This window comes from Varanus komodoensis, unplaced genomic scaffold, assembly GCF_004798865.1.
Source record: "Varanus komodoensis strain SLA01 unplaced genomic scaffold, ASM479886v1 scaffold14_1, whole genome shotgun sequence".
Classification (NCBI taxonomy): Eukaryota; Metazoa; Chordata; class Lepidosauria; order Squamata; family Varanidae; genus Varanus; species Varanus komodoensis.
The window spans coordinates 26519391-26663569 of record NW_025335438.1 but is presented as its reverse complement, the minus strand read 5'-3'; the positions used below and the strand labels follow the sequence as shown (position 1 = coordinate 26663569).

Genomic DNA, 144179 nt, shown 5'->3' with positions numbered 1-144179 from the left:
TTCCATCAAGTGCCAAACAAAGCAATGGAAATGCCACTGAGTTACTTGCAGGCATCTCTCTTACTTTTCTGTGCTTCTATTCAGCACAGTCATGTCACCAGATGGAATGCACAGTGTTGTTGTTGTAAATGATTCCATTTGGATATACATGCAACTAAGCTTGTAAACACTCATAATTCTAGTAGCCTCTGATAACAAGAATTAGTTCAAAGTGACAATATACTTGGTTCATTTTCTCTCTGGCTCTCAGTATAATATAAATGACTAAGAGGCCCAGCTCTCCTTGAGGTAGACTCAGAGTCCTGGCTCAGGCAGCAGATTGAGAGGAGAAATAGATTTTGGTGGAAATTTGTTTTCCATGACCAAACTATAGTTTCTATGCTGTCCTGCTGCCTCTGCTGCAGCCTCCTTTCCCTTGCTCACCCTGCAGGCTTGCCACTAATCGGTACTGTCGCCTCTCCTGCCTTGCCCAAGAAAGCCAAGTGATAGGTCCTTCCTCCTTGCAGGCACTGGCAGGTCAATATTTTTCCCAGTCCATCTGGCATTCTGCAAGGCGAGGGGTTGTGGGAGGAATCTGGCAGCTCTGAGTCCTTACACAGATGTCAGGAATATGAACCCCATGTTGTTGCTCTATGCTGTCACAACATTTCTACCTTATAGTGACCGTATGAATGAATGCTGTGCAAAATGTCCTGTCCTTGACAAGCCAGCTTGATTTGATCCAGGACATACTTGCTCATCCTTCTGTCAGTCCAGCATATTCACAAAATACTCCTCCAGCACTATGTTTCAATTTTTTTATTGTAAGCTTTGTCCACTGTCCAACTTTCACACCCACACATACTGATTGGTTTTACAATAGTGTGGATAATCTTGGCCTTGGTCTCCAGTGAAACAGCCTTACATTTGATGATCTTTTCTAGTTCCTGCATTTCTGCCCTTCCAAGTCTCAGTCTTCTCCAGATTTATTGGTGGAAGTCTCTCTTTTTATTGATGTCTGAGCCAACATAAACAAAATCTTTCACAATTTTCATTTATTTGTTGTTGACAGTAAAGTTGTGCAATTCTTCTGTAGTCATATTTTTGTTTTCTTAGTGTGCAGCTGCAGTCCTGTTTCTGTACTTTCTTCTTTCACTTTCATCAGAGTTTCAATACGCTGCTGATTTCTGCCAGTAATATTGTATCATCTGTGTATCTTTCACCAATTTTCACTCCCTTCTCTGATTCTAATGCAGCTTTCCTTATGATATGTTCTGCATACAGATTGAACAGATAGGAAGAAAAAAGACACCCCTATCAGATGCCTTTGACTATATCAATCTGGAAACTATTCTGTTTCTCCATATTCTTTCCTCACAGTTGCCTCTTGTCCACGACACAAATGATGCATCAGGAGAACCAAGCCCTGAGGCACACACACTTCTTTCAAAACCATCCATAGAATTCTCATGATCCACACAATCAAAGGCTTTGCTGTGGTGCTCCAGACTGAATAACAGGCATTTCTCATGCCAGTTGGGGTGATATTATTTGTTGCAAAATGTTGAACATCAATTTGCTCACATGGGAAATTAGTGTAATGGTCCTACGGTGGCTGCACTCTTTTGCATCTCCTTTCTTGGGACTAGAATGTATACTGAATATTTTCAGTTTGTGAGCAGTTGCTTTGTTTTTCATATTTGTTGATATATTCTGGTTAGGATTTGGACCAATTGAATCTTTTCAGCTTGGAATGGTTATACTGGTACCGTATCTACTCCAGGTGCTTTATTCTTTCCAAATGCTTTCAGAGCAAGTTTCAGTTCACTTTCATATATATATGTGTGTGTGTGTGTGTGTGTGTGTGTGTAGGGTAGCAGGGGATTACCAAGTGAAATGCAAGGAATCCCAGGAGCAGTTATGCACAGAGGTCAGAAGTCACATAGGATCAGGATCAGATATCTGGTAGGATCAGGTGAATAGCAGTTCCTGCTGCTTTTCAGGGGCAGATAACTAATTTGTGGGCCTGTCGGTTCCAACCCTGCTCAGAATTCCTTTCATTGTTTCCATTCCTGCACACCAGGAATATCAATCTGTGTCCCAAAAAGCCAAAACCAAATTTGTTATAACTGTAGAAGAGACAGCGTGTTCTTTTGAAGAGATAGCAAAAGCTTCTATACAACCTACCCACCTCATTGATTTGGAAGCAATCTTAACTTCTTAAGTTAAAGCGTGATGATGCCCTATGTGAACTCATTTTCAATATTAGATTTTATCATATGTTAAAGTAGTTCCCTTTGTTGCTTGATTTATGATATTGATTTGTGAATATCAGTCCTAGACTCTCCATATATGCATTGTTATATCACAGTAACTTGGAGTAACTGTTCTTAAAAGCTACTGACAAACTTATCCTTTCCCACCACACACTGTGAAGTTATTTAAGTAATTAAAAGAGTTCCTATATCAAGTAACAAAAGCTCCCTATGACAGAGGAATGTGTGATGTTTGTGGATTTTCTCTTCCAGTAAAGTCCATCCACATTTTCAAAGGGAAAGAGGAAGATTGTCTGCAGGGACCAGGAGCCAAGAAGTCTACGATCAGTTCTTGACACAGCCACAATCCTGCTATGTGTCAAATGACCCCTATAATTTTGATTAGGTTTTTTTCTCTTTAAATTGGTTCTCTAATAAAGAGAGAGAAAAGTATAGCTTTCCACGCCCCCCCACCCCACACACACATGGGTTATAGATATAATCTATTCATTTGTTACATTAGACTACAGTTTTAGCTGAATATTAGTGGAGGCAAAATCCAATTTAACATTAGGACAAGCATGCTTCCAGATGGATGTGTCCTGGGAATCAAGGGTAGGTGCAAATGGAAGGTGATGCTACCTGTACTTCATCATAAGAGTCTAGGAATGAGACAGGGCAATAATATTTAAAACAACTTATATTGAAACACCCTACATATTGAAGGCATACCTGTTTACATGTTGAGGCTATTTTGGTTCTGGTGTGTTACTGTAGCTGGACCAAAAATATAATATGAAACAAAGGCCTTCTCTTCTAATAATGACAAGTAGCTCCTGTATATGGTACTTCTTTTTGTATCTCAAAAAATCCTCTTTACAGAGCTTTTGATAATATGCAAAGTAATTTAAAGACAGATAACAAATGAGCTATAGCATCTTTAGTAAGCTGATAGCTCACACTGTTACGTATCAGATAGGTGACACTTTCCCCATGCATAGAAGGGGTATAATCAGAAATTTCTAAATATGAACTTTACTGCATCCTCTTTTGGAGACCAAAGAAATGGATTTATATTCTCAGATAAGAGTCACATTTCTCTCTTATCATCATGATATTGCATGTATAGTTCACCTTTCTTCTTCCTGAGAAGAACCCAAGGTGACCTACATAGTTCCATTTTATCCTCACAGCAATAGTCTCAAAGGTAGGAGCAGTAGTCTCATTGAGTGTCTGTAAGTGGTCCAAAGTCACCAAGAGAGCTTCATGGTTGAGTGGGGACTAGAATCTCCCAGGTCTCCAGTCCAACATGCTCACCACCAAACCGCGCTGGTTCTGTGATCTAGCCATCAGAAAGGCAACAACACTCTGCTTATTTGTTTATTCCAGTTTGTATCCCAGACCTTCAGCATGCAAAATTCCCCAGGAGCTCACACAGACTCCTACTATGGTTTGTTGTTTTTAGAATGGAAGCCTGTTGGGCTAGGGATTTGTCAAATCTGTTATTTGTAAAACACAATGTAAAAAGGTAGTGTTATATAAATAAAATATTAAACCAATACAATTAAGAAACAAGCCAACAAACAATGAGGAGGTTTATTAACCATGCTATCTAGCTAAAACCACTTCATCTTCTTCAGATCTTTTCACAAATTCCAAAAAGGCACTGTTGAAAATGGTAAAATGTTTAACCCACCGGTCTATATGTAAAGGAATTTATTTGCGATGAATGAAAACTATGCAGGTATGCAAAGTACCTATCATGCTGTGCTTGATATGGAGAGGCCAGAGAGAGGGCAAAGGAAGGTGGTAATAACTTTGGAAGGCAATGTCTTCATCAAAATGTCATGAGTGGAAGGGGAGCACCCAAGGAACTTCATTAGCCAGCTGTGGAAGCCATCACAGGGGGAAAAAAATCCATACCCTGTTGTCTTTCCCCCCATGAATGTTAGAACGAAGTGTCCAGAATTCATAAAAACCGCAATGTCAATAAATTCACTGGCAGCATGATAGTTTTCTAAATGTGATGCGAGGGAATCATAAAAAGGCTGTCTGAAGCATCCATGTTGGCAATATACTTTATTTTTTACTCCGTACAAAGGAAATATTGATTGCATCTATATCTAGATGAGCCAAAGGTGACAGCTAGCAGGGAATAAGGGGAACACATGGAGCTGTAAGAGGCATAAACAGCCTGCAGACTTTGTGATGCTTCTTAACTCCTATAGGACCCCAGGAAGTCTGATAGAGGTCAAATATAGAAATAAAATTCGAAGATAGATATTTCCTGTCTGTAAAATATCCAGCGATATCCCCGAAAACAAAGTAAAATATCCCACTTTGTGCTAATATTCTGAACTGTTGTGGTACCCTGGCTGAGCCATAGTTATATACTGAAAGCTGTGATATGCTTCCTGGTGAAATAATGAATGCAGAATTCATCCCAGATCCCTAATGTATCCAAACACTGGCCACTGAGGTCCTATTACAGTAGCTTTCAATCCAATATTTGTTCGCCTTTTGACAATTATACATTAATGGAACTACTAAGTAGCAGATACTTTTTAAGGCTGATCTGTGTGGAAAATCTATTATGCTACTTCTTTGTTTTTTTAATTTCATATGTGAGTTTTTATTCTCTGTGGGAAAACAGAGTCTTCCAATAATTACAAATTCATCCTTCTGATTTCTTTCTCTCAAAATGGTAAGAACTAGTATTTCATAACTAGAAGGATGTAGATCCTATTGATGCAGGAGAGAATGCTACAAATCTATATATGTACGCAAACAAAACCATGCAACACAAACTTTTTCTCTACACTGTAATATATAATGGCATGTCAAGTACAATAGCAGGATGGGAGGGAAAGGACTGTTTCTTAACACCAGAGTTTAACACCATTAATATGGTTGGACATAGCTTTCCTGGCATTATTTGGAATTGAAATAAAAATGGTATGATTGATCCAAACAACACTTATTCAGAGCTATATTACATGGCAATGCCTGTCTCCAGAACCAAGACCTTACTGTAATGCTAGTATTATATTTCCTATCCCTTTCACCTTTAATTAAATGTTTCCTTCTTGCAATTTCTGCCCTTGTTCAGTGCAGCTGTTTAATTGGTCCTTTATTAGACTGCAAAATGAGGGGTGATTGGTCTTATCTTGGTGTAAACCCACATCAGTTTTATAATCTGGAATTGTCTCCTTCAAGCTTTATGCACTAACCTTTCATACAAATCTATATCACATTGTTATATTGCAGTAGTTTCTATGTTACCTTTGTTCTTTCACCTAGACTCTCCACTATAAGCTTCTCTCTTTGATAGTTTTTCTTCTTCCTCCCTTCCTTTCCTTTTTTAAAAGGAGGTTGGGGCACTGTGGCACACAAATAAGTCATATGCCCCAGCGCTGGTGTTTGAGAATGGTCTTTTTGCATGCCTTCTAAGAAATATGACCCAGCAAGAAGCATCTTGCTCCTGCTGCTTTTCTGCCATGAAATTGCCTGTTTGCTTCCCTCCTTTGACTAAGCAAACAGCAATAGGAACAACGAGGAGCCCAGCCTCCTGTCATTGTCTTGCTGCCCCTTTGGGTAATAGTGCAGACTGTGCTCAAAGGGAGTGGGCAAGTGAATGAGCAGCTGTGCAAGCCCAAAACAGAGTGCTGCCTGATACAGAAGTCAAGTTGCCATTCTATGTAGAGAAGCAGATCAGACTGGCAGTAGAGTCTTATTTTGAGGGCACAGCATCCTCTCGAGAGCCAGTTCTGTCCTGGATCACGAAACAGCTGGCTGCCTTACTCTGCCCAACAGTCAGCCTCTGGCCTTCACAGTTTGTAATGACAGCAGCGAGGAGGAGATGGGGCCACTGAGGACATCCTGCCCAAGGGCTTTCCCATCCCCACCTGGAAGGAATATCTCAAGTAGAAATATGAGAAAACTGGGACTATGATGCTCTCCCCAGTAAAGTACAGAGAAGCTTTGGGACTCTTTTGGCTCAAAATGTTGCATTGTCTGGTATCTTTAAGATTATGCCATGTCTGATACATGGTGAACCTTCAATTACAGGAGAATAATCAAAAGAAATCATTGCATACCCTTTCATTACCAGTTCCATAGCTTTTCCTTTGAAGATGTCTCTAGAAGACCTTTCACTATCTTACATTTACCATAGCTTTCATTACTTTGAAGGGAAAATGCGTACTCAGTGCAAACATGACAGTAGCTATGCTATCCTTCTTTGGACTAACAGTAAAAGAAATGATCATCACATGTAATCCAAGCAGTCCAACCCAACATAAAAGGATTTTGCTGGGCAGGCAAATTGCACTCTAGTTTCTCTGCTTGGTGGGAAAACAGAACATGAGTATTTTAAATACTTCACAGTTAACTCAAATGTTAGGGCACTCAGGGATAGTTATATGCTTTGACTTGGTTCCAGCTTCCTGATCTCAAGAACTATTCACTCAGTGTTGACAAAAACATGTGTTCACTTTCTGCACAGGATGAGCACCAGCTTCTAAAAAGTTAGGCAACCACTAGGGTCTATTCAGACTTAAAGGGGGCAACTGACACTGCTGTTCCCCACAACCCCATTCTCTTTCCCACTCTTTTGATTAATATCTTACATGTGTATGCTCCACAGAACCTTTAGCAGTATACATGACCTCCTTCTCTCCATTCTTATCCTCACAACAACCCTGTGAAGTAGGCTCAGGTGAGAATCAATGACTGGCTGAAAGTCATCCAGTGAGTTTCATAACTGAGTGGGGACCAGAACCTGGGCCTCCTACTTCATTTGCAGCACTCTAACCTCTATATCATGCTGATGGCCATAGCACACTACTTTTGGAAGTTAGCACACAGTCTGCAAGCTCAGATAATCCAATCTACCGCCGGCATTTCCTCAGCACCACAGGTTCAGTGCAGTTGGATAAAATTGATGCTTCATATGCCTTAGAACCAACCTTCCATCAATAAAATCTAGCCTGATCTCATCATCCACAATTTTTCATCTCAAAACATCAGATCATTTATTGGCCAAATTGACAGATTATCCATATTTAACTATCTGAAGTAAAGCTTGCCTATTGTTTTTGCTACAGTTTTTGCCACTTCATTCAAGATTATTGCAAGAATTCCAACCCTAACTCTAACCCTAGAAGGATAGAACGAACCCAAGCAAAGTCATATCAAATTAACAATTTAAACAAAATGCACTGCATAATTAATCTGTTAAATCCTTAATATGATATCATAGATTTTTTCTGTGCCTTTGGTTGAAGTGGCAGAAGATGCTTTAGTTAAGATGCTAACCAACTGTGAATCATTTACTTAATATGAATAACATTATGGCAAAAGGGTACAGTATGTTGGAAAAGCTTTGACTATTAACATCAAAAATATGTTTGTAAATAAGATACACCAAGGTCTTATTTTTGTACTGATGCTTAGGATTCAGTGGTAAGTATATATTTGTTCCTGCAAAAGAGAGCTTTACCATTTATGTTTCTAATTTGAAAAGTTTCCACAGTTTACTATATGTATTATGTTTAAGAGGTAGTGAGAGAAAGCAAATGCAGATAAAATATGTCCTACTTTCAGACTATTCCTTTCAGACCATATTTGCTTGCCAATATTTTGAGATGCTCATCAAAAAACTTGACTTCTGCCACCATGTGGCTTAGTGGGTGGATAGCACTTGCTCCTCAAGATGTTTACCTGATATGCACCTGAACTTGCCATTAGACTGAGACCTCTTTATTTTTTCGGTATGTTAAATATTTTTTAAACTGCAATCCTATAGACCAGGGGTCCTCAAACTTTTTCAATAGGGGACCAGTTGAAAGGTGCCAGCGATGGGCACGGGCCTCCAAGGTGGTGCAGGTGGGGGGCGCAGGCTGGGGTGGGGGGGTGCGGCGAAGCACCAGCTTGCTCGAGTGAGTCCAAATGACTCTCTGAGTGAGTCCAAAATGATCTCCTTGTGAGCAAGCCGCTGCTGGGCATATGCACTGCAAGGCAGAGATTTACTCGTGTGGAGATCCATTTCTCCGAGCGAGTCCAAAACGATCTCTGGGCGAGCAAGCCCCCACCTTGCGGAAAGTCCAGAACCTCTATGGCCTGCCAGAGAAAATATGTGAAGGATAGAAATCTAAATTAATATGGCAAGATATTGAAATGTATAAAGCATGGCTTCCCAGTCTTTTCTGGATATTACCATTTTGCCTGGCAATAAAAGAATCCTGAACGGTCGAGGACATCCTTATTAGAATGAGATGGTGTTGCGAGCTGAGGTTCCTCCTTTAAGCAGTCAAAGGCTACAGACCATTTTCCTTGCAAAATTTTCTTTATTGCCCCCAAGTTAAAATCACTCAGAATGGATTGCTGAGGATACTCAGAGCAGTTTGTGGATCCCAATCTAGTGTTTATCTCCAGGAACTCTCCTTATGAACATGCCTGGACCCCATCCTCTCGGGAGAGGCTTTCTGAAAGCTCCTCTCTGTACACTGCTCATTCAATTGCGTCTCCCACCTCTACTGATGCCTCGCCACGTGGCTGAGAGTCAGAGAGCCTGGGCTGCCTCTGAGAATTCCTCATCCTCAGAGACCCCTCCATTCATCTGAGAATCTTGACCTGGCCTATCCTCCAGAATCCTACTGCAATTTGTTTCAATGTATAATTCTGAATTGTCTGGGATGCAGCCAGCAGTCCATGATAATGATTGCCCAAGACCACCATCCTTCTCCCTCACAACAGGTGTTACTTTAAAAATCACACATTTGTCATCGGAAATGTAAAAGCCTAGTTATTTACAATGTTAATCTGCAGCATATATATAGGCTAAATTATTAGATGAAATGAATTATTTAAAAGAAGCTTCACGTTAGCTTGAAAGAAGAATAACCTCTTCCCATGCCACACATATTTAATATGTCCCACTGTTTTTCCAGATGTTTGGAACTATAACATCTTTTTAGTCTTTCTCAAAGCCATCAAACTCAAAATGCTGCTTTGCATTTTGCTGGCTGCAAATTTATTTTTCTGCATATAAAATATGATCACGTTTCTCTGCTGTTATTATTCCTTTCTTTTTGTATTCTATTTAAGATTGTTATATAGTTTTAGGTTTATTTGCTCTTAGGCAGGGCAATCTTAGTGTCCTCCTACATGGGGATCTGCTTTATCCAGACTACTGCAATGTACCTGCAATTCCTTGTTCAACTAGCAAAAGAATCAGCAACACAAAGTTAGCTGTAAAACCAAAAGCCACCATAGCAATATGACCAAAGCATTGCAAACAATGCCATCAAATGCTGGAGTTCTGAGGTCACATACTAACAACACCATTTTGGCCATCCAAAGAAGGCTCTAATCAACTCCCAGAAATAGCTGAATGATCCCTTTCCATCTCACAACCCAGTACAGACATACAATCTATACAGAACATACAATCAGGCAGACACAATGATACCACAACTCTTGCTCCAGTGCAGATTACCAAACTGTACCAGACAGGAAGGCAGCAACCAGCACCAATTGCCACAAATACCAGGGTTTCAAGATACCTGGTAATGCAAACAGCTTGTGGGAAAAGCACCATTCTGGCAGACAGATAAGCAGGGAAAGAATGCTTTTCCATTCACAACACTTGGTCAACACCATAACCAAGAGGGCAGATACAGATATGAGCTTCCTGCCTTAATATTGCCTGCAGTAATAGTTTCTCTTTTTAATTTCATTAATTACTTGTTGAAGTGGTGACATTAATTTTTCCTTTAAAAACTTGTAATGCACAGCAGTAAATCCATTACGACCAGGCACTGTATCTTTTTTTAAAATTTTCTAACAGTTTGTGATAGTTCTTGAATAGTAATAATATCATTCAGTATTTTTCTCTGCTCAGGGGTGAATTTCTCAAGACACATTTCTTTTATATACTGCTCCATTCTGCCTTCTGAAATCAGTATTTTTAATTGAAAAAAATCAGTAAATTGGTCATGATTTCCTTTTCAACGTATGTTATTCCATTGTCTTTTTTCACCCCATTATAGATCTTTCCATTTCTTTCTGAAGACAATATGCTAAATATTTTTGAGGTTTATTTGCATGTTCAAAGTGTTTTTCTTTTAAAAAAAACTCAACTTCTTTTGTATCTCTTCTCTCTATCATGTCTAGTTGATTTCTTAATTGTCTGAGTTCAGTTCAGATTGATTAGTCTTGTACTTTTTAATGGTGATTCTCTAGTATTTGAATCTGTTCCAGAAGTTTTTTTTTTTTTTTACTTTTTTTGGATCTCTCTTTCTCTTTCTCTTTTGTAGACATTATTCCTAAAAACTGTCCCCTCAAATAAGCTTTACTGGCTTCCCATACTATAGCCATAGAGGCGTATTTGTATTATTCTAAAAAATTCTTCCAGTTCTTCTTCCAACTTTTTCAAGATATCTTCTTGTAACAAAAGGTCATCATTAAGTGTCCATCTACTTCCTCCAACTTGTTCTTCTCTCCATGTTATCTCCAGTGGGGTGTGGTCAGAAAGTATCTTGGGTTGGATCTTTACAGCCTCTAGATTCATAATTAAGTTTTTAGATATCAGCTCTTGAGTATGTCTGGTGTCTGTCAGAAAAAAAAGTATAGTCTCTAGCTCTAGGATTTTTGAATCTCCACGCATCTTCTAAATGTAATGTTTCCATGTAATTAAAAACATATTTAGGAAGTTTGCTCCCTTTTACTTTTTTAGACTTATCCTTATTAGGAGTTATAACTCCATTCATATCACCAATAATCAAAATTTCTCCTTGAAAAATCAATATCCATTGATTTTTTTTCCATAAAATGTTTATTTTGCATCATTTGGAGCATATATCATTGCCAATTTATTTGTCTACTTTTCAGTTGACAGCTGGTAGCTGGGTGCAAGCAGGCTATATACAGTCTCTTCTTGATAATTCCATGTATATTACCTATTCCACTTCCCTACTTCTAGACAGCTGAAATGTACAATGCCATTGACAAGGCAAGACCACACATCTCAGGCACCAAAAAGTGTATGCTTGTTCACCTACAGAGTATTCACAAAAATCATATTAATAGAAAAAGATGGATGCACTTGCATAATTTTCTGGGGCTGATTTTTAAAAAATTGCAGTGTTTTTGCAGTTCCTAGAAATAAACTGCAGAAACAGTTGCAAACAAAAAGGAGGATCAGAGTTGGGAGGAGATAAGATGGGTTTTGCCACTAGCGACACTGGGGTACTGGCTGGAGGACTGACAGGGAAGAAGTGTGAGAACAGCACATGATGAGCCTGGTCATTTCTTGGTGCACCATGGGGTGTTCTGCAAACAATCCACACTGGATAGCTTATTTGCAGAGTCACTCTGCATACTGTGCACAAATTCAGAACAAATTCTGTAATTCAGAACAGAGCCAGGGGTCTTCAAAAGATTTAATGCAGCCTACCGTATTGGTTTCTATCTATTTCAGCACTTTTTTTTCCTTAGCAAAGATGTTCCTCTGCTCCCAAGCATTTGAAGAGGCTTTTAATGCCAGCTGTTTTATTGTGTCTTGGTAATTTACTGTGTTTAAAATTGTTTTTACATTTTATATTTTTTTATTGTGTTGCATTCTGGGTTGTAATTTTTATAAATCATACAGAAAGCTATATCTGTTGAGTAGTAATAACATGAAATAAATGATGAGGGGTATATTTCATTTCCACTTTATCTGGATCAATTTTTTAAAAAGCTAGTTCAAGGCAAGGTCTGGGCTGTCCTACAGAAAGAAGTTCAAAATGACCTGAACCCTGCAGCTCAAGTGTGTATATGCAGGAGGGTCTGATTATAGATAGAATTCTACACATATAATGGCTGCCTCATTTGTTTCGATGGCAGGAATGCTCTGTGCATGTATTAGTGTTTTGGACTCAACACATTGAATCAATGAATCAATCAGTCAGCCAGACATCACACCATCAGTGTTCATGAGACATTAGGGAATACAAGAGGACATGCTCCTGCCTCAAGCAGTTCACCATCTGAAATTATAATCTGAATTGTCCACAGAGAAACAGTGGAAGGCGAGGGAAGCATAGGCAGGCTGAAGAATGAATCTGTATGTAAAAGCTTCAACTTCACTTACTTAGCCCTAGTTATAGGCAGTGATGTGTTCAGGTTCTTTACTCCAAGTCCTGAGTCAAATCTCAAGTCTTTATTTTCAAGTCCAGGTAGAATCATTGCAAGAATTTTTCAAGTCATGTCTCAAGTTTCTTCTCAAGTCTCAAGAACCAACTTGAACAGAAAAAGGGAAGGTGGGGGCGGGGGGGCTCTGTGTGTGTGTGTGTGGGGGGGGGGGAATTGTAAACCCTTCCGATGTTCCCATCTGCACTTCTCTCAGTGATGCATTGAAATCCTTTACTTCAGTCACAATTTATCTAAAATAAATAAATAAATAAATAAATAACTAAATAACTAAATAAAATTCCTATCCTGCTCCCTCTCTCCCACTGGCTCTGCTGTGTTCACACCTTCCAGGCCATCCTAACTGCATGGTAAGCCCTGGAGCAGCTCAGTCATAAAAAATGTAGAAATCTCGAGTTGTGATTTCATTGTTCCCAAGCTGATGTGACTTGGGTTGAAATTGGGATGAGTCAGTTGACTGGTCATAGGGGGCAATTACAGTAGAACAGGCTTCTCCAACATGGTTTCTTAGATGTGTTTCATTTCATTTTCATTGCATCAGTCTCAGCTAGCATAACTAATGGCTGTACTGACGGGGTGATGGGACTCTCAGTCCAACACATCCAGAAGAGGTTGGAGGAGAATGCACAGTGGACTAAGGGGTTGTGCCAAGGTCTTAATGGGAAAGGCGGGGATCGAAAAAAAATGAAGCAAGTGTGATGGCATCACTCAAAGGTTCCCTGAGCATTTCCAAACATTCAAGACAAGAGAGAGCACACAGAAGAGAAGATGTACAGATCATAGGCAGGGTTGCAGGGTAGCAGTGTGGCATAGCTGAGGGGGAAGGAGCGGAGAGGGGCAAGTGGAGAGCACAAACTACCATCTGCCTTGCCAGGAGTGGAAGGAGGAAGCGGCACAAAGCTCAAGCTGCTGCATGTCACTGCCAGATGTGGGGAGAGTGTGAGCTACAGCTAGGAGTTGGGGGCAAGAGCTGCCGTCACCTGCCTTCACCTCTGTACCTCACTTTTAGGGGTCTTTTTGCAGAATGAAGCTGCAAAACCACCACTCATGGAAAGGGATTGGGCTGGTCAGCCCTGTGTGAACAGCCATGCTGGGAAATGTCTGGCTGCAGCTGGCACAGTTCTGCAGAGTGGGCAGCCACCTGTGCATTATGCTGCAGCTCCTGCTCTGGAGAGACACAGAGACTGCTTTTCTGCTGGAGCATCCCATTGAGAGGCAGAGGGTGAGAGTGGCATCAAGAGTCCCAGCAGTGAGGACACAGGACCCATTGTTTTCATGGAAAAGTCAAACCTGCTACTAGCTTTACAAAACCCTGCTCCAGATGGAGGCAAAACTGCTAGAAGGGGCTTGTAGGGCTGGCTCTCCCAAGAGGCAGGGTGAATCCTCTGCCTCAGGTAGCATATTGGAAACGACAGTCATTCCTATGCAAGCACAGTCATTCCTGTCATTCCTGCTGCTGCTCTGTTCCTCTTCAAAGGAGGCATAGGATGTGCAGGCACCCTAGAGAGCCCCAGTCACCTCTCTGCTGCTGCCCCTTTCTCTCTGCCTTTTGTTCATATTCAAAGGGATGTTTTAAAACTTCAAAACAAACAAACAAGAAAACAAATAAGAAGAAAAGCAAAAGTTTCAAAATAAGCTTCCCCCTTCAAAATAAACACAAAAGCAATTACATTAAAGGCAAACCAAAAATGCGTTGTACAATTAAGGATCAAATTATAGGAACTTGGTATGTTTTACTTCTGTCAACATTTACAAATTCATCCTAATTACAGAGAATGAGGTTTCTAGCCATAGGCTTTGATGAGAGCTCCTGGTTCTTCTTCATATGACTGTCTCCAGTCTTGCCAGGATTGTCTCTTCCCACCCATGCACAGTGACCACTAATGATCCAACTGCAAGACAATACATAAAGTGTACAAAAGGAAGACCATTGCAGAAGTGTAAATGGAAACCTTTTCTTTCTAAATGTTTGGATAAATTTGAGTAATTCTGTGCTGCAACACATACTGATTATGCTGCTGTTCTGGAACAATGGGCTCCAAACCTTTTTGGATTACATGGAATTTTGAGAAAATTTCTATATAAGGCTGTTTCTTGGCTGTTCATCCACTATATATACTTTCTGCTTTGTGACAGACTTGAGACCCAAACACCATATGAGGATCATTTACTTTACTGATTTTCTGCTATATAATATCTAGGTGGCACTGTGGAATAATGGTACAGTGCAAATAAAGAAGAGGAAATAATGTTTTCTTCCATTTTCACTATCAAATGCCTCACTTTTCCTGCCCTAAAAAATTCTCCAAAAGTGCTGGTTAGGCACAGGAGTGAAACTCGAGGGTTCTGCCATTGCCTGAAGAATCCATAAACAGCTGTAAGACGGAAGTGGCAAATGCATGATAATTGCCTCATGCAGAAAAGTCCAAAGTGAGATCATTGATGCCATAGAGGAAGGGCCTTCCCTTTCACAAAATGGCTACTATGGTGGGCACAGCCAGACACAAAACACATTTCCCAGATGGCGAAGTGCTGAAGCTAAAATAAAAGTAACTTGGCCAAGAACCTAAGTTCAAAGCACTGATAGGTTCTGAATTCTGAAACCTGAAACAACTCTTATGAACCCAAATGAATATGTTGGGTGCCAAAAGATATGTTGGCAGGCACACTGGCATCTGCACAGAAAGTGGGGTCCATCAAAATAAAATAGTTCTATTATAAATCCTACTTATCATACATCAAAGGCTGTTCTTCCACATAGAGCTCTGGGATTATATCTCACCTTCCTTTCTATCTCATATCTTGTGGAAAGGGACCTAAAAAGGATTATTTGTGTGTGTCTGCATGTGTGCATGCAGAAATATATTAGCCATGTTCTAAAGCACTGAAGCAAGCCAATATCTTTGTCATTCACAACTGTGCATGAAAGTTCTGTGGAGAAGTTCTGTTCATGAAACATGGATATCCATACAGAACTGTTCCATATATTGCAATAAATGTGCACTGCATTCTGGATGAACACCTGCCATGTGTTTACTTTCAGCTGTAACTGTTTTAGTCTATGCATATTAAGCTCTGCAGAGCACCAGGCAAAAGCAGGGTAATAGTACAGCTCAGCTGAAAAGTTTTCTCTCAGAGATGTGGTTTACTTGAGTTTCATTAAGGGATTTAGGGTGGTGGTGGAGAACACTGTCAAAAATGGGTATAGTAATGCAACAGTCAGGGCTCCTGATTTCCCTTATTGGCACAGTGAATGGAATCTATGATAGAATCTGGAACAGCTTTTTCCCATGGGTAAGCGGAAATTTGAGGCATGTATAATGTACATATGATCTGCATTGTAAACATCTGAAAATCACTGTTGGTGCAATTCTACCACCATACTTCAATGATACCAGTCAGAGCAGGAGCAAATGGCTCTCACTATAGTTAGTACATAAGTGTCCTCCTAATTAGTCTGTGGCTATGGTGATGGGCACATTTCTTTGTGGCTGCATGACCTCACCTCCACAAGTGGACTGACACATATTTTTCTTCTGTTTGCTTGTACTTGGGCACTGGTTTTGTAACATAATGGTGTACCACTGATTCAGGATTACCCCACCCCTTCTAGGGCAGCCTTCCCCCCAATGAGGTGGCGTCTGAACTTGTAGAAAAACAATTCTCATCAACCCCAGCTACTAAGTCCAGTGCCTGCACATAGTAATCTGTAAATGCTACTTAATCTTCTCCCCACCATTCTTGTGTCTGCATATTTTGAAGCTTGTTCAGATCCCATCCCTCATCAGTACTCCAAAATAATCAAAGCCAAAGAAGACCAGAAACACTTATTAAAACAGTTACCATAGCCAGAAAAGCAAAACATCAAAGACTTTGCTGTTTCATAAACAGTAATTTACATCAATTACAGAGGTGTTAATCAAAATACTATATGATCAGTTCCATGTTTAAATAGTTTACACAGCCATTGCATATTTTCTCATTCCAAATTAAGGGGGAGTGATATGTTTCAATGCTGCCTTCTTTAGATTTAGTTACACCTACTTGCTAAAATGCAGTCTTAATTGCACATCATGTTAAGCCACCCTGTAAATAAGCCACAGTAAGTTTGCTAAACAACCCACAACATGCTGAACAAAAAAATCAGGCTCACCATGGTCTGTAGGATGGGAAATTCTGACAAATTCATTCTGTTTGAACCCAATGGAATTTGCCAGCATTTCCAATTTGGCAAATCACAATGAATGGCACCAATGTTTGTGTTGTGTTTTGTTTCTGCAGTCTGTGAGCAGTTTGTGCATTTTGTTAACTTTGGCCTTGTAATGTGTGCAATTTGTGATTTGCATGAACTGTGATTTGTGCATACTACTTAAAAAACTTATCTTTTGCAAGTGCACTCCTGTGCAATTATAAGGGTCTAAAATAGAAATTCTTGCCCAGTCAATGCTGAAGACACCATCCGGAAAAACTGAGAAAATAGGACTATAAATGCATTAAATAGTTGCTTTCCTTTCCCCTGACAGCTGTCAAAAATGGAACTATCATGCTGAAAGCAAAACCATGGATAGATCTTTGCTTTTAAAAGCAGGTGGTCCTTGGTGGTCAGATGCTCTAGTTTTTATATGTGGACCTCGCAGTTTTCAGCATTCTGCCCCTCTCCCTCGCTTTCCAAAGCCTTTAGGTGGGAAAGCAGAAAAATACAAGCTACCTCATTTACAGGAGGTGTTAGTTTTGACAGGGGCTGTCAAAGTTCAGGCTTCCTTTTACAATAGGGTTTTGACAGGGTTAAGCAATTTTTTTTTTTACGAGGAGATATGTACATACACATATGTCCATGTGAAAAATTCTGCTCAACCTTGTTAAAAACCTAATTTTACAAGAAATGTGAAATAAAGGTTTTAATTTCAGACCTTTGTAAGTGCATTTATGAAAGATCATTTTATACAATCTGCAGAAATTAAAAAAATAAAGAATGGCAGTCATTAAAACATGCACAGAGAGAGAAGCAATGAAAATTTACATCTTGGCTCAACTCAGTTTGTACTGAGTTAACACCAGTGAAGGTGGCAGTGGAGGAACAGAACAGAGTCTGAATGGGAGAACTGAAAAACTTCAGATTTTCTGATACCCCCTAAGCAGAATTCTCACACATTCTTTTCCCTTGGTCCTCTGACTTGTATGCCAGTGTCCTTCACACCAGAATCTATCTTGTTTCACCTTCTCCTCTCCAATTGCTACCCTTCATTTGCAACTGGAGAAGCTTTTTTTTTTCAAAACTTCAGAAGAGCGCAGTTGGAGTGATAGGTTTTTCTCCTGAGAAATGCTATTTTTAATAAATATTTTTGGTTTTGATTCTTTGCTAATGCACAAGTGTGCAATTACAGCTGTATGATATGTGTAGTCCTGCCTTGTCAATTCCCTTGTCTGTTTCAGCTGTCAAATGGAGAGCAAGGGGAACCTGCGTATAGTCCAATTTGCACACAACTGCCAGGTGTCATTTGGCTAGCTGTCATTTGAAAAGCACCAGCAAATACAGAAAAATGGGGTGAAGTAGGTGTACCAAAAGCAAGATAGCAATATTACCCATTAACAGCGTATTCATCCTGATTATAATTGTAGAAGTGACTGTTTTCAGTGCCCACCATCTTTTCAACACTTCCTGGAGTTGCCAGCAGCAGAAGAAAGGAGAGATACATGTCACTTTATGAAGCATTTTTAAAAAAAATATGCTGTGGTTATTGTGGTTCCCTGACAAGTCTAAAAAATAAAAAATGCAGAAATATGCACAAATGAAGGGTAATAAGTGCCAGTTAAGGGCTGGGAAGTAAGCGGGGGAACTTCATACTCACAGAAACTTCTCCATAAAGGTAGATAGTTAAGAGCTCCCCTTTCTGGAGTTACTGCAGACTGAGAGAAGTGTCTAAAAGTTGGAGGGCATGGAGAGCTGTCACTTCCATACTTTAAATCAAAAGGATTATGTTACCAAGAGGGTGAAAACACCCCACCGCCTTTTGGTGCACCTTCTTTCTCCACTTTTTATCATTTATCAGTGCATTTGCATTCACAGCTTGGCGCTTGGCAACTGTGCAAATTGGGCTATATGTACTTTTGGCTTGAATCAGATACCTGTACACTTGCACACCAGCAAAGGACCAGCAACAACATTCTCTTGTTAAATGCACAATTTTCAGAGGCTGAAAAAATAAATAACTAATAAATTATTAGTCTCAAAATAAATTTTTGAGACTCCAGAAATAATAAAATAAAAGCTGAGGAATAACAAACTGTTCTTCAAAAGCACCATTTCAGCATCAGCAGAAGGGGTTGAGAGTCTTGCCATGCTGCCCCATAACTGTTCCCAGCAACCCATAATAAAATTGCTCTGCTCAGTTTGAATGACACAACAGCCCATCATGTGTTGAACAACCCCTAAGACAACCCATGGTTTCTTGGGGTGGTTTATTAGTGAAAGAAAAGCCACCTTGGAGAAATTGTGCCAGGTTCAGATGACCAAACTACCATGGCTTGTTTCCCACAGTGGCTTTTCATGTGGAATCTGCAAAACTCAACTGGAATCTGCAAAACTCAAAATAATGATAATAAATTGACTAAAATATTAAACTGACTTTTCTCCTCATCTTTCTTCCCTCATTCCACTATAGATACCTGTCAAAATTGAAGTAAAATTAATTCAGACCACATATTAGCAGGTGAGAGAAATGCTAAACCCCTCTTGACTGTAATAGGGAGCAATTCTACAGTTCTCGAGAGAGTATCCTAGGGAACCCAGGATTGTGTGAAGTCACCTTCCCAAGGCCAGACACACTGCTATGACAATGAAAAGGAACTTTACATTCCAAGTCCTCTCCACTGCCCCTTTACAGCCACTGAGGAAAGAACAATGCTGAATGCTTCCAGAGCTCACAAATGCAACCTCAGAGGGAAAGAAGCAGTGGCATTCTGGTGGGCAGGAAAGACTGGGGAGAGGAGGAGCTGGGATACAAGAAATCCTATGGCCTCTTCAGCTCTGCCCCAACCCCCAGCAGTACATTCCCTCAGGATGGATGCAGGGCCTTATCTAGAGGACAATTTCATGAAAGGGGGATAGAGATATGAACACCATCTCCATCTTTTATCTGAACATACATAGAATTGGACACTAAGTCAGGCAGCTCATGTGATCTGAGAATTTTGATGATTCCCTTCCAACTTGGAGCTTGCACAGCCCCAGGGCAACATGTAAATGGAACTTAGTGGCTTCAAGCCAAGTCTAACTTGGTCTCAATTTGATGAAACTTACTTCTGATTTGATGCAACTTACTTCTGCTGCAAGGTTCCAAAATTTTGCACACTAACATAGGAGTAAGTCCCACTAAACTCAGTGGGATTTACATCCATGTCAACTTACATAGGATTGGGCTATATATTCTCATGTTTCCTAGTTCAATTTATTGTATAGGTATTTGGGATTGGACAGTAATGGCACAATCCAATGCATGTATAGATTAAAAGCAAATACTACAACTCCCAGCATGCCTCAGCCATATTTCTGTCTAAACATGCATAAGATGGCATGCTGAGCATTTTATGCCAAAGAATTCTGGTCTAACTAGCTTTTGGATAGTCACCTGGCAAGGGAGGCACCATTTTCAGGAAGGTGAAAATGGGTTAGGCTCATCTTTTGCACTCTGGGTGTGCTGACCCTGTGATTTCCCCAAATGTGGTATGTTAATCAGAGTGTTGGATGAAGACCTGGGAGATTCAAGTTCTGTTCACTGGGTGACTTTGGCCAATCACTACTGTTAGCCCAACCTACCTCATAGGTTGTGATGATAAAGATGAAGCTATATAAGCTACCATGAGTTCTTCATGACAGGGAATAAGGCAGATTATAAATATGATGTAACAATCATAGAAACATTGAATAGTAGAATTGGAAGGGGCCAGAAGGCCATTGGGTCCAACCCCCTGCTATTGCAGGACACTATGTTTCACCATCCCATTCAGATAATAGATAAAATATGATAATTTCTTTTTCAGAGACTACTAACACCACTGATGGTCCCATCAAAGAGCAGCTGATGGTGGCTGTAAGACTATTTTTAAAAAATATTTTAGCTCCCCTAAGGTACACCAATATTTGGACACAAAAAAGTCTCCATTGAGCCCTGTCAAAATTATAATTTTTAAAACACTGTTGAAAGGAAGTGTAGTTTTGACAGCTAGCTATTAAAATGAGGTAGTTCACATTTTTTCATGTTCCTAAGCACCTACAGGCTCAGAAACAGATGGAAAAGTGACAGAACCCTTAGAGCAGTTGAGCTATCCTCTACCAAAAGAAGATCTTGCCACAAAGAGGGTGTTAATCTGCCCACTACCTTCTTGTTGAACCTAGAACCAAAAAGAACCTGTATCAGCTGCTTTACAAAGTTGGCTTGACCTCTGTGGTCCCCAAGTAGGACCTCAGTCAAGACTTGAATTCTGCTGAAGCTAGAAAATCCAATCATTTAGCTGACCTCTGTACCAAATCTATGGGCTGTTTTTAGATTGGTGAAAGCTAGCAAGTTTCACTACCCTATACCAATGATGATTAATCCATTACCACCCCATATGCACCAGACAGCCCAAATATACCCAAACAATTTAGTTTGATGCCCAGCTGCAAGATGTGCCCAGCCAAACAGTATTAACCACATAACAGGAAACACCAGGCAGAGGTCCAAGAAGTTGCAAAGGCTTGTGCTTTTTTGATAATTCAGCAAGATACAAGAAGGGTGGGAAAGAGGGTCTTGTTGGATGAGCTAATGACTTTGCCAAAATGTATAGAAGTGATCACCAATTGTACTGCTGCATATCAGATTTCGGTTGTACCCTGGCATCCAATATATGCATATTGTCCTAAATAAATTTGCTGCTATCTCATCTCTCTGCTGCTGTGTGGTTCCTCCTCAGTCCTGCAGACCCAAGTTGCATGTTCCCGGCTGGGCAGACTGACTGCAGCCCTTCTTGGCACAGGCTTTGTGCAACATTGTGAATGCAGATCACTCTTTCCTTTGGTTTAGCTTGACAGCTTGCTCCTTGACAGCTGTTGAACAAAACTGAGGAAAGAAAAAGGAAATTTGGAGTCCCTGTGCATCAGTGTTTACTGGCGATGCATGCAGTACTTTGCCAGCAGGTACCTCACTGGACTTTACCCAGCTGAGGATGCCTATTTTTTTCACTTCTGTAAGTGCACAAGTGTATACTTGCAAATACTGAGAAAGCAATAATCGATGCAAACAATGGTGTACATTGCGGGGCGGGGGGGGGGGGGGACAAAAAGAATAAGTTGCAAAAAATAGCTTGTAACCATGGACAGCTCCTCCAAAGTATCACTTGGTCACTCTGAAGGGGCTGTCAGTGGTTGTCACAAAGGATACCATGAAAGCTGCTGTCAATCCAGTGATCTTCATAATTGAAAGGTTAAGGGAGCAAAAAACCAGCAAATCACAGCTTAAGATGCCAAGTCAGTGTCAGTCACCCCAAAGTACCACTCAGGCACTTGCAGATCAACTGGGATGGGACATGGCACGAGGCTTTTGCTGCTCTTGCTAAGTGAATCACTGACCAGTTTCTGGTAGCCATGATGGGGTCAGGCAGTCTCGTTTTGACAATGCAATAACCTTTCATGGCTATTACAACCCCTAGAACAAACTATTGTTGTCAGTTTGTGGGTTACAGTGTTCTGCAAACCCAGTCTCTGTGTGGCTACTGCAAAAAAGGTATGTTCCATGTTCCATGGAAATGCCATGTTCAGGATTATTAGGAAAAGAAAAGAAAACTGCAAATTGTATGCAAATTTTACACAAATCTATGGTGTCATCACCTTTGAAATGTGGTGTGCAGTTCTGGTTACAACTGTATCTCATAAGAAATACTGTACCCCTAGAATAGGTGTAAAACTGGTGTAATGAGGAATAGGAATAGATGTAAAAAAGACAGCAAAAGTTTTTAAGGAGCTGGAGCGATTTCCCTATGAAGAAAGTTTACAGCATTGGGGTTTTTTATTTAAGAAGAAAGGTTAAATAGGCCTGGTAGAAGCGGTATGATAGAACTGTATTAAATTCAGTTAAGCTCCTTTTCTCATAATATTAGAATCCAAGATTAACCAATGAAACTAAAGTTAGGGACAGATAAAAGAAAATGCATTTTCAAAAACCACAGATCAAAACTGTAGAATTCAGTATGACAAGATATGATGGACACCAGTTTGGATTGTTTTAAAAGAGGATTAGACCAATGTGTAAAGAGAAGGCTATCAGTGGCTTCCACTCCAGATGGATCTACAGTACTGGACAAAATATGCCTCTGAATCCCAACTGGTTAAGCCCACAAGGGGGAAGCTGCTGTTGCATTCTCGGCCTACTTGTGATTGGCTGGCATGGGCATGGAGAGCTCTTCACAAACCTTTTTTTCCTTTTACCATAGCAAACCCACCTTAGCAAGCAATTTTTCTCAGAACTTGGCTACCTGCTGAGCAGGTAGTGTAAGCACATACGTACGTGTTGTTGCCAAGACTATTGTCACAGGTGCTGCCTAAGACATTTGTATTCAAAATCCCTGCCCCTTTTTTGAGAATGGAGTATTAATTTATTTAAAACTTTTGTATCCTGTCCTATCCATAAAAGTCTCAGGATGGTCCAACAACAAAGGCAGAGCATCAAATCTATAATAAAACCCGATTAAAATAAGAATTAGTTCTTAAAATCATGGGAATATAAAAAGGTTTTAATCTGGAGCCAAAAAGAATAAATCATTGGTAACAGGCACACCTCTCTGGGGAGCATGTTCCACAACTGGGGTGCCACCATGGAGAAGGCCCTTCTCCAGGTAGCCACTGTCCTAATCTTCAAAGAGGGGTCCCAAAGAAGGACCTCTGACCCAGTTCTTAGGGGGCAGGCAGGCACATAGGGACTAATTATTGGTTTCCTATCAGACTTTTTTTTAGTATTCCATGGCTACCAGTGTTGCTCTAAAGTCAGTACCTGGGCTCTGTTTGCACAATTTAACAGCCTACCATGACTTTTTTAAGGCACTGAGGGCTTATGATATGATGAGCAGTCAATAAGCCATAATGGGACATTTTGATTTTGTGAACCAGGTGACAAGACTCCTTGAGAAAAGCAAATAGTGACTGATACCAGCCCCTTGCCTGTTCCTCTGCTCAATTTATTTGGCAAGTTTCTGCCTAAAGAAAAGACTCTATTTGGCATGAAGAGAACTGACAAATAGTGCTCCAGGGACAGCATCATCACCACTGTCAGAAGAAAAAATATGGTGGTAGTCTATTCCTTCACCAGCATCTTCCAGTGCTCCACTACAGCAGCGAAGTTTATAACAGATAATGCTATCCATCAATTTACCTGGAACAGTTGTAAATTAATAGGCCTATAATTTCTTGGATTCTTTCTGGATCCCTTTAAAAATGTTTCTAGTCTTCTAGTACTGGAAGATAAAGGCAGGAAATGATTGGTTGTAGAAAGATATTGAATCTTTTTTCTGTATCATCATAAGGCAACACTTAACTCAGTAAGGAGGAAGCAGTAAGTCCTATATTCATGAGTAAGTAAGAGCAGGATTGGCATTTGTAACAGACTGTATTAAATATGCAGAATTTATAGGTAGAACAGAGGTGGTTCCAATATGTGCTGGTTTAAATTTCATTTGAGCATGACAAAATTGTTTTCCACAGTCAGCTTAAGAAAAGCTTGGCAAGAAATTGGTAGTCAGATTTAAAGCCATGGAGTTTACAGGCACAGCAGAACAAGCAATAGTAAAACTTACAGAGGAAGAACCGCACTCTACAGCTCTTAACATAAGCTTTGCAAGAGGTTGGTTGTCAGATTTAATAGTTTAGAATTTAAAGCAAACATATAATTAAAGTTTGCTGTCATCACCCTGTGTAGGTGCAGAGAGACTACACTATAAGTGGGGAGAGTCTAGAACAAGTGTAGGCCACCTGGTGCCTTCCAAATGTTGTGCTTTGCAATTCCAGCTAGCCCCAGCCAGTATGGTCAACTGTAGCTGATTCTAGGAGCTGCAGTCCAAACCATCTGGACAGTACCAGATGTTTCTATTGTTTCTATTGCAGTGTTTTTCCTGCTTACATGGTGTAACTCAGTTTGTATGTTTTTGGGGGCACCAGTGAACTGGTAAATGCTGTAACTTCTTAAATGAAAGTCGTTGGGATTTTTAATCCTAAAACATAACATTTTAAATTGGATGTAACGTTTATATCCTGCCCACCCAAGACCTTAGGCTGGCCTCAACTTGAGAACAAGTGCCCACCCATGCTGTAGCAAAAGCTGAAATCTGGATTCAACCCAGAGCGCTTTCAGGGGACACTTTTATCGCAACACCTCGCTTCCTCATTCATGGAACTGGGGACCAGGCAGAATAGCTTCCATCTTTTTCTGGCCATGAAAAATCCATTAGAGGTGGAATGATGACGTAGTTGCACAGTCTTCAGATAGTGAACAGTGGGAGCCTGCCCTGCCCTTTGGAAGAAGCACTTGGAATGTGTTTTAAAGATGCCGTATTTTTTGGATACTGGATGCTGGATATCACCTCAAAGTTAAACAGCGTGCAGCGGTGCTCATCCTTGGTTAAGCCTGGCTCTACCCAAATTGCTTTCCAATTAGCAAGAGTCCCTGCGCTTTGGAAGCGAGGGTTGGAGGGGCCGAGCTTCGCCCATCCCCGGCGAGGTTGGCCTGCGTGAGGCAGAAGCCTACACCTCGCCGTCTCTGCGCCCAGCCACGTCTGCCTCCCGCACGCGGCCTCCCCAGGAGCGCTGGCGCGCCAGGGGCAGCCCCTCGGGAAGGGCGGCGCGCGGGGGGCGCAGGGGTCTCGCGGGCAGTGGGGGGCTCTGGGGAGGCTGCGGCTGCCCCAGCGCGGGGCCACCCTCCGAAGCGTCTCCTCCTCACCCAACCTTCGCTGGAGGGTTTATTATTGCAGACTTCTCCCTGCATCAGTTTACAGCCCAACTCGCGAAAGAGGCGGGGGAAAGTGGCGCGCGGGCGGGGGGAATGGGGGGAGAGGCGAGCTGCCGGGGAGCGCCGTGGAGCCAGCGCTGTTCCTCCTTGCCCAAACTGCGGAGAGGAGGGGCAGGGGCTGCTGGTCGTGTGAGTTCAGGCCGGTCAGGAGAGTTGCAAACTCCAACTTCTCCGAGGCAGCTGAGGGAGAGGGAGAGGGATTGAGAGAGATAGAGAGGACCTAGTCCATCCATCTCCCGATCAGAAAGAGGCTTCAGGGCGCCCGGCATGAACGTCCAATAAAGGAGTTCTGTGCAGCAGGGACAAACTTCTCCACCGCGCCTGAAAGTTTCCTATGTGGCTGCCTTGTGTGCCAACATGAAAGGTAAGCAGAAGACAAGACATGTGGCTGTTTCAGAAAGTATTTTGGAAGAGGTCGGAGCTGCTGCGAAGGAGCTGAGTGTTGTCAGCAGCGAACATGTGGTACCTGGTGCGGGAGCAAATATGTGTGCAAAACTGAAGCAGCCGCTTGGTCTCTTCTGGCCCAGTCATGATGAAAGCTGCCATTTGTTCTTCAGAAAAGTCCGACTTCGTTCTCTCGTGGGTTGTTTACGGGTCTCCTCCTTGGATTTTCGGACTGGAAAAATCTGCCCAGCAGAGCGGAATGCTCACCCACACACCAATTTCTGCTTCCCCCAGCACATATTTCTTGACCACTATCTTTTTTTCTGCTCCTTTCCCCGTTTTTCTCCTCCCGAAGTTTTTCAAAGAGAGCAGTGGGGGGTTGCCAGCGTTTCGTGATGTTCTTACTGTTGCTTCTAGACATCTGGCAATGATTAGGTTCCAGTAGAGGCTTAACTGGCTTGTGAAATATATTTGGCATGTTCTCCTCCCTCAAGATCCATAGATTGGAAAATGTTTAGTCTTAGCATTGCGTGTGCTAAAAGCTGAAGTTTAACGCTTCCCCCGTGCTTTTGAGTCACATCTTGGCAGGAATGCATTCATTAGCCCTCTTAGGTCCCATACCTGTGACCACTGAGTGCCACGGAAATCATTTTAAGCAAATGAGTCTCCACATTGGTGTGCCTATGGATGAATAAAAGAGATGTTAGTGTTTGCAATAACCCTCTTGCTAATGAAATGTAAGAGCCTTGGAGTAGGTTCAGAGCACTGTACACCAGGGAATAAGGCATCAAAGAATGTTTTGGAATGTTCAGGAAGTACTTCGGAGCTTGCAAGCATCGAGTTTCTTTAGCCACAGAGATAAATCCAAGTAGGTAACAGAGAGAAAAATATATACGAAGGGATGTATGACTGAGAACCAGCCTGTTGCTTGCAATGTGCGTTTTAGCTCCAGATGCCAAGAGAGCAGTAAACATGGTGATAGTTGTTTCCAGAGACCAATAAGAGCAGTGTGTGATCATTGACTTAACTTGCCAGAAAGGCAGCCTATGGAGAAAAGTATGTTGTTTCATTCAACCCATGCACATATGAAAATGGTTTTTGAATGTTGTCTGGTATTTGTGGGGGGGGGGGGATGTGAATACTGGAGATTACAAGCAATTAAGTCGATTTTATTCACAAGTGCTCAAATTTCTGATATTGCATGCTATTCTGATGTAATGGTAATAACTGGAAAAAGTTGCTTAATACATAACTTGTGATGTTATTACTATAGAATGAGAGGATTAACCTCATTGTGAAAGTTTCTGTTTTGGAAATGCAAGAGAAAGGAATGTTATTCGAACACTCTTTAAGTGTGCTGATACTAACAAGAATGTTTCATTCATTCATGAATTTGTGTATGTTAAATGACATGAGATTTTCATGTGGTGTGTCTACTACTCATGAACTTCCCTACCTAATGAATGGTAATATTTGCATGTGAGAGCTTGCATGCCATATGTTGACACGTTCCACATAGCTGCAGCCATCATAAGAAGAGTACTGTTTTAATTTTCCATTGGTTAAGACTGATAAAGTGACATCTATTGCCTGAGTTTATGCCTGTTTACACAAAAGTTAAGTCCCACTGAGCTTGCTTTCAGGAGTGCTAGTGAGATTTTTCATCTTGATACAATTTATCAATTTTTATTTATTTGAAATAGTGTAGCTTTTGATCTCCAGGAGTTGGATTTCTGCTAAACTACTAAGGTTGAATCTATTAATTTAGGATAGTTACATGTTCTTAATATTTTACTCTCTTTCTTTCTGTAAGACATTTCACAACCATTTTGTAGAAATACACAACAAGGCTGATAATATGTGATAATTAAGTGCATAAACATCTTTCAATGAAAACTTCAAATGAACTTGGTCATGAAAGAGTTCTGCAAATCATAAATAGTACCAAAGTCAATGTCTTGTCTTTTAGTGTTCTATCTTAAACACACATATTTGGCTTTCTGTGTTTTTTGTTCAAATCCCCAGTTTATAATCCTGATGCCCAAACAATGAGCTTTTCAAGTTTAATAAAGTCACATGTTCTTTTCATGAGTAACAACCAAGTTGACCTGCTGGATACAGTCAACAGCTGTCTCTCTTCATGCATCCATCCTCCCCTGAGAGATGAAGACTATCAAAATAATTACATCACTAGAATCTGGAAAAAAAATCGTTGCTTTAATGTTAATGCGTTGTGTTAAATCACTGCAATTGAATAACTGGGATGACCTAACAAGCCATATTACATGATGGTCAATCTGTGAAAAAAAATTGAAGGGGGCAACATTACAGGATATTAGTTCTAAAAGGTACATTGTTTTATATTCTGTAGCAATTCGTCATCTGAAAACAGAAACAAATCATCGCAATATCATATTCCTATGACCAAGAACATCAAGTCACTAGTTTACATATGCATTCCACAGCATGTTTCCAACATAAGAACAAAATTTCTTTGCCAAATCCCAGCTCTCTCTCCAGCTATTTTCAAAAAAGGTTGGGACTTTTTTAAAAAAAAGGAAAGGAAGAAAAGGAGTAGAAGACTTTTTCTTATGAATGAAAAGCCTATCAATTTCATTCTCCTTGAAATGTTCCTTGAAGTTCTGTCCTGTACTGAGGCAGTCAAATAGCCACCCCCCCCCCCAGGTAAATAAAATCTCAGAATACAGCAAATTTGCAAACTATCAGCCATAAAGTAATAACCAGCTAATTCAAGTTACTTGCTAAAGCCTGGTTAATCTTGCTAAGTGTTCTTAGCAGAAAATGACATGATGGACTATTTGTAAACCCTGTTGTTGAAATCCCTGGTGTATTTGCAAAATACTTACCCACAGACTGCAATTTATTTTATGCCACTGCTGCTTTTTGTCTTGCTACCATAGATCAATATCCGTATACACATCCTTTATAAGCCAATGGGCATGTATATCATGAGACCTGGTGTGGTATAGTGGTTAAGAGTGTGGGACTGAAACTCAAGTGACCTGGGTTCTAGTCCCCGGTCAGCCATTGAGCCAACTGGGTGACTTTGGGCCAGTCACAGACTCTCAGCCCAACCTACCTCACAGGGTTGTTGTGGGGATAAGACTGAGAGTAGTAGTAGGAGAATGATGCAAGCTGGTTTGAGTTTGTTGTAAGAAAAAAGGTGGGATATAAATCTGTTACATAAATAAAATAAATAGTAGCTTTACTTCTGACTTTCAAATAGAAAGTTAATTATCACATTCTGTATTACATCTCCGTCCCAAGATGCCAAGGCATGAGGGGACAGCATCTAAGTTTTAAATGAATTAATTAATTAAATACAAAGCAGCGGACATGGGCTGTTCAGAGCAATCACCCCGACGGTGATGCCCATGAACAGCCTGCATGCTCTTCATGTGAAAGGCAACCTTCACATGGCAAGTTTGCTCACCCCCAGCATGGCACAATCGCAGGACTTAATTCATCCAAAGCAGCACTCCAGTTCAGTGCAGCAGTAGCTACTTGCGGTAGCTACTGCTGGAAGTACTCCCTTTCTCCCCTGCTGATGCATGCCCCTCTAATGCCCAGCCACCCTGCCACTCCTTCTCTCTCCAATGCACCATAGCCCCTCTAAGACCTCTCTGATGCCCTGCTGCTGGGGTGCCCCACCATTTCACTGCCCCACCACTGCAATGCTGCACCACAGTGGTAAGATTTCACTGGGAATCAGCAGGGAATCAACGCATTAGAGCGGAGCAGAGAGATAGCAGAACAGCAGAGCATTGTGGCAGCAAAGATGGGAGGGGTAGGAAGCTGTCATGGTAGTGGAGCAGCAAGGAGGCAGTACACCAGAGAGGCACGTGACAGCAGGGAAGACAGGGAGCATGGAGACAGCCAATCTGAGTGCTGCTGCTGGCCAGGCAGAACAGGCCTGCAGAAAATAGAGGCTGGAGCATCTGCTGCTGCTGTGGTTGCTCTTGGTGCCAAATTCAATTGCAGAAATGTGGAAACCATGGAAAAACATTGTAAGTGGATTCACATGGAACAACAAGCAATGGTGACACATGAAAAGTTTACAACAAACCATTGATTCTCTTGGAGGATTCATGGAAAGTCTGCATTTCCCAGACTTGATCATGGATGCTGAATTTACACATAATGACAAGCTTTCCTTCTGCGGTTTCCAGCATGGCTTGTGGTTATGTGTGAACACAGCCATGGTCAAAGCCAATAGCAGTCAGAGGTGATTACAGGTATATTCTTAAGGGCCACATTTGCTCTTAATGTTTCTCACATTTTGAATACTTTTTACTAAAAGTATTTTGGATTATTATTTATGTTTAATGTCCATTGCAGCTTCCTTTTAGGTTTGCCAAGAATGATATTAATAAAAGTTAACAGTAAAGTTATAACAGTCCCATTGAAATCATACTGAGGTCCAAAGAACTCATGGATCTGACTGGCTGCCAGAAAAGGAAAAGGCTGAAACCTATGTGGGTAAGAAAAATTCGGCCTCAGCCTCCAATTTTCTCACTTGAGATCACTGAGTCATACGTACATGGCCACATGTACTATTTAAGAATAGAACACCAAAACAGAAATGATGACATTTTTCTCTATAGATTTTTATGGTATTGCTTGCAAATGTGTTTTAAGTGGAAGCAAATTAGCTAACCTTCCTCAAGACATCCTGTGTAAAATACCTCTGCAATGAAATACTAAACAATAATTTTAATTAGGGAGTTACCCTGTTTTTCACACCAAATCTTTCAGCAGCTTCTTACACCATCAACCATGGCACCTTTCTGGACTGACTCAGCAGGCTGGGAGTCAGGGAAACTGTACTGCATTGGTTCTGCTCCTACCATCAGGGTCATTTCCACAGGGTAGAAAGAGAGTGTTTTTCAGATTCCAATTGTGTCATGAGGTGCTGCATATTGTTCCCAAGGTTTTGTTGTTAGTGTGTAAAGCACTTAATAACTTAGGACCTGGTTACCTGGAAACTACCTTCTCCTCTATAGACACTTTCGATCCTTGAAGTCATCTGGGAAGATACTTCTGGTACTGTGACATACTGCTGAGGGCTTCTCCTCAATCATTTGAAACAGGGTATTTAGCATAGCAGGGCCCATTGCATGCAATAATCGTCCCCAAAAGGTTAGTCCTGTCCCAACAGCTTTATTCATGGGTGAATGTTGAAGACTCATTTTCCCTGTATAGTATAGAAATTTCATACAGATATGGCATATGCTGAGTTTTTGTTTTTTTACGTTTTATGATCTCTGTATACCACTTTGATATCTTTACATGTACATACTGTATAAATTGTTATAAAGATATAGGTTATGCCTCTTCTTAGAAGCAATTTGCTAAGTAATTTACCCTTAGGTAATTGTGATTACTCTTTGCTTACTCATTATAAAATTTGAAGAAGGACCAAAATTGCAGTTAGATACTTTGGAAGAGTGAAGATACCTGGATTAAAGAACTTGAGAGCTCTACAGTGAGTGAAACTTTGGAATCTTAAATCTTGCCCTCGGTGTCCTTGTTTTTTAACATTATGGTACCATGTCTCTAGCTTGCCTGGAAGCCATTTCCTCTGCTATGAAAGCCCTTGTCATCTCAAGGCATGCTTGTAACTGTTCCGTGATAAGAGGAAAGTATGAAGTACACACTTTCTTATCCTCATCTTCCTCATCGTCCTTGTCTTCCTCCTCTGAATTCTGCATGTGACCAGTTCCCCAGATACTTGCAGGTACACTATGGTAGCATTATGAACAGTCATCATATGATAAGTAGTTAATCTCATCAACCAACTGAACACAGCCTTTCTTATGAATTTCAAGGATATTAACATAGGGAGCAAAAGGTGCATGGTGGGCACACATGGCAGGCATTCTAAAGGGAACTTTAAACTGGTTGTCCAAATGGATGCATATTTTTGTTTGGTTTATTACACGTGCACATCCTTTATCTTCACAGTGACCTTACCAGGTAAGATAGCTGAAAAAGAGAGCAAGAGGGCCATGGTTACCCAGTGAGCCCCATGACTGAATGGGGATTTGATTCCAAGTCTTCTGAATCCATCATACTAAACCATTTCACTATACTAGATTTTTGCTGTGTGTTTTTTGAGTATCAACAATTCCTTGGAATTGCTTTTGTGACTTTACCCATCTAAGGATCAATAATTGAAGGGTACAGTCCTAAATTATATCACAAAGATTCTGTTGCTTCCCTCATGAAGGAAGTTGTGCCTAGGTAGGAAGCTGAGGAACAGGCCTTGGCTAGCTGTACTAATTTGACATGAACTGATGAAACAAACTGTCAGAAAATGTAGTGATAGATTCTAATACAGAGACCTATATACTTCTTTATCTCTAAAGGATAGATTTGCGAAGAGCAGACCTGTCAGATGTTTTCCAGATTAGGTGGATGTTTTGCCGGGGAGTATGAAGAGTAAAAAAAATCTTCCTTCAGTCCTGGGTATTCCTCCTTTTTTGACACTTATGAGTATTTACCTTGTAGTAGTAGTAGATGGAGAATGTCGTTGGGAGCCTCAGTGCAAGGTCTTTCCCACACCACCAAGCTCTAGTCTCTAAAATATTGCAATGGAAATATCTAAGGCACCAGGGACACTAGGAACTATAGTCTTATGGATTAGGTGCAATGGGGAAATTATATTTCCCAGGCTACCTAGATGACATTGCCTGATCCTTAGATTGTTATTTTTAGTGGATTTGGTATTGAGACTATCATAAAACATTTTTACTCACTATAAATTTCGATAGAATCTTTGAGTGGAATCTTCTTTGTAAATTAATTCTGAGCTTAGAAAAGAATTTTGGGAACAGTTTAAGGGTTATGAGTTATCTAGATCAAATTTGAGATATAACAGTGAAGTATATTGGAATGTGAAAGTAAAAGCACATGCTGACATACAGTTATTTCTGTGTTCTCCTGGTTGCCTCAAAAGCACCATAACTATCCATCACAATCAAAATATTCCATTTGCAGTCTTATGCTTACTTACCTGGGAGTATGCCCCATTAATCTTAGTGGGTCTTACTTCTGATTAGACATTCATAGGATTGTGCTCTTAGTACAATTCATTATAAAGGTTTAGACCAAGCAGTCAAAATATACATAATACGTAAGTTTATGGATACAAACTAATGCAGCATTCCAGGGCAGTGTAAATAAATTTCTGGCAATGCTTTTGGGTGAACCATGAGTAAATAATTAGATTACATAAATCAGCTAGCGGGGGTGCAGGTGTGAATTCTCAAAAGCAAATTATTGAACTTTTGTAATAGTTTAACTAGTTGCCATGCAGTCATGTTGTGTGTGTTTAGATTATTATAATGTGTTTTGTGTGGAGATGTCTTTGAAAATGTCTGGAAACTACAGCTGGTCCAAAATAGGCCAATGAGATTGTTAACAGGGATTGTGAATAATATGATAATATTGTGCCAGTGCTTTGCATTCTGAACTGTGCAAGTTGGTTTGAACTTAAATGGCCTGAGACTAGGTTACCAGGACAATTAACTCCTTCTGTATATAATTGGCTTGAGTTTAGGTTCTCTCTTGGAGAACCTGCCACATGAGGTGAATGGCTACTTTTAGTGGTGGCACCCATTATGGAATGACATCCCTAGACAAGCTCACTTAGCATTTTTGTTATGGTCTTCTTAGTGCCAGATGGGAACCATCCCCCCCATGTGTTTCAGTCTTCTAATTCTTTTTTTAATGTTAGGATATAAATCCTATGTGTGTTTGGACAGAAAAAGTCCTACAATTCCCAGTATGCCTGGGCCCAATGTTGGCTATCTAAGTGCAGTTCTTTGAGAGGGAGGAAAGGAGGCTGAAGTGCTGCCAGAAGGCATTATATCTTAGCAGCACTGATCCCATCTCTGCCACCCAAAGGTCCCCTAAACTCCTGCCTCCTGCTTGCCTCGCAGCCTAGGAGAAGCAGCCAGCATGGTTGTTTTGGCACTCTCTCTAAGTGGGGGGCGGCACACTGAGTACCAAGTTCAGGCTCTGAGACTGGAGCTGTTTTCCTACATGGGAGCTGGGACTCTGAAAAGTCCTGTTGTCTCTAGATGCTATCTAGGGGCCATAGGACTGAGCTGCCAAGCTTGTTTAAGGTTCCTTACACTGTTGGTGGCTTTTACTTTGGTATTTAATATAGTTTTATTATATTTTAACTTTTAACAGCTTTTTAATATTACACTAATGTATTTAGGGTTTTAGATCTTGTTTTGTGAACCACCTGGACAGCGTCAGCTATTGGATAGTATAAAATGTAATAAATAAATCTATCCCTTTATCAGGCTTTATCTTATTACCTTCTCCTTCAGTTTCTCTCTTTACTGTCACCATGTGCATTTGCAGTGTTATCCTGCAAGCTGAGCCATATCTGATTTTACTCTTAGCACCTGGCATGACACTCATATAATACTAATGGTGGTGGTGCAGTCAATACAATGGAAACCTGGCAAGCCCTCTTTTTATCTAAGGGAGAACCAGAGCACATTAAGCAGAAGGCAGATACGTCTAAGCATCTTGCTGGGAGGTCTTCAGCTTCGCCAGCAGAGAACCCTCTTCTCCTCTTCCAAGTCAGGACAAGGGTTAAATTTCTGTATTTGTTTGCCTTACAGCAGTTACAACAATTATATATTTAAAGCAAAGTAGAATTTGATTTCTTGGATATTGTTTGTAAGTAAAAATTTGTCTGTTTTGTTAAACTATGTACTAGACCACCCAATAATTTCCACAGACAGGCAGCTGAGCATGTCCAGATGGTTTTGTTCTTGTGATTCAGACAAACAAGGGTTACAAATCAGCTAAGGACAGTTATTACAAAAGGAGGGAGAAAATGTCCTTGATATTTTTTAGGCTTGACTGAGCCACAGATTGCATTCAAATGCAGCAGACTCCTAAGCAGAGTATTCAGTTAATGTCTCTGAGAAACATGAACATATCATGTATTAATGGAATGTCTACATATTTATTTCTATACAGACGACTTTTCAGAAGAGGAGGAGGTTCAGTCCTTTGGTTACAAGAGGTTTGGTAAGTTATACTGAGTCTTCATGTATTCAATATTGTTTATTGTGAGAAGAAAACATATTCAGAAAACAGTGCAAAACTGTGTATGTATATGACCAAAATGTGATACAGAGATGAAAAAGAAAATATTTGAGGAGCAAAAGGGTTTCTCTATGACTGACACAGATGTCATCAGTTCAGTGGTGATTTTAAGAGACTTGTTACAGGAATCTGTTCTAATCATTGTCTTCTTTACATAAATACTTTAGCTGCCAATCCTTTCCATTCAGGAGGAGTAATTCACTAATGGAAATTGCTATGTTATATTTACAGTTAACTCACTTCTTGACAGCAGGAAAAGAACCCATGAAACATAAAGTGTAAAGTGTTACTTCCTGTTATTGAAGTAACCATTACTGTTTGAGTGTAACAACAGCCATCCCACCTCTTTGCATCTCCTTGTGGACTAGCACCCATCATTATGGGGAGTATTCATTTATTTAAAGTATTTTATTTGGGTGAAAAAGGTTCCAGGGTTTTGCTTTGCTTTGTTTTTTTAACACAAGAATTAGCTTGCATTTATCATTCCCTACTCACACATTCTTTAGATAATATGTGAGTAGGGAGGTCCGCCTGGCACCATCGTTATTTCTTTTTCGGCGCCAGGCCAAGACCTTTTTATTTAAACAGTATTTTAATAATCTTTAATATTTATAGTTTTAATTATGCAGCCAGTGTGTTTCCAAGTTTTAATTGTAATTGTAATTTTATTTGTTTTATTTATTTGTATTGAGAGCCGTCCCAAGGCTGTGTAGCAATGGGGACGGCATAGAAAAACTTTAAGTAAGTAAATAAATAAATAATGACATCTTGATCTTCCAATTTTGCTTATGTGCTTTAAGTACCACTTTGAATGAGGTTTCTGTTTTGTTAGCATAGCGAAAATGTGGCATTTAATTATGAAAGTAAAAGCATGAGATCTTTTTCTGTATTAGCACTGTTCTGCTGTATCACAGTGCCACCTAGAGGTTATATAGAGGAAAAATCAGAAAAGAAACGTTCCCTGTGTAGTGTTTAGATCTGCCCAACGAGCTTTGGCTATTGGGTGGTATTGAGAACTAACAAATGTGAAAAACTCCCAAAGCATCTTGCATAGATCAGTAAAAGCAAGGCAGGCCCTGCCTACAGGTTCACATTCGAAAAGAAATGATATCAAAAAAAAGGTGTCTGGGAGGTGAGGAAATAACAAATCAAGGGATCAGTTTGTAAAGTTACATAGTAGTTCTTATAATGACAGATGAAATGGAAACTGCTGATGGAGAGAAAGAGCCTAATAGAGCTGGTCTTTCAACAGAGCTGATGGAATGGCCCCACTTCCTGTTTCCTTCTGTTGTGGAATACCTTCCTTCCCCAACCTGAACATTTGTGAGCGATTGGTACTCTTATGCATTACCCTAAAGGCATTCCAGAGAGGATGCTTTTCTCATTGCTTCAAGTCTGCACTCTTGACATATGGTGATAATTTTTATAGCAGATAATATGGAACACAAAGTCTCACTTTTGGCTGAACTGGTCTTGCTGTGGAATTGCTGGATTGCAGCACTGTGGGAACTTCCAGAGCAAAGTGTGGTTTTAGTACTCTTAGGGTTCACACAAAAATCAGCCCACTGCAAGACTATTTTTTAAAAAATACAAAACAAGAGTGGGGCCATTTGCGTTTTCAGCATGGTTACTGCATTCAGGTCTAGTATAAAAAGTTTCAAAAGCACAGATGCAATGTGAATTGTGTCAGAGAATGATTGCCTTTTGCAGTGTGACCAATGTTTGCTAATTAGCTGATGAGCATAAAAAGCATCACATCAATTCTGTGATGTGTATTATTTAGAACAAACTTGCCACATTAACTCTCTGGTCTGACAAATGTAAAAACATTTAACATTACCCTGGAACAAAGATCTGTAACACCGTGAGGCACGGGGTTAATACAGTATGATAATATGTTAAGTAATCCTTGCATTAAGGGATCATTATCACTAACTGATATTTGTATTTGACTTTTGTGGATTCTTTCATGTTTGTTGTACATAGCTATTTGTCACCCAGTCATACACTTCAAAATAAGCATGATGGGGTATTCTATGCACTAGTTTAATGTGCATAGGATTACAGCAATCCAGTACAATTTTGTGTATTTTGATTCATAAGTAATGCTTAATAGCACTTACTCCTTTTGCAGCTTTACAACTCAATCCTATAGTCTTCTACTCAAAGAAAATTTTACTCAGTTGAAAGGGGGAACTACTTGCAGGTGAGCAATATAGTCAGATTTAGACTACTACAGGATCTACTAATCTGTCTGCCAGATTAACAACATCAGCTTCTCATGATTCTGTGGTTTCCGAAGTTTCCCAGATGCCTTCCCTTGATGCTTAGCCGACTGTGCATAAAGGAATAAGAGCCCAGGCACATCTGGACCCATGAGAAAAGTATAACTCTATTATTTTTATTATTAGATTGCATTTCTATCCTACCCATTTTCCTCTACAAGGGAACCCAAGGTGGCTTATGTAGTACTCCACTCCGGTTTTATCCCCACAACAAACCTGTGAGGTAGGTTAGGCTGAAAATGAGTGACTGACCCAAAGTCACCCAGTGAACTTTATGGCTGAGTGAGGATGAAGACCTCACTCTCTCAAGTCCAATAGCCTGACCACCACACAAGGCCAGTCTGAATCCAGACAACATGGCTTATTAGAGGGGGAAATCAAAGGACATTCTTGGCAAAAGATATCGCAAGTACTTAGAACAGGGAATTGTTAGGAACATAGGAAGTTGTCTTATAGTGAATTGGTTCATCTAGCCCCTACATGGGGGATGCATTATGTGTTTGGCCCTGATGGCAACACACACACCTCCCCCGCCACCTGTTAAAATCTGGCAAATGCTGGATTGCTATTTCTCTGTTGCCAATAGTGACAGGTAAAGCATGATCTCACAGACAGGGTTACCGGGGCTTGGAAGGTAAGAGCAGGATATCCCTTGTCAACCCTTTTCTCTGGTCAGTGATTGGAAGCAAAAGCAGGCTTTCCCTTGACAGTGCTGGCTTGGGAAATCCTACTCTTACTGGAGGTAAAAGGGTCTTCCTTGTCAGTGCTAGCATTCTTAATGACACATCAGTCCTCTGGAGTTCAGCTGATCAGCTGGGCTGTGGGGGAACATTGATGGAGTCCCCACAGCTTGGTGAGCCACACCAAGAGTGGCCAAAGGCCACAAGTGGCTTGCATGCCATGGGTTCTGCATCTTCCATCCTGACTGGAAACAGGTCTGGAAACAGACAGTATTCTTTCTTAGCCTACCTGGAGATACCAGGGAATGAACCTGGGGCCATCTCCATGCCAAGTACATCTTGCACCATTAACCAATGGTCTCTCTGTATATTGGTTTTGCCATCATCAGTGGAGCTTACAGCATGATGAGGTTAGTGGCACTGGGGTGAGCAGGGAGAGGAAAAAGAAAAGGCCCTGTTTTGCTTTTTGTACTTCAGCAGTTTCTGTTGGCATTTCACAGATTTTCTAGACACTTCTGCTAACTCTGGAATACTATGTTTCTTGGAGTTTGAACACAATCTTCTGTTTGGAAGAAAGCCCTCCCAAAACAGTCTAAACAGTGAATTCTCCCTCCCTCTATGAGCAGGAAAACCCACATCCTCTGTCTGTGGGATCCATATCTTACTGAGCTCATCTGAAACACCAGATTATGCTACCATTCTTCAAAACAGGCAAAACCATAGTCTTTCTATGTTAAGCCAAAAGAGTGTCAAATTACTAGTGTAGACTCTGGCACTCTGAAAGTGCTTGGTGGAAAATGTGCTTGGAGTGTGTGTGTGTGTGTGTTAATAATGAAGAGGAAAAACACAAAAGTAAAGAGCCAGTGTGATGTGGTTGTTAGAGTGTTAGACTGGGTTCCTGAGAGATCCATATTCTAGTACCAACTCAGCCATAAAGATAACCGGGTGACTTTGGGCCAGTTGCAAATTCTCAGCCTAACTACCTCAAAGTGCTGTTGGGAGGATAAACAGAGTGGAGGAAAACTAAATAAGCCTTGAATTATCACAAGAGTAGAAAAGGTGGGCTATGAATACAATGCAATAATAATTTAATATTGAAGAGATATTCTGTGCTTCTGTGTAGAAATTAGCTTAGAAAAATAGGTGATTGATTAGGCATGATGATGCCATGAGTGACTAATAGAAAAGAATAGGATGGGAATTTTTTTCATAGATTCCAAATACAAAATCCTAAAGCTATGTTGTATGTTTAAGACAAATTATTTTATGAATCAATAGGGCAGCCTTGTCCTATCTTGTGTCTCTCAGATGTTCTAGATTAAAATACCATTAGCCCCACCTATCATGACAAGTGGATAAGGAATGATGGGAACTGTTGTCCAACACATCTGGAGGCCCTCCAGTTGGAGAAGGCTAATACAGAAGCTTGATGTATCAGTAGAGACTAACCATGATTACAAAAAAAACATCCTCCATTTTCCAGTGCCACATAACCTATAGTTAGAAGATACAGAATATCAATAATGAGAAAAATTATTTTTCTGTCATGGCCTATTGAAAGTTCTCTGTGACATCTGGTTGGACTCTTTCAGCAAACAGAAGAATGCTGAACTTGTTGGATCACTGATCTGACCCAATACTTAGCTGTTGATACTAAGAATATTTTATTCCAGGGATACTACTCCATGCAAGGAAATTGCCAAGACTGAACCATTACCTGACCCAGAATTTCATTAACCCACTCTACTGTGTTGACAGGGTACATGACAAAGCATGCTTTCTTATCACTCTTAGCCATCAGTCATGGACTAGCTCCTTTGAAGTCTTCTGTTGCAGATAATGAACTAGAGATTGGTGTCTATTGTTTATCTCTAGGGCACTGCCACTAGCAGTTTTGAAACCAGGAATTTCCCATTGAAACCCACTCTATGAAGCAATTGTGGAAATCAGTTTGTCTGAGAAGCACTTCTAAGAATTCCTTATATTTCCTTATTGTATAGGAACATAGTTTTTGACAACATATAACCTTGTGTGCTAAATATAGCCTCAGACAAGGTAAATTGGAAAAAGAATGCTTGAAGAAAAAAAAGTGGTATACAGTCCTAGTCCCTGACCAACATGTAAGTGCAACAAGTACAGCTATGACTAAAGTATCATACTGTGCATAGCAGTACAGTTGCATTCCAGGCCGCAGCGCCTTTTTGTGCATGGACAGTTGTATTTCCCACTTTTCCTCCATAGCAGGAAGCCATTGACAGTTATTGGAAGTTGTTCTTGAATGCAAAACATTTGGTGTGTAGGTAGTATATGACTTAGCGCTTTTGAGAAAATACATTGTTTTGAGAAAATACATTAGGCACTTGTCATTGCTGAGTTAGTAACAGTTGCATGACAAAAAGCAGCTCTCACAACCAGTGCAAGACAAAAAGCAGATATAACAAGTGTTGGAAGGGAGAGGGCAAGAGCTCACTGGTGTCATGCAATGAGGGGGAGAAGCACTGCCTGGAATGGTTTCTGGTCTGTGGATAAGGGAGTCAAAGAAAAAAATGACTGTCAGCAGCAAGAATAGTACCATAGATACCAGTAATATTCCTCCATTCTGTTCAGTTGTGCTTGACAGTCTCTGCAGAAGCCATAGATCTGAAAGAGATGTGCAATGTCCTGATAAAAGAGGAAGTGTACTGGGATGCCAGCATAAATCTAGTGACAAGAAGCAGAATTGCTGAGATAAAATGTGCTTGGTAAAGTAGGATGTTGATGCATGAGAATTTCAAAATTAGTTATACATTTTATTGGTTATGGTTAGAAATATTTGAATGGTAGAAGTTTTGTGGTTTACATTTTTATGTTGTAAATTGTTTGGGGATGCCTTTTTCGATGTAGTGAAGTGGTCTGTAAATAAATAGATCATTGCTAGGACTCCCTAAGGTAAATCAAGATTAAGAGTCCTCGTTTCTTTCAGTTGCCGAACTCTTCACAGCCAAGGTTGAATTTCCAGAGTAACAGCCTGCTGTAGAATGAATCTTGTCTTCAGCATTGCAATCAGAATGTTATCATCACTGAAGTCAGCTGACCTGGCAAGCTGTTGAAACTGTAGATATGAAGATAGTCCATAATTTAATGAAGACAGTCCATAGTCTAATCAGCATAATGGCTGCACAGCCTTATTCCCATGGCATGTAACTCGCACATGACAGATGTTCCAGAGAACCATCACACCTGGACCTCTGCTAGAACACGTCCAGATACTTGTTATCATTATGGATTGATGAAGGGCAGTGTAGGATCTTCCACTGGTAAATTGTCAAGAGAATTCTGGTTGTTCTTTCTTTGTCAAAAATTTAACGGAGTGCTCCCCAACATTTTTCAAGGCTTTGTCTCCTCTATTCCCTTTACAGGAGAGGATGGGGATCAGATTCAAGTACATCATCCATTTGGCCATGGGGAAGGACAAACCAGCTATTTATATAGTCTGCTTCAGCCTTCCCCTACCTGGTTTCCGCCTGATTCTTTGACAACAAGCTCCAGCCAGCATGACCAATATTCAGACATGATGGAACTGGAGTCCAAAAATTCTGGAGGAACTCTAGTTGAGAAGGGTTGCTGATTATTACTCAGTGCTTCTTGACTCTCAAGTGGGTCACAAGATGGGCTGAGAAGGGTTGTAGGTAGAGAGAACCACATTTGTGTACCAGTTTGGTTTTATGCAGAAGTAAGCTATAAATACATTTTAATATAATGTAAAACCAAGTTCACGTTTCCAGTGACATTTAATGATACACTTGCGTGCATTTTCCATCAGTTTCTTTATACTAGGTTTAATTAAAAAAACACTTGGCTGAAGGACAATGTTTTCAGATAGCTCGTTCTGTTACTTTTTATTGTAACCATCAATGAGAATCTCAGTTTGCAAAAGTGTGACATCACAAATGGAATTAAAGTGTCCAGAGCTTCTTTTATAAATTTGTTTCCAAGTGCTGTAAACTTAGATTTTAAATTGCTATAGTATTTTCTGAACATTGCCCTCTTCCTTCCTTCCTTCTGTGAAATATGTGATGAATTGAACTCTTGTGGTTCTGTATATCAATTTTCCTTTTATATTTGATAATAGCTATTAAAAGCCTATTAAGCCATGAACCTGTCCTGCTGAAGAATACAAAAAAGTAAGGTGTTCAAAAGCTGTAGCTTTATCACAATCGTTGAAGTAAATAATTTGCAGCACATCATGTTGATAAGGGCATCCTATTGCATTATCTTTTTATATGCTCTAAAATGTGAGGTAAATTTTGGTTAGTATGCAGTTTCTTTAGCACTCCCAAGAGGATACACTGCATACATAAACACTGCTGCATCAGATTAACAGCCTGTTTAATGCCATGTTCCTCCCTCAAGATTGCTGGCCAGGTGCCCATGGGAAGCCTAGAAGGCAGACGGAGGCACAACCGCATGCTCCTGTTCGTGTCCCCCAGTAACCAGAGATGATCTATGCACCCAAGATAACTAGCAGCCATTTGATAGCCACATCCTTCATGAAGCGTAAAAGCAATCACAAATTGAGTTAAAGCACAATTTTTAAAAAGTGACCACATTGATTCTGCAGAAAAAGGAGCTGAGGGGTACCCAATCTGGAAAATGCTTGGAATTAATGCTCTAGGTACCTGAATAGTTATGGGGCAGGTATGCACAGGTATAGACTTAACAACATGTAAAAAGGGAGTCATTTACCCAAATCAATTGACAAATACTGTTGTTGTGCTTGTATCCCATAGCATTGTCACTAAGATTTTGCTGATCTTGAACCACAGTCCTCAGCAGACCAGCTTTTTCCAACCTGGTATCCAGATGTGCCGGACTACAATTCCTTGCATACCCCAGTCAGCTGACTGGGGTATGCTGAGAGTTATAGTCCAACACATCTGGAGGGCACCAGGCTGCAGAAGCCTGCTGTAGACAGTGTAGAGTTTAAAAGGCTGGACATTCTTTGTGCTTTGCTGCCTCTGGCTGAGAATGATGAACTCCATATTGCTTTGCTGACCATATGCAGTGGAACTGAAACCAATTCTTTGTCCAAAGTGCTGAGAACTAAACATTAGCCAAGGAACAGCTGGAATAGCCATGCTGTATATTCCAGTCTGTTCTGAAAGTATTGTTTGCCCTTTCACAATGAGCTATCGAGGCAAGGAAATAAACTTTATCTTCCTCATTTTAAGCAAATGTGGTGGCTTTCTGGGATTAAGGTAAGCACATAATAAGATCTTAAGGTAAGATCTATGAAATGGGAGACGAGTAAAGAAAATATGGAAATGGGTTGAGCAATAATTTCTGATTTCTCCCCCCCGCCTGCCACACCCTATGTGTATGTGTGTGTGCATGCATGCACATGTTTGTGTGTGAATGCTGCAGCCAGTACTAGGGGGAAGGAGAAAGGTGAAAGTATGTAGGAAATATTCAAGAATATTTGGACTTCTAGAAAAATATGGGTTCTTTGGAATTGCCTGTGTAAGGATGTACTACTGTATGACTTTAACATGATAAAGCAAATGATGATGATAATGGGCACTGGGGTTACCAGTGGATAATACCCTTTAATCATCCCAGGAGTAGATATTAATTGTGCCTCTGTCTGGAGAGTAATAGCCTTGCTGCTGTTATCCATGTCTGAATGGCCTCAGTTTTGGATTACTACACTGTACTGAAGATGATCTGGAAACTTTGATTAGTTCGAAACAGGGAAGCATGAGGGCTAACTGGGGCTAGCCATTGTGATCACTGTCATTTGCCTTTTGCACTAGCTTCCAATGTGTGTATTTCTCTTCAATTCAAATTCTCTTACAGTCCTTTCTGTAGCATCTGAGACCTTTTCTTTTCCTCAGTCTTGACCTTTACTGCTTACTACACAAGCCATGCAATGCCAGTGTAAATGGCTTGGGACCAGCTTGCCTGAAGGATTACCTCCTCCCATTTATATCTATTATATAATGTTCTAGATGTCAAAGACCATATTTTGAGTCCCTTCTCTGGGAGCTCCTGCCAAGTGATTTGAAGTGGGTGCTACTCAACAGGGGGCCCTTTCTGTACTATCACTCAAGGTTTAGGATGCCCTCCTCAGAATGGCTGTCCTGACATATTCTCTTACAGTCCTTTCTGTGGCATCTGAGACTTTTTCTTTTCCTCAGCCTTGATCTTTACTGCTTACTACACATGCCATGCAATGCTAGTGTTTTCCTCTTCTTTTATGCTATTTCTATTGAGTTGGGAAAAGTACAGAGAAGGGAGCAAAAATGATCAAGGGGCTGGAGCACCTCCCCTATGAGGAGTGTCTGCAACTGGGACTGTTTAGCTTAGAAAAAAGCCAAGTAAGGGGAGAGATGAGAGAGGTGTTTAAAATAATGCATGGTATGGAAAAAGTAGAGAAGGACAGATATTTCTCATTCTGCCTTAACACCAGCACCCAAAGCATCCTATGAAGCTGATCAGTGGAAAGTTTAGAACAAATAAAAGGAAGTACTTCTTCACACAACATATAGTTAAACTATGGGGTCTACTGCCATGGGAAGTGGTGATGGCTACCAATTTGGATGGCTGTAAAAGGGAGTTGAACAGAATCATGGAGGAGACTATTGGTGACTACTAGCCTTGCAGAATATGTGCTACCTCCTTTACCAGAGGTGGCATGCCTACGTGTACCAGTTGTTGAAAAGCCTGGGCAGGCAGAGGCCTCGCACCCGTCCTGTGGGCAGCTTGTTTGCCCCTGTGTATGGAGAAATGGAGTAGTTGGACCTTTGGTCTGATCCAGCATAGCTTTTCTTATGTTCCTATGTTCTTTTTTTAAGATTCTGTGTTTATGTTTTATTATCTTTATAATGTTAATTTTTATTCTAGAGTCCCCAAATAATGTGAGCTATTGGACACTACATAAATATTGTAAAAATAAATAAACATTTTAACATCTGTAAACTAACGTCTTTGTAATATATGTGTAGAGTTGCTCTTAGGGAGAAGAGGGTGTTGAGAGGGAAATTTGTAGCCACCTGCCTGACTTTGCATTTAGTTGTGTACTAAAAGACTCACTAAAATATTCCTATGGTGTGTTTTCAAATCAGAGCCTAAAGACTCAACAGTATTTCTAGAGAAGCAAGCAGAGGTGGTGGTGCTGATGATGTGAGGAAAGTGCAAAGTACAATATATCTTCTTAGACCAAAGGATCTAAGTCTAGGATTAGGATTGTCTATTTTTGTCAAGCCAGAAAATTCATGACCTGTCTAGGCCTTTTTGGACACTTGGTAAACTTCCCACATGCTCATTATAAATATGTAGAAGACTCAAAGTAAGCCACAAGACTTTCAAAGCATTATGCAACACTCATTGGAACATGTGGCAATCTGCCTACATAAGCTCAGTAGAAAACGTTATGTAACAAGTTTTTGCCCATATGTTTAACCTCATATTTGTATATTTTCCATGGGTATCCATTACTTCTCACGCCTAGAAGCATAACTCTTTTTAAAGAACTTTTGGAATGTCTTAAATTTTAATTTCATCATACACCATGAAGACAGGATTATGGAGTAGTCCAATAGGATTTGATTGTGGCATATTATTTTTGTGTGATTTTGTAAACTCATGAGCTCTGAGTGAAGTATTTGTTCACAATTTCCAATTTGAAGTCATCTGTTGCATGTCTGCATTTAGACGATCAGACGCACTGATGCAGATTTCAGCATAACACCAGGCATGACGGCTCAAAAGTAAGTCCTGTTGATTTCAGTTATGCTTACACCAAAATACATTAATATATAAGGTTGTAGCCTCGTTTCCTAAAATCCAGTCTGTCTCAATATAACATACTCATTAACTAAATTTAATTTCATTCAGCATCTCTCCCAGCAAAGCCCTGTGGCTAAGGAAGAGAAACATGCATAATAGATAATACTTTTGCCAAAGTTGGAATGGAACTACTGAGACTATCTTGTTTGGTAGTTTTATGTTTTTGAATGCAGGGGGAAAATCTTATAGGCAAGATTCAGCTATATGCACACATACACCCAAGCTAAACAGGTTTTGTGTATTCTATCTAATTAGCATAAAGTGTTTCCCCTTAGGTTTTTGGGATTTTTTAACCTGGGGAACTGACATTAACAAAGGTGGTATAGAAATGGAGAATAATTGGCCACATGCTGAGGTGTTTTCTCTAGGGTCAAATTAATATTTTTTCCTGGAACTTTTCTTGTTTTTCAACTGACCATGACTACTTGGGGAATGAAATGACAGCAGAACTGTTTTGTCCATAGTCTTTCCTGCATTCCTTATGTGTCCAAAGTGTGAGATGTACATCATTATGCCTTTCTATTTTAGTCTGTGAGCATCCTGATTTCTGAAAATTACCATTGTAATTTTGTTTTGCAAAATTGGCATCACATTGTTTATATTTTAGCATAATAGTCTCTTCACCAGGCTGTTTTTAAAGGGTATGGGCAAAGAAAATTGCCTTGAACATATCTCATCAAAATAAACAGCAACTGAACAATGGCACTCCTGTGTCCCTGTGTGCTTCACATACATTTCACTTCAGCTTCTGTAAGAGATGATTCCAATGCATGGTCTTTAGAGGATTGTGGAACAGAGCTTCATAATATGTCTGTCACTGCTTCATTACACAGTCGCCTTAACTGACAATACAGGCACTTGAATGCTACAAAAGTACTTTGTTTTAGGGTTTTTTCCTCCCATAAATGAAGGGAATGCAATTTCAGATTTTATTCCAGATGCAATTGCAGTGACAAAAAGGACTAATAAACATGTTTTCAAAATGTCTGTGGTGGGTGAAATGGGCAGAGTATATTTCTCTAACCTTCTAACTAGCATCTGGCTCACACTTAAAGCCCATGCAGTAATGTAGGCGAAAGCCAAAGAGGTCATCCTTTACCAGTGGAAATTGCTCCAATAAAAACATTATCGTTTTTCTTTAGTACTCTTTTCCCCATAGCAACAGCATTATATTGCATTAAGTCAAATTGAATTTTATTCCAAAGCATACAAGTAAATTTGAGTACTGCTTTCTGCATGTCAAATAGCTTGCCAGTAGAATTTTCATCTGGGTTTCTATGTCAGGTTTTGAAAAACACTATTTCAGAAAACATCTTTCATATATTTGAAAAGGCTTGTGGAATACATGAAGAAACATTTATGACCAGTGGGATGAACTCCATATTTGAACGGGTGGGTTTTAGGAAGACCCCATCAGTTCAGTCAATCTTGAATTTAAGTGCACTGTTTTTAGAACACAACAAAACTCATGTCTCAACTGAGGAAGCTTCCCACCACAATGTCATACAGATCAAGCTAACTGTCTGTCTTGTTGTAAAGAGAATTTTAGAGTACATGGAATTTTAGAGCAGTAATATCACAGTCCCTTGTTTGATACTGCAGTAGCATGCCGCTGGAAGCAGAAGATGTGTAATGAGAAAGGGCAGGAATATTTCCTCTGGGACACCCCTGAGCTGTCCATAGTATAGCAATCTTGTTGCTGCAGTTATTCATCTTGTCCATTTGGGACAATAGAAGCAAATGGGTGAATTCTCAGGGCTTTTCATCACATATGGCTTATCTAAGCGAATTGTCTTTGTGCTACATATTATGATTTGTGCACAGTGTCAGCAAAACTACGTATCAGTCATGTTCATGTACATGTGCCCTTCTTGTGCCACCATCACTAATATAAGCATGCTGAAATGTTGGCAATAGAACAACTATCAGGAGACAAAGTACCCAGAGGAGGGCTTTCTCTGCGGTGGTGCCCCATCTGTGGAATGCGTTCCCCAGAGAGGTCTGCCTGGCGCCGTCGTTATTTGTTTTTTGGTGCCAGGCTAAGATCTTTTTATTTAAACAATATTTTAACAACGTTTAATATTATCCATAGGTTTTAATTTCCAGCCAGAATGAATCAGGGTTTTTAATTTGTGTAATTTATATTTTTTGTATTTGTATTGGGCACTATGTTGTCTATTTATGTTTATTTATGTAAGCCGTCCTGAGGCGTTAAGCGATGGGACAGCATACAAAAACTCCAAATAAATAAATAAACAAATAAATAAACAAACAAACTTTGTCATATTTCAGAAAATCTTACTAAACTGGCTGTAGGTCCTAACTGAAGAATGTGGTCTAAAACAACGCTGTAGCAAGGCTACCCCAAACCATAATGCTGGTTGGTCCTGTCACAATGCAGCTAAATCAGCATGCAGATATACTGGACCAAATGCCGGCAAGTCACATTTTGATCACATACCTAACACATTAAAACAGTAACAAAACCACTTCTACCTTTGGCAAATTACAGTCATCACAACTGAAATTTATGAACATATCTTTAGTTCAGTAGAATTCTGTACTGTTTGGGTTTTTCTTCTGAATTGGATACATCACTCATGAATGTAGAGATAGTCTATTTCTTTCCTTACATTGGGTAACATTTTGACATACAAACAGAGCCTACTCTTCAGTCATTGTGCTACTGTGGAAATCCCATATGGAATGCAAATTGCACATACATTTTTTGATGAAATCAGCTAAATGTTTATATAACTTGGTTAAAATTATTTATAACTAAATACTCCCAGGACTGCAGTCTTAATCTCCTTCATAAAAGGCTACCTGTATTCAGCCTGCTAGGATACATTTAACTCAATCGCCAGCATCCAGTTTTTGTTGGCATCACGTTTAATAAAACTGAATGAAGACAGTTTTATTTTCCTGTCCTGTGTTTGATCTGTACAGTGCTGAGGACAGCAAAAATGGAGAACAAAGTGCAACAGAGCAGAGACAAGCTGCAGTGGCAGGAAGACTTGTGGTTGGTCGAGCCATCTCTGGCCTTCCTTGGTTTTGAAAACCTTATTGAGAAATTATGAAAAACCATTTGTTGCTGCTGCTGTTACTGAGCAAAATTTTACTGAACTTTTCCCCATGGCAATATATATGGTGTTGTTTTGGATATGCTTTCTCAGCAATGCATATTTGTAATACTCTTTCATAGAAAGTAATGCTGAAAACTTCCGCAGCTCCAAGTGCCATATATTAAAGTGCTCTCTCTCACTCTCGTGCTCTTTCTCTCTGACTTGGATTGTTTCAGTTTATATACTCGTCTTAAGTTCATCAGATTGAGGTATGTGATGCAGACATATTTCAAGACAAGGTTAAAAACATCTGCAGTTTAGAAACAGGGTCCCTAGGGAGGGTGTTAAATCCAGAGAGTGCTGATCTGTTTCCTGTCTTTGTTATGATTTCTCCACTGTAACTGAATATCCCTCTGAGCTACAGCAAATGAGAGTTATCCTAGTATGGCTGTGTCAGCAGGCCAAGAATTACTGGCCTCACCTCCCCCTTTCACATATTCTTAGCTAGCATCCAGAATCCCAAAGCAGTTTTTATTCATTTATGTTTCAAACTGTTCTCTCAGAGAATGCACTGAAAGAAATGGACACCTGCCTCATGCTCTCATCCTGTGTCACAATAACAAATTCGTTCCTTAGTCTAGAAATGCCTATATCCACATGTTTGCCACCTCCAAGGAGACACAAAAGTGTGATCTTAACATATCATAATTCAAATCATATTGCATACTGCATGGAGTGCTGAACTAGATGGATATCTGGTCTGATCAGGCATGACTATTCTTTCGTTCTTGCTCTTAAGCCTTTTTTATTGTGTGCTCGCCATTTCTCACTTGTGCTAGCTACCATTGCTTGAGATGATGTCAGCACACTCCAGGATCTCTCTTGCTTTCCAGCAAGGTTTCCTCTGTGTGTGTGTCTGTGTGTGTGTGTTTTGGTGGGGCAGGATGTGTTGTTTTGTTCTGGTATTTCTGTATAGGAAAAATGTAACAATTTTTTGAATCATGAACCAAAGCTGTTAACTACCAGTGCTGTTGCATCATTCCACCTTGATCCATTACACCACAGTGCCACCTAGGAAAACTTCAAGTAGTGGCACAGAATAAGCTTGCAAAGTGACCACTGTTACAAGCAAACTATTAATATGTATAAGGGAAAGAACACTGAGCAGATATTACTCTGTATAGAGGAAACCTTATGCTGAGTAACTTTGAAAGAGGACAGAGAATAATACTGATATTCCACCAGTCTTCACCCACCAGTGTAAAGGTTGCAAAGGGGAACATGCCAAAACACAGAAAAGGAAAAACAGTTGTGTAGAGATCCAAGGTTAATCCTGAAAAGAATCCAGATGCAGAAATAGCAGTTTAAAAAGCCTTGTCCATACTAGGGCAAACTGTCCCCATTCATTTATAAAGTAATACATCTATTGAATGAAGGAAGTACTGTTACTAAAGCATGACTGGTGTTTAGCAAGATCATTGAAAGTTCAAAATCTGTGGCCTGAAAGAAACTGGCCATAAGGTATGCAGTAAGAGGTTGGGGAAACCCATACAGAGCATAGTAATAAACAAACTGAAATCATAGAAAGAGGTCTCTAGGAATGTTCTGTAGGGCTTAGTGTTTGGCCCAGCATTCTTCTGCACGGATGCAGTCAGTGTTTCTCCTATGAAAATTATGGGTGGTGTCATCATGGCCTCCACTGCCCATAAAAATAATGCATGAGAATGATTGTGATGCTGTGCTCCTTCCTATGCCACCCTCAGACCCTCAGCATCCAAATTATGTTGATTGGGCTATCCAAATTTATATACTGATTTGTGTGTATTGAGCTCCTTCACATGAGGGGGCCCAGCATGAAGATTCAACCTGAGCACACTGTTTGGGCTGTATAGGCCATTCTGATTTGTTCTAACTGCACAATGGGCACCTGGTTGCTAAGAATGGGCACTGCTCATTCTTTTTTGTAGGATATTTTTGTAGGCATGTTTCTGTAAATCCCAATATTGTTTCACAGTTCAGAATTAACACTACTTCATTCAACAGGTAAAATACCATTTAAACCAGCAGTGGGTGGAAGATAGATATCCAGATGCTTGGTATTTCAACTCCCAGAAACCTTGCCAGCATGGCAAGAATGCTAGAAGATGAAGTCCAAAATATCTATTTTCTGCCCACCCTTGATTTAATCTGCTGCATTCTGTGCTGATTATTCCATTGAGGAAAGATGCCAACAACAGGGATTCAGAGGCACACCTAGATGACAAAGGATCCAAATGGAAAGCTGTATAATGATAGATAAAAAGAAACTTGGTTTGTTCTTCACAGAGGGAGAAGATCGCTCAAACAGTGGCTGCACTTGCTGCAGGAGAGGGGCACTGCTTGCACAGTGCGTGGGGCTTGATTCCTAGTGAGCATCCTGTGAATCTGGCTGTGCTTGCTGGGAACTTGGACTCTGGGCAAAATGGACTGGACTCTGGGCAGCCAAGCCCAGGGAATCTGATGGATTCCCACTCCCAAACAGGTTCCTCACACATCCCTACTTGTGCACTACTTACTCATACAGCTGGTCCATCTGTTTCTGTTTTCTTGGCTAATCCTCAAAAAACTAGGCAATGAAAAGGAACAACAAAAATACAGCAACAAAAAGGAGCTGAAAGTACACTTATTTAAAAGTTAAGAGTTTAAATGTATCTGAACTATATTTCAGATACATTTACATCTGTAAAAGCTGAACTATATTTAATTGAATTATCTTAATCACAATTATGTAAATCATAATTTAATTCCTACTATTTCAATGGATCATCATAGCTTAGTGTTTACTGATAAGCTAAGCCACTTAAATTATTTTTCCTTTCCTTCCCCTCAGCCAGTATCTAGCATATAACAGCATTTTCACACTGAAAACTCTTCTGAGGGAAAAATGTAATATGCAAATATTGTCAAAGAGGAATGTGCAAGGAATTTGTTTTGGATGTGGGAATCTGTTGGATTGCCTGGGCTTGGCTGTCCAGAATTGAGTCTGCTTTGTTGCAAACATTAGTGTGAGTTTCCTGCAAAGTTTCTAGCTATGGGGGAAGAGAAGCAGAGGAAAAATAGGAAGCTTAATACCTTAACTATTTCAGGTATTGAGAGACAAAGTTATTTTGTTGTTCAAAGATACTATTCAGTGGCTGCTAGACAGCATCTAGATGGCTGTAAGAAAATCCAAAGTGCCAGCTCCAATCTTAGAAGCATACTCCAAGGTCAGAAATACTAAATTTGGAGTGTCTTCCCTCCTGCTCACAAATGGTATGGCTCTAAAATCAGAACACTAACCTTGGCACAGAATTAGATGGGAATTTCAGTGGAAGGGGAGGGCAAGTGTGAAGCTCTGACAAAATAGGATACATTTCTGTGATGCCTCAGCTTGTTGCAACAAAACACTTAGAGGGACAAAATTGACAAAGGTGACCTTCACTTGCAGGCTTCCTCCATCCTTGACAGGAGGTCCATTTTCTTCAAGTTCAGAGGGTTGCAGGCAGCCACTTTGGATTGCACTGTCTGGCAGGAAGTTTCAATTGTGGTGAAGATAGTAATCTAAGTAACTGAGATTCTGCAGCCTTGCACGCAAATCCACCTCCTGGTATTCTGGTTCTTATAGATTTTGACTATTACTTTTAGAGCAAAACTGGGAGCAAATGCATAAGTTGCCATTTCTTCTTGCAGCTAGCAGTGCCCAGATTGTTTACTTTTCTAAACCCAAGTGATAATTTACTTGAAGACTGCCTTTGCAGTGTTCCTTTTCTAACTTCTTTGCGGGGTGCCTGAAAATTACACCTTCCCTACTGGGTTAATTTTGCTTGTTTGCTTTTTCTTGTTAGAGAGATGGAAATATGGCAGTGCTTTGATGCTTTCTGATATGATCTATGTGTTCTTAGGCTGCTTAAGCTGCCACAGCTGACCACCACTGAGAGTCAGCACTTCTAGTCAGCATATTTCTTCATCTTGGAAATATGCTGCTCAGAAAGTCTGGAACTCTCATTGCTCTTCTCTTTGAGTTAGGCAGAGAAGCCAACAGATTTCCAGTAAACTTGTACAGACATTTAAGTCAGAGGAAGCGCTTAAACCATGTCCTTTGCAAAATGGGAATGTTGCAGAAATGTGAGTACATTAACAAGAACAGTGACCTGTGATTTAGGGGCTCTCTCTTCAGTGCAGGCAAAATGTATATACAGTGATATCCCACACACCTCCATTTTTGCTTGAGACTTGTAAATAACATGTAAGTTTTTGTATATTGTGCTAAGCAGCATATTTAGTAAATAATAAATGAAGGGACATAGGGACATAGGAAGCTGCCTTTTACTAGTCAGACCATTGGCCCATCAAACCCTGTATTGTCAGCACTGGCAGGCAGCAGCCCTCTGGGATTTCAAGTTGAGTCCTTTCTTCATTTTAGCTAGAGATCCCAGGAATGAACCCAGGACCTTCTGCATGCAAAGCAGGTGCTCTACCACTAAATGATGCCCCTTTCCCTCACCCTGTGATCCACGGTGCTCCAGATGAAGCTTTCACCATGCAATCACCCTTCCTTGTTCACGGAAATCTATGGGAGGACTACATGTTGTCATTCTCCAATAACCCTCCAATTTGTAACCTCTCTTGATATTTCCTCATTTTTATTTTCTGCCCCAAAAATCATGAAGGAAAAGAAGGAATGGTTGCACAATGCCTACCAGGAGCTTTTCATCTGGAAGTATCCCTAGGTATACTTTATGTAGAAAGGTGCACGTAAGTGTTTTCTGCCTACATGATGAGCACATGAGAGCTGTACTTACCAATAACTCTGCTACCTGTTTGATGGGATGGAAAGAGAAGGGCAGGGATGGTTGTATTTTATCCTCTCACCATAAAGGTGATCAATATACTTGCACAATGTCTTGTATGTAGTTTATAATGTCTTTCAGCTTCCATACACTAGCATGTTGTAAGCTTTCAGCTCATGAATCAATAAACTTCAAAATGTTGTGTAATGGAGGTTTTCCCAAAGCATTTTTCAGACACCTTGAGGGTTGGAGCTGCCCATGCGTAAAATCTGTAACTCTGCTTTGCCCAGTTTTTGTGTGCACCATTGCTAATTGATCTTACAGTCAATATAGGCATAACAATACTGTTTGTTAGTCTTTGGTGTTATGATCGGTGATGGCAGTTAGGTCTTCTCTACATGAGGGGTTTCAATTATTGCTTTACTGAGGCTTCTTCTATTTTTACTGTGGGATGAAAAATACATCCTTTACACAGGTTCTGCCCCATTCCTGGGGTTTGGGTTTCTTTACTTTTCTATATATTCTATTAACCAACCACAAGGTGGTAATGTGACGTAGCTGCATTGTAATGGATTTGTGACTTCTCATGAGGCTTTTGTTCCAGCATCTTGTTATTTAAAATTTACTACCAGCTTTTCCTTACTCTAAAAACACCCACTGAAAAGGCTGAAAAACATGGGAGAGGTTCCTGAGGACAACAGTGTGATGAAAAGGCCCATGACTGAGGGAATATATGCCTCTTATAGAGAAGTTCTTTGTCTAGCGTTCATGTATCTCAACTATTTAGGACTTTATTGGGCAAAACTAGTGATACAAAGCTAGTGTAGTCACTGGAACAGAATGTGGCATGCTTTAGTTAATCTTCCTATCAGTGGTGCAGCATACATTAAGTTTCACATTAAAAGCATTTTTTAATGTCCCTGTGTCAAAAATATTTACTTTTCTGGATGCAATACACGCACACACCATTTATTTATTTGTTGTTTTAATTGCCTGTGGATTTGTTTTATTCCTACAAACTGATTAATAATATAATCCTCCAATCATCCGTTCCATTATAAAAGAATGACATACCACATGTTGCTTTTGTATGGTCTCCCAATAAAGATCACATCATAAAATTCTGGTTTAGAATATTCCACTCATGAACATTTTACAGAAATGGGTTGGAACTGAAACTGTATTACAGAATAGTTTATTTGCTCCTGTCTTCCCCATATTAATCAGAATAAATGGCAATTTAAGTGAATTGGATCACATCTTACACAACATCTTCAAGGTTGCTTTTATTTTCTAAAGAAATAAAATGTACTGGGGTTACACCATTTCCAGCATATCTGCAGTACATAAGACAACCTTCTATCAGTTTGCTAGAACAATTTCCTGGTTATTTCTATAAGAAATATTTCTGGCTGACATTCTTTAAGCAAAGAGATTGCTCTGTGGGAGGATAAGTTCACATGCCTTTCTAACTCCTAGTTCAATGAGTCAAGACAATAAGAACTCTGAGTTTGCTATCTCTGTATTTGGACCATTACATTGTGCAGATCTGGCCAGGCAGATCTTTGATTAACATTTGTATTAACAGGGACCAGGAAGAGTTCCATAAAGTATCAGTGGAACCTTTAACAAGATGCTTAATATGTATTTCCTTTTCTAGTGTGTGCATACTTTTAGTTGTGATTGCTATGGTATGTATGAATGCTGGGAAAATGATGGACAGCTGTACTGTACATGTGGTAATGATAACTAAGTGATGGATTGCCACCTCACCTGCACATGCCATAGAAATTACCCCCCCCACACACACACACACACACTCCTCGGGGGCTACATGTAACATTCCAAGCCCATGAACAGCTTCAGTCAGTTGCCAATTTTAAGAAAATTACTGGGGAAGGGAGTTCTTCTACCTCCCTCACATATGTGATTTGTTCCTTGATATTATAATGGATTAGAAACAAAATGAAGGATCCACATGGAAGACAGGCATTGCCACACCAGCTTGAAAGCTGGAATGTAAAGATTTGCTGGTTGAGTTTATGATTTTTGCAAGTAATATCAGATGTGCATGTCAGTAAGATTTTGAGTCAAAGTTTGTTCCAATGTTTCTGCATCTCTGCCAAGAAACATGTTTTTCTGAACATATACTCTAGCAGGAAATCATCATAGGAATTATCTTTCATAACTGACCCTTATGTATATTTGAAGATCTATGTCCTAAAGGAAAAGTGCAGCAAAAATGGACATGAGAGTTAGAGCTCCGCATTTTGTCATCTCTTTATCAAAGGCAAGGATATGCAATTTGTTGTTGATTGATGCATTTTACCAATACCCATTGCCCCTTTTCATATACAGCAATTATTTGGCAAAGCAAAATGCCTTCACACTGTCAATTTCCTATTTTATGTCTTTAAAATTGATCTGAAAATTCACACTGTGGGAAATAAAAGGGGGGGGGGAATACTGTCCCACTCCTTCACCCTTTATATATGTAGCATGCTTCCTTTCTTGAAGCAATGGAGCTTTGCATCTTAAAGTATACATTTTTTGCAGATAATGTGTCATTTTATCTCTGCCAATCATGTACTGCATCCCAGCATAACACCGTGCAGTAACTTTTTCTAAAATGTTCACAAAAGTGTAAGACATACAACCTTTTTTTGATATCTTGAAAGATTTGACTTAAATTTCAGTTCCGTTTCTGTACTTCCTGGTGTTGATAGTTTGATATTTCAATTCCCATAAAGACTTTAGGTTCTGTAAGGTAAGCACAGCTAAACTTTATTTAGTTTTAGTTTGGGGTTGCATGGGTAGAAAGTGAAGTCAACCACCACTCCTAGCAGACATTGTAGGATCACCATGACTGGGATTCTGGAGGAAGAAGAGGACAAAGAGAGGCAGAGAAAGACCTGATAAAGTGGAGATGCATGTTTTGAGAACCCAGAGTGAGACACTTTGAAAAGCCCACAGCTTCCCCAGATAATTGGTTCCATTGTCCTACTGCTCTAACAGTCAGGAATTTTTTCCTGATACCTATGTCCTGCACTTTGGAATGATCAAGAATAGATTCTGTCCTTCCTCTTTGTGATAGCCTTTCAAATCCTCATAGAGTGCTATTGTACCTCCCTTCAGTCTTCTCTTCTCAAGGCTAAATATGCCCAGTTCTTTCACTCTCTCTTCCTGGGGCTTTTATTAGTCTTTAGATCATCCTTGCCACCCTCCACTTTCCAGATGAAGCCTAACCAGTGCTGAGTAAAGGGGAACTAGTACTTCATGGGATTTGGAAGTGGTAATTCTATTAATGCAGCCTAAAGTAGCATTTGACCTTTTTGCAGCCACATCACATTTTTGACTCATAGTCAGCTTGTGATCTACAACAATTCCAAGATCCTTCTCACTTGCAGTATTATTGAGTCCCATATTCTCCATCTTGTAATGATGCATTTGGTTTCTTTTTCCTAGGTGAAGAACTTGGCATTTTTCCCTATTGAATTTCATACTGTTGTTTTCAGCCCAGTGCTGATATTGTTAGCTGCTTAGAGTGTCCCATTGGGCTATTGAATGGCATATAAATTTGAAAATAAATCAATCATATCAAGATCACCTTGAATCTTCTTTCTTCCAGCGTATTAGCTATCCCACACAGTTTTGTGTCATCTGCAAATCTGATGATCATTTCCTGCACTTCCTTATCCAAATCATTAATAAAAATGTTAAAGAGCACTAGGCCTGGACCAAACCCCATTTGTTACCTCTCACCAGTTTGAGAACATGCTGCTGATGAGCAGTCTTTGAGTCCAGTTCTGCAGCCAACTGGGACTTCACCTGATAGTTGTTCCATCTAGCTCACTTTTAGCTACTTTTCTAATCAGCATATCATGGGGCATTTTTGACAAAAGCTTTGATGAATTTGAGATAGAACAGCTTTCCCACAGTTCATCAGGGAGGTTACCTGATCAAACACTGAAAGCAGATTAGTCTGGCAGGATTTGTTCTTGAGAAACCCATGTTGGATTCTAGTAACCATTGCATTGCTTTCAGGGTGGTTGCAGACAGACCACTTTATAATCTACTCCTGAATTTTTCCAGAGATTGATGTCAGACTGACTGGTCTGTAGTTTCCAGGTCCTCCTCCTCCTCCTTTTTCTTCTTTTCCTTTTTTTAAGGATAGGGACAACATTTGCCCTTCTCCAGTCATCTGGCACATCCCCTGGCCTCCATGATTAAGATAATAAAGAGTGATTTTGAGAGTTTTTCTGCCAGTTCCATTATGACTCTAGGATGGAGTTCATCAGGCCCTAGAGATCTGAACTCATTCAACCCAATTAGATGTTCCTTGAACATTTGCCTATCAATCTTGAGCTGCCATCCTGCTTCTTCAGTTTGTATTTCCCCTTCTTCAGGAAGCTCACAGCTCTTTTTAGGGAGAAGACTGAGTCAAAGTGGGAATTGAGGACTACTGTCATTTTATCATTTTGCCATCCATATTGAGTATTTGAACCCCTGTTTCTTTCCTCTGTCTTTCGCTTTGGATATATCTGAAGAAGGTTTTTTGTTGCTTTGAAGCAATCTATCACTATCACTCAAATGCAGTTGTTAATATGTAACTTGGGTATTATGAATTTATCCAACATTGTTAACAAAATTCTTTACAACACAAAAGATTGCGTCTTCTCCTTATGGAAGGACAAGTCTTGTGCTACTGCGTACCATGTGAAAGAGAATATTTTTGGAGGAGCACTAAACCGCCCCGCCCACATTGCTTCCAATCTGATGCGGAGGGTTTTTTTAAAGCAAATACATATTATTATTTGTGGATGCATGTCAGCCACCACTAGTGGTTTAAAAAATTACCTACAATCACAAATATCTCTTTCACCAAGCATTTTGCTAATGAAAATACTCCTTCCTCTTTATAAGCAAAGGAAAACAAAATTTTAGAAACAACTTTTGGAAGAGAAAACAACTCATAAATCTTTGTAAAAGCAAAGCTATGAAAATGAATTATTGGCTTTTGAAAAATATTTTACAGATAGTTATTCTGAAGTCATTATAGATTCAGTGAGCTAATGCCATGATCTGCCCCAAATTACTTGTTGTTTTTGTTAGTTGCGAAGTCATGTCCAACCCATCGCAACCTCATGGACAACATTCCTCCAGGCCTTCCTGTCCTCCACCATCCCTCAGAGTCACACCAACTGCTTCAGTGACTCCATCTAGCCACCTCATCCTCTGCCGTCCCCTTCTTCTTTTGCCATCTATTGTTCCCAGCATTAGGCTCTTCTCCAGGGAGTCCTTCCTTCTCATTAGGTGGCCAAAGTATTTGAGTTTCATCTTCAGTATCTGGCCTTCTAAAGAGCAGTCAGGGTTGATCTCCTCTAGGACTGACCGGTTTGATCAGCTTGCGGTCCAGGGAACTCGCAGGAGTCTCCTCCAGCACCACAAGTCAAAGGCCTTAATCCTTTGGCGCTCAGCCTTCCTTATGGTCCAGCTTTCACAGCCATACATTGCAACTAGGAAAACCACAGCCTTGACTATACGCACTTTTGTCGGCAGGGTGATGTCTCTGCTTTTTAGTATGCTGTCTAGATTTGCCATAGCTTTCCTCCCAGGAGCAAGCGTCTTTTAATTTCTTGGCTGCAGTCCCTGTCTGCGGTGACGACTACTACTACTACTACTACTACTACTATTACGCTATAAAAATTGCCAATTAGTATTGATTTGCACAGGAGGTTTGATCAATTGAATATAAGTTATATAAGAGCCAAGGCTGGTGGTCCTAATCTGATCTAGCTCTATATACTTTTGCTAAACCATGCCATTTTTTATATAATACCCTGCTTAGATTATTAGGTCACTGATACAAAGAACACATTTTTCAGATCAAGATGATTTGTTTAATTAAATACAAAACTTAGCTCTTGTCTCTTATGCTGCAGAGAGGTGAATGGTAAAGTTGGGAAGATAATTCAAACTAATGCATTACAAATACAAACTATAGAAAACTGTGTTGGCTGACATAATATGCATGTTAGGTTAAGGACCAATTTTAATTTAAATGTTCTACAGGTACAATAAAGGAAATAAGCAAAAGGAGTCCTCTGATTATTGAAGGCTGCCAAAATGACATCAAGAGCTTATTTAACAAGTACATAATATGACAATAAGCCCTCTACACATATTTTTTCCTTTTTTTGTATTACCCAGAAAGAGGGAGCAGAGGGAATGTGACTTTTCAAAGAATTCTTAAAATCAGTAGAACAAATTAACAGCAGGTGGAACTGGTACAATATCTGTCATGAAAATTCTCCTGCTAAAATGTCTACTTAGTTTTTCCAGCCAATGAGAAAGTTATTGAATAGAGTCACTTTCCAGAAACAGCTTTTGATCCTCACTACCCTAGCTTGATGTCATTTCTTCAACTATTATGAATGAGAGACTGCTGTTTGACATAAGGTGTGGGCTGCATAGGATTGTGCCTTTAAGGACTATATATTCCTGCCAAGCCTACACTACAAGAGCCTATTAAAACCTATTATCCTTTAAATCACATGAAACCACATGCTAACAAAGTGAGGTAGGTATGAGCTCAGAATAGTTGCCCATCTAGCCTAGTATTTATTCTGCTCTGCCTGGTGACAGCTCTCCGGGCTCTCCAGAAGAGAAATGACTTTCATGTCAGGAATTATTCTGGGACTGTCCACATGTGCTCTACAGAGGAACTATGGCCTCTTTTACGTTCTGATCAAGTAATGCCCAATGTGCAGTTTTATTTGGTTTAACTGATATTTCTCTAAGCCAAGCCTAGTCTAATTAATACTTACCTGAGAACTAGAATAGAAGGCAAAATCCTAAAATCCACTTTCCAGTTGGCTGAAGAACCCAACCAGCCCCTTCAGCTTTCCCCAGCACAATACCAACAAACCTACTTTGCCTGTTTCTTCCTCTTCTCAGTTTATGTTGTTCTAGAATGTGAATACAAACTAGTCTCACACAGACAAATGCTTATTACTCAGCATCTTATCAGTAGATACCTCTTGAGGGAATATTGAGAGTTGCCTCTGTTAAAGAGTATTGGATTGTAGACCTCTGTAGAGTAAACCCATTGAAATGAATGGGACCTCATAACTAACTTAAGTTTAATTTATTTGAATTGATCTACTCTAATATTGGACTTCCATATTTGGCCTCCTGCCCCTTGAGATCAGCAGCAGAGGCCCTCCTCTGGGAACCCTCTGTGAAAGACATTAGGAGAGTGAGTAGCTGGAGGAGCGCTTTCTCTGCGGTGGCACCCCACTTATGGAATACGCTCCCCAGAGAGGTGCACCTGGAGCCATTGTTATTTGTTTTTCAGCGCCAGGCCAAGACCTTTTTATTTAAACAATATTTTAATAACTGTTAATATTATTTATTGGTTTTAATTTTTACAGCCAGGGTGAATCCGGATTTTAATACGTATTATTTTTTTATGCTTGTTTATTTATTGTGTTGGAAGCCATCCTGAGGCTCATGCGAATGGGACGACATACAAAAACTCCAAATAAATAAATAGATAGATAGGCAAATAGCAGACACTATCCTAAATTTGCAGCTTGGCCCCAACCCTAGAGAAATTTCTTATTTTGCATTGCAGCTTATGACACAACGACATTATTTTTGATTAATACAAGTATTTCAATTAGTAAAAAGTGGCTTGGAAGTGAGGAATTTTCCCAATCTCACTAGTAATGATGAATGGATGCCAGTAGCAAATGCAGTAAGCTTGACAGTTTGAGATTTGTAATTAATATTTTTCAGCTATTATCCCTAGCAAAGTATGTGAGAGAGTATGTACAAGATATTGTAGAGCATGTATGTACCCACATGAAGCGGAAGTAATCAGCAGTGATGGTGAAATAGATGACCGATTGTCAGCACATTGTTGTACACAGTTCTTCGAAGTGGTTACATTTATTAGCATGACAATTGTTTTCAGTGCCCTTGTTTACTCTTAAATGTAAACAATTTAAGGAGAATATATGCTATTGTCTAATTTTTGCAAGTATTCCAATAAAAATGCCTACATGATATGGCATTTAAGTCACAGCAGTGATCTTAGGTAATAAGGAACAGTCTGGAAGATAGTAGGAAGAATGTAAAGACAGGAACATCTGGATTGTATTTAGAAGTATATAAAACTCTAAAAAGCATGTGCAAATATCAAATTGAGTTAACAAAAAAATTACACATTTATGCACCCGTTTTTCTTCTAAAGCATGTTTTCATATGAAAGAAGAACAGCAGTCTTTATTTCCCCATAGCAAGAAACTTGCAAGAGCAGGCAAGTAAAATCCTCCTTAATGTTTGCCTTTGTTATTCCTCAGAGTGAATTTTCATTGTATATGATGCCACTAGAAGATTTGACATCTTTCACCATTTTTATAATAATTCCTTGTACAAAGAACCTAAATCAACTTTGCTTGGTAACATAATAAAACAATAAATGTGAAGACTGAAATTTCTAAATTAGTGAGGGATTATTTTGGCTTTCTTGGAGTCTGCATCTGTAAACAATCAGGCAGAAGCTTTTCCATAAAACAGCACAGAATAATTTCAAAGAGCATTTAAAGACTGCAGCATTTAAGCAAGATTTTTAACCTGTGGGGAAGCCAAAGTCAACACAATACTTCCTGCACATAAAAGCTTGGAATGTCATAGCCATGTGGGGGCAATAAATGGCTGATACATTTGCCTTCTTAAAAAAAATCTAGCCATTGTTGATATGAATATTGACCAAAAAGAAACAATATGATGATTTATGAGGAATTGCCTTGAAAATACAGCCATTTGTGGACTAAATTAATGATTAATGCAACAATCATGAGACATGAGAAATAGTTCAAAATTCCTAAAGATCAATAAGTGATCCAATTCAATGATCAAATTCAAATCCATAGAGCTAACTATAACAGTCCTTTTAAAAATGTACCAGAACAACAAGAGAAAAGGTTGTAATGTAGGATGGACTGCATGACGCTTGAAACTCATAAAACCTCTCTATGAAGTATTCTGATACAGTTTTGGTAGGGGAGCTATGAGCTACCCATCTGACTAATAGAACTTTGTTTCAAAAAATCTTAACAGGTTGCATCCAATTTGCAACTTCTTGGCTAACCGAAGGCTTTTTAATCCAGCACAGGCTTCTGACAATGGAAGGGAGAAAGAGGAGTTTTATTATTTATTTTTATTATGAGCTTCAAAACTCAAAACAAAGCCAAAAACAAAGATAAAAACCATACAAAATACAATGTTCTCATTTTCTTACAATAATTTTGAATGAATCTATTACACTGAATGCATATGTGTACCCCTATATATTTTACCTATAGCAAAGTATGTTACTAAGAAATATTCACACATGGACAACAACAAAGGAAGCCCAGAAATCCATATGGTTAACCATTTATAGATTGCTCCTAAAGACTACACTTTCAAAAACTGAAAGCTCCATCAAGTCCTCAGCCCATTATCAGAGATGATTGTGATTGTTGGCCATTCCTTCTCCCACTCCAGTCTGTTCTGAAATGTCCTCCAACCCTCTGGCGCAGGGGCTGCTGGGAGGAGGAGGATTCACCAGGAATTGCCTCTTTCCCCTTCCTCATCTGGGAAATCAAAACGTCTTCCATATTGGTGAGAAACCAAATGGAATTCAGCCCAGTATGCTTGCATGGACATGATCCATGACTGAAGGTCACTCATGCATGGAATCTGAATGCATATTGGAAAGTCTGTGGACTGAAGCAATTATATGATAATAAGGATAAATGTATCTAATAACTCTCAACAAAATAAGGTGAAACATCCTGTTAGATTTATGGTTATGTATTATCATAAAAGAAACTTAGAGTTAGATTCTCTAAGTTAGACACAGACTAAGTCACAAAAGGGCACTTTTAATGCCAAATGGCTGTCACCTCTTCAAGGGACTAGTATCTTCTGAGGGATAATTTGCATTGGGAATCTGAGATTCCCCTTTCTGCATGTTACATTCCTGATTGACTCCCCACATCCCAAATTTTTGTTTCCTTTTTTTATTTTATTATTCTATTTAATACAGGTGATCACACATTTTCTGTATCATCTAATTTGGTTGTTAATTTCAACGAAGGATATCATGACTGCTGTATATGTAAGCTTGTATTTACATGAACAACTAGGGATGAGTTTTTTGGCCTGAAATCAGTGGGTCCTGTCTTTACATAATGGGCCTGATGCCATAGCAGTGGAATTCTGTGTACTCTCATTTATCTGAATTTCCTATTTCTTTCCTCTTGGCTGGTCTCCTAGCCTTTCAGATAAAAGAGATTCAAGACTTTTACCTAAATGCCTTTATTAAAACCAAGACACCGTTACAAATTCCTAGCACATAACTTTTCTGAAACATGGAATATTCCCATAATTCTTGTATGCTTATGTGTTGGCTAAAGTAAATGTAAAAAATGCTTGCAAACTAATTCCATATGTCTGGGTATCTGTGTTGGATCCTGTTTCTTTTTGCAAATACTCAAAGTGATTTAAAGAGCTGTTCTGTCAGGACTTCTAATACTGGAATGCACTTGAAAGTACACTGGAATGCATTATCCGTTATACGTAGGTAGATATTTGGCATCCAGGTATAATAATTTCAATATACTTAACTAATCAGCTGAGCCTAGCAGCAGTGACCCATGTTCTGGAAACCTCCCAATTGGATTATTGTAATGCACTCTATGTGGGGCTGTCCTTTAAGACGGACTGGATACTTCAGTTGGTCCAGAATAGAGCTATGATGCTCTACAGCAGGGGTCTCAAACTCGCGGCCCGCAGGCCAATTGCCGGGACAGGCAGGGCACGGGGGAGGGGCCCTGTGGCTTTCAAAGCACCGGCGGCATCTGGGCCAACCTCCGGGAGCGACGCGGGATGAGCGGCCCACCACCACCGCTTGATGCGACCCAGCCTCACCCAGACTCTACTTCCAGCGGCCCCCAGGTAAGTTGAGTTTGAGACCCCTGCTCTGCAGGGACTGGTCAATATGCTCATATAACACCGGTCCTGTATCATCTGCACTGGCTACCAGGTGAAGTCCAGGCCCGATTTAAGGTGCTAACGATGATGTTCAAAGCCCTAAACAGGTATCTGAAGGAGCATCTCCTTCTGTATACACCTGCCAGTCCCCTAAGATCCTTGTCTGAGGTCCTTCTTCAGGAGCAATTTTTGAAGTAAATCAGAAGAGAGGTTACCCAAAGAAGGGACTTTTCTGCAGTAGCACTCCAACTCTGGAACCTGCTCCCCAAGGAGAGGTGCCTGACGCCAATGCTTTGTTTATTTCAGAACCAGACCAAAACCTTTTTATTTTCCCTGTATTTTAAGTTTTGTTGTGGTTTTTAATTCTATTTTTGTGCATTGAATCACTGTTCTAAGACTTTTGTACAGGACAGGATAGAAATGCCCCAAATAAACACATAAAATACATTAATTCTAAAAGTGCTATTAAGTTTGCAAATACTTGTTATGGGGGAGTATACTCACCACTATGAATTTATCCTTCAAGCTAGATCTTCTGTTTCATAACCTCCTCTTTGGTGTAACAAAGTGGATCATTTCCCTCAAAAGACAAATCGTGCCTCCTTTCAGCCACTATTACTAATGAGTTATACACGGAAAGCTAATGGCATGGCTCAACTGTCCTGAAAGTGGTCATAGTTTTCTCAGTTGTTTGAAAGATTTATTGATATTCTCTTATTAGTGATTACAAAATGGGGGAGCGAGAGATATTTCTGATTTTTTTGCTGTCATGTGTTATCAAGTCCTGTCCAACTTACGGTGACCCTATGAACTAAAGCCTTCCAAAATTTCCTGTCCATCTCAGTCTTTCTTGGTTCTTGTAAATTCTTTCACAGTCTTTCTTTTGTTTTCTTTATGGAGTCAAACCGTCTTATATTTGGTCTTCCTTTTCTTATTCTATCATTTGACTTTCTCTACCATATTGTCTTGTGCAGGGAGCTTGCCTTCTCATGATGTGCCGAAAGTAGGACAGCCTCAGTTTTGTGATTTTTGCTTCTTGGCTTGATTTGATCTAAGAGCCATTTGTTCATCTTTCTGTCAGTCCAGGGTATTAACAAAGCTTTCTTCCAGCACCATACTTCAAACATACAAATTTTCTTCCTGTCAGTTTTTTTTTCACTGTCCAGCTTTCACACCCTACAGTGACAGGGTGTACAATTCTGTGGATGATCTTGGCCTTCATTTTCAGTGAAACATCCTTACACTTGATGATCTTTTGTAGTTCCTTCATTGCTGCCCTTCTGAGTCTCAGTCTTCTAATTTCTTGGCTATTGTTTCCATTTGATTTGATGACTGAGCTGAGGTATGTAAACACTGTCACAGTTTCAATTTCATAATTGTTGACAGTAAAGTTTGTAATTCTTCTGCAGGCACATTTTTTTTAAATATTCAACTTCAGTCCTGCTTTTGCATTTTCTTCTTACAGTTTCATCAGGAATAATTTCAATTCAAAGGTGCTTTCTGCCAGTAGCATGGTATCATCTGCATATCTTAAATTATTGATTCATTTTTGGCCAATCTTCTTCCTTTGATTCTAATTCAGCTTTTCTTTGGATAAACTCTGCAAACAAATAGGAAGATAAAATTCACCTTTATCTGATGCCTTTGCCTATGGCAAACCATTCTGTTTCTCCATATTCTGTCCCAACAGTAGCTTCTTGTGCACAATACAGGTTTATACTGGGGCAATCAGGGCAGAGACCCATTTATTTCAGGATCATCCATAGCTTCTTAAGATCCACACAGTCAAAGAAATATGGTTTCGAAGTAAATAACTGTTAAGAAAAACCTAGAATTTAAAGACCATTAATTCTTCTCAACTATGAAAATTTTCATTTTCCCAGTCTTAATTAAGTTAGGCATTTATTTAAAATTATTTTACACTGCCTAGGTGAGCAAAAGAACTCAGTCTGGAAGAGATTTGTATATATGCATTGTACATAATTGTTCTTAGTGACATATTGAAGAAGTCTGTTACTTCATTTTATTTGAGCAAAGGAACAGTAAATCAGACTTGCAGATTGATCACACAGAGGATAATGTGGTTGAATGTTTCAAGTTTTTAGTGTAGGTGCAGTCTGAAACAAAAGCAATCACAAAACAGGAAAGGGAGGGGGTCATCTCAGAAGAATATCCTGGTAAGATAGAGCCAACTGTGATTTTGCCATTTTTCTTACAGCTTTATTTGTTCTAGTTTAAATGCACTATTGAAAGACATGTTGATGCTATAAAAAGCAGTCTTTACAGCCTGTGGAAAGGATTGCCTCACTTATGGGTTTCCTCCAAATTAAAGATAATTTCATTCTGTACATATGTTTTTGGAAACTAGATGACCCACAGGAGCCCAAGCCCTGTCTAATAAATGATTAATGATGCAAGATGGAAACAAATCCTAATTCTTTAGATACAAAACAATTTTTATATTATAATCCATGTTTTTAGCTCTCCTCCAGCGCCATGCTTCAAATGCATCAATTTTCTTCTGTTCATCATTTCCCACTGTCCAGATTCCATACCCATACAAAGAAATCAGGAACAAAATAGTATGGATGATCTTGGCTTTGGTTTCCAATGAAACCTTCTCCCACTTAGTGATCTTTTCTAGATCTTGTCCTTGCAAGTCACAATCTTCTATTTTATTTTATTTTATTTATTTATTTAAAACTTTTCTAGACTGTCCTTTACTAGGGTCTTGGGATGGTTTAACAATAAGACAATATAAAATAAAACACAGCATCCTAATAAAATTTCCAAACATCAATAAAAATAATTTCTTGGCTGCAATCTCCCTTTGAATTGATAACTGAGGCAATGTATTGCACCATTTCAGTTTCTTCGTTCTTGGCGGTAAAGTTGTGTAACTCTTCTTTAGTTATAATTTCTGTTTTCTTAATATTCAGATGCACATCCTGCCCTAACAGTAGCTGCTTGTCCACAATACAGGTTATGCATCAGAACAGACAAATGCTGAGCCACACCTATTCCTTTCAGGGCCACTTATAGTTTTTTTATGATCCACACAGTTAATGCTTCAGTGTAGTCTATAAAGCATAGAATAATCTTCTAAAATTCTTTGGTGCATCCAGTAGCCAATGTGCATTTACAATGCCTCTTCCTTTTTGGAATCCAGTTTGAACATTAGACATTTCTCACTCAAGAAAGGGTAAAATTCTTTGTTCCAGCACTGTGATCATCACTTTGCTTGCCTGGGAAATTAGTGTAATGGTGCAATAGTTGCTGAACTCCTTAGCATTTCCATCCTTGGGGACTGGAATTTATATTGAATGTTTCCAATGTGTGGCTCATTGTTTTGTTTTCCGTTAACTGTTAGCATATCCTTTTTAGAATGTGGACTGATTCATCCCCTACAGCTTGGAAAAGTTCTGTTGGTACTTCATCTACTGCAGGTGCTTTGTCTCCTCACATCCTTTCAGAACAGTTTTTACTTCACTTGCTAAAATTGCAGACACGGTCTCATAGGATTCCTCTTTGAAGGAGTCTAACACCCTTTCTTTTGTACAGTCCTTTCATATATTGTTTCCACCTTATCTTTATTTTTTTCCTTTTCAGAAATTATATTCCCTTGTTTGTCTTTCAGCATCCCTACCCTTTGATTTCTTGGATCTTATGGAAGAAGTTTGGTTTTCTTTTGTTCTTGTTCTCTTCATTCCAGTGGCCCTTGTGACTGGCCCTTTTTGTCTCTACATGACAGTTACTGGAAAGCTGCATTCAGGATTTTGATCCTTTGTCACCCTTTGCTGTTCCTTCTCACCTTTCCTTAAGCCATTGTGAAAGTTTATTTTGTTACCCATCTAGACTTTCTTTTGTTTTGGTGACATGAATTATTTTTTTACATTCTTCCCTGACAATGTCTCTGGTTTCAGCCCACAATACTTCTGGTTCATTTTCAGCATGGTTCAGTAATACGAATCTGTTCTTTGTATGGACTTCAAATTCCTCAGTAATGTGATTTGAATTGCAAATTAGCACTATGTTTCTACTGTTAATTTTTTCAGCTTTACTCTGATTTTTTATATCAATAGTTCTTAGTCACCACCACAATCTGTTCCTGGTTTTGTTCTGGCAGTGAGAATACAGCTTCTCCATATTCTCATTCTAATTAAATTGTCTCTTTTTGATCTCTTCTCCTTCAGCATCTGCATTGAGTATAGACTTGAATGATAGCTATGTACTATGTTTCCCCAAATTCTGATTGATACCAGTTAGTCAGATTTTGCATTAGCACCCCTTTCTTCCTATTCTATATCTTGCTTTATTATTAGAGCACGTATTAGAGTTTGTCATTTCCAGACAAAAACACTTTATGTTGGTCTGACTGAAAATGTGTCATTCCAGGCCAATTTAGTTCAATCACACTAAGTACTTCAATGTTTATTCATTCCATTTCTTGCTTTACAGTTTCCAGATCAATTTAATTCATATTTCTCACGTTGCATGTCCAGTTGATGTTTGTGCAGTATCAGACTTTCCTTTCTGTTCTACACATTAGCCACTAGACTTCCTTTCAGCTTTGATCCCATTGTGTCATTAGTGACAGCACTATTAGTACTTGTGTTTTGCTCTTCCCCAGTAGCTGGTTAAATGCCTTCCAATTTGGAAATCTCAACTCCTGTCAATTGTTCCATTCTGGATTGTTTCATCATATGGTTTACAAGGTAAGACTACTCAGAAGTGGTTTGCCATTGCCTTTTTCTGCACTGTACTAACTAGAGTTAGTCTGAAAGTCACTACTGTTGTCTGTGAAAGATCCTCTGCCAGAATCACCTTCAACTATTCCTGCTGCCCAATAGCTTCTCATCAGAAGTTTCTTTCCTACATCACCATTAGGAATATCCTTTCTCTTCTGTTTATCCGACCCTTGCTCCTTAAAAGGGGTGGCGGGGTGGGGTGTACATCTGGTTTCTCTGCTTAGACCATTCTGCTTTGGATGACCCTGTTAGAAGAGCAAGCTAGAGAAAGAGTCTAGCCTTCTGGCTTCTCTGGCACTGCCAAACCCTCTCAGCATATTCAGCTTTCCGCCTAAGAGGGGTAAGAGTATTCAGCTCAGTATAAATCCTCCTCTTCCACACAGATGCTGAAGTGGGATCCTCTTGGTGGAACTATGGCTTAGATTTGGAATCGCTAACATTATGGACCGTCTCAATAAGTGATTCTCATGCAACAAGTGAAAGCCTTCAAATAATGCCTATTTTTCCTATATTCTGTTTGTGCAGGGAATATTCAAACATGATCTCTAACCTATAGTCCAAGATGGTCCAGTCCAGCAAGAGCTGGATTGGGTAATGTCATTTTATTTCCAAAAGAGACTCTAATGCAGCATTCTGATTAAACTCTTTAGCCTACTGCATTAGGAGGACCTGCTTCAGACTTCCAATTTAAGGATCCTGTTAGAAATGAAAGTGGGACACAGCAGTTAGTTTGTGAGAATGGGGAAATCAGAACCTTCTAGTTTCTGTGTGTCAGACCATCAAGCAGCATAAATCTATTTCAAGTCCTGCAGTCACTACAATATAAATGCTTTGATGTACCCTTCTTTATTGATATGCAATTTGGAGATTTACTATATTACAACCATGATAAGCGTGAATGTAGCACTAAATGGCAGTAAAAGTAGAGTTTAACCTACTTTTAACTCTTAACCTCTTTTTAAGCAAGCTGCTCTGAGATGCAAGTTTTGGCTGACTCTCTCGTTTAGTCTTGTGAATTGAACCTCTCTCTTTGACAGCCACATACATGTGAAATTGTAGTTTTTGAACTCCCCACTGAGTTCTGAATTTCAAACAGCCATAAATAATTCAAACTTAAGCTTAAATTCAGTCCTTTCTGAAATTCAAGGCTGTCATTCTTCATATATTTATGAAGTGCAGGAACTTTTGTTAAAAGAAAATGATGGAAAGGAACGCTTTCTAAATTAAAACTAGCTGTGTAATATTTTACATTTTTAAATGAAACAGTTCCATGTGTTTCTAAAATATGTAAGTTCTATTGAAAACAAAGTGGGGTGGGGAGGGGCATTTTGCAGCTATATCTTTTGCTGCACACAAGTTACAGTTGTATAATAGATAATGATCAAACCAGACATTGGATGGCCAATTCTGTATTGCTGGGGGAAAAAGGCAGTGCATAATTAAAAAGAAAACAAAGCCAAACTTATTTGCGTAAATGTTGCATGTGTTAATATAGATGAATACAATGAACATTTAGAAGTGATTACTATATCCCTTAGCATGGATTTGGATGACAGTGTCCAGGTGACATCTGTGCCTGCTCATTTCGCTGTTCAGGTGTTCACAGAATCACAGAATAGATGGATCAGAATGGGCCAAAAATAGTTCAACACTCTGCTAGTGCAGGAAGCCAGTTATACCATCCCGAGCAGATAACTGTCCAATTGCTTCATGAAAAACTGTAGTTGGAAGAGCATACAACTTCTCTTGGCAGCTGGTTCCACTGTCGTACTGCTCTCACAGTCAGGAAATGCTTCCTTGTGTCAAACCTGCAGCTGGTGTACTGTAGTTTAAGTTCATTGTTCCATGTCCTAAAATCTGGGATGAGTGAAAGTAGGTCTTTTCCTACTTCTTTGTAACGGCCTTTGAGGTACCTGTAAAGTGCTATACTGTCACCTTGTAGTCTTCTTTTCTCAGTGCCTGTAGTCTCTCTTGATAAGACTTATTTTCCAGGCCCTGTGTCATCTTTGTGGCCCTCCTCTGAAACATGTACAGACTATCAGCATCTTTTTAAAACCTAGCTGGCTAAAACTGACTGACTGAACTGTTATTTCTCCCTTCTCACAGTTCTTTATCTTTAAATCAGACTTGGACAGTAGGGTACTGCGCTGTGACAGATTTTCAAGCAAAGTATTCTCCCTGTAAGGTATGCCACACAGCCTAACCAGGCATGATACATAATTAGGATCTCCTGCCTGACGCTTCAATTTGTTTTTAAAACATTATGGAAGGAGGAAATTGGATTGGAGCTATATTGATGGGGAAGGGGTTCTGTTATAGATTTTGGAAAGAAATGTTTTCCCTGTTGGTGACAGTGGTGTGGTGGCAAATATAGAAGTCGGGAGGTCTATCCATGATAGTCAGAGCCACCCCTCAAAGTCACACCCCATCAAAGTCACATCCCAAAAGCACACCCATTTCCAAGATCCTGCAACTTATCATTATACAGTAAAATGTGCTTTGTCACTTAGTTTGAATTTCTGTGAGTAATGACTGCAAAGTGAAAGTAACTCTTTTTGAAGTGAAACAATAACAGTGTGTACAAGTTTTTTCTTATTACTATTATTTCATTATGAATGAATGATGTTTAAAAAAAATTACATTGATACCCTGCTCTCCAGCCAAAAAGCTTCCAGAATGACTGATTAATAAGGCAATTCCTGCCCACAGTCTTTGCTATCTAAAAGCATGACATACAAGGGGAAAGGGACAGAGAAGGAAGAGGGAAAAAGGAAACTTGGGCACTAATTGCCCACACGTATAGAAGCTGATGTAGTTATATTCTCACAAGAGCAGCAGTTCAGATTGCGAATCAATGTTTGGTTTCTTCTAATTACCTGTGGCCTCTGCAACCACTGGTTTTGTGTGTTCATATGTGCAGGAGGCCTCCATGAGTCCAGTGTCCATAGTTTAGGGGTTCCAGTTTATCAAAATATCCAGTCAGTAATTTTTTATTGTGCTCTCACTGGATCCACACTGAATCATGCATAAAGTAACCCAACTGAAGTAAGAGGAATTTAGGGCTATCAGTAGTCATGGCTAATTTTTCCTCCTGATTCCAGCATATTCCAGTTACATGAATTTTATTCCACTTGCCATTATTTCTCCTAAATAATGCTGTGGCTGAGTTGCTAGAAAACACATACAGTATTTGCCTCACAAGGCTACAGTTTGCTGAATGGTTTATCAGTCATTCCCTGTTCCTCAGAGACTCTGGAAACTATACCTCTCTGGGTTAGAAATATGTGTCCTTTAATTACACTCAGTACCCTTGACAAACTATGGTCCTGAAGATTCTTTGGGGAAGTAATGGCTGCTTAAAGTGGAATTAAAGTGTTGTAAGTATGAAAGCAGGGAGAATGGGAGATAGTTTTTGGAGCAGCAAAGGCAAGCTGACTGACCACATGTTGCTGAGGAGCAGAGGCTGACCATGAGGGAATGTGTCTCAGAAAATACACATGCATGCCTGGCAGGCCTCTCCAGAGAGGTATTTCCCAGGAACTGTTAAGAATTTTTGAAAAAATATCCCTGTTTCTTTAGGACTCAGTGGCAGCTTTCAGCCACGAATTAGCAGAATTAAGTCGCTTGAGAGGTGGTGGAGAGGGACAATGACCCTGGTTTCAGGGATCCAGTGACCCACTGAGGATGCCCTCCAGAATATGTGGGGGTGCTCTGACCCCCCCAAGGGCCCCTTCCACTACACCCTTTGTTGATGCACCACTTGTTTGCAAGAAGTTCTTCAAATTGGATTACTGATAGGCTGCCACCACAGGTGAATTCTTGTCCCTTGATTTGTTGTTGTTATTCACGAAGTCGTGTCCGACCCATCGCGACCCCATGGACAACATTCCTCCAGGCCTTCCTGTCCTCCACCATCCCCCAGAGTCCACTCAAGCTCACACCAACTGCTTCAGTGACTCCATCTAGCCACCGCATTCTCTGCCATTCCCTTCTTTTGCCATCTATTGTTCCCAGCATTAGGCTCTTCTCCAGGGAGTCCTTCCTTCTCATTAGGTGGCCAAAGTATTTGAGTTTCATCTTCAGTATCTGGCCATCTAAAGAGCAGTCAGGGTTGATCTCCTCTAGGACTGACCGGTTTGATCGCCTTGTGGTCCAAGGGACTCGCAGGAGTCTCCGCCAGCACCACAATTCAAAGGCCTTAATCCTTTGGCGCTCAGCCTTCCTTATGGTCCAGCTTTCACAGCCATACATTGCAACTGGGAAAACCATAGCCTTGACTATATGCACTTTTGTTGGCGGGGTGATGTCTCTGCTTTGTAGTATGCTGTCTAGATTTGCCATAGCTTTCCTCCCCAGGAGCAGGCGTCTTTTAATTTCTTGGTTGCAGTCCCCGTCTGTGGTGATCTTGGAGCCCAGGAAAATGAAATCTGTCACTACCTCCAATTCTTCCCCATCTATTTGCCAGGAAGTGAGAGGACCGGATGCCATGATCTTAGTTGAGTTTCAAGCCAACTTTTGCACTCTCCTCCTTCACCCGCATCAAGAGGCTCTTTAGTTCCTCTTCACTTTCTGCCATGAGAGTGGTATCATCTGTATATCTGAGGTTGTTGATACCTCTCCCAGCAATCTTAATTCCAACTAGTGATTCATCTAGCCCCGCCTTTCTCATGATGTGCTCTGCATATAAGTTAAATAGGCTGGGCGACAGTATACAGCCTTGCCGAACTCCTTTCTCAATTTTGAACCAATCGGTGGTTCCATGTCCAGGTCTCACTGTTGCTTCTTGACCCACATATAGGTTTCTCAAGAGACAAATAAGATGGTCTGCTGTTTGTCTCATGGGGAATGTTGTAGATAAGAAGGACAAGCTATTTCCCCTCATGTGTTAAAAAGCAGTTTCTGAGAGCTGATTTTCAAACAAGATACCAACTCATATCATAAAATGTTGAACCTTTGACCAGGATCACAGTCAAGAACAGATTCATCTCCACAAACACCCAATACTGTTGTTGCTGCTGCTGCTGCTGCTGCTGCTGTTGTTGAGTACTATCAAATCATCTCCAAGTTATAGCAACCCTAAGAATCCTCTAAAATGTCTTATGAATCCTATGAACCCTCCAAAATGCTTAGCTGTTCAAAATTCAAGGCTGTGGCTTCCTTTATGGAGTCAAGCAAACTCTGATTTCGTCCTCTTTTTCTTTTTCTACCTTTGACATATCCTACAGCTTGGGAAAGTTCTATTGGTACTTCATCTACTCCAGGTGCTTTCCCCCCTTTGACTGCTTTCAGAGAAGTTTTCACTTTACTTTCTAAAATTTCAGGCACTTTCTCATAGGATTCCTCTTTGAAGGAGTCTGTCATCCTTTCTTCTGTATACTTCATCCACATAGTAGTTCTAACTTTTCTTTCTTTTATCTTCAGCAGATGGTATGTTCTTGGCCTTTCAGAATTCCTGACCTAGGTTCGAATTTACCTTTGATTTCTCTGAACTTCTGGAAGAAGTATCTGGAGTTTTTTTCTATTGTTTTTCTGTTTCTTTGCAGTGTTCCTTTTAACTGGCCTGTTTTGCTCTACATAATAGTTGGTGAAAAGTTGCATTCAGGATTTTGGCTCTATTTTTGTCATCCTTTCATTTGCTTGTTGCTTTCTTAGCAATTGTGAGAGTTTCTTCAGTCATCCATCTAGAACAGACTTTTTTCTGGTTGCTACAGGAATTAGCTTTTTGCTTTCTTCTTTAACAATGTTTCTGCTTTCAGTCCAATGTTCTTTTCCTTCACTGTCAATCCAGTTCTGTAATGCAAATCTATTCTTTGTATGGAATCTCTCAGGAACAGGATTTAAGTCACATTTTAGCAGCTTCTCTGCCTCCTATTTCCAGTTAAATAGTTTATTTGTTTTCAGTATTGGTCATCTGGTGATGTCCATGTGCATAGTCCTCTAATCAGCTGCCAGAAATATTTATTTGCAACAAACAAATTGTGGCTTCACAGAATCATTTCCCTGCTTCATTTTTTACCCCTGGGCAAACATGGCCCACAGCGCTTTGTTCTGTCTCCCCCTCCCCACTTTGCAATCCAGTTATCTATGATTATCAGCACATCTTGTTTTGGTGTATTCTCAATTACCTCTTAGACACTTAACATCAAAATTTTCAATTTCTTCTTCAGCATCTGTGGTTGGAGTACAGTTTCGAATAACTGTTATGTTGCTAGATTTTCTGTGAATACTGATGGATATGATTCACTTGGACTTTGCAAGATGGCCACTTCCTGCCTGTGCTACATCTTGCTTCAGTTGTAGAGTAGCTCCATTTTTCCTGAGTTTTTGTTATTTCCAGACTAAAACACATTGTCACATTCCAGCCCCCTTCAATTCACTCACACCAAGTAGTATGATGTCTAACAGTTCCATTTCTTGCTTTACATTATTCAGAATACTTTTATTCATACTTACTACTTTACGTGTTCCAATTGTATGTGCAGCATTGAATTTCCCTATCACCTCTAGTTGTGTCATTAACTACTATTCATAGTTGTCTTTTGCTCTTCTCCAGTAGTCAATTGATTGCCTTCTGACCTGGGAGTCTCAACTTCTGGCACTATCTCTTCTTTCATTTTTCATTATTTCATAACTGGGTTCACAAGGTAGGATTATTCAGTAGCGGTTTACCATTGCCTTCTTCTATGTAGTAACCAGAGTTGGCCTGAGTGCCACTGCTGCTGTCTGTGGTAGATCTTCCGCCAGCATTGCCTTCAACTACCACTGCTGTCCAGTAGTTTTCTGCTCCCATTACCATTAGTGATATCTATTCCCTTCTGCTGATGTGACCATTACTCCTGAAGGGAGTGGATGCAGCTTAGTCTGGTAACTTTGCTTTAACATTCTGCCTTGGGTGATCCTGCTAGGAAATCATCCTAGTGAGACAGTTTGGCCTCCTGGAAGCATTGTTTTTAGCTTCTCTAATACTGTCAAAGCTCCTCACTTCTTTAAGGTGTACATCCAAGAAAGAGTTAAATTTTGCAATATAGCATATTCATGCAGACTATATTTAAGGGGGTCTTTTAAGAATGTTAGGAATGTATCGTGCTTATATCAGGTTCTTTGCTTCCTGCAAAGAAGCAAAATGGTGGAGGTGCTAGAATGTCTAAAAAGAGATGAAGCAGATGTTTGTGACATAAATCTTACTGTAGTTTTTCATCCTGAAAAAGAATGGCTACCAATGTATTCAAAATTTTGTAATGAGGAAGGTTTTGCTGTAAGTTCTGTAGTCACAGAATTGGCTAGTTAGTACAATTGTGTATGTGGAATTCAATCCTCCAGGTTGTTGCTTTCATGCTTGTTGTCCTTTAATGTTGCCCAGTCACAGTACTGCAGTGACTGTTAAAATCAGAACTGGCAGAAGTTCCATGTTGAAGTTGAGAGTCCTGATTTGGCTGCCACTTTCCTTTTGCCACTGTTCTTTTATCATCTTACCTGGGAGGGTCAGCACAGAGAGGTGACTACCAAAGGCAGCAAGTGCTGGGAGGTAACTGTTCAGCTGTTCACTTCTGCTGGATGACAGACTTGTAAATGCAATCTAACTAGCCTTCTGCCTCAGATGTTATGGAAGACCGGTGTTGAAATAAGAGACAGTTGCTGGTATAGATGACTTATTTAAATAGACTAAAGAAAGGACACCATCTTGTCCTTCACCACAGTCAGAAAAACGTTTGGGCCATCCCTGCTACCTGACACTCTTCTCTTTACTCCACAGAACTACCTCATGAACTTAAGTGCATTGAAGTTCTTCAGAGCACTCTTTCTGATATGTTCCTTAATGTCTCAATGGCTTGTTTCTTCTGCCATTTCCTTTGCTGCAAGCTTTCTTACATTCTCTTATGTCTGGACTTGCTGTCCATTGTTACGTTTCCCCACATTCCCTACATTCTTGTTCCAAATATTCGGCCAGCTCCTGTAGACAGGTTCCATTCCAGCCAAACTGACAAAAATTCCCTTCCCTCATAGACACTGGTGCAAAACTTCTTTGATTCATATAATTAGTGCCCATCAGTACCTGCAGCTTCATGGCCATGTGCACTGTATAATACAGATTGTTTTATCTGTGAATGCTGAACAAACAATTTGACACCTAATACACCATGCTCCAAATTTGCAATCTAATCCATGGAATAGTAGCTGATTTCCTGCTTGGGAGAGGGGTTTGGGTTGAAGTCACATTTATCTCTGCAGCGTTGTGGTTTTAAATTTCATTTGTTTGGCATAGGGAAGGGAGGAGTCAAATATCAAAACCTGGCATTTCAAGAGAACTTAATTCAGGAGCTATATATATTACTTGTTTTTTCTTTTGCTAGTTGATAGGAACTTAGACTTTTCTGGAAAATGTCCCACTGAATCAATGATACTGCAGCATTGTTTAAATATTGTCATGTGGGACGAAACAAAAGGTCATGACTCCTATGTTTATAACTCTGCTATTTCCCCCCAAACACATAAATTGCTACCAGACTCTTAATGGCTTTGAACCATGCAAAGGCATTTCAGGCAGAAAAAGCATTTTGGAATTTTGCAATACTATAATGTATGATACTGCCTTCTACATACTATAAACAGTAGACTAACAAATCACAACCATAGTTTGTCTTTTGTTTCTTTTGAGACCTTTCCCCAAACTCCTAAGAGCCATTGCAAGCAAACAAACAAAGCCACAGGAATGATGACAGTTGAGGAACATACACTGATGGGGTTGTGGTTTCACTCAGAGGGCTGGTAGAGTACATCTTCTATGAAACTTGTGTCAGTCATTCCACTATAAACTTGAACCTTACTTGCTTTAGAGACTGTGGCACAATCACAGAAGTATCTATCCCAAGAAAAACTAAAATGCATTTACAGTTGGGTGAATGCAGAATGTTTAAACAGGTCTTCTAATTAATGAACTAGTGGTTCTTTAGATAATCAGTCCATTTGGGTCATTTCAATGTGTATTACAGATGGGAGTAGATTTTTTAAAAACCCTGTAAAACATGATACTGCAGAGCATTCTGGGAATGTTAATACAATGCTTTTAGAACTCATTGTTCCTATTGATGAGGAGCACCTCCATAAAGAGAGGAGGCTCTCATCTTCTGTCACCCTCCATGAGTGGAGGGTGATGAAATGTTATGATTGAAAGTAGTGGTGCTGGATTGCTGTTCCCATGCATTGCCCTGCATGGTTTCAATATTACTTCAATGTAAATGTTTGTATGGATTTTTTAAAAATACAAATTTCAGCAGACGTAACTGTGAACACGTGCAAGAGTGACACAGACCAGATGTAAGATGAATTCATCTATTTGTAACTACAAGCTTGGCAGGTAGAGCTCTGTGGTTCAATGGTACCACCTAGACTGAAGCACAACTTGCTTGAACATTGTCAGCTGACCCATTATGCGGCTGATCTATTATGCCCTATAAAGCACCCCTGAACTCATTAACAGGATTCTGCTTACTTTCTGTACCATTATTTCTGACTCATGCTTTAGATTTTGACCACTGCCTGCCTTGTTGCCTGCCCTGCAATCCAGCCCCTCCTGGTTCTGAGCCTTGTTCCTGCCTCTAGATTGCTTGGATAGTCATTTTCTTCCCTATAGCAATTTCTGATTGGTATATCAGAGGCCTCTAAGTGTGTATGTAGGAATACATGCACAGTATAATACCATACAGAGTACTGCAAATAAACAGTTATATGACAGAAGGAGTACTAGTTCATTTAGAGGGTTGTGTCCAGTGTTAGTCCTGCTTAGAATTGAAGCATTGAAATGAATAAGACTTAAGTTAGTTTAACCCTGAACACAACTGAATAGATCCTGTTTTGTTTTCAGAATAGCATGTTCTGATGATGAAACAGCTGTTTTCGAGTTTGACTTGCCCTGATGTACATGGGATAAAGCCAAAAGCTTTGAATTAACTAGACATACTCTTTTGTTTTAAATTGGTATAAAAAGTAGAGGATTTTAGCCATATATAGACTAAGCTTAGTTTTGGATTTTGACCCATCTGTACAGAATACTTTCTTTATGTCCTTACCTAATCCTCCATATTGTGTTATTTGAGAATGAGGTACTTCTAAGTGGGTTCCTAACTGTACCCTAGTGACATGAAATAAGGCATTGTGTAGAACATGTGGTTAAACATGTCAAGTGTAGATTATTTCCGTCTGGCGACATGGAAACCTCTATGACAATCAGATGGTTTCTGTCTTCTGATAGTGCATTGTTGCTGTTATAATCATAACTTTTCCACTACATATCAAATAAATTTTACTTTTTTTGTGTCTTACACCTAAGGTGACAGAAATGTCACACTGACTGGCTAAAGTTTCCTTTTATAACTTGCAAGTGAAATTAATATACTTCTGAACAGTTCTAATTTTAACTTTGTTGCAGCATTAGATATTTGGATATCATGCATCATGTATTTCCTATTATATTGCAATATTTTCTCTTGTCACCTTATCTTGTTTAGATCTGACCTATAGCTAATTCCTTTAATCTTAAAATTAATTGCAGCACCAGGTTGTCCAATGTGGACTGACAATGCTCACTTGTGGTATTTTGGGGGAGTATGATGCTATATTAAGTTCTGTGTAAAACCATCATTTTAAAGCATGCTGCAGCAGTTAATAAAGGGCTCTGGTATGAAATCCACTCCAAATCCTGTACATTTATAAAAGACAGGTTTTACCTGGATTGGCAGGTCTCAGAATAGCTTTTATTCACTGCTCACTTCTTTATTTTCTGGTTTGCCAGGAGTATAAATGCAATGAATGAATGAATGAATGAATGAATGAATGAATGACTTGTTTATTACAGTTACAGAACAAACTAATACAAGTCTTTATACAGCAGAAAGATATACCTGATTAAGAGTAATTAGCTAATGCAAATGTTGATATGCAAAATGTTCTAGTTTGGGATATGCCACCCATTTCAAACAAATGATGTTCTATAAGAGGGAAGCTGTCATGCAGGTACATTTTATAAAGTAAGACATGAAAACAAGGAGGGGATAAAGTTTTGCTAAGAGCAGGTCCACACACGCAAAGTTAGCATTTAATGTCTCTGCATTGACAGTCAGAGTGGGCAGCCAGTGGCCCTCCAGATGTTTTGGCCTACAAGTCTCTTGTCATCATAATCATTGGTGAAGGATGATAGCTATAATAGGCCAAAACATATAGAGAGGCAAAGGTTACCCATCCCTGAATTGTCAGATATATATTGGAAAAACAGAAGGTCTCCCTATTGCAGGGGGAATGTCTGTTCTTGATGAAATTATGGGTGGAGCCAAGAGAAATATTTGTGTGTGAACAAAAACACATGCCTTTCAGCCACCTGCCACCCCCAGACCTGAGGGGACTGGAAATAATAAGCCCTTTGAGAACAAACTGGCTTTTAAAAACCTGGAAGTTTAAATGAAAGACCACAGAAGTGACTTGCAGGCGTCTAGAGCTTCATGGGTCCTCAGTGTGTCCATTTCAAGGCAGACATGCAGCTTTATGGCACAGATTGACACTCTGGAATGGGGCATCCTGATTACAAAGCTGCCAAATGATTAAATCTGATGGAGAGGGGAAAGCCTTGAGACAAAATTCCTGGCAGTTTTCTACTTCGTGTATAGTTTCAGGTCACAAAGGTCCTGTAAATAGCCCAGTAATGGCTGGTTCCTCAGAAGGCATAAGCATGTGGTTTGAGTTTGCAAAATGATTCGGAAGCATGCTGTGAGATAGCTACTGATAACAAGCAGATGTGAAGCATGCTTTTCAAGAGGAGGGGAGGCAAGAAGGGGAACTGCAGGAGACATTAGCTGAGTCTGATTTTGGTAGGCATGCTATAATTCCCACTATAACTGCTTTTGGCACTGATGTTAGCTTTAGGGATGAAGAGAGCATATTCCAGGGAAATACTTTGCCCCTTTCCTGCAGATCTCTGATTTTATGTACATGTAAATGGATTCAGAGTTATTGTTATGATGTTATCTCAAAAATTTGCAAAAGGCCATCTTCAATATAAGCTGCTTTCCTCTGTGGCATAATATTTCGAAACACTATTTTGTTGATACAACATTTAATGCAGAAAAAGTGATTTTAATCAGAACAGTATTTTACAGACATGTAGTTATAAAATTTGGGTGATTTTTTGATCAGACTTAAAACATGTGCATTGCCAATCATCAGTGGCTGTCACCATCATAAAGAAGTGGCATTTTGGCTTTCCTCCTAGGTGTGTTGCCTCTTTTGAATGAAAATACAATTCTTGACCATGTGAGAACCATCTTGCCAAATTAAGCACTTTAAATCCTACTGATATGATTAGGGATATTAAGCATATGCTTAGCTGTCTCCCACAAATCACGTGACTTACATGTGCTTAATTTTGGTTGGATTGTAACCAGAACATTATTTCTGAAAATGGCCAGCAACTTGCAGGCAGAGTCAACCCTCCTGAAGAGCATACCCACAATATTTTCACATGCATGCCAACCTCTCTAAGAATTTCCTTCTCATAAGCTATTTCTACAGAAAACTCAAAGAATGCCTTCCCAATCTCCCAGGCTGAACACTTGTTTGGTGATTGGGAGTTAGAAGGGACTTAGAAAAAGAAATTAAGGGAACAATACAAGACCAATAATGGTATTTTCTCTTTAAAACATGTTTTACTTTTTGATATTTTAACAGACTTGGGCAGTGGCATGCAGTGGCAGTCAACTAGGAAACCGCTGCCAATCAGGCTGAACTATGCAGAGGAGGACAATCTATATCTATCTATTGCCCATCTAGATGAGGGCTATCTATTTCAGCTTGTAGAAGCATTCTGGGGTCTCTGGCAGAGCTATGCCATTATCTACTTCCTAATCCATTTATTTAGAAATGCTGGGAACTGAACTGAGAGCCTTGAACATGCAGGGAATGTGCTCTATCTCTATCTATGGTCCTTCCAGTTACAATTTCCTAAACATTTCAATGGGCAATCCTATGTATTAGTGTAATCTAGAGGTTAGCAAGGTAAGGATGACAGTGGCCAGCCTGTTCAAGTGCTGCTTACTGGCAACCCAAAGGCTGTGCTCTCTTCTTGCGGTTCTTTATCTTTAAAAGGGTCTTGGTTATATAGCTCTTCAAATAGAGAATGCATTCAAAATAGAGGACTGGCGTGTGTAAAGTAGAAGACAAGGTCACCTTATATGTAGAACTGTACTTAATGTAATACCAAACTTTCTGTATTCTCCAGATTTTATATTGTTTTAGTACAAAGATCCTGATCCATTAGTTAACAATGTAAGAATACAAAGCATTGGTGATGGAATAGATGTAAACATCCCACACAGCTGAAATCTAGCATAAGAAAGGTGAAGAAAAAAACTTGAAATACATTTTTAAAAGTCAGGTTTGTTGTTGTTCTTGTTGTTTTAGCCATGAACTGGAGTTTATTCACAACATCCACTCAGAACATTAGGTTTTTAAATGCAGTTTCTAGGTAGATTAAACAGAAAGAAGTCATAAGTACTTCCAGAAATAGTTTTTCAGAATGGCATAAAACTTTTGTTTGTAAGGCAGGAAGAGTTTTAGTTTAGTATTGTTCTCTTCTAGGACTAGAATGTGTGATAATTAATTAATACTAGGAATTAGCATAAATAGGAAATTTATGGCTCACAAAGGCCTATTATTTTGATAAGTTCACCTGCTCATCTGGCAAAAGGGGGGGATGTAGAATAAATCCAGTTTGTTAGAGAATAGAGGCAGATAAATGACAAAGGATATATCATGAAGTATGCCAAAAAGAAATAAACCATACTGTTTATAACTTGTGGTAGTGCTTGATTCACATTTTTGACAAAGATGAAATGTTGCAATGTTTCTTAGCTTACTATTTCCTTTATTCAATAATATTCAGCAGTCCTTTGGGTGGATAGTTACAAACAGCAACTCATGTTTGTATTTCAGTTTCTAAGCAACATGGTCAATTTATAAATGTTCAGAAAAACATATTCTTTTTTTTAAGGCATACAATACTCAGTGCAGTAAAAAACTTTTGAATGTTGTTTATCAGACATTCACATTGTTCATGTGACATTTGTAGGATTACAAAACAGCACCATTTCATCATTCATCAGATATCTCTGCTCTTATTTGCAAGTAAAGTTCTAGCCATTTTAATTAAAGGACATGTATATACAAGCACATGTACGTTTTGGATTTATAGCTTGGGTGCTTCTGGACTCAGCATTACTACCAGATTTTCAGGTGACTGCTGTGTTCCAAGATGCTTTTTCCCAGTTTTAAAGTGTCTTCTTCTGTGACTTGACTGTTGCTGCAACAAATTCGTGCTTTTTCTCATAAAGAACAATGACAGACTTGATATTCATACTTGGGTAACATGCAGTTCAGACACTCTAGTTTTGTTGCTGTTTTGTGTAGTCCCTTATTAAAGCAACCAGATGCCCCAGGCTAGGAGACCTTGGGAAGCCCAAGCTTAATAGCATCTGATCATGAAAAACAAAACCTCATTTTCTTCTTTATCTACTCAATGAAAGTAACATTCATGAAATTTTAGCAGTGATAAAAATATTGTTTATAAATTTATGATCTTTAATAAATTTACAAAAATATGGAATTAAGAAACACTGAATATTCATAGTGGGATCATAGGTTTGTTATAACATCGCACTATATACAAAGAACAGTTTCTTTCAAGCTTTTTTGGATGCAAACTTATGAATTGTATCATGAAAATCAGTAAGTCGCAGTTTATCATTTTCTGTACAGAGAATGCTTAGATCAGACAACTAATCTTGGGACACTGTTGAACATAGATCATTCTTTATCTTTTTTAGAAAATGATCTTTCACCAGTATAATTAGTTTAAACACAGGAACAGTCTGAGAATTGTTTCCACATTTGTAAGAGCTGTCTGGATTTTCTCTTGGAATATTATTTGATACATATCTTGGTTGCTGAAATTTTCTTCTTGTGGATAAGCTTGTTTGACATACAGGTGGAAGTGCAAAAGTTCATCAGCTAAGCTAAGATCAACTTCCTTTGGATACTCTTGCATCAACATCTCAATGCCATTGTGAATCTGTTCCTTGGTTACTTGTAGGTTCACCAAAAATGAAAAATTGCCAGCTGCATTCCTATATACTGTTGTTCTTTCAGTCTAGGTTGTCCTCAAAAGCATCCATGACATGGATTAATGAATTTACACCAAATTTTTCTCTTGGAAAAAGTTCATCTAAGGCTTCAGATGCTATTCCATCATTTATTTTGTTTTCTTTTCGTTTGGGGTGGGGTTTTTTTGCACTATTATTTCCTGTAACATAACAAAGCTCAAACAAACATAGCTTCCTCTGCTCTGTGCCCATAACATTATTGCTTCATAGCTGACTTTATCATTTCATTCAGAGTAGTTTTAAACAGTAAAGTTTCACAGTCACAGACTCATACATCACATGTGTACGTAATGTTACTAAGCAACTGGGCCTAGATAGTAACGCAAGGATTCAAGAGCAAGTGTGCTCTGCACTCCCATCAATGTGTTCCTGAATTTTGGATTTGTGCTTACACATTATTTTGGCCTAGGTATCACCCTGATTTTTATCATTACAAATTAAATAAAATTAACAGTTATTTTTTAATGGGTGGGGCAGGAGGCCGACACCTCCCCCCCCTGCCCCCAGGTTATGAGGTGTTGGGCTGCAGCCTGCTCAGCTCATATGTAAAACTGGCACTGTGTGTGTGTGTGTGTGTGTGAAAGATAGAGAAGTTTCCTATGTTGTGACTGGGTTTTTTTCTCTTCTTTCAATTAAGTTATGTATTTATTTATTTTTTGCTTAATCACATAATTAAATAGCTATGACTGTTGAAGTGTGTAATTGGTATTTTTAACAATTCATTCTGTAACTATGGCCTACAATGAACTTCAGATGTGGGACTGTATAGAAACTAAACAAACAAACAAAGCCATAAGCAAAATGACTGGGTTATAACAACAAGTGAGAGATTATGGTCAAACTGGATAATGGGGATTCTTTCCCTTTTTAAAGAAAAGTTTTGTGTACATTACATGCAATCAAAAGTATTTCCTTTGCTGAAATTCTTCCAAAGAAAATAATGGCATCCTTTTGGGACACTTTATTATGTCAGATGTAGGATTAATGAAAGGGCAAGCAGATGACTATGGTTTTGCAAAAGGAGATCTTCATGTTTACATACAGTGTGCTAAGACACTGTAAATATGACTTTCTGGGCATCAATAGAAAATGGAAATATAAATCCTCTTGACATTCAGAGGCATGTAAAAGCCTATATTTTGTCTTAAACTTTCCATGTTGGCATCCTCCATGGGACTCACAGTAGCATCCAGCTTTCCTCTTAAGTAGAATCTCTACCAGATGCAAACAATACTAATAATTTAAAATTTGTGAATCAGTCCACCCTCTTCACATGAAGCCCTGGAAAGTTTGGAAAAAACAATATTTTTTTCAATTTGTTCTCTGTCTTTCATAATGTCAAGTTCTTCGTCGTGGCCTCTGTGCATCACACACACGAGTTCTGCGTCTGCACAGTGCCTGTGGCCAGAAGATTGATAGCTAACGGTTTTTGGCGGGAAAAACTCCGCTCCCCACCCCCGCAGTATAAATGGGCTGAGTGTTCGCCATTTTCCAGTCTTTGTGACCGCTGTTCGTTGTGCTTCATGCTGCTTTCGCTCTTGCTCTGACCATTTCTCGTTCTCCTCAACTTTTGCAATTATTCTTCTTCCCAAGTTTAACATCTCCCTTTTCGATAGTTCCTGTTGTTCTCTTGTTGTTCTTTCGTTTATTCACTTTCTTCCTTTTCTAAAAAAAACAAAAAAACAAAAATATTATATTACCCTCTGCACTATCTTCTCTTTTTCTTTTCTAACGATGGTGCAACGAGCGGCTTTCCACAAGTGCGTGGAATGCGGGTCTAAAATGTCCCCGGCAGACCCCCATGACCTATGCCTCCTCTGTCTGGGAGAGGGGCATAGGACGGACAAGTGCACTCATTGTCTGGCCTTCTCGAAGCAGGCCAGAAAGAATCGCAAGAACCACCTTCGTAGGCTCTTGTGAGACCATGCACTTCTCCAATCAGACCCACTGGTTACTCGCCCTGCTTCGACCGTGGCTCCATCCAGCTTCGTCTGCGCCACTGGCCTCTTCTTCCATGGCTCCGCCCTCACGCCCTTCTGATGAAGGTGTGTCCACCATGGGCGATCAGCCTGCTTCCTCGCCAAAGAAGAGGCGTGAAAAGCGGAAGCACAGTGACTCTGACAAGACGTCTGACCATAAGAAGGCCAAAAAAGATAAGGCCGGGAAGCCGCCTCGTAAACCTAAGAACCCGGAGCATTCCAAGCACCGAGACTCGGGTTCGTCGGTGCCCTCAGTCCCAACGGCTGTTGCGGTACCAACACCACCGGGTCTGACGCTCCAGGCAGCTATGAGGGTCACTCCTCTGGGGTCCCCTTGGTGCATGGGCGGTCCAGCAAGCGAGCCTCTGCAAGCCCCACATCAGGAATCAATCTCCGATGGAGAGATTCGAGACTCCCCACCCAGGGCTAGGTCTCCCACACCGATGGCCCCAGCAAGACTGGATGCAGAGACTGAAATGTCTCCTCCGAGGAGTCATAGAAGCTGTTCGTCTGACAGAATATCAACTGGTCCCATCCCCGACAGAAGACAACTGGTACCATCCCCGATCCTCATTCTATCACAGATGGGGGGATTACCACTCTGTAGGATGCTATCCGGCTCCTCGAGACCGTCTCTCTCCACCAGTTCTTCGGGACCGCCCGACATCCCCAGTTCCAAGACGGGCACCACCGGCACTGAGTAGGGAGAGCAGTTGGTCTGTGTCACCTGGAGAGTCTTCTTCCAGTGCTCCCCCATACTACGGGATAGACTCGAATGAGTCGGAGGTCGACTCCACCTCTCCGGACATAGTGGTGACATCCCAGGGCCCTGGATCTCCAGATGAGTCACATGTCTCCTTCGCAGAGTTACTGTCGTGCCTCGTTTAGTCGCTGGAGATCGACACTCTACAACGGCCCGGTCCCAGCACTGATAATTTTTATGGCATTGTTCGTGGGGAGCAGTCGACGTCTATTGTGTTGCCACTTATCACCGCTCTGCGGCAAGCAATGACCCAGCCATGGGACCTGCCCGCCCATCCGCAACCAACATTGAGGAGGTACGAAGCCATGTACTGGGTTCAGGAGGAGGACATTCCGTTCTTTCTATGTCATCCTAAACCGAACTTGGTTGTGGTGGAGTCCTCCCAGGGCAGGAAGTCTCGGGGTCACACCACGGCCCGCGACAAAGAGCGGAGAAAGATTGACTCTTTAGCTTGCCGAGTCTATGCGGCCTCTGGACTCGGCCTGCGAATATCAAATTATGAGGTGACACTGGCGCAATACCAGTATTTCATTATGCAGTGCCTCAACAATGTGATCTCCACTCTCCCAGACAACCAAGGTGACCTCGCAAAAGTCTTCATAAAGGAGGTGATGCAGGTCGCAATTCAACAGCTCTCCACAGCAAGACATCATGCTGACACCGACTCCAGGGCTCTGGTCAGTGCCATCTCCCTCCGGAGGCATGCGTGGCTACATAATCGCAACTTTCCGGAGGAGATGAAGAGGCGCATAGAGGAGATGCCCTTTGACGGGTCTGGGCTCTTCCACTCCAAGACCGACCACAAGCTTAAGAAGATCCATGAGTCCAGGATGACGGCTTGGCGCATGGAAATGCAGCCTCAAACCAGACGTAAGTGGTCTTGGACCCATCCACAATACTGACAGCCGTACCAGTCTAGACAGCAGCCCCAACACTGACAACAATGCCACTGACAACAGCCGCTGCCACAACGTTTTCAACAGGGCTGTCACCGTTTCGATGGCGACAAGCGCCAATGTTGACAGGACAGGCGAACCTTTCCTTTACTTCCCACCTCACCCACCCCTCTCTCATTTGGGGACCGGCTGAAAAGCCAACTCCCCATCTGGGAGTCCATCACATCTGATAGGTGGGTGTTATCCATCATTCAGCACGGATATCGGATAGAATTCGACATCGTTCCTCCATCGAGCTCGATCCGGTTTACACCATGCTCGCAGGCATTGCTCGATGAAGTTCAACAGCTTCTCTGTAAAGGAGCAATTTGACAAATAGCTCCCACGGAAGGACTCCATGGATTCTATTCGAGATATTTTACGGTCCCGAAGCGGGACGGTGGTCTCCGTCCGATACTGGACTTGCGAAACGTTAATAGGTTTATCACAACGAAAAAAATTCAGATGACCACCCTTCAAAATATCCTGCCGTTGCTGAGGAGAGAGGACTGGTTTGCCTCATTGGACTTGAGGGATGCCTACTTCCACATTTCGATCCATCCGTACCATAGACGTTTCCTCCGTTTTGCTGTTGCATCAGAAATATTTGAATTCATGGTGTTACCTTTTGGGCCGGCTACCGCACCAAGGGTTTTTACGAAGTGTATGGCTCTGGTCTGTGCGTTGTTACGACTACGTGGTGTTCAAATTTACCCTTATCTCGACGATTGATTATTAGTCTCTCAGACCAGAGAAGGGCTTCTTTCATCGATAAATATGACTTGCATCCTGCTGCAGGATCTTGGACTTTGCATTAACATCGAGAAATCCTCTCTTGTCCCTGCACAGATGATCTATTTCATCAGAGCCCGTCTGGATTCCATGACAGCGAAGGCATTCCTTCCACAAGACAGGCAACACACCCTGGCTCAACACATCCATCAAATGTGACGGGACTGGATGGTTCCTGCCTGATCCATCCAAAGTCTCTTGGGACACATGGCTGTGTCGGTCACCGTTGTCCCACATGCCAGAGTTCGACTTCACCCACTCTAGCAATTTTTCAACAAGATGTTTCAACCGCAAGTGGACTTGCCCCTGAAATTAATTCGGCTTCCGTCCTCTGTTCTTCAGTCTCCAATATGGTGGACAATTCCAGCCCATCTAAACATTGGGGTTCCGTTCCGACCCCAGTGTCTTTCAGTGACTCTCGGTACCGATGCATCCCTAATAGGAAGGGGAGCAGTGTGTTCCGATCTATGCACTCAAGGTGTCTAGAATCGACAGGAGTCCAAGAATCATAACAATTTCCTGGAACTTCTGGCAGTATTCAAAGCCCTATGATTGTTTGAGGACATTCTTCAACACCAAGTCGTTCAGATAACCTCAGACAACATTGCTACAGTCTTTTATCTGAACAAGCAGGGCGGGACAAAGTTGCCCACATCAGCTTGCCTATCGATACAGATATGGGACTGGTGCATCCTGAGAGACATTGCCCTCGTAGCAGTACATCTAGCCAGTACAGACAATGTCGAGGCCGATCTTCTAAGCAGATAAATGTTGACATCCCACGAATGGGAACTGGATCAAAGGATATGCGATCAACTTTTTCATCTCTGGGGACATCTGGACATGGACTTGTTCACTACCAGTCAGAATAGGGTATGCGAGACCTTTTGCTCGAGAGCGGGGATCGGACAAGGATCTTCAGGGGATGCTTTCATGCTCCCTTGGAACAATATGAACTTTTACACTTTCCCTCCAGTTCCCCTCATTATGAGAGTAATATCGAAGGTAGTTCACGACGGGGCCACAGGACTTCTGATAACTCCATGGTGGCCACGCCAAGCATGGTTTTCAACACTCCTTCGAATATCTCACGACGACTAACTTCAACTTCCTTCTGTCCCATATCTAATTACTCAGCGGGCAGGCACAGTCTGCCATCCGGACTTAACATCACTGAAATTAACAGCATGGCGGATTTGATGACAGTTGGAGCTGATTCGGTACCGATGGCATCTGCCTCTTATACGGATTGTGTCTCTGCCTCTACCACTCGAATCCAGGCTTTGACCCCGTCTGCCTTCCCTGCCTCATCAGATTCGACGAGTTTTCCATCGGGTTTAGAAATTTTCCACCCAGAAATTCAGAACATTCTCGAATCTGTGTTAAGACCATCAACCAGAAAATCATACTCAGCTAAGTGGCGGCGATTCTCTAATTTTGCCAAGTCTCATTTGTTTCTGCCATATTCAGCATCCATTGAGAATATTCTTCAGTTCCTCTTCGAACTCCACCAATCAGGACTTAAACCATCTTCCATAAAGGCGTACATGGCTGCAATTTCATACTTCTGTGGTACAATTCAGGGATCCTCCATCTTCTCTCAACCATTGATAAAGAGATTTCTTAAGGACTGCATAACCTCCATCCAACGATCAGACTGATTATGCCGACTTGGAGTCTTTCAGTGGTGTTACAGGCACTAACACAAGCCCCATTTGAACCATTGGTGACTATAGATTAACGCCTTGTTTCTTGACAGACAGCATTTCTCGTAGCGGTTACATCAGCTCAAAGAGCTAGTGAACTCGGTGCACTCAGGGTAAACCCTCCCTACTTGAATTTCCATAGGGAGAAAGTTGTCCTGAAAATGGATTTGTCTTTCCTACCTAAAGTGGCTACTTCTTTTCACATGAATCAGGAAATAGTCTTATCTGCCTTTTTTCCATTTCCATTGAATCCGATTGAGAGATCCTTACACACGCTTGACGTACGGCGCTGCTTATCCTTTTATAGATCAAGGACTGAATCTATTCGACGTTCCAATCGGCTCTTCGTGAAATACTCTGAGCAGGCTCAGGGACTTCCTGTTACCCTTCAAAGACTCTAAAAATGGATAGTTCATGCTATTACGCTGTCATACCAGTTGGCTAAGATTGACTTACCTACAATCCCAAGGGGTCATTCTACTCGAGCAGTAGATGCTTCTTCAGCCTTTGAGGCAGGGGTCCCAATTGATGTCTGTAGAGTGGCCACCTTGGCCACTCCATGTACATTCGCTAAACATTATCGTCTGGATGTCCATGTGAGACAGGACTGCTCCTTTGGATGGGCCGTTCTGTCAGCTGTTCTTCGTTGATGACACCTTCCCTCCTCCAGTCAGGGTAAGCTTGCTAATCTACCCATATGTGTGATGCACAGAGGCCACGACAAAGAAAAGCAGGTTGCTTACCTGTAACTGATGTTCTTCGAGTGGTCATCTGTGCAGTCACACAACCCACCCGCCGACCCTGCTTGGTGTCACTGGGTGGAAATTATTATCGGTACCATACTGTTCCTTATTCTCGGTACCCATACAATATTTCTTAGCATGTCATCGGTACCTACAATGTTTTTCCTTAGTAGAGAGCGAACGTCCGGTCTATCAAAGACTGGAAAATGGCAGACACTCCGCCCCATTTATACTGCAAGGGGGGGGGAGCGGAGTTTTTCCCACCAAAAACCATTAGCTATCAATCTTCCGGCCACAGGCACTGCGCAGGCGCAGAACCCACACAGATGGCCACTCGAAGAACATCAGTTACAGGTAAGCAACCTGCTTTTATTTTCGTATGACAGCCTTACCTCTGATTTCCCTTGGATTAAATGATCTTATCTGAAAGTGTCCATGCTACATCACATTTCAGAAATCAGCATGAAAAACTTAAATATTGGGAATTTTTACACTTTTGAATGGGTTCTCCTTTTGTCTGAGAGATGACAGAAGGTCAGTTTCTTCAAAAAATAATGCCTTATTTATTTATTAGATTTATATCTCACCTTTGTTCTTTTCATTTTTTAAGAACTCAAAGTGGCTTACATCATTCTCCTCCTCCTGCTCTCAGTCTTATCCCCACAACAGCAACCCTGTGAAGTAGGTTGGGCTGACATTCTGTGACTGGCCCAAAGTTAGCCAGGTAGCTCCATTGCCAATCGGGGCTAGAACCCAGATCTCATAAGTCCCAGACCACTATACTAAACTGGCTCCCTGTTAAAACTCATGGAAGCACTTTCTATGCAAAATGTTCTCGGGTTTTAAGTGGAAAGTATTTTGAGTATTACAATCTACAATCATAATCCATAGACAGAGATGCAGATACAGATTTCTCCAACTAAACTTTCTTCAGCAGCTTATATATCACATATGCACATGCATGCATACATGCACATGTGAGGATGCAGACACGCAAATGCTCATAGCACTATTTTTAAAGCTTCAGAAATGTTTGGAATTAAGTTTCTAAGTTTGTACATTGGACTGTCAGAAAGGAAAACCAGTTCCACATATTATGTCCTTTGTATAATCTTCATGACTAAGTCAAGTTCCAGCCATTGTACTAATGGAAACAAAATGCTTTTCCTATTAGGCTAGAAATTTCACTTATACTAAACTTCCCTTGTAACTATTTTCAGGGGAATTTAGTCTCATAAATATGTAGGCTGGTCTTGATTGAATAAAATTCCCCTGGTTATATTTGTTTTGATTTGTAACATAACATAGAAGAGTTCAGGTAACTGTGATGTCTTACAATACTAATGTTTCAAATGATATATAAATTCCAGGAATATATAAGAATTATAGGGATATATCCTAGTATATATAATCTTATAACTGATATATAAGATGCATGAAAACCATTTTTATGCATTAACAGTATATAGAAACTAATGAAGGTGTACTCTGCCCACTGGGGCTCACCAGGAAAAGTAACCTAGCAGGTGCTGAAGAAAATCTACAATGGATGTGAATTCTTGGCAGAGAATATAGGCTACAGCAATGCTAGCAAGGTCTGATGTTTAAAATCAAGTTTAGCTTATAGTGGAAGTAGCTTATAACAATTGATTGAATATTTAACACTTTATCAAAAGATACAAAACCACTGTATTATTTTAACTATGGAATCCCTCTCACCCCACAGACTCTAAACTAGGGAATGAAAAGGAGATAACAGATGAAATACAAGCTCCAACTTCTTGGCAGGAAATGACACTCTATGTATCATTTCCAGCTAATTAAAGGATTTGCAGGGACTCTTCAACATCAGTGCGAGCCCTTCCCATCACAGCACCTTTGCTGTTGCTCCCACTGCTCCCCTTCCATTTCCTCTTCATCCTCCTTGCCTGGGGAAGGAAAGACCGGAAAGGAAGTGGAATCCCATTTCAAATGAGGCCCAGTGCAGGTGAAGGGATAGTTTGCCTTAACTCAGAATGGACTAGCCTTCTTGAATCAGAAGATTTTGGATGTTAGGTTTTCTTGCACAGGCCCTAGTACAAGCCTCATAAAAACAAGGACATCATTACCACAAAGTCCCATCTTCCAGGATTTTCATTTACTCTGGAATAGTGTGGTAGCTGAAGTCTCTTCCCTTGGATTAATTTCCTGGAATATCTCCTCCAAGTAGTTTGCTTCCCCTCTTCATCTCCAGAAGGACCATGAGAAACATATAAGGCTGAGAGGTGGTAACTGACTCAAGGTAACTGACTCCAGTAAATAGCAAAAAGAGTTCTCAGAAGGAAAGCCTTGTAAAGATAAGAATGATATCTTTACTGTTAACTATGGGATAACAATAAAACCCCTCTTAAGGTAGAAAATCCAAGGATATGGAAAGCAAATTAAGAATAAACATCTTCCATCTTTCCTTTTCAGCCCAAACATTGTTCTCCAGAAAATAGAAACTCAAATCTAATCTTTAATAAATGAATCCCACTGTGTTCCCCACAATCCTTTCTTTCTAAAAAGAAAATTGATGAGCCAAATTTACAGTTGTGATTTGGGTCTTGCCTTGTTGACAAGACAGGTCTAATTTCAAAAGAATCTTTACGTCACTTTCCTTCAACTTTACCAGATATTAAAGATAGGATCTTCTGGTTTCACTCTAAATATTGGAGCAACCTTTACCAAAATAATTCAATAGGAAACACTTAAGAATTAATAATTACACTCATGACATGACATGAAATATATTGATGAATCACTCTTTAAAAACCATCTCCCTCCTTACTGGAAAGGAGCAAAACTGTGTTGTTGTTTTCCATTCTTCAGTAGTAAAACTGTTTATCTGCAGTTCATATATATATGTATCTGCAGATGAAGAGGCCCCCCACATGGGAACAAAGTCCCCAGTCACCGGGATGTAATGCTAGAAAAACAAACACTACAAAGGCTAGTAACAGGAGGATGTCTTTCTAACTTGTTTTTTGTGACCATCTTGGCTCCTGGAGAAAGGGGGTCCCCAAAACATGTGTACCAGCTGGATCCCTTTGTACTGAGTTCCAGTCTGTTTAGCCAGATGTCTTCCCTACAGTGACCAAGAAAAAAACATATCTCTTATTATAATAAACCAGAAAACAGAAAAGTATGTTGAGTGAAAGGAAACTCATTGTGTCCCATCTGATATCTATTAAGTGTTGTTTAAATCAGCAGTGAGAAATGTGCAACATCCGGAAGTGACTCGAACTTTCTGGCTTGCCCAACCAGTGACAAGTCTGAGAGCAACTCAACATTAAAGCCATGTGCTCAGATTTCATACTGGAGTGTGCAAACCATGGAACAGCAATAACAAATGAAAATCTGATGCAGACTAAGCTCAGTTCTACATGACTTAACATATGACCTCTTCGCAGAGAAATGTATAGGGTGGTTGTCATTGTTATTATTTGCTGTCAAGTTACTGTCTGACCTATAGTGACCCTATGAAAGGAAGCCCTTCAAAATGTCCTATCCATAACAGCCCTGCTTAGCTGCTTAAAATTCAAGGCTGTGGCTTCCTTTGTGGAGTCAATCCATCTCTTACTTGGTCTTCCTTTTCTTCTTCTGCCTTTGACTTTCTTTCTTTTTTTAAGAATTTTTATTAACATTTTAAACCAATACTAAAAACATCAATCATCACATACATCAGAACTACTGGGTCATCCCCTTACTACATATCTTTTAACATTCTGTAATCATATTCAGATACATTTATGAAAACTTAAAAACATTTTTAGATCTAAACCAAGTCCCGTTTCTCCAGCCAATAAAAAAAAGAGGTTCCAAATTGATAGAAGTCACTATCTTCTTTCTCCTTCAGTGGTAAGATCAGTCCATCCATTTCTTACAAAGTCCCATTTTTCTTGACCAATTTTAAAAGAAAGAATCTCTGAATTTGGTGAAAGTCAATATCTTCTTTCTTCTTCAGTAATAACTTCAATCTGACCATCTCTACACAATTCAAGATCTTTTCATTTTTCTAATATTAGACAAACTCCTCACTATAATAGTTACAAATAAAATCAAATACATTTCTTGTTTACTAGTATTCCAATCCAATATCTACTAAAAAGGAAAGCGAAAGAGAAGAAAAGTTCCAAGTTTAAAAAAGAACTAAAGACTTTTAACCTGATTTATGTTCACATATCTAGCATCCATTTATCATCTTTAAAGACATCTTAGCTAATCTGTTTGATGACAACCATTACCTACAACATCTTTTAAACAAATTTTCTTTGAGCTAGTTTATTAAGGTTTCATCTAGCTTACACATCACTTAGTCACATACAATTAACTCCTTATAAGAGTCCAGCTCCTTACAATCTTTAATATATCTCGCTTATAAAAAAGAATCCGCTTAGTACAGCTTCCCCTATGCCAATAGCAATCATTTTCTAGTATATCAACTCAAAGACAAAAGAATCATGTAACTTAGCTTTTGGTTGTTCATTTTTAAGATAAAAAAAAGAATCTCTTATTTTTCCTTATGTCACCAACAAAGAAAAAAAGACTCAACTCCTGTTCTTATCCTTCTTAGTTCAGTTTAAATCATATCTTATAATCTCTTCATAATTCAACACATTTAAATGTAGAGAAGCTTCCACATTGAAATCATAGAACTTAGCCTTTCCATACCACAATAAACATGCCAACCCATTTATATCATTCCTTTTTAAGATAACAAATTCTCTTATTTCTTTTTTACACCTCTGTCCCATCTCTTTTGTTTTGATAAAGCTTGTTATGCCTTCAACTTTCCTTAGCATAATTGTCTTCTCCAGTGAGTCTTGCCTTCTCATCCCGTGCCCAATGTGGGACAGCCTCAGTTTTATGATTTTTTTCTTCTAGAGAAAGTTTTGGCTTGATTTGATCTAGAACCCATTTGTTTGTCTTTCTCTCAGTCCAGAGGATTCACAAAGCTCTCCTCAATGTTTCAAACTTTTTTTTTCCTGTCAGCTTTCTTCACTGCCCAGCTTTCACACCCATACATAGTAGTGGGAAATACAATCATGTGAGTCATCTTGCCCTTAGTTTCCAATGAAACATTGTTACATTTGATGAAAACTTGTATGGAGTATTAGTCATATAAAGTGTTGTATGACTTGTTTGAAAGTTGTCAAGAATGAGATGATTCACTGTAAGTTCCTTTATAGCAAAAACAATCATGACTGAAACCCTGTCCCACTTGTACATGCTTAAATACCATTTATTTTAATTTACAGATAGTTGAGGAGGTTCTGTGTTGAGATATTCCTTTCTAATAGTTTTAAAAAGTGTTTACACATCTGTGATGAAAGTTAATACAGCAACTTTGTGCCATGTTGCAGTTTCATTGGCTACATTCAGGCATAATAATAAGCCATGGTTTAGAATTATGAGAACAAGCCTAATCTCCCAATGAACTTGTGTTTTACCCTTGTCTCCCCTCTCTTCTGCCAGCATAACCACTGACACACTGAAGGAATCTGTTTCCATTGCTGATTAGCCACTGATAAGTATGTTGTCCAAACCTTAAACTGTGGTTAATCTTAACTATGGTTAGTGAAAACAAGCCATGTTTAAAAACTTAAGTTCTGAAGTTAGCTTGTTTCCATTAAACATGACAAATGGCAGTTAAGTGAAAATTTCTGAATTCTTTGTGGATGCAACTGTGCAGAGGTAGGGTGTCTTTAAATGTGGAGTGATTATGTAATGACAAGTGAAGGTCAGGCAGATATAGGCACCACACTCACTGTGTTTTGTTCAGATGTGCAATCTTCTCTTAAATCATCTAGCTCAGGGGAAACTAATTTTCCCTGTTTGTAGACTAAGCTAGTTATATAAAGCACTGGTTAGCTACATAGTCTATAACATCACAAGGACACTTCTCTGCCCCTCTTCTTTCTCTGGAGCAGCAGCAGCTGCTACACCTCACATCAGTAACACGTTCTTTATTTATAATATATGTGTTCTGAAATTTATCAGCGTTTATGTCTGTACTCTATTAAAAGATAAGGTGAGGAACGGTTGACTAAATTAATGACCTGTTTTGCTTTTATTAATCCCCCCACTCACAAGATGAACATCCTGTCCAGAGCATAAGGGGCTATACTCTTAAGCACACTTACTAGGAATTAAGCCCCATCAGACTCAGTGGGCCGTATCTCTAAGTTCTAAGCATGCATAGAATTGCCCTGCAAATCAGTAGATTGCAAATTGTTGTTCTATACGTATCACAGGTACATATGGGACTGGCATTTCTAAATGCAAACTCAGTAAGATGAATGTTTATAAGAACTAAGCAAGGCTGTCAAGGACAGAATATGTTGGAGGGCACTCATTCATAGGGTCACCACAAGTCAGAGGTGACTTGATGGCACATAACAATTACAACAACAAGGTGCTGTGGCACAATTGGGCAGCATACAAATGTTTAAAATAAATAAATGATAACGTAAGTTGAATCTATATCGGACCTTCAAATGTTCATGAAGCATTGCATTAGCTATTTAGTTTAATTCATGTGTATACTTGCAAACAGTTGTTTTAAGAACAATTTACAGTAAGAATCAAACATGGAAAATTACCCACAACTGAATCTAGAATCTTAATTTTCTTTTGCAGGTATTCAAGAAGGAACACAATGTACTAAGTGCAAAAGTAATTGGGCACTGAAGTTTTCCATCATACTTTTGTATATATTATGTGCCTTGTTAACAATAACAGTAGCCATTCTGGGATACAAAGGTATGTACCACATCTGTATTAAAGCTAATTGTTGAGCAGAAAGCCAAGAAAAGGGAAGGAAATAAAATGAATGAATCAATTTAACTATGATGTGATTACAGAGCATACCAGAATGATTAATCTGTCACTATTAGAAGTATTATTTCAAATGATTTATTAATATGCATTCACCCCACCCTGTAGACCTTTATTTGTAAGTCAGTGGCTGTTATGTAACTGCTACATGCAGCAATTCTGCACATATAGTAATAGACTTTCCAGAAACATCTAAATCCCCTGCCCCCAATATCCTTGCTGTTATCGCTGATTCCAGATTAGACATAACAGCAGGGATTCCTCCAGGGGATAGAGCAGGGAGTTCCCAGGGATTCCTCTGCTCTACGTAGCAGCTAGACCAGTGGTGGCAAACCTATGGCACATGTGCCACAGCAGGCATGCAGAACGCTCTCTGTTGGCACATGAGCCAAGTTGCCTCAGCATCACCCTGTTACACGAGCATCGGATAACAGCACACATAGGGGCCATGCGCATGCTCAGAAAGGAGTAGTGGCACCAGGTGATGACGTCACTAGCTGCGGCTCATGAGCTGTGACTCGTCCGAGCTTTTGCATGGCCAGTCAGTGCGCTGCCAAGGATATGTATATATATTTCCTTGGACTGGCTGTGAGGTGTTTTTTCTCAACTAAAACCTCAGTTTCAGGTTTCATTGTAGTGTTGGCACTTTGCGATAAATGTGGGTTTTGGCTTGCAGTTTGGGCACTCGGTCTCCAAAAGGTTTGCCATCACTTAGCTAGACAATTGTTTTTGGACATTTAACTGCATAATGTAAGAGCAGGAGGGAAAGAGACTGAGGCACCACCAGGATGCACTGGAAAAAACCCCACAAAAATTTCTGCTAATGCAGAATATATGAAGATGATTTAATTTTCAACCAGGGCCATTTCAGTGTTGACCCCTCGCCCATTCACAGCTGTACCTGAAAGCCTACAATATGGCAAAACACTCATTGTGATGTCTTTCTTTGTCACAATTTTATTCCTTTTATTTATTATTACTTCTATTTACTTCTTAAATGCCTTATCTACTGCAGTTTTCTTTGCCTTCTGTTCTCAACCTCCCCTACTCTTTGTGGCCACTCAGTGTGTCTACTCTATACCTGAGCTTCATACTATTTTCTAGATTATTTGAATCCCTCCAGTAAAATCTAAACATGTACTATAAGGCTTGTGCGTAGAACAGTATGACCTAGCTAATATCATCCCATAAACTAAAATATATATACCTACCTACTTATCTCCAAAATCATATTTTCCTGCCCTTATCTTATGAACTGAACATGTAAATGCTTCTGGTCAGGTGTATGATTCACATATGGAAGCCTTACATGGAAATTTATTATCTATGGAAGTGCTGAGGGCAAATCTAACCATGCACTCTTTCTGCCAACATTACAGCAAATGGGAAAGTATACATTTATAGTGATCACAGCCTGTGTGGCAGGAAATCTATAGAGCTCTGAAATGGTGCTAAGTTTTTTGTTTAATTCATAACTTTCCTTTGCACATTCTTGTTCTCTTTTATATGCCATTTATTAATACCATTTCATGAATCTCCATGCCATGTTATAGGAAAAGCGTGATTTTACTCAGATAATAAAAAGCATGTTTTTCACATAAAGTGCCATGTGAATTAACTGAATGGTATTAATCAAAGGCCTATGCGTGAGTGTGTGCACATAAGTGAATGACCAAACAGCTATTTAAGATTAGTGTTTCTGTTTGCATTTTCCTCAGGAACATGTTGTTGTTGTTTGCTGATAGTGTCACTGCAGCAAAGCGAGGTTCCCCTGGCAGTCTCCCATTCAGGCACTGACTAGGCTCTGCCTTCCTTTACCTTGTTGGCAAAGTTGCTTCATTATGCATCTTTAAACTATTCGGTGGAAATCTCAGCACAAACCAATGGTGCCTACCAGATGCTAGTGGAAGAAGTCAGTTTCCCTGGGTGCTTCCAGGTGAAGCTGTTATGATACCATTGCCCTGTTTTATTTCTGGACAATTATAGAAGGTTGTGTCTTCTACACATAACCCTTTTGTTGTACCACCATGTCATTTGTCTTTTTTCTTAAGACAGAAAACCTGTTTAAGGAAGAAAAGACAGTTTAGCTGAGTGATGTCTTCTGGTTACTAGTGTTAGGAACCCTTGCTCAGGGAACATCCTCTGATTAGTTTATGCCAGGTTTTATGGTACAGTGTTATTTGGCATCATTTATTATTGCTAAAATATTTTTTCAATTGTTCCAGTTGTAGAAAAGATGGACAATGTTACTGGTGGCATGGAAAATTCACACCAGAAATACACTAAGAAACTTACAGAGGTGGAGAGTGACTTGAAGAAATTGGGTAATTCATATGCGTTCAAACAAATCAATTATTGTCTGTTTAGTAGATAGAGTGGTCAGATGTCCCTCTCAGTTAATTAACACTTCTGTCCTATTCCAAGCTGGTCTTCCTTTTGCCCACAAGAAGCCTGTGGTGTTGCATGTATTCCCATATGGCCAGGCAGTAGGGCAGAGGGAACCTTTTAGAAGCCCCGTTTATGCTAGCCAAAAGAAGCTATAGGAGTCCTGAAGCATTCTCTAACTGACTACATATCAAGCCCTTACATACACTGTGTACAAAACTATACGCATGTGGCCAGTGTAATATGATATTGAATTCAGACTTTAATTTAAATTACCATTCAGCCATGAAACTTTCTAATAGCATTAGGGAAGTCACTCCAAATCAACCTGTTTTATTTTACAAGCTTGTTCGCAAATAAACTGAATGGGTGGAAATGAAATCTAAATAAATGAATATCAGGACAAGCACAGTTTTAGGCTAGGAGCTCGTAACAGCTTTAGCCTCTTCCATTCCTTTATTCACAGAGTGTCAATACAGCCAGCATTAAGCACTTTTGAAACCCAGTGGGTTCAATGGAAGATTAACCTTTGTCTAACTTTCTCACGGAAACAAAGGACTTGCAAATATTTAACTTTGACTGCCTATATTGTTTCTTCCACTTTTTGAAATGTACTATATGGGAGGTCCACACCCAATGCTTTAAAAGCATCTGCACTCAGGCCCTGGCATCTTTAAGGAGCAAGATTTGGAAAGTCCTCTTTGAGAACTTGGAGTGTTCCTACCACTCAGAAATGATACTACTGGTCTAGAGAGGGCTGAAGAACCTCTTTCAGCCTGAGAGCCAGCTTCAGTTTCAAATAAGCACTCAGAGGCTCCAGGCCATTGATGAGTAGGGCCAAAATACCAGCATGTTTTAGCCTAAAGTTCTTACTGTCACTAACTAAACCTTTGAAGAGGTATTTCCCCCCACTGCACACCAGCTTCTTTCAAAGATGCTCCTTGTATTAAGCCAGGGTTTCCTGTCACTTCAGATCTGGAAGCCCTAACCTCATGTTAATCAACATATGAGGAAAAAATAACCAGGATGATATTTTGACTTATTTTCCTTGTGTATTAATTGACATTATGGCTGAGATCACTTGTTCACATATAACAAAAATACCTAGCTTTATACAAACTGCAAACTTTGAACCAAAGCAGGGGTGTAATGGGAGGGGGCAAGGGGAGAATACTTGACCCTGGCACCAGTGGGTCCTTACACAATAGTGCCAACTTAACATTCATTCTGTTTAACTGGAATTAAAAGCAGGCCTTAAGCCTGCTTACATATTTTTAGTATGTCAGACCAGCTATTACAAGTATAGGAATTCTTCATCTTCGTGATGTTCCAGACTCTGTTAAGCTGAAGTTCTTCTGCTAATCAGTAAATAAAAATGTTTCCCTTAATCTCTGTGTGTGTTTGTGTGCATCCGTGTGTGCTTTCCAGGTTACCAAGCTGGAGAGAAAGCCTTGAGCACCAACACAGAGCTTTCAAGCTTCAAAGCTGACATTCTGGCCCTCCGCCAACAGCTTCATGAGATTTCAGAGAAAACAGCAAAGAACAAAGATACACTGGAGAAATTACAAGAGTCTGGTAATGTATTAGATGACCGGCAGAGCCAAATGAAAGGCGTTTTGGATAGCAACTCTTTCATGATCATGAGTGTCAATAAAACTCTGCAAGCTTACAATGGCTACATCAGCGATCTCCAGCAAGACACAAGCAACATTCAAACAAGCTTGCAAAGCCAAATGCACTCACATAATGTAGTCATCATGAATCTAAACAACCTTAATCAAACCCAAGTCCAGCAAAGGGATCTCATCAGTGCTTTGCAGAGATCTGTGGATGATACAAGTCAAGCTATCCAAAGAATCAAAAATGACTTTCAAAACCTTCAGCAGGTTGCTATCCAAGCACGGAAGGACACTGACTGGCTTAAAGAGAAAGTGCAGACTTTGCAGGCATTAGCAGCCAACAATTCCGTTTTGGCCAAAGCTAATAATGATACACTGGAGGATATGAGCACTCAGCTTAGCTCATTCAGCGGACAGATGGAGAACATCACTACTATTGCACAAGCTAATGAACAAAGTTTGAAAGATCTCCAAGAACGCCATAAAGAATATGAAAATGGAACATCTGCCAAGTTTAACCAGCAAGAAGACCGATTTCATAGCTTTGAGACAGACATAATCAGCATCATTAGTAACATTAGCTACACTGCCCACCACTTGAGGACACTAACTAGCAATCTCAATGAGGTCAGGACAACGTGCACAGATACTCTTAGTAAACATACAGATGAGCTGACTTTTATGAACAACTCATTAGCAAATATTCGCCTGGATGCTACTGCTCTTAGGATGCAACAGGATGTGATAAGGGCAAGATTAGATATTGAAGTAGCCAATTTATCAGTAATAATGGAAGAAATGAAGCTGGTAGATTCCAAGCATGGCCAGCTCATTAAAAATTTCACAATTCTGCAAGGTGAGAAATATCTTGGACAATTCTTTGGCTTGCAACTTAGTTACTGCCCAATAAAACTACTACAAGTATGTTCCTCGTTGGTTTATCTCAGGTCCTTGGCTAGGGCTGGAGTTTATGGCACAAGTATGGCACCCAATTTCCTAGGGGCCTTCCAAACAACTTTCAGAGGACACAGTGACTAGGCTCACATGGCACAGCAAGCAACCACTCATAAAATCTACAGTTGTTTGTTATGTTGTCCAAAACCTTCCATGGAGATCGACTATTGTGACTTATCTTGGTTGTCAACCATAATAAAACACTGAGATTTGTTCTGGGGTTTCTCCCTGCCACAATTTCTTGTTATGTTGTTCAGACTTGGAGAACACAACCCATTGTGACAGAAACCCCACAGCAAGAAAGCTTTTGGCAAAAGCAGTGGTTGCTTCAGTTTGATGCACCTGTCAGTGGCATCCTTGGACAGCCTCCAACTCCACCCACCCCCTTGTGCCTGAAAGTGGGTTAGAGGTCTCCTAAAGAGGAGGAGACTGAGGGTGCAAGATTCACTCCCCTCCTCTGCTTAATTTCAGCTCACAGTTGAGGCTGTCAAAGAGAGGAGCCTCATTCATCCCCACAGTATCCCCGGGATACCATGTAGAAGAATGGGAAGAAAGCAAGGAAGGTGGGAGTCAAGGGGAGGGAGGAAAGCAACTACAGTGTGTGTGATCATCTGTTGGGCTCCTTGGTTGTTGATGTGCAAACCTACCCAGTGGCAGCAGATGATGCAGGGCAGTGACATCAGGAAGCATGTGCATCCTCACCATCCAGCATGAGGAGATTCATATGCGGCTGATATCTGTCACCACAGAGCATCCTTCTTTCTTTTCCTTTGCAGTGCCTGCATTTTCTATGTGAACCTCACACATTGCCACCTTGGTTAACTTGACTCTGGATTTGTAGGTGTTAATCAGTGGGGCTTTCCAATGCAAAAGGAAATTTATTTTTGAAGTCATTTTAACTTTATGTAATAGTGAAAAAAAAAGCAATTATGAAGTCTTTTCTTTCTATAATCAGTTGGTTAAAAAGCATCGGATAAACTTCTTCAGTAAGTTTTAATCCTAACCTTAAGCATCTTGGAGGATGGTAACATCAATAAACTTTCACTCACATATCAAAAATAATAATGATAATTCCAAATGAAATGGGATATCTGTTGTTGAGGAAAGGTGAATAACACTAAATGCACATAGTGACCTGGTTAGCACATAATTGAATCCTTGTTGTTGTTAGTCATGAAGTCGTGTCCGACCCATCGCGACCCCATGGACAACACTCCTCCAGGCCTTCCTGTCCTCCACCATCTCCTGGAGTCCACCTAAGCTCACACCAACTGCCTCAGTGACTCCATCTAGCCACCTCATCCTCTGCCGTCCCCTTCTTCTTTTGCCATCTATTGTTCCCAGCATTAGGCTCTTCTCCAGGGAGTCCTTCCTTCTCATTAGGTGGCCAAAGTATTTGAGTTTCATCTTCAGTATCTGGCCTTCTAAAGAACAGTCAGGGTTGATCTCCTCTAGGACTGGCCGGTTTGATTGCCTTGCGGTCCAAGGGACTTGCAGGAGTCTCCTCCAGCACCACAATTCAAAGGTCTCAATTCTTTGGCGCTCAGCCTCCCTTATGGTCCAACTTTCACAGCCATACATTGCAAATTGAATCCTATGGATTATTTAACACATGGTTTGTCACCCTACTCAGGGTTTGTCAGGTGGATGAGCAAACAAACAATGGTTTGTTTTCTCAGTCTTTACATTATTTTTCTCCTTTTTCGCTTGTTTCTTCTCTGTATCCTAAATGCCTTTATACAGTACTGGCACATAAAGTGATTGGTTTGTTGTTACTGGTGTTGTTTTTTAACCAATATAGCCTGGCAAAATAACCCAAGAGCAAACCACAGTCCCTGGTTCACATGTTACAGCAACCAATAATTGAAACAACCCAAAGTTCACAAACCAGCAACAGAACATTTTTTCATTAAATTTATCTTACCACAGTCCCTCTTACACAAAATCCAAGGCAGTTTACATGATTCGCACGCTCTCCGTTTTATCCTGGATTGCACAATAAAATAATTAATGCAGTAATAATTCACAACTGTGTTTGTGAGGGTGCAAAAGCAAACAAGAATGCTGGTACCTGCCTGCTTACCTACTTCCTCTTTCCTAAACAGTTTGGGTTGTTGGTTTGTTGTTGGGTTAACTCTGGGTTCAGGTCTAATGATAATGGTGAATTTCCTGGGATACTTAGGAATGCGGAACTGGTGAGCATGCAGGAGGCAGTGTTATGTGCACAGTAGTCCAATATGTTATCTTTCCATGTTCTTCATGCTTGTCAGAACAGTGTGATCTTTACGACATGACAACCCCTGAATTTGGCATCTTGTACTTTGGATTAGGGCCCTGTGTAAACCTACCATTCTGCATAATTTTATACAAAGTCAATGAAAAGGATCTACTACTCAAGTAAGACCAGTAGGACACTGGATAGGATATGGGGGTTTACTGAATGTTTGGACAAATATGCATAAAGCATATTGCCCAAATGCTAGCATTAATGCTCCCATGTTAAATGTAATATTCTAGCACCAATTGGCATGGGATACAAATTGGTGTGTTAGACTGTACAAGTTCTTTGTCTTAGCTTCTTAGCACAATCATATTGAGTCAAGCATTTCACATATAATATAAAATATGGATTAATCCATTCACTTATCTGTCAGTTGAACCAGTTAATCTTTGCTCATTTTCCTAACCAGCCTAAGCTAATTGCAATTACTTCATAGATATTTCCCTCTAAATATGGAAGACAAGCAAGCAGAAATGTTATCCAGGCTAATAGACATGAGATGGATCTTGATACTCTAGCACTGGCCTTTTTTGCACTCAGTTTCTGAGCAATGGGGCTTGTGCAAATCTGGCACTGGCATTCCATTAACCTGGGAAGCATTCCAGGACAGTTTTTCAGGTAGCACAGAGAGCTACAGGAGGAACGCAAGAGGGACAAAGTCCAACCATACTAGTCTGACATTGGAATTAACTTATGGGTTTTAGCCTCTCCCCACATCCTTCCATTTTGCTTCACTTTGTTTTGTTTTTTATACTATCTTCCCTGATACTCCATAGATAGCACTTTTATTTATTTTGAGACCTTGAATTATAAGATTATATACTTTCTTTTCCTCTATCTCCTTCATTCTCTGGAGCTGCTTGTGTATGATCTTCAGTTTTCTTCATTGTGTTTCCACTTGCCTATGGAAAGATATGGAGATCTCAAAAGCTTGCCCACCATTTTGTGCATATTTGGTTGGTCCTAATAAAGGTAGTTCTGACTATGGGATCTGTGGTGTGTGTATTCCCTGGGTTACTTTGATACCTGGCTGGCTCATCAGCTTTCCTCATGATTAACCAGATGTTGGAATGAATTGAAAATGCCTAATACTCATGTTGGCTATATATCAAAGCTAGTACAGACAGTCCCTGAGTTATGAATGAGTTCCATTCCTGAGAAAACAGAAAATTGTCTTTCAGTCGCATTTTTATGTAACTTGTCAGCCCTCCACATTTGCAAGGGTTAGGTGTCCAGGACTGCTGTGTAAGTGGAAAAACTGCAAATATCTCTGGGTTTCGCCCCTGCCCAAACTCACCAGGATCTCCTCTTTGCAACAAGAAAATGCCAAAGAGAGTTCTTTCTCCAGATGAGTGGGGCGAGAAAGCCTGCTTTGGAGGCCTCCCTCTCTCCCCTTCCACATCCTCTCTTTCTATGGTGATGATGATTTTCTACAGTAATTTTTTAAAATTAACAAGCTTAATGTCATTCATTTATAAGTATGGGTTGCTCATAACTCAGACATTCATAACTTGAGGACTTCCTGTATATTTCTGAATACCAGCTGCTAGAAAATATGAGCAGGAGGGTGCTAGAGCCAATGAGGAGTAGTGGTTACAGTGTTGGACTGGGATTTAGGAGGTCCAAGTTATAGTCCCCACATGATGACTTTGGATTAGGCACCAAACCTCAAACTAACCAATCTCACAGGGTTGAGGTAGTGAAAAAATGGAAAGGAGGAGGGGTATCATGCAGTGCTTTTTTTGTAAAAAAAAAAAAGTGCCGGAACGCACGTCTTGGGGTCACACTTTTACACAATGGTTGCCACCGGCAGTAAGCACTCAGCACGTGACCACATGACCGATCCAAAGTCGAGCGGTGTCCAAAGCCCAGCAGTGCCCTCACAATCAGCGCTGACAATCAGCGCCGACACACAAGAAGCTCGCAGGCACTATGTTAATGATTTCTGCCGCCAATCTGCTATCCAACAGGGCGATTCACAATCACTTGGAAAAATCAGTCAAAAAAAGGTGCTGGAACGCCATTCTGGTGCGTTCTATGACAAAAAAAGCCCTGGTATCATGTATACTACCTTTTGCTGTATGGATGAGAGGCAGCAAATAAACATAACAAAGAATTGCACTAATGTCTTGAGAACAGAAGCTGAGGTAGACAGGCCTTTGGTCTGATCCACCATGACTCTTACGTTCTAATGAAAGGCTAAGGAAAGAACAATAATGGGTTATGGAATCACTCTTACCTCCTTAATAAAATTATCTCAGATAAGCATATATAGATCTTCCAGTGGGTTGTCAATTCATGTTAACAAATCAAATGCACCACCTCAGAAGGAAACGTGCCTCCCCCAGTCATGCAAACAGCATCTATAATCTATTTTTTAAAAATCATCTTAGGTTTCAAATGTAATTTCCAACTAGCCTCTACCATAATAAAGGATATGTCTTCAAATTACATTTCCCAGAGTTCTTTGGGAGAAACCATCACACTTTAAAACATTTATTAAAAAATGATTTAAATCTCTACCACAAACATAACCTTAGCTAGATAAATGTGTTGAACTTTCATTATTTGTACTACATGAAACCAACCTCACTATTATTCTAACCTTCTCTTCATGTTCAAATTATTTTAGGCCCACCAGGTCCAAGAGGTCCCAAAGGTGACAGAGGACCTCAAGGACCTATTGGTCTTACTGGGCCCAAAGGACAAAAAGGAGAAAAAGGTGAACCAGGACCACCAGGACCACAAGGTGAAAAGGGACCTACTGGACCAATCGGACCACCAGGTGAAAAAGGTGGAAAAGGCTCTAGAGGCTCACCTGGATCCAAAGGCCAGAGAGGTTCAACTGGGAAGCCTGGAATACCAGGGCCTACTGGAGAACCAGGATTACCTGGACCACCTGGCAAAGATGGCCCTCCAGGTCCACAAGGCCCACCTGGACCCCAAGGTCTTCAAGGAATGATTGGTGAGCCGGGACTACCTGGTGCACGTGGGTTGCCTGGCCTGCCTGGTGCACCTGGAATGCGTGGTCTACAGGGCCCCCCTGGACCACCTGGGCCATCAGGTCCAGGAGTACCTGTGGCGCTACAAAGTGAGGCTAATGGTAAGCTCACTAAGTTCCTATCAATTCGTCTGCATTCTTCCCTAGTATACTGTTTGCTGCTATGATAATTATCGCATTTGAACATGTTATTGAGTACCAATTTTATTGTATTGAGACCCTAACAGAAATGTGCACATTCAAGGTTCAAGCCAGCTCAGTAATCATTAACTGATAGGGATGATATAGATATGGTATGGATATGGATTGAACACTTCCATATATGTTAATTTTATTTATTTATTTATTTATTTATTTATTTATATCCTGCCTTTTTCTTACAAAGGGCTCAAGGCAGCTTACATTTCCTCCTCCATCTTATCCCCACAACAACAACCGTGTGAGGTAGGTTGGGCTGAGAGTCTGTGACTGGCCCAAAGTCACCCAGTTGGCTCCATGGCTGAGCGGGGACTAGAATCCAGATTGTCTGAGTCCCAGTCCCATGCTCTTAACCACTACACCACACTGGCTCTTAATATAAACAAACCATATATCTAAATAAACATCTATGCAACTTGATGGCTGTAGGGGAGACCCTGAAATGCAGATCCTCAGTCCACTTAGTGATAGGTGGTAGGTGTTTTTATTCCATGTTTGAAGTATGTCTTATAACTGTAAGGGCTCTCAGTATCCACTTGAGAGCCATTTGTTAATCTCTGCATCACAGGGATTCCATTTAAAAGGGCACATTTGTCCACTATTATCACAGATTTTTCAAGAATAATTTTTATATGAGTAATAACTTCCAGCCCTAAAGAAGCCCTATAGGACATGGTCACATCATACACCTCAACAAGGTACCATTCTCATTACATCACTAGCTGAGCTGGACTGCTTCTTCTTAACAAGCCTCTGTGCTGCCCAGTATATGTGAAACATCTGCTTCTATCAGTCTCAGTTTTAAATCTATAGAAATACTACATGTGGAAACTGACAACTGCCAATCAATTAGTCTGTACAGAGAATACCAAATCCTTATTCCATTCCTTTTTGACCTTCTCAATACCTACTTTACTACATTCTAAAAGACTTTTGTAATGTTTCTGTAAGGAACCAATTACTTCCTTCAGCAGTGCAGGAAGTACTGAAGCACTGAGCACTAATGTCCTATTTAGAGAGTTCAACACACTCTGGCAGCTAACTACTAGATGGTGGTTGTTGTTGTTTGGCATCAAGTCATTTTTGACCTATGGTGACCTGATGAATGAAAGTCCTCCAAAATCATAAGATGCATTCAGCTCTTCCAAGATTGTGACTTCCTTTATGGATTCAATTCATCTCATATTTGGCCTCCCCTTTTCTGGTAATGATATCTAATCTGCAATATTCAAAATGGCAAAAAATACCATCTAAACGTTTTAACTGACCTAAAGTATGAATTCCATTATCGATCCAACTCCACATAAAAGGTTATCTCTCTATTTTCAAAACTATATTCTCCCACAGAGTTAATTCAGCATGAAATATGGATCAGATTACAGCTAATGAGGCATTTGCATTCCAAGTCTCTCTCACCAGTAAAATTGTTAGTTGAGCAATTCCTTTCTTTTTAATATACTTAGATCTTAATACTATTCCGTTGGAAAGGTTGACTTCAAAAGATTCCATAGAAGAGTATTAAAAGAAAACTTTGTTTTCCAATCATTAGTGCCGCAGGTTAACAAATAAGGTTTATTATATAAACTAAGATATAGAAAAATTAAATCTACCCTGTTTAATTGACAACTGCATGTTATTCAATAAGAAAAGGGGAGGAGATGACCCCTCTCAAAATAAACTTGTAAATAACTTGTGTGGTAAAAAGATCTGAACTTGAAATAGGAAGCTTTAATGTTTGAGATTACAGTGGGGAAAGCAAAGGGACAAATACCCAGCTCTACCTCTCATTCTCCACCAATCCAGGTGAGGCAGTGGCTGTACTGAACTGGTGCCTGGCCGAGGTAATGGGCTGGATGAGGGCCAATAAACTGAAGCTCAATCCAGACAAGACGGAGGTCCTGTTGGTGGGTGGTTCAGGCTTCAGGATGGGGACTTGGGCCTTGTCCTAAACGGGGTTACACTCCCTCTGAGGGACAGGGTTCACAGCTTGGGAGTGCTCCTCAACCCTGAGCTGTCGTTAGAAGCTCAGATGATGGCGGTGGCGAGGAGCTCCTTCGTTCAGCTCTGGCTGATTCATCAGCTGCATCCCTATCTGGAGAACGACTGCCTGGCGACAGTGACCCACACGTTGGTAACTTCCCGACTAGACTTCTGTAATGCGCTCTATGTGGGGCTACCCTTGAAGACGGTCTGGATACTTCAATTAGTGCAAAATAGAGCTGCCAGGTTGCTGACAGGGACTGAGCGTTCTTCTCAGCTTCACTGGCTGCCTGTTGAAGTCCAGGCCCAATTCAAGGTGTTGGTTATGACCTATAAAGCCCTTAATGGCTTGGGACTTGGTTATCTAAAGGAACGTCTGCGTCCATATATGCCCGCCCGCCCACTACGATCGGCAGTGGATGCCCTTCTCTGGGAACCCTCCGTGAAGGATATTAGGAGGGTGAGTACCCGGAGGAGGGCCTTTTCTGCGGTGGCGCCCCACCTATGGAATGGGCTCCCCAGAGAGGTCTGCCTGGTGCCGTCATTATTTGCTTTTTGGCGCCAGGCAAAGACCTTTTTATTTAAAAGTTATTTTAACTGTTAATTTATTATTATTGTATTTATAGATTTTAATATATAGCCGAGATGGTACCAGTTTTTAAATTATTGATTGTATTTTTATGGTTCTTTTATGGATGTTGTGAGCCGCCCCGAGGCTTTGTTGCAATGGGGGTGGCACAGAAATGTTTTAGAGGGAGAGAGAGAGAGAGAGAGAGAGAGAGAGAGAGAGAGAGAGAACACCTTGAAATTGTCCCCCAAAGCACCCAGATTCCAGAAACTTATTGACCATTCTAATATGGAGTGAGAAGTGTGAGAAAGCAACTTTACATACTAGTAATAGAATGTAAAGGGGGTCTGAAATCTCCACATATATGAGGAAGAGAGTGGAGGATCTGTTCAGGGCTCCACCAGCAACCTTGTCATGCTGGCCAAGGTTCAGGGCTGGGGAGATAGAATGCCAGGAACTGGGAAAGGAAAATGGGCATTTGGCTGCCAAACTCACCACCAAATTGAACAAATGGTTGACATTAGAAGGAATAATTATGACATTTTAAAGACTTGATGGTTTTTTGAGATTCCACTGGCAGACTTATAGTTGATCTGGTTCTACTTTATATTGTTGCTATTGTTATTGTTGCTGATGTTGCTGTATTAGTCTGGAATTCAATATGAAGGATAAATTGTTAGAAAGAAATTGCTGCAGTTCTATGAATAATAGTAATTTAATTGCTTTTACATTCTAAAGATAGAGTTTTTTAACTTGTTAAGCTCCCAAATAGTTGATTACCCTTGTACAAGAAACAGTACACATATCTATTTATTATTTATTAATAATGCTTTGCTAAAAATTTAGCAAGGTTTAAAACAAGACAGCTATTTAAAACAATAAAACTTTAAAGTAGTAAAAATGAGAAAAGTAAAAAAAAAAACCCTACATGTCTTAAAAGGAGTGATTGAAATTATGCATCTTTGCCCTGTTTCTAATAGCCAAGAGAGGGCCAATTATAGCCCTATAGCACATTCTGTAGTTTGTATAGCACTTTCTATATGGGTGAAAGTTCTCTCATACATACTTGGCAAAGGGCCTCTGCAGGCAATGGCACTCTTAAAATGGTCTCTCATACAGATCTTAGTACTTAAGCAGAGTCATAGCAAGGCAGAAAATCCCTTAAATAATCAGGTGTAAGCCTTTAGAGCTTTAAATATCAAAACCAATGCCTTGAATTGCATCTGGACAATGATTGACAATCAGTACAAGTTTTTGCAATGTGGTTCTGATACCATGTGCATCTTACCAACCTAGATGCCATATGATGCACCAATTAAAGCTTTTCCAGGGGTATCCCACAAAGAGCATTTGTATTAGTTTAAAGATGATGCAGTCAAGAGATGGATATATGTTGCCAAGACAGATTGATTCAAGAAGTGTCTCAGATGGTGCACCAAGTGTAATTATGCAAGCAAACCTCTTGCTACAGCCATGATCTAAAGATCCAGGAGCAATGTAGGATCAAGGAGCATTATCAGGGTATGGATTCTTCATGGGGAGTGCAACCTTTTCCAGGACACGTTGACTGCCAATCCCCAAACCTTTCTACTGAGCAATAATACCCCCATCTTGCCTACTCAGAGGCCATTTGTGGAGGCCATTTTTTCATTAGCTCACTGGTACATGGACTGTAATACATGGACTATACTGCATGAAACAATTGAAATGGACTATAATGCATGAAACATTTTCTATAAAACATTTGTTAGACTTTAAAAATGTCAGTATTTGTTTAACAAAAGCTTTATGTTTCAGGTTGTCCTGTTTACTGGAAGAATTTTACAAACAATTGTTACTATTTTTCATCGGAAAGGGCCATTTTTGAGGATGCAAGGCTTTTCTGTGAAGAGAAATCATCACATTTAGTGTTCATCAATAGTAAAGAGGAACAGGTACAAAAGCACATCAGGCATTCAGACTCATTTTCTTGTAGATTTTTCTCTGCAACATAAATATCAAAACACTGGCTGACAGCAGTTGAAGAACAACTGAGTAGCTTCAGTTTCTCCATAGTTCATTTCCAAAGTCAGTAAGGACTTCCCCACACAGGTGTCCCAATCCAGCTTTCTGGGATTCTCCCGACGGCCACACTCCCTCCCCACCACCCCATTTGGTGGTTTCCTGATTATTGCATAGTTATAGCCCCATTCTAAAATGTTGAGATACTCTGCTAAGGCTGAATTATAGGTAGGAAGATATTTAAGCTAAAATATTGAGATAAGTATTACAATGTAAATGTGAGATAAGTATTATAATCCCTGAATTCTTTTTTGGGCTCAGATTTTAATCTGATCTGGAGAAGCATTCCCTTCCTGCTTGCCAACCTCCAGTGTTTGACTTTTACACTTTTCTATACTGACCTCTTTTTCCTTTTAATGGCAACACAGCATGCCGTGCTGCAAGTAACCTCTGTAGTTTTGGGAAAACCACATTTTACCTAGGCTACCTGGCCTGGCATCTTTTTGGCACTGGAGAGGAAGAGACTGCATTTTCACCCCACCTGCTTCCCCCAGAGCATTTGAAACAGCAATTCAGTGGTCTGTGGAATGACTGAAGACAAGGAGGCTGGAATTGGAGGCCAACAGGGATATGGGCAAACTAAGTCTACTTTTGGTTTTTCATGGAAAGAAACTGAACTATGATCTAGTTTGGGAAGAAAGTGATTTACTTATTTCTAAGCCAATCTGATTTGAACTGAGGGAAGCTCAGCCATCCCTAGCCTGTGCTTTTCTTTAAAAGAAAGCCAAGAGAGTTGGTCACATACATCCAGAGCCTTTGTATATTTCAAGATATGGAGTAATACAACTGGTACTCCCTTCTGTCCACAGCAATGGCTAAAAAAGCAGGTTATTGCCAAAGGCAGCTTCTGGATTGGCCTGACAGACTCAGTAAAGGAAGATGAATGGAGATGGCTGGATGGAACCTTACCAGAATATATGTAAGTGTGGGGAGGTTCCTAATTATCTGTCTTCTGCTACTGTGCTTACTATTGATGGTTTTATTACTCAGAATATAGACACAATATTTCAGATGGGAACCTTCATGAAGGAGTGATGCTTTATCAGGAAATGCTTTTGCCTTTGGCTTTTTTATACTTAAACTCCCTTTTCCTTTGTATTCACAAGGCTTCATTTCCGTGCCAAAAAAAAAAACAACAACAACAACTAAATACTGAGTAATGGAAGTATAGAACCACACAATTCAACAAGCATCTTATTACAAAATATTACTGCAATTTGGGGATGGAGAAATGACAGGTCTTTGGTTTCCTTTTACTTGTATTACAAATTAAGAAAAAATAGATAATAAGTGACCTTAAGGAGAAAGCTCACATTTGTTGACAGATAACAGATACCATAACTTTGGGAAGTTACAGCCCTTCCCATATGTATCAGCTATAAGTCACTGTTAGAAAACCAATGTTCTTTCTCCCCTTTCATGGAAACTAAGTCAAGTTCCTTTGAACTGGCTTTAAGATGTAACTAGCCTTCTCCAACTTGATGTGTTGGACTACAACTCCATGCTTGTTGGGAATGGTGGAAGTTGAGGTCCGAAATATATGAAAGTCACTGGGCTGTTGTACATTGTCCCACTTAAGGCCAACCCTAGATCAGAAACACTAAAATCTATCATTTCTGCTGGAAGTATGCCTGCCCCCTTCAGCCATACAATTTGTCTGCTATTTTGCACAGAAGCTTATGTTAAGAAGATGTCATTTTTCTAGATTAGTTAATTGTGGCTCATCCTGAAGTATTTAACTGAAACCATCTTCCTAAAACAAATATGTTGCGATATGAGGTAACAGATTTTTTTTAAAAAATAGCTAGTGCTCATTCTCTGAAGACCCCTTACTACAGTGTCATGTGGGGGTCAGTAATGATAATATCTCGAAACTGTCATCATTTCTGGGTTTTTAAACACCTCCTGAATTCCTTTCTACTCTTCAATCCATACTCTTATATATTAGACATTATTATTCTACTTGTGACTTATTCCTGCCAAGACAATGAGCTACACTTGTTGTGCAGTTTGCCGATAGAAAGGCAAGATATAAATATTTTAATGGATTTAATAAATTTACTGTGCTTGATCCTTTTGCAAAAGCAAACTTAATTGCCCTTATTTGTTTTAAGAGTCAGCCTAAGTAACAATAGTACAGGCAAAAGGTCAATCTCCATTTTAAAGCCTCACAGTTCTGAGAATCTGCGCTAGTATACAGGTATAAGGGAGAGTAAACAATGTCAGAACGTAACTTGTATTTGTGTGAAAAAGAGAAATAAAGACACATGTGCATGCCTTTGTTGTCGTTCTGTGCTGTCAAGACATTTCCAACGTATGGCAACCCCTAAGATTCAACATCCTCCAGAATGCCCTGTCCTTGAGAGCTCTGCTCAGCTCTTGTAAACTCAAGGCTGTGGCTTCCCTGGTGGGATTGATCCATCCCATATCTGGTGCTCCTTTTCTTCTTCTGCCTTTGACTTCCCCTATCATCTTCTCCAGTGAGTCTTGCCTTCTCACAATGTGCCTGAAGTATGACAACTTTAGTTACATCTTTTTTGCTTCCAGGGAAAGTTCTGGCTTGATTTGATCTAGGACTCACTTGTTTCTCTTTCTGTCAGTCCAGGGAATTTGCCAAGCTCTCATCTAGCACTGTGTTTCAAATGCATCAGGACTTTTTTCCTGTCAGCTTCCTTCATGGCCCAGGTTCCACACCCATACATAATGATGGGAAATACAATAGCATGGCTGACCTTCAACTTGGTCTCCAATGAAACATCCTTACTCTTGATGATTTTTCTAGTTCTTTCATTGATGCCCTTTAAAGCCTGAGTTGTCATCTAATTTCTTGGCTGCAGTCCTCATTTGAGTGATGATTGAACCAAGGGATGCAAAATCTTTCGCAATTTCAGTTTTTTTGTTGTTGACAGGAAAGTTTTGTAATTCTTCTGTAGTCATGATTTTTGTTTTCTTAATGTTAAGCTGCAGCCCTACTTTTGCACTTTCTTCTTTCATTTTCATAAAGTGTAATTTTGATAGATTGCTGCTTTCTGCCAGTAATATGTTATCATCTGGATATCTTAATTTATTGATGTAACTTCCACAAATTTTTACTCCTCCTTCCTCTGATCCTAATTCAGCTTTTCTCATGATATGCTCTGTGTACAGACTGAACAGACAGACAGAGAAATAAACTACACCTTTGTTTGAAGTCTTTGCCTATAGGAAACCATTCTATTTCTTCATATTCTGCCCTATCTTCTTCTGAACTCTGCATGTGCCTTAGTAGATTCTTAACTGCATTTTCTTGCTACCTGCTTTAAACCTAGAAGAAAGCTATGACTTTTTATTATATCATTAATAAATATATTAATTAATTAATATCATGTTTTCCTATGTGATCTCAAAATCATCAGTTACCAAAGCTGAATGTAATTCTTAATTTTTTGAAAGCTCTGGGCCTTCTTTCAGGGTCATGTGGACTCAGTGAGCTGGGCAAATATGTTCTTTAGCTGTGTTGTGGTATTTATCTTCAGGTGTTATGGTACCATTTCAGCCAGCAACCACAAAGTTTGTGTTTGGCAATGTCTTTCTGCAGTAAGGATGAGCCTTTGAAGTCCTGATTTCACTTATTAAATTAAAATAGTCAAACAATTTTGAATTCCTCATTCAAATGTTTGTAAAGTATGTTCTGCACCAGTGGATTCCATGTCCAGTAGCAACATGGTCTGTAAAGGCTAGCAGTACAATATTTTTTGTTTACTCAAAAGTAAGTCCCATTGAATTCAGTGGGTCTTACTTCCAGGACAGTGGGCATAGGATTTCAGCCTTAAGGTGTTTAACAAATTTTAGGAATTTGACTTTTCATTTCCAATCATATAAACTACTAGAGATGTATATCTTTCCTTCCAAAGGACTGAAGAAGCATGCATACAAAACTGATCCTACAAAATAGTCCTTGGATGGTTAACATATAAATGTGCCTTGGGCACATATTTTATTATTCTCTGTTCAGCCCTTTTTTCTTTGTTCAATAACAAGAAACAATTGCTTTTGCTTTGATTTAGAGATGCATACGTAAATTCAACAGGGATTCTCCATAGCTAATCTGCAACTACAGAGAAAGTGCCCAAATGCATTTCCAAGAACTGAGCATGCCTTCCCCACATATTCACGTGCAATCCTGAATCAGAATACAGCTCATAAGTCTAATTTTAGGCATTCAGACTTGGAAGCTTGTTGAACTGATTCCCTGCCCTGAAGCCCAGCTGTTTTCCATTTCCAGGAAGAGTCATGCATTGTTTGTTAAGGAGTGTGTTTTCTGTCCAAAACAGAGTGCTTGGTGTTTTGTTTTGCTTTGTTTTGTTTCTAAACTTTTACAGTCTCCTCTGTCGCAGTATCACATGATCATGCATTATTTGCATTGAGGAATTATCCATTTTCTGTTTCATTGAAAGAAACTGGAGTGCTGGGCAGCCTGATAACTGGAAGCATGGCCATGGACCAGGAGAAGATTGCGCTGGGTTAATCCATGCTGGGCTCTGGAATGATTTTCACTGTGAAGATGTTAACAGTTTTATTTGTGAACAAGAGATGGACAAAGGTATGTTAGAGCCTTTAGTGAAGCAGTTGCTCGTTTGCTACAAAGGTTAAGTCCCAAACCAAGTTTACACAGCTGGCACAGGAGGGAATGCAGTCCCCTGTGGGTATGGACAGACAATTAGAAGCACTTGGAAGTGGATTGCAATTCAATCCACATTAGCAGCTGTCAACAGATCAATGCTTCCTAGTTCATTTCTGTTGCTCAGGCTATTGAGCTTCCAAGGTACTGGCAAGTGTCCAGTGACTGTGTAGCCACTCTTGTGTTCTATAGCTGGATATGGGTTATAGGCTTCATATATTTTGGGACAGTTTGTGTTTAAATGCATGCTTACACCATGAGGAAGCAAAATCATACAAGAGATCAGGGATAGGCAATCTAGTGCCCTCCAGATGTTTTAGACTACAAACTCTCATAAGCTCCATCTAGCATGGTCAATGGTCTGGAAATATAGAAGTTGTAATTCAAAACATCTGGGAACTAAATTGCATGCTACTGCAAATAGAGTTATCTTTCCAGTTAACCATACAAGCACAACTGAGTTTTGAATCATTTTCAGAATTATTGAGGTTTCTACACTGTATCCATACTAAAACATATAACTCCTTTCTAATACCTAACTAGCATGAGCAACTATGTTCTACTTCTTTGCCACCACAGAGGTGATTCATCCCTCATGTCAGCACCACACACAGATTAAGGCACTACCTATTCAGTCATGTTTATACAAATAACCATGTGATGTTATATGGAAACTCATGACTGGATCTCAAGTCCTCATGCTCATGTTCTAAAATCATCTGTAGGGCAATTGGGTCTAGCCTTTCTCCTCATGCCAGAACCCTTATTCAGTTCCTTCGAACATGCTGTGGTAGGAGTCACTATTTGCAGGAAAGAATTATTGGGCATGAAGAGAATGTTTCACCTTATTGCCCCCCCATGAATTCTCCCCTGCAAATCCTCCAAGGCAGTTTTTCATTTTTCTTTTCTCACCTGTGCTTCAACACTCACACTAAATCCCAAAAGGACAGGAAGAGGATGGGTGGTCAGAGAAGCATGACGACAGGTGGACACAAGAGGGTTTATCTGGCCCCACAAACCTTGCCTCCCACTGATTTTTGCTACAAATGTCCACCATCCCTATATTTAGCAGACATGGGTTTGAAAAGCAATGCTAACCAAGATGATGTCTGGTTCTGTTCATAGTTTTAAAAACAGGTTTTACTTCTATAGCGCTTTAATGTGGTGTTTTTCCATTTCTGCTTCAGCTCAGGCTCCAGGATTGTAATAGGCTATGAACTAAGAGACACGAGAGACTGAGATTTCCTTTACAATGGAATATCTTCTGGGAATGAATCATCACATAACTAAGAGAGGAAACACTAAGAACTTTGATGAACAAACTTCATCAGCACAACTTGTTCTCCGCATTGTCTAATTTTTCAGGGGCTTTACAACCTGTTGCACAGAAGGGTTCATTGGAAATGCAATTGGACTGAACCGCCAATAGATTCTTCTTAGTCATAAAGCATACAGATATTGAAAATTTGTTCTGTTAAAAAATGAACTGTGTCAAGCTTACCACAAATGATGACCTTTTCACTAGAGGAATAAAGTAAATAATACAAAGCTACTGTGTAAACATAACAGCCACTTGCTAAAGTTCCAAATATTGGCAAATTATATAAATATACATTTATATATATTAAAAAGTATATATGAATATATATAGTCCAACCCTGATCAGTAATATAGAATATACTTTTTAAAGCTTTTAAATTTTTGTATTTTTGTACAAAACATTTGCCTATTACACTGATCTTTCTAATTGCCTTTATATAAATATAGTACACAGAAACCAAAGAATAGCAGTGATACTATTTATCATTCACTAGAAATGACTGTCAGGTATAAACCTCATTAGCTATAAAGCATATTTTGGTTTAATATATATCAATATATATTTCCCAGATAAATAGCCCTAGTTTAATCATTTTTGAAGCTGATTTTAGGAGGTATATGCAGTATTTCTTGCAAGGGTACAGAGCATATTATGATCTGCATGATAGTCCTCAAAACCCATTTTTCTGAAGTGGCCCTATTGACTGCAATGGGATGATTCCAGTGTATGCAGAGATACCCTTGTGGGGATGGGAGTCTAGGAGCTCTGTCTCATGAACAGCTGGTGCTACCTGCCTTCAGGGAAGAGGAGTTGTGCTTGAGGGAAGGGACCGAAACCTAGTGGCAGAGCACTTGACCTGCATGCCTGGGTTATAGGTGCAACCCTGGGAAAGCCCTCTGCTTAGGACCCTGAAGAATTGCTACCAGCTAACACGGGCAGTACTGGAATAGATAAACAAATGCTCTGACCTGGTATAAGGCAGATTCTTGTGTTCCTGTTATATCCTTCCTATCTGGCTGGCTTGTATTTATTTCACAAACCTGTAAGTGCTGGGGGTTGTATTGAAAAAAACGAAAACAAATTGAGCTCCACAACCAAAATAGATACTGCACATATCAGTGTGAAATTTGTCATCAATATCATTTTGTTCCTGTTTTATGCTGGAAGTGTTTGGAGGAACCAATCAGCAGTGGCACTGCGGACTGGATGTTTCACTCTTCCTTGTCCATTTGTGCCCCGTCCCTGCTGCTCCAAACAGTTCACCTCCTCTCTGAAAGAGAACGTGATTGTCAGGACTCAAATCAGCACCTCCTTCCCACAACTGCTGCCTAGCTTCTTGTCAGCCAGTCCAAAACTGCTTTGAGGTTTTTAAGAAATGATATGAAGAAAAGTTACATCTGTGTAATGTGACATCTTGTGTCCCACAGCTGGCACTAATCCTGTCACTAAGACTTTCTGCACCAGCACAGTGTTCAGTAATGGATTGTGCTTAAAATCATGCTCAAAATAAAAGGCAGATCACACATTTTGATGTACATGGAAATTATGTTAAATGTATGTGCAGAGTTTACTGGATGACTGTTTATGAGTAGTTAGGTTTAGCAGAAAATGTCTGTGATCGGTTTTGTTGCAGGTTCATTTTGGAATTTATTCTGGAACAGAATAACTCAAATGATGAGTGTACAGAAGCAAACACCTGCGACAACTATGACAAATTTAGAAATAACAAAGCAACTGGGATGTTTCAAAAATCCTTTTACTCATAATTATTATCACTAGTTCCTCTCATTTGCTCTGTGCTAAAATTTCTTTCTTCTTTTCCATCTCCAACTTCCTTGACTAGTATTATAGTGTATGATCAGTTGTTTTGAAAATGAAAAGGTTGAACTATGCAGATATGGCTTCTCCAACCTGGTATTGGACTACAGTTCTGGTTCAGGCTGATGACACGTGGAGGATGCCCAACTGGAAAAAAGCTGTTTTGGGTTATCTGTCTCCAAACTGTTTTCTCCTTGTGAAGGGTTATTCCCCTGGGAACATTTTATTCAACTTGCTGCCTTACACCTAAGCCCCTTTCAGATGTTATGGTACTACTGCTACTCCATGCATGTAGTGAGCATGCTTGGGAGCAGTAGCAGAAGTCTCCATCTCCAATCTTTGGTCTCTGTTGAAGACCTAAACTGGACTCTTCATTCAGACAGATGAAGATGGAGGGGGTGTATATCGAGGTGTATATTAAACAGATGTTGATCAAGGTGGAACCTGTTGGTGGTGGTGCTATCCTCCTAAATGCATTCAGGCAGAAGAGTGGTTCCAGAAATCTGAAGTGGGAGCTCCGCAAGCACTCCAAGGGATATACACTGAGCGTCCACATATATAGGCATTCATAACTTACTTTAGTGGAATTAGCAGCTCTGGTCAGGCAGAGATAGAACTATGGAATTTTCCAAGCCTGAACTGAATGGACAAGTCCTTGCCTATGCACTGAAGCTCCTGCGTGCATGAGCAGGATCCCTAGGCTGGACTAGCATGTTTTGACCTGGATTAAACTTCTTTCAAAAGAAGAACACTGAGTATGCTCCCCCACTTCTTTTCGTCCAAGTCCATTCTCCTGATCAAGGCCAGCTCAAGACATTTCACTGACTGAGGCTAAGAACATGATGGCACCCTGTCCTATTTCATATAAAAAGACTGACTGAACTGGCTTATCCAGACCACAGCCATGCCCCCAGTGAAGCAGAACTTTACAGAAGCCCCAGATCCAGCAAAAGAGAGCGAGAACAAGAGAGAGTTGCTCCATTGACTTTAGGAGAGGGGGAGAGTAAAGTATAGCCATTCCTGTTTAATGACCACAATGTTCAGATAGCCACAATACAGCATAGGTTACAGTATCGCCCAGCAGCATTCAGTCAAATGGATGGCAGTCAGAAGAACACAATAGCACAAAGAACTTAGGTGACTAGAAACAGGGGCAAAGGGAGCTTCGTGTACAAAGCATGCATTTTGTACAATCTAGCCCAAGAACATACATGGGAACTTAAGCTCATTGCTAACACTTCTCTGCTTTCCTTGGAACTCCAGACACAGATTCCCAACACCAAATTCCAATCCAGTGCTGGTGGTGATCTTGCATGGGCAGAGGACCCTTCACAGCTAAGCAAGGCAACAAGGCAAGCATGCCACATACGAGCATTATTGCTGCTATGTCTCCCGGCCACCAACTCTACTTACATGAATAATGCTAGGTCTTCTCTACCTTTGCCTCTACCTATGCAAATACTGTGTCTTATCTGAACTGTATTTCTCTAATACTCTACTCGCATTCCATACAAAGAGAGGAAGCAGATATTTTCGCATACAGGTAAGTTTCTGTTGACAAAGACCAGGAAATTTGCTTCAACCATTACTATTTGAATCCAAACACCTGTGAGCACTTTTGCCTTGTAGGATCTCAGCCTGGACGCATGCAACAGAACAAACACCAAGGGACAATGGGAATGTATAGTTAGAGTCCTTGTAAGTGTGTACAGGATTGGAGGCTTAATCCTCAGTAAATGTGCTCAAAGCTGCAACTTCCTGTATCCGTCCAGAAGACAGCTTAAGTGTTGGGATCTAGAAAGAAATCTAGGAATTGATAACCTTTGTAATTTAAAAAGCCACCAAAAAGAAATAAATGCGGTGTTCCATGAAAAATAAAACCCCCAATAAAGAGGGCCTTTAGTTGAAATGGTTGGTCCTAACAAAGGTATCCAGTTGTGCATTTTTATACTTTAGGAGTCCTATGATGATGAGGAGGTTTCTAGAAACTTAGCATTACAACATTTTGTGTAGAATTTAGGATTGCAAGAAATTAGAACCCAATAATTATATAAAAATGTGTTCTAGAATCACAGGAACTTAAAAAAGGATTTGAAATACAATGAAGTGCCACCTTTGGAAGCATATCCCTCTACTCCTAAGCTGGTCTAGGAGCAGCAAAGCCATGTTCTCCAGTCCTAAGTAATCTGTCAGGTGCAGCTGTGCTTATTGGTGAGAACAAGTGAAAATCTATTTAGAAATAAATCCCACTAAATGGGGGTTATGCCTAGTAATTGTTCAAGTCTGCATCCCAAGAGCATAGCATATAGTCAATAAAACACATTCTCCCTCATCTATCCTCAGTTTGCTAGTAAGTGTTTGAATTTCCATACAGAAATTAGGGGATTTGGTATCCTCTTAGGCATATTTGATTGGAGGATGCTTGCCTTTTATGAAATTTACAATATAGTAATTATTTCCAATCATGCACATAGATTTGCTTATATAAAGTAGCATGTACAAATTTGTGCATTTTTGAATCCTAGGGACTGAGCTTTTGATCTTTTCAATTTCAAGTACCAGCCCTGCCTCCAATGGTCTAAGAACAGCAAAAGTCAAAAAGCTTTCAGAATCTTGTTGCTGGAAAAATGCTGGAGGAAAACCAAGAGTAGAAAAAGGACTTATGAGTTTGATTGTTGTATTGATCACCAATTTTTGGGCTGAGAGGGAGCCTACTGATTCTTTATTCTTTGCCTTTGTGCTCAGCTTGTGCATGTCCCAAAACCATCTGGTTGGCCACTGTTAGAATAAGACCCTGGAACCTTAGCCTGATACACTAAGGTTTGATGTTCTTACCTACATTTTTAGTGATGCACACCTGCCTTCCAGTCCCTCTGTAGCAAACCTTTTGTGACATGGGGTGCTTCTCAATGGAAGGTTCCTAGCACTAGCAATCAAAGGGCATCAGACAGCCATTCTTCCTTTGTGGTTTCCTTTTCTGGAAGGAAAAAAGAAGATACAGTGAGAAAATGTTCAGTGGCAGAAGAAATACGAATGCGAGATAATGTCAGTCAGATCCCTGGGCTATTCCATGAAAGAGGCAGGGCACAAAAGGAAACAACAGAAGCCTGATCTGGCAGCAGCCATGCGGTAGCCTGGCAAGTTAGAAAGGTCAGAACATCGCATCCTGGAAAGGGTGTATTAGACCAATAAGCTGAAGTGGATGGGTTGAACTGTTATGGACTGCAATAAAAAAGACAATACCTGAAATTACAGTTTAGGCTATTACCTTTGGCAGCAGCTGAGATTTTCTTCTCCAGTTCAGCCTCTATCTTATCCATGCTTCATCCAGTCAGACAATGTTAAATCTGGAAGTCCAGCTAAAATACCTATAAGAGTCCCAAATTCATGCAAACCCATATCACAAACCAGTTCTAGCAATCTTCCCCTCCAGCAGGAGCAAGTCGTTTGTAAGGCAAATGGCTCTTAATAGCACATGCAAGATTAAGACACCCCAAATACTGCATTACAACACGGAACTGGTGCTGGGAACATTCCTTTTCTCCTCTCCTTCCCCAACTATTGTAAGGATTGTAGTTAAGCTCAGAGGGAGCACGCCAGGCCTGGCCCAGTGCATCTTGCCACCCCAGACACAGCTGCCATGCCCTCCCTTCTGCTTGGCCAGCTTTCCTGCTCAGTTGGCTGGCCACATGCTCACTTGTGAAGCCAGCTGGTCCAGCTGACCACTTGATCCTGCCTGCATGACCACTCCTGCCTTGTGCCCCACAAGAAGTTGACTGATCATTCATGGGAGCCCCATGGCTGGAGCACAAGATGGGAGTGGCCATTGCCCTTAGTATATTTTAGCTGAGCCAGTTATCAGCCAAAGTAAACAGGAGGACTATGAATTGCATTCTTCTCTGGATGCCCTACTGAGAGCCAGGCAGAGCACACAGGCAGTTTGCCCTCTGTGCAACCTCTGGAATGAAAACAAGCTAGACCCCAAATAAAACTGGCTTTTGCCAGTGGCAAAAAAACAGCTTCTTCAGGTCTCTTTTTTCATGGTTCCTTCAATTCGGTAGGCACAGCACTCTGAAAATGCTCAATACTGTTTTTTATTTGTTGGTAAGAGCAATAAAGGCTTGTATGATGCATTTTCTGCAGCCATACAATAATTGGCAGTTGGTCCTAAAAATAAATAAATAATGGATATGTGAACTTTCCATTCCATTTTGGTGGCTGCTACATTCTGCACACCGTAATCATGCTGAGATAAACAATGAAACAATGTGTAACTGAAATCAGAGTAAATTCCAAGAATATTTTGGCTGCTTTACATAAACAAGTCTAGAGCAAAAATGAACGTAGGCCAACCATTCTGGAAATTACTTGCAAAACCATTCATGCATTTCAGTGTCCTGTCTGGACCACTTATTGCTTTGCCTGAGAAATGTGTCATGGAGGATGCTGCTCATATCAAAGTTCACCAAACTTATATACCAGTCAAGTATTAGTTCTCAGGACAAAAAAGATCCCTAGGGTAGTTTGCAAGCTATCCTTTCACTGGAGAAACAGTTATTTTAGCTAAGCCAGCAGTGCTTACTAGTGGCATAATGCTAAATTTGCCATCGGGCAAGACACCGAGTAGCTGTCTTCATCTCCCTGTCTTCCCTCCTGGTGTGTGCCCTCTGATACCTGGCTGGATTCCTCAACTGTCCATCACCTTGCTGGGTTGCCCACCTGGCCTGCCACCTGGCCAGATTGCCAAGATGCCTGTCTTGCTGGCCTGGCACAGCTGCACTGCCATATTCCCAGTTGGCACAGCCTCGTGCTGTCCCCTCTCAGGCGAGGTCACACTGTCCCCTCCTAGGACAGTGCCAGGCCATGCAAGGCTCCATTCATTATTTTTCCTGAGGCAGCCAGTTCCTTTGTTTCTTGGCTCTTTCTAGTTTGCTTGAACTTTTGTTCCACACAGCATTGCCTTGTCTCTTTCATCAAGAACCAGTTTGTTTCAGTTTGGTGTCTATGGATTGTTTTGCCCCTGTGTGAAAAATATATGGAAAAAGATAGGGGATGAGAGATACTAATTCATAATCAAACAACCTTTAGCTATGCCCCTGTTTTTTCAGATCTACACAAATGTGAAAGATATACAGATTTAAGCTTCAGGGGCATTTTGCTGTATATCAGAAAGCAAAGTACAATTAAAATACTGTATCAGCTGGATGCACTTTTGGTGGTCATTTTATTTGTTCCTGGAGTACTGTAACACAACACCTGCATAGCAGTTGATTCACCATTTTACATATGCCCCTCTTGTTCTTGGTATCCAGGGATATGTTTACTGCTCTTAATGGATTGGTGGGCATGCAGGAAAATTGCTTGCTTCCTGCATTTTTTCACTCACAACTGAACAGATGTGCTCTATCTGAAGCACATGTTTGTTGGTTTCTTTAATTAATTCTATTTATATAGTACCTAATAGCTGAAGCTCTCTGGATGATTTACAACAGCATTTGTAAACAGGAAACAACATTTCTGAAAAGGATATTTTCATTCCTTTACCCGACTTTTTTTCTATCAAGTCACAAACATTTTGGAAAGACTCCCCACACCATATATCTACACATTTAAAAACTGTCTTCCCTCTATGAAAGTGACTTTTTGGTGACCATTAACAGGCACAGTAAATTCTATCTGTTCTTCCAAGACAATGAGCTCCTGTGTGTCACAGCCAGTTCCTTCTTAGGCCTTGCATCTCAACTGAAACAGTTATGGAACCTTGTAATTTCACCTGTATTTTAACTAGATTTGTTCTTTTCTTCTTCACTTTTCCCCCCTAACTTGTTCCTTTTTTCTTGTCTTCTTTTCTCTTTCTTTTTGGGGTGTAAGGGCAGACTGTTTCACAGTTTATTGGGGAATAAGGGTAGTGAGCTGGGGCAAGGTCACACAACTTCTTTAAAACCAAGTAAAAATATCAATAGAATTAAAATAATAAAATGGTAAATAAAATGTTACGATCATCATCATCTGCAAAATAAATGATAAAAGTCTAAAGCACCAAAAATGTCCGTTATGTACACAATTGTTTAAATGTGACTTCTTTTGTAACAGATCTAATTTATGTTTATGTTGTTTATACAGTTCTTTTTCATAATGAGATATTGGCTATTTTGTGCAAATCAAAGCATAAATAGACTCATGGGATGCTAGCTACAAATCAGGTCTCTAAAGTGTGGCTTGCGTTGCAAATATGTATTCTAATTGTCTTTAATGATAAACAGCTTTCCTTTGTGGTAATCTTCCATGAACACTTTGGAAATACTATGAAAGCCGGGGTCTCAAACTCACGGCCCGTGGGCCAATTACCGGGATGGGCGGGACACAGGGGAGGGGCCCTACGGCCTTCAAAGCGCCAGCGGCACCTGGGCCGGCTGCGGGATGAGTGGCCTACCACCACTGCGGTGGTGGAATACTTGATGCCTCACCCAGACTCTACTTGCAGCAGCCCCCAGGTAAGCTGAATTTGAGACCCCTGATGTAAGCTGTTTCTACTAAACTAATCAGGTGATATTTTATATGCAATGCTGTCAAAGCAGAGCAAGAGGGGTGTGTGTGTGTGTGTGTGTGTGTGTGTGTGTGTGAGAGAGAGAGAGAGAGAGAGAGAGAGAGAGAGAGAGAGAGAGAGAGAGAGAGAAGGTTATGGAAAGCAAACTAATTAGTGTTCAATGTTATTTTCTGAGGGGAAAAAATAGAAATTAAGAAGGATGCTCAAACTAGAAACAGGTACCAAAAACATAACCCTCCAAGCTCCTTAGTTAACTTAAGCACATCTCAAGTAAAATGGAGGGAACTGATTTTGTCTTATTTACACAAATGAAAGCTGCTCAGTGTAATAGGTGCACTTAAAATGTTTTCTTCTGTGAAACTGATAAGCCTGGTTCAATAAATTCTATGTATAATAGAAGATGGGATGAACTCAGCTGGAAGAAAACAGGGTCATGACATGAAAGATTCATCAGGTTTCAGCCTGAGCAGATAAAATGAATTAAGTCACTAGTACATGAATATTGTCAAAGTATTGGTTTTTCAAAAAAGAGAAAAGCATTTAGCCAGTCTTTGCAAAAGCCCACTTTGATTTTCCATTTGTTACTCTTTAAGGAAGCAACAAAATATGTGATCTGAGATGCTGCATGTAACCGATGATGGGTTTTGTTAGGCTTGATAGGTTGCCATTCAAGTAGACTAGAGGTGGTCAGTCTTCAAATTAACAAGAGCATAGGCTGACCCTTATATTCCCAGAAGAGTTACAACTCACATAGTAATGTGATCAATACAGTAAAGTCCGGTCCAGGACAAAGCCTGTTGCCTCCTTTCACGGTTGCCTTTTATATAACTCTTGTGTTTGCTTCAGTGATGAGTGAATGAGGAAATGTAATTAAATACTTCTGTTTTGAGAAATTCTTTTCACTTTCCTTGGAAAGAACACATCTGTAGAGTTTCTATTTTATTTGTTGGCACTGCTGTCCTAAGCGTGTTTAGCCAAGCTAAGCATGAGAAGTTGAAAAGAAAGCCAACCATTAGTGACTTTGGCAATGCAGTGATTTGTGCTGAATGTATTGGACTTTTATATAAAGTCACTTTGCATAGAAAGATTATAGAGATTGATTTTCAGTGTAAGCATATACCACAGTGGAGCCTTCAACTTTAAAAACATACTTGCTTCCCAAGGAATATTCTTTCCTGTTTATCAGTTATAAGTGGGTGGAGCGAAGCAGGAAATGAATCATGAAACAAACTCTGAATGGAATAGTAGCAAGCTTGCATTAACTGAATTAGATCCTTACTTCATCTGAATAGTAAACACACTTTGACAAAATGGAATAAGGGGACCCATGGAAGGAGAGGCCGTTTCATCATACAACACAGGGAGAAAGCAATCCCTTAGTCAACAACTTGTGTAAGACACTACTTAAGACTGGTAAATACAGAAAAATACTTCAAAACAACAAATATCCTTGTTTGTTTTTCAAATTCTTGAAACAGTGTGATATTCAGGCTGGCACTTCTACAAAAAGTATCTCTAGTTTTTTATTTTATTTTATTCAATGTTGTGAGCCGCCCCGAGGCTTCGGCAAGGGGCGGCATAGAAATGTTTTAATAAATAAATAAATAAATAGTTTGTAACTGGGACAGTGACAAGCTGGGGTCTCTGGCACATCAAGCCCTAACATAAGCCTGAAATGGAAGGCAAAGAGGGCATGCTTCTTTTCTATGTAAGGTCTGACACCTACTGGCTAGTTACAGCAACCATGTTAGAAATGGATTAAAGAAAATGTTACTATGCCAAGAAATGGAAAAGGAAATAATGCACAAAAGTTTGATGCACAGTTGTCCATAACAACAACAACATTTCTTTAATCCACACATTCCATTTAAAATATTTTTCTAATCATCTGACTGCAATAATAATAAAAAAGATTGGCATGCATGAAATAATGCCACACAGTCAAATGCACACTCAAGCTGAAGAGTGTAATTCTGGAAGCTGATACAATGCAGTCTGTGGCTTTCTTCATCTTTATGTAAATTTTACATAGCTATTTTACTCTTGTGCGTGTGGTCTGCACTCTTTCCTTGCAACTGCTGCCCACCATTTTGAAATTACGTCTTTCTACCCATACACTCTACACACATTGCCTAAGGTGCTTCTCCAGTTGTCTCTGGCACCCTCAGTCCCTGGCACCCATGCCCCTGCTCCCACCCTCCATGCACTGGACCGCTGTGGGTAGGCAGACAGCGAAGAGTGTTAGGTGCAGATGCAGTGGGGGGGGGAGAGGGGTGGGTGGGTGTGCTCCTGCATGGGCACGGGGTGCTGCAGGAGCAGGGGTGCTGCTGTGTTGCTCCCACAGTGTCATTGTGCCACTCTAATGAGTAAATGCTGGCTCCCTGGAGCAGCAGGCAAATTTTTAAAAAAGCTGTGGCTGGCTGAGAGCATGCCCAGGGAGTGTCCAAGGACCATGGGGGAGAGGCAGGCAGGAGTTGTTCATTACTGGGATTGATTCACAGCGATGGGTGCTGATGGGATACATGCTGCCATTTGGAGGAAAAATGGAGATGCATGGTAGCCTCTCACGATTATTTACCAGATGAATGTGTGAACACAGGACTCAATGTGCACTACCATGCCTTGCAGAAACTGTGTGGCTTGGGTTAGCATTATGTGTGAATTCACCCAGGGTGGTCAGCTTCAGGTAGATTGGCTTGAAACCATGCAAATGTGCTCCTAGTGACATCATATTGCATGGCACACAGCCAGTCCCCCAGAAGACAGTGTAGGCTTCCCAAATCAGGCAGCCACTGCACTGTTTTTTATGGGTCATTTTGCACCAGAAACAAATGGCAGATTTAACCAGTGCAAAAAAATGCAGGGGAAGTGAATGACACAAGACAATTGCAAGGTACTCCATCGCCTATGTGCATGTGCAAAGGAGCAAACCAGTGTGGTTTTTTTTTTTTTAAGATGAGCACAATTGGCAATTTCTGCTGCACCCTCACAAAAAATTATGGAGAAGGAGAAGAGGAATGACAAGAGGGAGGCTGTGGTGCTGCTGGCTGTTGTTCTTCCACCACCCATGAACCATAGATCTAGTCATGACTCCAAGAATGACTAAATCTGGATCCAATCCACTGTATTGATTCAACATCAACACTAGAGCCATTCTTTTCATTGTACTCATTTTTATTCCATCCATTTAGGGGTAGGTTTTCTGGGCCTTCGGTTGGTATGCCACATTTCCTCTGGCTGCTTTTCCAGTTTTTTTTCAGGTTGTGAAAATGGACACTTTGCAGCCTTTGGGGATACAGGTAGTGACATATGCTTAATAAGAAAGTAGGGAAGAAATTGCATTTGCCATTTGTACAAAATAGATGGTGCATGCAGGTTTGGATGCGTGTGAGTGTGTGTGTAGATTTTCCAGTCAAATCAGGCGAATGCAGTGCCATTCTTCTTAGCGCAAGGGGAGATACAAGGTAAAATAGGGTTGTTATGAAACAGTGGCCTTTTACAATTTGTTCATGCACCACTGAGGATAGCAATGTCAACAGAAATAAGAAACATTTCATTTAGCTTTCCCAACAGACCATAAAAGCAATCTGGGATAAGGAAGGGAGTTTTTTTATTACAGGTTGTTTTTTTCAATTGACAACTATATTTGCCACATGATTTATTAAGCAAAGACTACAGAATGTTCTTTCCTAAAGGTGAATCTGTGCTATTTTAAAAGCTTATGATTTGAGAGGAGTCCAGTCTCCAGAGAGTTAAGAAAATGCAACTATATAGGAGTCTCAATAAAACACATTCTTATTCATTTTTGTTACAGGTTTCTACAGAATCAGTCAAGGTGACAACTAGGCACTGTAGTTTGTACAAAATGAAATATCATTGTTCCTCTCCTGAGAACTTCACTATATTCTAACTGAGAAGCTGTCTGCATTTCTCAGTGTGCACTTCTTAATGTGCAGTAAATACACACATGCATCATCTCCGATGTTTGGTGAAGGATCAACAGGGAAAAGTTACAGAATTCACTCAGTTAATATATCAAAAAAAGTTCCCAGAGCCCCGTGAGAGCTCTGGAGCCCCATCATATTTTTAAATCACAAACATCTGACACATTACAAGGCAAGAAAATGTGTTTGGATGGAAAGATTGCATTTACTTCTGAGATTTTGCCAGCATGGTATTATGTTTGTTGCTTTATTTTGCATGCTTGCTCAAGCATTTCTTGAAATAGGAGTATAAAGGGTTTTTTTAAAAAAGAAGAAAGAAGGGGAAAATGTGATATGGTAGTAGACCTACCTTTATTATGTCCTTTATTACTTATTCATGACAAGTTTGTCAACTTCATTTTCTTCTAATTTAGGTGAATAAGAAGAATTAAGTCTGTTTTGGTAAACCATTTTCCCCACATGGTCTACAGTTTTGTTTGTTGCACAAGCAATTACCAGACCCCACTGTTTAATTATACCCTTTGTGGCTTGATATTGCATACACATGATGTTCCATGCATCAGAAGGCTTCCCTTTATTTAAAACTAACAGTGGTCAAAGCAATGGGCAGTAAACAATGCAGCTGCAGCGCTAGAAGAGACAAATACTGTCATAACAGGAGCTGCTGCTCACTGCTGCGACTAGAAACTAGCTCCAAGGAGTGCTTCTGGAATGGTACAAGTCTGTAGGGTGCATGGAAGGAAGTTCTGCTGAGTTGCCCTATTCCAGAAATGTTGATTTAGGCTAGTTTGGGGAGTTGAGCTAATAAACTACTGTTTGTTTTTGCTGATGCAATATGTTTACAGGTAGAGAACTGCCAACTTTGTACACTGGGCCAAGATGATACTCATATATCAATAGGTTGCCACTTAATATAATATCTTTGCTAAATTCCTTGCTGTTTTAATCCTTGCTGGTTTAGCAATCTATGCTTTATTGGTCTTGTGCTATCCAATTTCCTCCTCCCAGGATAAGTAACCTCTGTATGTGTGATGTGTGTGTGTGTGGGGGGGGGCACACACTTAGGATTCATTTTTCAGAGATTTGCCCCTTAAGAGTTCTGCTTTCATTACCCTGATGACAGTGAGAAACTATCCAGGATGTGCTTGTTTGGTTGCTACAAAAAAAGACCTGCTTTTGGAACATGATATTGGAAGGAGGGAATGAAAAATTGTAGAGCTAAAATTGAAAAGGAAGGGGTAGACTTACTTGCATTTATTATTTTTACTGTTAATATGAACACTCATGAGAATCTGCTAAGGACTGGTCATTCTTAAAAGAAAATGAAAGAAAATAAACCTTAAATGGGACTCTGCAAAATCACACTGGCATTGTGTGTAGGGGTGGGTGAATAATGATGTTTCTGCTCACCAAGAATGCTCCAGGCAATATTATCTCTTGTTTCTGCCAGTTGTACCAATACACAAAGCAGCCTCAATAGGAATGGAGAAAGTAGCTGTGGAGAGACTTGCTTTTCCTAGCATCATAAAATGTGTGCTAGGACAATTATATTTGCTTACAACAAATATCTGCAGCTTCTACAACAGAAACTGTTGCAACCGTGCATACAGAAAATGAATATTCTGTATACACTTGAAGTTTGAAAAATCTGCAGACAGCTGCATCAGATGTTGAGCTCCATCTTAAATTTGTTTACCAAGTCATACTGGAAGCATCAGACTTACTTCCAAGTAAACATGCGTAGGATTGCACTACAGATATGCTGCGATGTGCATAATCAAGAAAGACATGTTGTTTAAAGCAACCCTGAGAAAGATTGCTTGAAAGGCATGCTTGGGCCAAGTCAGGAAGAAAGAAAAAAAGGGTATCTGTTATTGAAGATAATTAAGTATGTAGTGAAACACATAATCCACAGTGTTTCTGTTCATTTTAAATGGAAGAGGATAAGGATTACTAGAGACAACAGATAGTGTGATGAGGCTTATCCAGAGAGTTGCCATTTTGTATGCTGCCAGTTTTTGTAATAAAATAATTGGATTATGTTCTATTCCAGAAGATGAATCATATTTACACAACATTTAAAGCAAGTTTTACAAGATGCAGGAAAATAATAAAAATCAGATCACACAGCTACTGGTGGTCATGGGCATACACAATGTTAGTTTACTAAAGTATAAGCTAATGACTAAGGATCCAGAAAAATGCTCATACAATACAGAAACAGATGCTGATCATCAAATGGTTAATTTTAATACGCACAGCATTTATAGAAAACTAAAAGGAGTGAATTGTTACCAAATTTATACCCTGGCTTTCTTCTTGTTGCTGATATGCAGCTGATAAGATTCTTCTCATTAATTTATCATCACAACAACACTATGAGGTAGGGTAGGCTGAAAGTCCATGACAGGCTGCAAGTGACCTGGTCAGCTTCATGGTTAAGTAAGGACTAGAATTTAGATCCCAAGTTTCGGTACAACACTCTAACGGCTAACCACTACAACCAGCCAGGTCCTCAAATGTAAATAAATTCTACAAACAGCTTTTGTGGAAAGAACAGTTTCCCTGCATTTAACACGTGCAGTACACTGTATTTGATTTTCCTCAAGGCACTTCTGGACCTGAATAGTATGACATGCATCATTCATTTTAAGTGTATTAGTCCCTGCTCCTAGTCTCTGCTTATGACAGACAAGATCAGGATTTAGGAAGTCCTGGTGACTGCACTTGAGATCTTGTGCCACTTAGGAGGTTAAAGTGTTACCAATATATTGAGAGGAGGAAGTAAGATCAATCCAGCAGCCCTGCTGAAGGCCACCCTCATATGCAGTTTCTCCCTCCATGATGACCAGCAGCTGTTCCAGTTGGCTGTACTGAGAAAGATGAGAAGGGAAAGCAGGACCTATCCAGCAGTCTGATCAAGAGACTGTGGATATGATCCTATTCAGGTTTAGATCCGCTGGATAGAGAATGTTGGGAACTGTAGAACTTTTGTCTATCCAAAGAAACAAAAGGTTGCCACATTCCACACTTATCTGAACAATGGATAGTTAAGCAGAAAGTGAGATGCCAACAATTGTCTTCTCAGCATTATCACAACCAGTGCTTTTTTTGTAAGAAAAAGGGTGCTGGAACTCAGGAAATTATTCTTTCGCTTGTAGTCAATCACTGTACACACACCCACACACGTCAGTTGTGTAACAAAACATAACAGTCGCTGCCCGCAGTAAGCACTCAGCGCGCGACCACACGACCAATCACAAGCCGAGCAGTGCCATCACAACCAGCACGGATGAAGTACGCATGTATCGGATTCGACACACAAGCAGCCTGCATGCATCATTTAAATGATTTTGCCGCTGACCTGCTACGCTCGACAGCGCGATTCAAATCCACGTGGACCAAACATCAAATTTTCAAAAGTTACTTTTAAAACTTGAAAAATTTGTCAAAAAAAGGTGCCGGATCTCCATTTCGGTGCGTTCTATGACAAAAAAAAGCACTGATCACAACTAAGGCTATTTCAGCGGAGCAATTTCGGTTATACTAGTGTTACATTCATGCACACAAAAAATGTTCAATCTAGGTACAACTTGAGGGGTGCTCTTCAAGTCGAGGCCTCAGCAATGCTACGAAGAGCTCAAAGGCAGGAAATTATAAATTTAAATTACTACATGCCCATGGGAAAGGGTATGCTGCAAATATATGTGACCAGGCATGGGAAAATATGTGCAAGCTTTTGAGACCTCTTGTCTGATGAGGCGATATCATGATCTCGAGGGTGTTTACCCCTCGGTGGATATTGCACTGCACTGATTTCAGCATTTCTATAATTTCTATTAGGATTGCTCTGTTGGGTTTTTCTTAAATGCATCACCTCAACTTCTGTTAATTGTTATTCACAGACTAAGCGAAGAAAGGGTCTGGAAGTGAGCTTCTCCCGACTATTTCAACTAGCAAGGCGAGGAACACCAAGCCGATCCCCTGGACGTGCAAGGCGAACGCGCAGAGCCCGCGCGCAGCCCCGGACTCCCCCGCGAAGCTCCGCCTCGCTCCAGCCCAGGGGCGCAGCCGGCTCCAGCGAAGCTGCGTCCAGACGGAGGGGGCGCTCGCGCGGCGGCCGGAATCCACGCCGAGCGCGGAGGGGTGGCGTCATCAACACGCGCCGCCTGTCGCTCGACGAGTCTGTCGGGGCAACGATGTCGCCGCCGCCGTTGTTCAGCCTGCCCGAGGCGCGTTTACGCTTCACGGTGAGTGGGACCGGGTGGAGACTTCATCACCTGCCTGAATTTCCCAAAAAATGTGGGACTTCCGCACACTTTTATCTTTTGAGCTTCCTCCCGCTCCCGCGTAATATTTTGACTTTTGGCTGAAGCGTTGCGCTTTTCTGGTTTTACGAGCCCTTCCTGTGAGGGGACAAAGAGAGATAGGATCTGACTGTCCGAATCTTAAAACCCCTCGCCATATAAAGCGTAGCTTTATGTATATTTATTCGGAAGTAGGGCCTGCGTCGCCAAAACAGGATTTGCTCTAAAATAAATAAGCTTAACTCTGTAGGCTTTTTTTGGTGGAGGTTACTCCCACGTGAGTTTAACCAGCATTCTCCATTCTGGTGTTCTGCAGATATTGGACTGCCATATCATAGCCAATATGAAACAATGTCGTTAAGAACTGCAGCCCAACATATCGGGAAAGTGGCTTTGTCTCTAATGAATGACAAAAATGTTTATTCATTTGATTTGTTCAGTGCTTGCCCACAGAGAAAATGACAATAAGTAACAGAGTTGGTTTGTTAGAAAAGTTAACAATGGGACAATAACTTTATCGAGGCTAGCCAAGAAATAGGCAAGCTTTTCTAAATTAAGTAATGGATTTATAAGAAGACAGTCCAAACCATCTATGGACTGTTTCTTGCATGAGTATACATTACTGAGGTTCTCATTCATTGCTGATAACTGGAGGTGTGGAATGAGCACAAGATTTGATTCAGGTGTTTCAGAAAATTAGGCTTGGCCTAAATGAGAAGCCAGGTGCTTCAGTTCCAGTATTGAACCCAAGTCAGAAATGGGACTGCATTTCTGCATTCTATTGATTACCATAGGAAAATTAGGAAACAGGTGTAACCCTTATTGTTTGTCAGAAGTGGATGAAATAAAATAGAGGTTAGGATTATTATGTTTTGTAATTAAAATATAAAAATACTATATTTGCAGCTCTGATAGCTCCCAAAGAAGGGAATTATGCCTACCCAATTAGAGAAAAATTGGTGGGTTTTTTGTACTATATACTTTTATATTTTCCTTTTTTAAAGGGAAATGTTAAAAAAAACTTGAAAGGATTGCATGAAATTTGCTTGGATGGTTGATACTTCTGAAGAAATTTTGTACTTAGAATATTGTGTTCAAAGTAAAGTAACTTCTGTCTAAGTTTAATTTCCTCTATGTAAAATTTTTATTTATGTATTAATCCCTTCTGTAATATCCTGTACATAAATAAAAAGGAAAAGCCAAACATAGAATAGAAAACATTATGATGTCTCGAAGAAAAGAGTAAACATAAACAGTCTTAAAAAAATATGTTATTGAATTGTAAAGTGACAGAAATATAACAGGAAGATACAAATCTACACAAGATAAGAATAGAAGAAAAGTGCATGTTTAAAATCATAAAACATTTTTTACTTGCTGAACATTTTGTCACCACATTCAATAAAAGTGGTGATGCCAGTTTGAAATGAGTTGAATGTATTGATTTCGTTTCTGTAGTGCCCTACAGCCAAAGCCGCCTGGGTAGTTTACACAGTCCATTTAAATAGATGATAAAAGTACAATAAAAATATCAGAAAATCAGAAAAATATTTAAAACTTTAAAACTGCTAAAAACATAATGAAAACAGACAATAACAAAGAGTAACAACAATGACAAACAGTGCCAAAACTAACACAGACTGTAGGGGATCATGGAACACCTAGCCAGGAAAAGGATGGACTTTTAACATGACTATAGTATAGAACAGATTTTCCCAATGTGGTACCCTTCAGTAGTTTTGGACTTTAAATCCTATCAGTTTCAGCCAGCATGGTCAATATTCAGAAATGGATGTTGTAAACTTTTTCCTGTCTCAACTTGCATAAGTTATAATTTGTGCCTTTCTTTTAATGATGTAATGTCGGTCTGGTTAGATGAATATAGTTTCTGGTTCAGGCTTTTCTGTAATATGTAGAATGGGCATCAAGTAGGTGTTGGATTTTCATACAAGCGAGAGAGGTATGTCCTGATGTCAACTACATTTTGGGGGGAGTCCCATTTATATACTTAAAATGTACATTTGCTTAAACAGATGATCACGTAGATAAATAAATTAAATCTGATTTTAATTTAAAGTCATTCTAAGTAAATATAGGGTTTTTTTGACCTCGGTATTGTTTGAAGGCATATGGTGTCTCAAACATGCGGAAGCTAAGTAGGTCTGTGTATAGTTTGGGTCTGCAAGCCATATGTATGCCTTCTTGAGTTCTTATTTGAAAGAAAAGTGGGATATAAATTTAATTTTGATGATGATGCTTCAAATTTGCATGTACTAATAAATGCAAATAATATTTTAATACCACTGCTCTAAGTAAGGAACTGATCTTTTTTTTCACTCTGTTATCTTCTCAGAACTCTACTCGAGATGCGCTCAAGAACAAAACCATTAAACCTTTATTGAGTGCATTCAGCCAGATACCTGGAAGGTAACAAATCATGTTTTTTTCCACATCATGTATTTAATTTTATTGATAGGAAAGCTTTTGGGAAACAGTCAACCCTTTTGTCCTTTTTTAGTGAAAATGAAAAAAAGCTGACCTTGGATCAAGCCTTCAGAGTTGCCCTAGAAGAAGAGATTGTAAGTACTTCTTGTAACCATATGTGTGAATACCATTTGAAGGTGAAACTTAATCACTGATTTTGTTCTAAGTAAAAATGTAACATCCATTACTTCTGATAGATTGAGATGAATTACCCAGAAGGAAAGTCACTAGATTAGTTGACCCATCCATACTTTGTTAGGAAAGTGGTCCCCTTTAGAAAACGAAAAAGAAACTTTACAGTTGTATTGTTCCTAATGAGCTTTAAATCCTATTATAATTTATTTTGTCTAAACTTTCATACAAGCTTAGCATGATGATGAGTTTCTAACACTGATATTGAAAGATAAGACAGGGCCTGTTTTATCACAGAAATAATAGAAAATGAAGAGGGAAATTGTAGGGAAAACCAGCCTTGGACAGCAGTAATGTCTTTGGTAAAACAATGGGGACAGTTTGCTTTTGGTTCTAATAGATAATATTTCTGAAAAGGATGGGCAGGCAAGCTCCCAGTAGTTGTTCTTTCTCTTGCTAATATATGGGTTCAGGGTAGTCTTACTTCTGCCATGATTTTTTCCTGAGAGGCAGAGATTGCCACCTTCCCTGGCTGATGATGACCCCAGATAGCCTGATTGTACATGTTCTAGGACAGTGGTGGCGAACCTATGGCATGCGTGCTGCAGTGGGAACACAGAGCCCTATCTGTCAGCATGTGAACCAAGTCACCCCAGCATCACCACAGCAGCCAAGCATCGGATAACAGCTCACATAGGGCCCATGCACATGCTCGGAAAGGAGTAGCGGTGCCAGGCAATGACATCATGAACTGCGACTCATTAGCCGCGACTCGTCCGAGGTTTTGCATGGCTGGTCAGTGCGCTGCCAAGGATAGATATATATTTTCTTGGACTGGCTGCGAGTTGTTTTTTCTAAACTAAAACCTCAGTACTCAGGTTTTATTGCAGTGTTGGCACTTTGCAATAAATTAGTGGGTTTTGGATGCAGTTTGGGCACTCGGTCTCTAAAAGGTTCGTCATCACTGTTCTAGGATAATGCAAAGTCTCCACAAACATGCATGTGCAACCGCTTTCTCACCTCATTTCACAAACATGGCAGAGGTCAGATTGGGAGCAACTGTGGTGGAGGAATTGGGTGAGACTGTTGCACTGCTATGAAATTGTTCCTAGATATTTTACTTCTGCATGTGAGTGACACATGATGTAGTCCTGTTTTTCTTGGCATTTGTATGGCTTTTGATATATTTCAAATAAAATATGGTGCAGCAAGTTTCAGGATCTGTTTTTGTAATGAATTGTGAGTGTAGATTGTTGAATACAGTTTTTTAATTCTTGATTGAAAATAAATGAGTTAAAAGTGGATCTGGCTCTTCTATGTATTGATCAACATTAGGGAGAAATTTGGATTCCTCCTATTAAGGTTAGAGACAATGCTCCCTTCTTTGCTAGCAGTGGGTGCAAAAAGAACTGTCAGCTGCTTTCTGAACCTGGAAGAGCAACTTCAAACAAGGGAGAAAGAAGTGCCTTGGTGGGTAAGGAAGGAAGAAAACTGAAGAAACCAGGATGAACTTTCCTGAGATCTCTCCAGCCTGCTTCCCCTTCCCTCCAAAGCATTTCAGGTAGATGGGCAAACAAGCCAATATGGCAAAATATGCAGGGCAGGAGGATGGAGAGGTAAAGTTTGGCTCTACTGCTTTTCCTACTCTGCACTGGATAATTGGAGACCTCAGAGTTTGGGGGTTTCTAATCATCAAGGGTGCAATCAATAACATTAGTGGCTTATTTCTAGTCAAAATAATGTTTCAGTTCTATGCAGTTAATGATCTGCCTTGTATTATAATTGTTTAGATAAACAAAGCCTGCTGTGAAAATGTCCTGTCTATCATCTCTCTTGTTATTAATGGGGTCACAGAAGGTAAGCGTCGGACAGTTTTATTCTTTCTAAAACCACAATTTACAGTTCTCCTTAGTTCACTTTCTTTGAACATATGAACAACTGCATAGATCTTTACTGTACATTGACAAGTTGTATGGGACATTTTGTATTGGTATTATGGTAATGAATGCAGATATCTCTTGCTTGTATTTATCTCCTATCTCGACGGTCGATTCCAGAAGGTAGTGCTGGGGGACCATGTCTCTACATCATGGCAGCTATGCCATGGGGTACCACAGGGCTCCATTCTATCCCCTCTGCTATTTAACATCTATATGAAACCGCTGGGAGAGGTCATCAGGAGGTGTGGGCTGCGGAATCATCAATACGCTGATGATACCCAGCTTTACCTCTCATTCTCCACTAATCCAGGTGAGGCAGTGGCTGTGCTGAACCGGTGCTTGGCCGAGGTAAGGGAATGGATGAGGGCCAATAAACTGAAACTCAACCCAGACAAGACGGAGGTCCTGTTGGTTGGCAGATCGGGTTTCGGAGAGGGTGGATTTGACCTGGTCCTGAATGGTGCAACACTCCCTCTTAGGGATAAGGTCCGCAGCTTAGGAGTACTCCTCGACCCGGAGCTCTCTTTGGAAGCTCAGGTGACAGCGGTAGCGAGGAACGCCTTCCTTCAGCTTCGGCTGATTAATCAGCTGCGCCCCTACCTGGAGTACGACTGCCTGGCGACGGTGACACACGCGCTGGTGACTTCCCGCCTAGACTTCTGCAACGCGCTTTATGTGGGGCTTCCCCTGAAGACAGTCCGAACACTTCAATTGGTGCAAAATAGAGCTGCCAGGTTGCTGACGGGGACGGGGCGTTATGCTCACATGACTCCAGTCCTCCGTCAGCTTCACTGGCTTCCCATTGAAGCCCGGGCCCAATTCAAGGTGTTGATTATGACCTACAAAGCCCTAAACGGCTTGGGTCCTGGCTACCTGAACGAGCGCTTACGTCCGTATATGCCCGACCGCCCTTTGAGATCTGCGGGAGAGTCCCTTCTCCGGGAACCCTCCATGAAAGAAATTAGGAGAGTAAGTACCCGGAGGAGGGCTTTCTCTGCGGTGGCGCCCAACCTATGGAATTCACTCCCCAAAGAGGTCCGCCTGGCACTGTCGTTACTGGTTTTTCGGCGCCAGGTAAAGACCTTTTTATTTAAACATCATTTCAATTGTTAAAACATATGATCTGGCCAGGGCAACTTCTTCTTCCTTCTCTTTCTCCTCCTATATTTTTATTTTATACTGATAATTTTAATTTTATATTTGTAAATCAATGTATTTTTTGTATTTTTGTATTTAATGGTAATTTATTATGTACTATTGTATTTCAATGTATTTTATCATGTTGTAAGCCGCCCCGAGGTTTCGGCAAGGGGCGGCATAGAAATGTTATAATAATAATAATAATAATAATAATAATAATAATAATAATAATAATTTATACAATACCTGCATGGTTTACAATAAACTAAAGTAAAACTATGATAAAAGAAATACAGTAGTAAAAACTACTAATATTAGTATTATTGCATTGCATTTATATCCTGCCTTTTTCCTTCTTGTGAAGAACTCATGGCAACTGAAAAACGATCAAGAAAGGAAAAATATACTTGAAATATTCAAATGATCCCCTAAATTAGAGCGATTTGCAATATTTCCATAAGGTTTAACTGAAGTTCTTACATAGTATAGCTGCTGCCATTTCTAGATATACACATTAGTTGAGAATATTTCACCTTCTTTCAGGGCAGAGAATTGGAAGGATAATTAAGTGCATACGTTAGGAACTTCTGCTTTTCTTCTCTATCTGAAAACAGTTGACTGAAAAGGGAAGTTGTAAAAGTTTGTTACTGTTGCTCCTACTGATTTCAGTGGGGCCTTTTCCCTAATAAGTATGTTGAGGATTACAGCCTGAATATCTCTTCAGGACTTAGTAATCAAAATTTATTACCTAATAAAAATTACTGTTTAGATTTGCATAGCAGTTCAGAATGCACTCCTATGGTCTCCTGACATTGTTGGGGGCCTGGGGTGGGCAGTGGCGTAGGATTATTCAGAGCCTGAGCTCCAAGGTCCTGCAACCACAAAGCTGAGCCTCTGAAGGCCAAGCCCCTGCCCTGCTCTCCTTGAAGTTGGCGCAGAAGTAACAACACTGGGACTGGGCCTTAAAAAGGATAAAAAGTGTTCTGCCTGAAGTTTGACAGATTGCCAGCACTATGCCTCACCAAGGCATTGTATTAGATTGGGCCCTCAGGACCTTTAGCTGTGAACTTAGAACTTAGAGCTGTGCTCTAAAAGAAATATGCTCCCCAAGAAGAATCTACAGAATCAATGGGATAAGAAGTATTGAAAAAAGACAGTTCATGCAAAAAGATTTTCCTCATTTGTTAACACTTGTAAGCATTTTATTTAATACAATAGTTAAATATCAGCATATTTTGTCCCATGAAGGTATCTGCACTGCATCAACACCTTTTGTGCTTTTGGGAGATGTTTTGGATTGTCTTCCTCTGGACCAATGTGACAAAATTTTCACCTTTGTAGAAAAAAATGTAACTACATGGAAATCTGTAAGTATTTTTTCAATGGAGCATTTTAGAAGCAGACTTTCGGAGACAAAAGTTACCATATAAACAAGAATTACTACCTTGAATAAATTTAGAAAAACATTTTATGTGCTGTTTCAAATTAATTTAAAGAAAAGAGTTTGTGTTCTGGTATATATTACATCACTTTATTTTGTTTTTGGTGTTCCACCTTTAACATGCAACATCATTTCAGTGCTCTTGAGCAACAACTTTGGGCTGTAAGATCTGTGTGCTCTGCAGTTATGTCTAGAGTTCTGGTCTGCCATCTTAACAGAACATCAAGAATATGGCACCAACATAATGTGAAAATTTTTAAAGTTCCTTAGGCTTATTCATGAAATGGATTTTTCATAAGGGACCTTCCAAAAACTAGCCTGCAAAAGTTACTAGCTTATAAAAACTTACCAGTTTACCACTGAGGCAGGTCATCTGGTGGTGTGGACTGATGAACTATAGTTCTACCTCTTATTCCCAGGAAGACTGTGGAAGTGTGTAAGCAGTGTTTGATGTCAATTCAGGAATGGAAGGAGATGAAGACACTAAAAGTGAATCTAGACAGGATGAAGTTACCATTAGTTGGTAACTCAGGCAAGATAGTTAAAAGACATCAAGGACTGAGTCTTTCAATATAGAATCACCTGTGATTTGATAGCTGCCTTGCAGAGTTCTGTGTGCCATTACTGTGGGACATTAGATGAATAAGCACGAGAAAACACAGTGGTGTTGAAGTAGCCCCTCTGTGGAGATGTTTCAGGCTTTTTGATGGTTGTTTGGTTACGTAGATTTCTATGCTTCCTTCAAGAATCCAGGAAAGTTTGCATTGGCAAATAAACAGTACATTAAAACATACGGGAGAGAATTCTAATAATTAAAACAACAAAAGCTAGATAAAAACCAAATCAAATGATTTAATCATTTTAAAATGCTGGAAGAATTAAAAAAAATCAACTGCCATTGAAAAAATCCCATAGCACTGCCAAGTGAGAATCTCCAGTGAGAGTGTTCCACAGATGCTTC

The 144179-nt window shown here is 40.1% G+C and overlaps 2 protein-coding genes across 5 annotated transcripts in view; both read left to right on the top strand.

The window, feature by feature from the left end:
- The first annotated feature begins 25653 nt into the window (after positions 1 to 25653).
- On the top strand, positions 25654 to 119709 carry COLEC12 (collectin subfamily member 12). 2 transcript variants are annotated; one of them, XM_044424152.1, is made up of 10 exons: positions 25654 to 25823; positions 34871 to 34921; positions 98240 to 98362; positions 100663 to 100761; positions 102251 to 103297; positions 108309 to 108779; positions 113221 to 113357; positions 114294 to 114403; positions 117921 to 118066; positions 119332 to 119709. In XM_044424152.1, exons 1-10 carry the CDS (start codon positions 25817 to 25819, stop codon positions 119349 to 119351), a joined length of 2211 nt encoding a protein of 736 aa, XP_044280087.1. In that variant the 5' UTR covers positions 25654 to 25816; the 3' UTR covers positions 119352 to 119709. The 2 variants fall into 2 exon arrangements, with proteins under 2 accessions (XP_044280087.1, XP_044280085.1); XM_044424150.1 differs by lacking the exon at positions 25654 to 25823 and adding an exon at positions 32279 to 32332.
- A 16212-nt stretch (positions 119710 to 135921) lies between these two features.
- The window catches only part of THOC1 (THO complex 1), a 27875-nt gene continuing 19617 nt past the window's right edge, over positions 135922 to 144179 (top strand). For all 3 annotated transcript variants that reach the window (XR_006414113.1, XM_044424247.1, XM_044424248.1), the window contains exons 1-5: positions 135922 to 136024; positions 138435 to 138508; positions 138600 to 138660; positions 140488 to 140554; positions 143026 to 143144. Coding sequence is in view for 2 of the 3 variants with exons in the window: in XM_044424247.1 (XP_044280182.1) it covers positions 135974 to 136024; positions 138435 to 138508; positions 138600 to 138660; positions 140488 to 140554; positions 143026 to 143144 (372 nt within the window). In the remaining variant the exon portion in view is untranslated. The remainder of the gene's footprint in view (positions 136025 to 138434; positions 138509 to 138599; positions 138661 to 140487; positions 140555 to 143025; positions 143145 to 144179) is intronic.

What these genes read in the sequence shown, in the direction of transcription:
- COLEC12 (XM_044424150.1), top strand. Translation starts at nt 32,299, where the DNA reads ATGAAGAGTAAAAAAAATCTTCCTTCAGTCCTGG. An exon ending in GAGTGACTTGAAGAAATTGG is followed by an intron (nt 100,762 to 102,250) that starts GTAATTCATATG and finishes TGTGCTTTCCAG; the next exon opens with GTTACCAAGCTGGAGAGAAA. An exon ending in GGAACCTTACCAGAATATAT is followed by an intron (nt 114,404 to 117,920) that starts GTAAGTGTGGGG and finishes TTTCATTGAAAG; the next exon opens with AAACTGGAGTGCTGGGCAGC.